Source organism: Cyrtonyx montezumae, unplaced genomic scaffold (genome assembly GCF_038088225.1).
Source record: "Cyrtonyx montezumae isolate F1298 unplaced genomic scaffold, pur_monq_1.0 scaffold_8, whole genome shotgun sequence".
Lineage (NCBI taxonomy): Eukaryota > Metazoa > Chordata > Aves > Galliformes > Odontophoridae > Cyrtonyx > Cyrtonyx montezumae.
This window is the reverse complement of record NW_027072089.1, coordinates 5,186,129-5,330,307: the sequence shown is the minus strand read 5'-3', so window position 1 is coordinate 5,330,307 and position 144,179 is coordinate 5,186,129.

Sequence of the window (144,179 nt, the reverse complement as noted above, 5' to 3'; positions counted from 1 at the left end):
TTCTTTAACTATAGGCATACTTCGATAATTAAAATCTTTTCTTTTTACTGTATCTTAAAACTAGAGCTAAATCACAGAAGCAAGTTTATTTCACTTATTGTGAGGTGTCCATAGTGCAATTCAAAGACAAAAGCCTGGTAATTTGGGCTTCTTTTAACATCAAAGAAGAGATGGAAATATCTGAAGGCCACAGTTCATCTGATTTATTATAGATGCCTACTTCAGCGTGATATTGACTGTATTATTCTGTGTCTGTGCACTAACTGTGTCTATACATTTTAATTAATCATGGAGGAAAGCACACACACTCAAGTCTGATTATATATAACGTTGGTATCCATGGTCAGTTGAAACCCACACTAACCTTCTATGAAATACACAGCAGGAATTTTTTTTTATTCTATTCTTTTGCAATATAAATATAGTTAAAACAGGTAAATTTGTCTTGTTGGTGAATAAGAACCTTCTAAGTAATCTAAATGGTTTAAAATATATCTGCAGTCACCAGCTAGTCAATTAATAGTATAAATGGTTTAATTGATATATGATTTACAGTGTATTCTTTCCCTTCTGACTTCTGCTAGTAAGGAAGATTTTTCTTTTTAAAATTATTAGACACGATAGCAAAGCATTATATTAAGCACAAAACACTTACTGTGACAGGAGAAAACACAGCTCATGTTTCTACCTGCTTTGCTATGTTACTCCTTGAATTTAGATATCTTATTTAATAATGATATCTTCCCCTAGACTTACACAGTTATTGACATAATTAGAGATGAAAATAAATTTTTAGAAGTGATAGGAAGTTATGTGACTTGCCTGCCTCCCCTCATATGCAAGAGTATTAGGCCACACCATCAGAAGCAGTATCCAGTTTTCAGCAGGAAAGGGTTTGATAAACCCTTGAGTTTAGAGATACTGTAGATACCTTCATAGTAAGTGACCCTTTCACAGTAGTTTCAATTTGATCTCTTACATCTGAAATACTGTCAAATGTACCAAGAACTGGGTGAAGGCAAAAGTGCTCCCTCTTATGTCTGTCATCATCCTTCCAGGATTTACAGTCTGTAAAAGCTGGGTACAGGTAAATAAACATTGCAGTATCATAAATAAAAGGGTTTGTTTTCTATAGATGTCATTAATCTATGATACTACTTGAAGAAGAAATTTTTGAATTGTTTTTGAATTATGAAGCTGTTCAGATGTCTTTCAATTGATAAAACCAGTAACATTTAATTTAGCACTTATATTAGAATAATAGAGATGATGAATAGCTATAAGATAAATATTAATCAATAATTCTTATTTTTTTTTCTGAGAAAGGTAATTTATGCATATACACACACATAATATATATGTGGAACAAAACTGAAAGTATGTACCAGGGGAAACAAATTATTACAGGTCAACACTGTTATTTGTATTACGATGACACATAAAGGAAAAACTGATCAGGGCTTAATTTCACTAAGACCATTGTAAAGGACTTGCAGATTAAGTAGGAAAAATGTACTGATAGTGGTAGAGTGTGAACTGAGGACTACAGATTACCAGTGCCAGGAACTAAACTCCTAAATAGGGATTTAGGTATGCTGACTTCTGATTTAAGAGATATTTAATTACTTTCCCTCAGTCAAAAAAAAAAAAAAAAAGAAAAAGAAAAGGTTTATTTAACAGACACGTGTGAGCTCTGAGCACTGAATATAGTTTTCACTCAAATTATTGCTCTATCAGCCATTAATTTCTTAGGTGGCCAATTCCTCAAGGAACAGCGTTAGATGGCATTGAGAATGAAGGGACACAGCAATTATTTCTTTTGTATAGGATTTCTTTGCTGCAACTCAGGCAAACACAACTATCTTCACTTGTGTTTCCTCACTGCTAGCTGACTTTCTGCACTGTGTTAGAGAATTGATCACATTTGTCTAAATGAACTGTTAATTTCTTAAATATATGGCCAGATCTAAGCTACTGTGACACTAAAAAGAAGATCCAAACAACACTGAAATCCACTCTGCAATTAAATTATTTTACATTTAATGCATAGAAGCCACATCCCTACCATCACCCCATACATAAATTTTTTCTATGTGCTTTGTCACTCCCAGATTCAGGGCTGGAGATTGGTCATTCAGAAATGGGAAATGACTTAGGACACACACAGCCAGTGTCAAAGCTCATATCTCTTAGTTACTAGTCAAGTACTTTAATCTTATATCCCACTTACAATGGTGATCCTTCATATTTTTCATGAAAGCCAGGGTGTGTCAATGGTGATAGCAATCCTAAATACTTATTTCAATCAAGTTTAACACTGTCAAAATGTCTATCGACATTTGGGCTATGATACATCTTGTCTTGGGATACATCTAGTTTTTCAGACTTTTCTATGACCAAAACACAAATGTTCTTGCATTCATGCCCATTTTCCTGAATTTGTGGGTGGTCTGGGTTTCATACTACCCTGCTTTGGACATGCCTTGCACCTTCAATCTACTTTTCCTATGCTTAGCAGTTTTGAAGCCTTTTATAGTTTTCTGCTCAGTACTTCTGGGAGGACAGGAATATATTGCTATTTTTGCCTACTTATGGGAAACTGAAGTACAAAAAAAAAGATATCTAAGAATTATTTGTGCTTTTCAGACCCCACTGATTTCAGTGGGTATCTGTGTAGGTGTTATTCTATGCTTCCACTCACCTTTTTGCACCTGACAGGGAATGTGTTTCAACTAACTTTATCCTTCAAAAATCTGTAACTTAGCTTCCCTGGACAGTACCCTTAAGATAATATTTCTTCCCTTTCAAAAACTGCTACGATGAATTATCCAGGGTGTGTTTCTCAATAATTTCTTCTTTCTTTCAATTGACTATACAGTCAATGACTTCATTGACTTAGTGGTTAGGAAATAATACTTCAGACCCAATTTTAAATTTACCCAGGTGGTGCACTGACTTCAGCTATCTAAAATAGTTATCTAATCTAAGCTAATGATCCAGCTGGTACAAAAAAAAAAATACTTCAGAGGCATGAGTTCTTTTGTTTTACATTTAATAAATTGCTTTATAGATGTGCTGCTTTTCTCCTCATTACTGATTATAATGAGATTCTAGAAATACGTATTAGAATATATCTATAGTTCATACACAATAAAAATTAAGGTAAATTAATTGTGTGTTAAATAAAATAAGGCTAAAATATTCTAAGCTATTTGTAGTTCTACAGCTGTGATAGGAAAACCCCATCCTCTTTCCCTTCATTGCAAATGCAATAATTTAATCTCCAGATACCTACCAGTTCATGGCTGAACTGAAAGTACCTTATTGAGAGCCCCTGTGGATTTAAGAGCTGAGTAGTTTCTTGGACACCTTAGAAAATCTTCTAGTGCCTCCAATCCTTTGGGACAACAGAGATGTACTTCTCAGCTGCAGCAGTAATAGAGAGAAGAGGTCATGGTAAAATAATTTTTAGAGAATTGCTTGATGTTCATGGAGCTGAACAGTTTGTGAACCAATATGTGTATATTTTCTTCCTATAGTAATAGCAATAAAATGTACACATTCTGAATCTCTCTAAATGGATAGGAAATATAATGAGCAGTAACTTTTTACTTTCAATGTCTACTTCATGCTAAATGTACTAAAATTGCTGCCGTCATGATTGGCTCTAAAGATATAAGTTCATATGGAAAAAATAAGTTGTTATTTCTATATTTCTCAGTGGTGTTACATGGCATACTAAATGACTATCGCTCTCCATAGGATTTAATTCATAAAAATCAATTTCACTAATAATTATTTCTTAGAATAGCATCAAAAGGCCACTGGAGCTAATGAAAGGATGTTCAGAAATTATGCAAATAGTCATTGCTTTTAACGCACCGCTTCTGTGCTCAAAGAAGTTTTCACTAAAACATATCTTCTCAGAAAATTCTCATAATCTTCTTATGTCTTAATGCTGAGGTCCTAATGCAGTGAAATTCTCAGCAATTTTATATATCCAGAATAAAACAGAATAACCTACCTAAAGAGGTGGTTTACCTGAGCAGTAAGCCTACCTCCTATAGCAAAATGCAGAAGATAGAACTGGGGTAAGATGTTTAACCAGCTGAAGCAGATGTGCTACATATTAACATATAAGTTGCCCACTGCAAATTCATAAGTTCACAAGTTCATAAGTTCATAAATAAAAGCAATTAAGCCTTGCAGTGAAAGATATCAAACACACACGGATACTAGAGCTTTATGAACTTTCCCATGAGCTAGATCTCACTTTTTCATTCTTCATCCAAAGAATTTTTCTCTTTATTTAGGCCTGAATATTCCTCCAGAGTGCCTGATTCCCTCGTTTGGAGCTAAATAAGGATGCAAACCATATCCTAAACTCTTGCTTTTTTACTGTGTTTTCAATGTGCTTATGATCCAAATTCAAATGTGGACGTGCAAAATCAGTAATATTTCAGGACTGATTCTGAGCACCAATTAGTGTAGGTTAGTTAGTGTAAGTACCTAAACAGACATGTGAGATGATTTCAACTACCCACATCTTTTTCCCCTTAATTTTCATTGGCAATTAGATAATCCATTAGCCTCCTGTAAAAACCTGTCAGCAAGTATTTCACCTGATATAGTAGTCATAACACCTAGTACCCATTTCTTTGTATGCTTCTGCTAATTCAAGGAATGACAACGTTTCTCAGCAGGAGGAGAAATTGAGCTCTCCCTGACTGCTTAGAGATCTCCAGAAACTGGAACAGGCATATATTTCCCATTACTTCTGACTTCTTGACACAAGCAGAATGGAATGCTGTGAAGAGTTAACTGGATTCAGTGATTTATTAGAAGTGAGAGTCTTACTGTGAAGTCAGAGAGGTGCTCTTGACATTATGTTTTGTGTAAGACAGCCTAGTTTAAGCTTTGGGATTTGCATTTTTAATGCTTTTAAGTGCAATGTACATTCACATTCATGGTATTTCAGGTTCTTGAAAGCCACTGATGAACTGTAAGGTTTTATTCTTTATTTTTCTGTTTGTAGCAGCAACATTTTACCTTCTTTAAGAAATTTCTCTTAGATCTCAACTCGTTTTTCTAAAACTCTAGAGACGTTCTGCCCCTTGGGTAGGTTGAGGAAAGGTTGGATTGAGGCTTTTTCAGGACAGGGGGTGCATAAATCTGAAAGGAATGGCTTGGAACTGCCTGAGGTACCTGTCAGTGTATTCTTGTGAGGGAGGGTCTAATTACTGATGTCAGTTGGTCTCCAAAATGGTTTGTGTGTTGTCCAAGAAGCAAAGAGGAGGGATCTGAATCTAGACCAAACACAGCAGATGATCGCTTTTATGCTTTCATATGGCAGGGCTTGGCAGTGCTGCTAAAGCAGAGGGACTGTCAGTGGTTCCATTATGGAAACCTATTTGCTTAGGGATTTATCATGTGAAGTCTTTTAATTTGCATCAGACTAGAATCTGGCACTTGGTATCCCCCCCCCCTCTGCTTTTTCCTTCCCCTCCTGAGGTGATTTTTCTCATTTAAATTAAATCTGCTTGACTGCTTCATAGAAGGAGGCTATTATATTAGCATTCTAGCATAGACACGGTGAATATGTGTTACAGAGCATCTCCACTCTCAGGTGCCTGTATTTTCTCAAAAGCACATTTACATGACATGATGAACATGCTTTTGCACAAAAGCATTACTTTTGTTTCTATGAAATACTTTTGTCTCCTCTATATCCTACATTCTTTCTTTGCTCTCACTGAAATAACTGCTCCAGGATCACTTTATACACTGCTTTATCAAACTGATCCCCATCACGGAAAAATATAAACTATTTGAGTAGTGTTTGAATTCAGTGTTGAATAAACTAAGTTTTGGTCTGTCCTCCAAGCATCCCATATTTTGGTGAATTTTAAGTACAGTCCTGCCTGTGTTATTACTATCTGCTTCAGGACATTTATTCTTGTTCTCCAAATATTATGAAATGAGTAAAACATAATTTGAAGACAAATGTTCAAATGTTGAGTTATTAAATGTAGCATCTCAGCCTTATAAATCAATTTTTCTGGGGGAAAGTGCAGGAGGAGGATGTTGCTTCCAATTAAAGATAGGAGATAAAATCTGGATTCCCAATCTGGTAAATTGGATGCAAATTGAAAGGTAGATGATTATAATTAAATTAAAAAACCAAACCAAAACAAAAAAAATAAAACCAAGCAGTCTTCTGCACCAGTGTATTTTTAATTACTTGACTTGACCTTTGTGAAAATATTTCAAACTTCATAACATAGGATTTAAAGGTCTGAGTTAAATCTGCAGGAACCAGAGCAATTCTTTACATGACTAAGAGAACAGCCCAAAGTCACTTACTTCCCTCTGCCAACACTCCAATGGGCATCCTAAACATTCATGCCACTTCACATCAATTCTGACACCACTGCTAGACACCCCAAAGTGAATTAAGGACAAGGTAGTAAGTTTAACTTGAAATTCATTTGCTTTTGTCAGTTTATATCAGATCGTTAATGTCATCTTTGCTGAAATTTCACATTTAATATTAATAATCTCTGTAGTCTCACGTTAATGTATTCAGTGAGCTTCTTTGATAATTTAAGAATATTTCAGATCTAAAAAAAACCCAAGGCATATTTATCAGTGTAAGTATAAGATTTATTGAAGGTATCATTAGAACTTCATATAGGCTCATCATCCATGCATTATTGACATTAACATTTCATTAGGGGAAGGAGATGTAATTTAATAGGAACTGCATTTGGTAAAAAAAATGAGATTATTTGATCTATTTCCTGATGCTCAAGATGATTGGATAAGAAACTGTAATAGTGGGTTACTCTTTCCACTGGCTACAAAACTGACTCACTAGAGTATGAAATTTCTGGCCCATACTGTTAATGCACTTTTTTTGTTTGTTCGTTTGTTTTGAGGAAGATAGAAGGAGCTGTTATTGGATTACTCTAGAATCGTAAAATATCTTAAGCTGGAATAGACCCATAATGATCATCAAGCCCAACGCATAGTTCCACAGAGTACCACTGAAAATTCAAACCATGTGTCTGAGAGCACTGTCCAAATACTTCTAAGCACTTTATGTATGAATAATCTCTGGAAGTATATTCAATAGTATAGACAAAAATATTCCTGTTAGTATGCACATTTATGTCCTCACTCAGTGTGTTTGGGGGTACACATGCAAGTATATATGTATATATACCTATACATGCATGTTTACTTATATATATCCATATATATATATATATGGATATACATGTACATACATACACAGTATATGTAAGTGTAGCTGCCATTTATAAGACCTAAGGTAGGTGTATGCATTCTTTAAAAATGAGAAACTTCTGCACAGTAAATTCTACTATTAGCACCTACTAACAACAAATTTTCAGAAACTATCCAGCCTCACATTAAAGAAATATTTCATTTAAAAGATTGAACTGAAAGTCTTGTTTTGTTTTGTTTCAGTTTGCTTCTTTTCTGTTGTCTCTTGATATCTTGATTCTATTTCCCACTTCAGAAAACCTTGCTCACATGGGGCTTTTCACTTTGCTGAGTTTCATCCAAGTCCCAGAAGTGGCAGAAGTGGTTGATACAAGAGAAACATAGGTTACAAGGAAAACAGGGAAATAAATGAATGACATGAACATAATTTTTCTCAGTTAGGTTTTTCACACCTATTTTAATTTACTCTGTAGTCTAACTAATCAGAGAAATTAAAGAGCACAAACCAATGCACTTGCTTATCTGAAGCTTATCCAATTCCCCAGAATAGAATTTAAACTATTTTTATGGCTGATTTCTGTTGCTGCAATGAAGAATCTTGTCCTTGTGTTTCTTCCAACTGATATTGCACCTAAGGGACTCCAACTTTTCCCATATAACAAAATGTCTTAATCAGATGCATTTTTAATTAAACATGTTCAGTGATAAACTTGGACCAGGAAAGGTCAAGTGCTTCCAACTGGAAGCTCAGACCACAATAGGATCTCCCAGTCCTAATTTTTTTTTTTTATTCTGCTATAAATTTTACTTTGTGTTACTCTCTTGAATGTGTTGAAAATCTGAATATACTTTTGACAGATCTTTGGCTAGTGATGGCAGATTGAGTTCAGGTGTACCTACAAGGTGTATTTACAATATAAAAGGACATGCTGGGATCCGTCTAACAGGCATGTACATACGTAACAATAGCAGTGAGAAGATGGCAGCCTGGATTCTTAAGTGTATACTTTGTCTACGTTGAATACTCTTTTGTTATGTCCAGCTACATTTCTAATCTGTATTGGAAATGTTATTTAATGGGAGTCTGGGTCCTACTGTGAGTTTAAAATGTCAAAGTTTATGTCTGAAAATCAGGTGAATTCCTAAATTACTTTATTTTATAAGGTGATTTTTAGTTTTTAAATTATTTATAATTACCACATCCACAGATTCAACACTGCTTAAGAACTTAGATTTATATATGAAGAGAGTGAATTGGAGGATGTTAGAAAGTATGTTAATGGGAATTTCCACCGTGAGATCAAATCAATATTATCAGGGTCAATACTATTTTAGCAGTATGCGATCCCTCAGTCCATAGGAGTATTTCTATATAATCACTCCATTGCCAGAGTAGCACTTACATGAAAGAAAATGTTCTATCAATATTAATGGAAGCTTTGGAATATTGTATGAAAAATATAACCTAATGGTTAGAGACTTGCAATGTTAACTGTTAGTCTGTATGGTCAAGTCATTTGGCAATTGCAACATTTGTTTCCCTAGTACATCCTAGTTTTCACTTAGGAACTCAAGTGTTACTAGCAAGATGCATCATGCCCCAAACCAACAGTATAACAGAAAAAAATTAATTATTTTAGTGATCCTGAACACTTTTCTCTGCAGAGATGTCCTTCTGGAGCAGGACCATGAGAAGGCCATGAAGATGATCAGAGGCTTGGAGCACCTCCCTTATAAGGATGGGCTGAGAGAGCTGGGGCTTTTCAGCCCAGAAAAGGTTCCTCTGGAACCTTACAGCAGCCTACAGGAAAACTGGGGAGGGACCTTTTACAAGGGCATGTAGTGACAGGATGAGGGGAAATGGTTTTAAACTGGAAGAGTTTCAGCCTATTAGGAAGAAATTCTTTACTGTGAGGGTGGTGAGACATTGGAACAGATTGACCAGAGGTTGTGAATGCTTCCTCCCTTGAAACATTCAAAGCCAGGCTGGATGGGGCTTTGAGAACCTGATCTAGAGGGAGGTATCCCTGCCTATAGCACTGGGTGTAGGAACTAGATGACCTTAAACATCCCTTCCAACCCAAAACATTCTATGATTCTATGTTTCTATCATTCCCACTCTGTTTCAATAAACAGTCACAACTGAATGTTATCAAACTGTTTAATAACATTTTATTTTATTGTGGACACCCAAAGGCTTCCTTTATTAAGATAGTGCTGACAAAAAATATTTAGGTCAAACTCAAGCTTGCTCACTATTTTGAAAAAGTTATCAATAACCAGAGATAGTAATAGTGAAGGTTGGAAGAACTTATTTTACTTCACTTCAGATATTTAAACACAGGTTGAATTTATATTAAACACAAATATGCTCATCTTACATTCCAAAAAGAGGCCATTAAGAAAAGCAGAGAGTAAATTGCCACAGGGAAGGAAAGGATAGAGAGATCAAGCAGAATGTCAAAAATCTACAAAGTGAGATTCTGAGAGGTATATAGGAAAAAAAAAAGAAAAAAGGTATAAGAGAATTCAAATGGGAAGTATTTAAGCATGTATGAAGATTCAGGTTATAAATATTTTAAGTTCAAATGTGATAAAAGAATCCTTTATATGTACATAATTCTAAAACACTTCTGTATATTTATGTAGATGTGTATACATAGAAAATATATATGTATGTATAAGAGTAGTGTCAGTCCTGTTGAGGACAGATGATGACATCCAGAGTTGAAAGGATTTCTTCACATTCAAATGTGACATATAGAAAGACCGACGGATTTTGACAGGATAATTAAAGATACCAATCTCCTCAACTAGCTTTGAGACAAAATACAAATAGAACAAAATGCAGCATCATTTTTATTGTCTTCCACCTTGCTTTGAGATTCCTAAGTACCCAAAAGACAAAAATGTGTTCATTATTGTTGAAAGTAGGCAACCCTATATATTCTTAAAGTTTGACTAAACATATTGTATCATAGGAAATCCTGGGTACATGTAACTGATTCTCCCTACTAACATTTCCAGGAGGATAACCAAAGTAGAAATGAAAACTGCTCTGCAGAATGCTTGGTAAATATCTTATGATAATGACATGCATCAGTGCCGTTGTCCTATTTGCTAACTTAACATTTGGATAGATTAAGAATTTTTTTTTTTTTTTCCTAGCACAGTCAGGTTTGGACGCAGATACAAAAAATTGGTGTGTGAAGAAACAGGTTGATCACCTGATGAAAGAGGAGTAGTAATGGTTCTAAAGCTTAATTCTACCCTGCATTATCTATGCAATTCAGAATGCATGGATAATTTCAATAGGAGAGACCACAGGTTTTGATACATCAGTAAAGGAAACGTACTTCAGAGGAGTCTGAAAAGGAAGAATATATTAGCAGGATGTGTCATTTTTTAAATAATAATCAATTTCTTGCTCTTTTCTCAGCCTTTACACCCTACAACTTGTTTTTGTTGAAAGCTGACAAATGGTTTTATATCTCATTTAGCCCTCGTTAGTGTTATGATAGTAGTGCTTAACAAAGGATAATACAAATGGTGAGATTAGGATCAGATGTTGCAGCTAAGCCTCCTGTTGATACACAATTCAGAATACTGTGATGAATTCTAGTTGACTTTACATAGAAATTAAGGACATAAGAAAGGGGTTTTTGTTTTGTTTTGTTTTGTTTTTCTATACAGGTTATGAGATGCAGACTGATCATATGGAAATAATATTTTTTGTGAAGAAACTGCTGGGGAACAGTGTCAGGCTCCAATATAAAGGAGGGAGACGAGGTTCTTAGATTATGTGTATACCCAGCGTGAGATTAAGAAACAATGGTTCAAATGTTGGTCCGACCAGTTTATTACCACTATAAACCAGGGAGACGGGGAAGGCAGACACTGTTAGGGTGATGGGGAAGGGAAGGCGAGCGATAGGAAAAATAGGAAAGAAGCAAGGGTTTGTACAACACAGGGAAAGTCACCAGCCAGGATCCTAGAGGCGATCCAGTTTACAGCAGCTCCGAAAGACCGAGGCGGAAGAGCAGGGGTGGCAGAAGTGGGGAGAACAGCATCAGTCAGCACCGTAGAAGCAGCGAACAGTGATCAGCTCGTGAGGGTTCGGATGGTAGAACACCTCGAAGGAGCGGCGAGGTCCAGGAGAAAGCAACATGTCCCAGGCAGCAGGCCCAGCAGGGAGTGCAGCAGCAGGGATCAGCTCATGAGGTTTCCGATGGAAGAACACCACCAACAACAACAAAACCACAACAATCTCATGTGGTTGATCCCTCTTTTATCCTCCATTTTTCTTGCCTACAGGACAAATCCCTTGCTAAGATGCCAGGCAAGCATCTCTTGAGATGGCTATCTCCCCACGGAGATGAGTACCACACAAAAGAGTGTTCAGCAGCCATTGAGCTGCAGCTTATCTCTCTTTTGGTTCCCCAGGACATGCCCATCTGCTTGTCCCTTAGACAAAGGATTTCTCAACCCTTTCCCAGGACTAGCTTGGACATGTTTGGATATGTTTATCAGCAAACTTTGAGGCAATGGTATAAAATATTAGTCTCTTACAAACAGAAAAACTAATTTTTTTCTACCATGGCCTTTCCTTCATTTAAACGATGAGAATTTTTCTGGTATCTATTTTATATGAAGATGAAAGAACAACAGCAGACAGATAGAAAATAAATCACATGAAAAAAAAACCAAAACAACTTTAGAAGCAGTGGTAGCTGTAAGCATACTATGTAGACTCTTCTATTAGGACCATCTGAGGTGTGAATTTTTACTGTGATTACTTTTTGAAGTGAACCTTTTCTCAGAGTGATTTATGACAGTAAGAAGAGGCAGATAACTTGGTATCACAGGACAGCCTTCTCCTAAAACACATCTCTCTTTCTCTCTAATACAGAGCAGGATGATATTATGTTTGAAGTTCCTTTGTTAATCAGTATAGGTTAAGTAATATTTTTCCTATGTTATCAGCCCCAAGAAGCACAGACAGAATCCAAAACTGTTGCATTGTGAAGTCAATGCACGTAATAGTTGCTTCAGTTAAATTACAGTCACTCTTACCTTCTGGTTTAATTCACTTGAGTCTATTCAATAGCAAACTTCTAGTGCAATACAATCTTGTAAAACAAAGGCATTGAGAGCTAAATGTCAGACCGCTACTACCACAACTTGCTAACATAATTTGTAAGCTATCACCTACAAACTTGTGGAATTAACTATAATCTGTCTGATGGCAGAATGGAAGGCAGCTTCACAGAATGTTTTTAATAAAGTACTAATAATTCAGAGTAATTTATGAAACGTATGCATTTGTATTTAATTTGCAACAAACACAAGCACAAAGCCCACCGTGCCTTAGTAAAATTAAAAGTACAATCGTGAGATATTGATTCAGACTAATCCCTCATCCATATGCCAATAAATACTCAAACAAAGATGAAATAGAAACCTGTTGAATATAAATTCTTCAGCTGTTACCAGAGGAACCCGGGTTTAGGAGTTATTTTAAGTGTTGAATAGATTCTCGGCCAACAAAAAGATCCACATAATCTATTTGTACTCATAAATTCTTCAGACTCTGCGTAAAAATAATTAGATTCCTTCACTTCTCCTTTATTTCCCATAGAAATGTTGTTCTTACTGTGTTTGAGTTTATCTCTACCTTGATGAAAGAGAGGACTTAAGGAATATGAATGAAAGATCTTTATTTGGGAAGGACAAGTGTTTTCACCTATGAAGGGAAGAAAGTACAGGATCTTTTGGTGCTTGGTTCTTACAAGTTGGCTCTAGGTTATCAGAAGGCAACCCAACAGAAGCATTCTTCCTCTAATATGGGCAGATCAGACTACTATAAATACACAGCAGCATACCAACTGGCACAACAATCCAGGGTTTCTCCAGATCTTGGATTTTACTTGTCTGAAAATGTCTTATCCGTTATACAATGAGTATTCTACATATGAAGAGGGAAAAGTGGAAAGCAGCAAACACACATACAATCTCTCAGCTGGATCTTATACTGCCAGCAATTCAAAGCCAGCACTGAGGGTGAGTGAGCTCAAAGTAAAAATAGTCAGAGAGTTGGGGCATATTTACAGTCTATCTGTTGCATATTGACAATTATTTTGAAACACCTACATAACTAGCTCAAGTGAGAGAGAAATTACTGTTGTTTAGTTCAGCCACTTCTCAGTGACAAACCTAAATAACGACTGACATTAAGTAAGAAAATTAAACAAGGATACTTTTTGTGGTCTTCCTATGTTTATCTGGAGAATAAAATTTTTACAAACCTGAAATGAATGTTAACCCTTGTTATGGGTTTTCTATGGGTTTTGGAGTATCTTCATCTCCTGTAAAGCTGTAGTTTCAAATAAATCTCCAGTATTACAGGTGAAATGTACAGTCCCTCTAGTTTTGCATCTGCCATTGATTCATCACTTGCCCTTATGATTCACTGTCAGTGGGAAACTATGAACAAAACTGTTACTAAGCTCAGGTTTGTTTTCTCAATGGCATGAATTAGCCATATTATCAGATAGATGCCTTAATCCCACTGACTTCAAATTAAGAACATCCATAAAATCATTGTCTGTATGGTGAGCACTGAAGCATGTCCATTGGAACTGGCAGTTAAATCTAGTTGACTTTAGTCAATGAAATGAAAAATAAAAAGACAAAACATATGTGTTTTTTTTTTCCATGAACAGTATGACCTGCTCTGTGGAAATGCTAAAACCAGTAACAAAACGAAGAAAGCAAAACAAAAAGCAGATTTTTATCAACAGATAATATTACAATACCTAGAGAAAGTGAAGTGAAACAAACCCATCTTTCCATATTATAATCATCTGATTGTTTGTGCTCATGTCAAAGGAAATTGAACAACTGCAGTAAATACTCAGAAAAGAAAGTCATCTTATACAAGATTTTTTTAATTAAAAAAAAAAGAGGAGGGGCTGTTTTAAAGCATTCAAACCATAAGTTAATATTTTTGTCTTGCATATTCTTTCATGCTTATAGGCCCACAAATTTCCCTCCCTCCTACTACAAATCATTGAGCTCCTGTTTTTCATATCTAGGTTATGCAGGTCTGTGAGCAGTAATGTGACCCTAAGGACTTTTCCTGTGTTTTCATGCATCATGTTCCTATCTCATGCAGTTTTCAAGTCCAGCAACAAAAACATATTCCAGTTGTTTGTCTCTTCTCAGCAGAAGGCACTGCTGCTGCCAAGAGCTAGTGAAAGCTATTGTAAATGTTTTCTTGGGACCTGAGAATAATTCACTTTGCCTAAAAAGATACAAGCTAATTTTGAAAGAAATCCTCTTGCTGTCATCTGCTATAACACATTCAATTTAGATAAATACTTGAACTGGGATTCTTTATGCATAGTATGTGATGTTAAGCAAATAGAAGCTCAACCATAACTTCAAGAGTGTCCCAATCATTGCCTAGGTTTAGCTCCTTGTCTGTCCAATTTCTTATCAAAACTATTACAAACAAAGGCAGAATTACAAGATTGAAAATTTTCAAGTGACTGCTGAAGTTCAAAGTGTGCTTATATTTTATAACAAGTACTGTACGTGTTCCATGGAAGTATTAGCCAGCTGATCTATATGTTAATTAGACTTCCATTTGAAAAGGAAAGTGATTCAAGTGCTTTCATCTCATTTCCAACACAAGCAACCATGCTGAGTACATTAGGAAGTATCATTCCTGCGTACTATGGAGTCAGATAAGCCACTTATTAGGCAAGAAAGAAAAAAAAAACCTAGCTGACAGTCAATTTTATGGCAGAATGATTTCCAAATAGGAAACAATTGGTTCAGGAAAAAAAAAGTCTCCATAGGGGAAAAGAATATTTAAAAAAAATCCTCCAGATTTTATTTTGGATGTTTGTGATTACATTTTCCTTTTCTATGATCTACCTGGAGAAGAAACAGGGAGGAAATAAAATAAGACTGCCAAGGATCCTTCATGTGAGGAATTAAGGGACTGGCAGTAGGCTGGGTAAAGGTAGGGAGGTTGAGAATTGCAAGACAGAGAAGGCAGGTGACTAGCATCTGGCTCCCTGCCTGAAAGATTCTCATCGGAATCACTTTCTGCCTTCTGGCAGAAAATGAAATTGACAAAAGGTCAGAAGGTGAAATTGACAGGAGTGTTCAGCTGGCAGGAAGTTGACAAGCTACAAAAATAACTCCATAGTTCTTCTCCAAAAAATTTTCCTGAAGCACTTTGATTCTGGGAAAATAAAAATAATAAAGTCTTCTTGCAACAATTTAGTTTCTAATTCCAAAACATTGATAGTTTCTAAGGATAAAAATAATTTTCCTGTTCAGATGTGGACTGAAGTCCTCAGACTTCAGCACTGTTGCAGTGTCAGCCCGGAAAATAATTTTCAGAAGTCGAGGGAAAAGCAGAGACTTAGGAGACAATAATACAGCTAAGAATCATCTCATCCAAATAAAGAAAGAGGTACTAGAAAAATTATGCTCAAAAATGCTCTCAAACTGAGAGTCTTCCACTAAGACTGTGGTATCATTGTGTCCTAATAACTTAGACTACATTTTAAGGGTAAAATATAGCTCCTCATGAATTCTGTTAGAGCTGGAGTAATATACCATACAGCCAGGACTTGAAATCTTTAATCACATATTTGCAACAATTTTTATTCAGAGTTCTGTGCCATAATCCATGATGAAGAGTATTTAATTTTCTCCTGTAATACTGATACATATATATTGCGAGTAAATTGAGTTAACAAAGATTCTGTCTTTTCTTGATTAACAACATACAAGAACACTTTGGAGAATAAACATGACTGCTACGAATTTACCACTCAAAAGGAAACATTTTCAAATTCAAAAATGGGAGATGATACAGCTATCACGTAGCTGTAAAAGAATACCAACAACACTCTATATGGAAGTCATAAAATATACTCCTTTCTAAAGTTGAGAGTTCAGAACAAAGCTGGAAATGAAGCTGTGTACAACTGAATGTTTAAAAATATTAGTTACGGATTGTTATTTTCCTGACAATGTAAAGTTCTGGTTAGGAAAATATTTGACATTATTTCTCATACTCAATTCTGATTTTCTTTGCTAGATGCAGACAACTTCTCAAAACACTTTTCCACTGATAGTTTTAAATGTGTATTACCCAGCGATTTTGTTCAGAAGAGTTATTGTAGGAGTGTGACTGATGACATTATCTATGAAAAAAAAAACACCAGATAACTTTTCTTGTTATAATACATTCATATAATCTCACATAACACAACGAAATTAATCCGCTCTACTCAGCATTGTTCTGAGTAGAGTTTTATATATAGAATATATAAATATATATAAATATACTGATTTCCAGTATATCCAGATCTCTCTTGTACTGGGGGCTGCAGTTCTGGGCCCCCAGTACAAGACAGGTCTGGATATAATGGAAAGAGTCCTTTTTTGTTGTGTGGGTGATGGAGCACTGTCAAGGTTTCTCAGATGAAGTTTGTGAAGATCTTCAAAAGCAGCCTGAATGTAGTCTTGGATGTCCCTGCTTTAGCTGGGATGCCATGGTGGTTTTAATGTCAGATGAAAGGCAGTCCCGGTTTAGGGAGATTAATATAATTTGTTGCCTATTACTAACAAACTAGAGCAGGAAGAACAAAAGCAAACTAGAAACACTACCCCATCCACCCTCCACTACCTCTTCCCTCTGTGGGGTGCAGGGGAATGGGGACTGCATTCAGCCCAGAACACTTTGTCTCTGCCACTCCTTCGTGGTCCCTCTCTGCCCTTGCTCCACCATGGGTCTCTCCTGGGCTGCAGGAAATTTCTGTTCCACTCCTGGAGCACCTCCCGTAATCCCTCACTGTCCTTGATGCCTGCAGGGCTGTTTCTCTCACATTTCTCACTTCTCTCTCCCAGCTGCTGTTGTGAAGCAGTTTCTCCTTTCTTAAATCTGCTCTCCCAGAGCACACCAAGTGTCACTCATGGCTCAGTCCTGGCCAGCAATGGTTCCCTTTTGGAACAGCTGGAACTGGCTCTTATCTGACATTGGGCAATTCTGGGCTCTGCTTAGAGAGCTCACCTGCAGGATCCCACTCCCAAAATCTTGTCACATGATATAGGGATTTGGACCAAATAACCTCCAAAGATGCCTTCTAACCTCAATCATTCTGCAATTCTGTGATCTGTAACGAAGCTGAGATAATTTACATAACATAATGATATTACCTCGGAGATTACATTTACTCATATTGCTTTCATATCTATGTACATGTGTTAAATGAATAAATAAATAAAGATAGCAAGAAAGAGAATGCAAATTTTTAATTTCTTTGTGGGTTATTGGGAGGTATTCCCTCAGTTTGTTCTTTTTTCTGTGGACAAAGTACTCTTTAAGCTCTTTCTCCTCTTTGAGGTCATTGATAGTGAGCTTAATCATTGCCTCCAAATGATCAGTTATAGCAACATTTTATTTTAATCTTAAATATCTGCATCTTTCCCAGTTTGTTTAATCAAACAAGCACACTTCAGACACTGAGAAATGCTGCAACAAATGCTTGAAGCTATCCTTCCACATTCCCTGAGAATATACAGTGATTTTCTACTGTATCAGAGTCAGAATTTAACTTTTCTTTGGACTGACTTTCAAACAGGTCTCTTAGAGTTGTACCAGTATTTTCTTTTTATATCTTTAGATTTGGAGAACAGGAAGAAAGTTCCCTGAAACTTACAGAAAGGGAGATTGTGGATGTGTGGCTGCAATTGTCATCAACTATACTAGGGTACACCATGATACTAGAGAGAGATCTGCCCCATAAGTAGCAATCACACAGCAATAAAACTACTCCCTTCTCTCATCAGTTCATGACTGCACTCTGTTAACAGTACAAGGCTCTGATATGGAAAAAGGGAGAAAGATATCTTTGAATTTTTCCTTTGGTGCTGTGTCAGATCTTTTTTTCCACTTTAGAAACTGTAAGAAATGTGAAGGTATTAACCCAGTGCTTGAGGTGAGACCACAGAGCAGAGGAGACAGCCCCTTCCCTCACCCAGCTGACAGTGCTGGGACTGATGCACCCGCAGGGTATGATTGGCCCTTTTGGCTGCCAGGGCAAAATGCTGATTTGTGGTCATCTTATCATCCACTGCATCAGAATGCACTATCTTCTATTTGATGTCCAACTGTGAAGACAAGATGCAGTACCGCATTTACACTTAAAATAGCAGCTTTTTATAGCACTCATCTGCACAAACGACTGCCTCATCTGTTTCCCTTGTGATACCACTCAAGACATAAAATCTATCACCATTGTGTGCTCCAGTGATGACCTCACCAATGGAAATAGCATGTCAAAAACATTCAATATAAACTTACTACTGGCATACCCCTGAACTTAACCAAATAAAGTGTGAGAAAGAACATTTACGTTCAGAGTCATCACAGTGCCACTGGGAAACAGTTCAACTAAATTTTTCATGTATGTTCTCTCATTCTGAGTACCTTTTGAATCCACCACTTATACTACTACTTATGCTTATACTCCACTTATACTACTTTAAAATCATAAGGCCAGTAGCTGCCTATGTTAGATGCTCCAAGATAACAAATAAGAACTTCTGTTATTTCTTAGGACAATCATATGCCTGATTGTTGAAAAATCTTCGTATCTTTGGATTTTGTCATTTACATTCTGTGCTCCAAGTGTGAAGTTTCAGTCTTTGATCTAAGTTCCCAAATTGCTTACTTTCTGGGTTTAGTGTCAGACAGAAAACTCCTGGGGAACCTGTTAAGGTCTTCTTAAGTTCAGCAATAATCAGTCAGATAAGCAGTAGCTGCAGAATCCCTAAAAGGTCTGCCAGCAGATTTTAGCCCTCCTCTGGGAGGCAATTACTCTGTCATCATTTGAAGACAATGACCTATCTGTTTCTGGCAGGAGTTTCAGTTCCAAGCATGAAGTCTGATTTTGAACTTGTTGCACATCTCCTGTGTGATGGATGCCCTGGTAACCAGTGCTGTAGTGCACTAAGCTATCACATGCCTGCCAAGAGTCAACCTTTAAACGGGAGATCCAGGATGAAAAATGCCTTTGTCTTTTCTAATTTGGATCAACGTTTGCTTTCTTCATCAGAATCTGTTTTGTTTCATTGTTTGGGGTTGACACCAGCAGATTTGCTGAGAAGGTAAACAATTTGTTCAAAGTTTCTCCATTACCTGATGCTTTCCACTTCGTGTCTATCACCTGAGAAAGAAAGCAACAAATAAACTCTCCCATCTTGATCAAGCAAGCTTAATACCTTTCATTTAGAAGTAAGGCTTTCCTTGCCTTCTTATAAAGTTGAGTAGCTTTTGTTATCCTTTTTGCCATCTTGCACTCTTCTCTAATCTCTGCTTCCTGATCAAAGGGGGCATTAATAGGTTCTTAGCAAACTCCTGTATGTTGTTTCTGGATATTTACCAGCAGAGTCTGGCCTTCCAATTGGCTCATTTGGAGAAATGGCCACTCCTGCAAAGTGTTAACAGGTCTGTAACCTGTATTTACTGTAATGTAAAGCAAACTTTTTTTGCCTCCTTAATTTTACCTAATAGTTTACATATTTTTCATGACCTTGTGAGTTTATGCAACATCTGAATTAGAGGGGAGAAAGTGAGGATGAAAGCAGAGAAGACAAACTGCTTTGAATTGAGCTATTTATCTGATAGAATTCACAATGAGCTATTGGGTCACCATTGTATGTCCAGTCCAGATTAGCTATTTGGGAGCAAGTTTTCCCTCTTCTCTAGGCATGACTCTAGTAGCTGAGGGTTCTCAGTCTTTTTTCAGAATATAAAGGACCTATGTCTGGGGAGCTATAACCACACACAGCTGTGTGTCCCTGTGGCCAAGAAGGCCAATGGAATCCTGGGGTGAAAAAAGCATGGTCAACAGATTAAGGGAGATGATCTTCCTCCTCTACTTTGCCCTGCAGAGGCTGTATTTAGTACCATGTCCAGTCCTGGGCTCCCCAGTTCAAAAAAGACAGAGATCTCCAGAGACCTCCTAGAAGCAGTGGGCCACAAAGATGATGTACATTCGTATTTATGTATTTAATTTATTTGTTGCATTTTTTAAATACATTTTTCAATTCTTTGGTGGTTCCAAGCAGTTCTAGCAAGAAGCAAACACAATGATTCTGTATGCTTTGATTCAAGTACTAATTATTCTTTCATGATAAAGAACAAAGATGGATGGAGGGAGGCATTTGTTTCACAAACACAGACAATTCCTTTCTTAAGAATGTAGTTGACAGAAGAGGTATAACATGCTTCTCCATTACAGAAGGATGCTGAAGCATAGAGAGCAATTTACTTCTGTGCAATGACATTCATTATTTTCTTAATGGGCACCTTGTTTTTCCTGATTTCAAAAGTGAGATTACCTCAGTAGCAGAATGGCTGTTTTTCTGGCTTTATGACACAGATCAAATTCTGAGCTTTTCACTTTAGTATACCTAAGATGAAAATATTCATAAAATTTTAATTGTATTTGTATTACAGAGTCAGTATGGGCACACAATCATTTTGCAAAGGCAGACTCCAGCAGACAAACTTTTCTGGCACTAAGCTCCAACATGTTTGATATACATACACTTAAGTCTATCTGTGTATACATCTCTACATATATACACTCAGACATACATGCAGTGTTTGTGGCACTAAGTATCTGTATGCATGCAAATATGCAAAGAGATATGTTGAAAGAGCTTGAAAGAGCTGTGCATTAGTAGACCCTAAAGAGAGTTAAAGAATTGCTTTCCTAGTTATTGTAGGATTAATGAGAGAAAACAAAAGGTCCTCTGTATGTAATTCAAAGATTGACATGGATCCCAAAGGTATAGTTCATGTCACCCACTCATTCAGTTGCCTTCAGTTTATCACTACTGCAGTTTGGTGTCTGCAGGATAACCACACTCTGCCCTTTGATGATTATTTGAAATAATGCTTCTCTTACCTTGGAAGTTTACCTGATTAGGTGGGGAACAGCATGGTACTTAGAGTGGAACTGTGCACCATGTTAATGAGGACATAATGTACGATGGAATTTCATTTTAAAAAAAGAAAAGCAATGCACAACTGGAGTAGAAAAAAGAATCGTCAAAACCCACCATGACACCCCCCACATCTCCCCACTCTTATTAAAATCTGACTAACAAAGTTATTAGTTGTACTCTGCTCTACATAATTTTATTTCAAGATTCAGTTACATTATAATCACTATGAAATACCCAACAATGAATTGCAAAATAGCAACCTTTTCTCTCTAATTTCCTTTCTCTACTTTTTTATGATGGTTGACTGAACCAACAATGCCTGAATTCCTTATTCCACTTCATGAGATTTATTCAATGCATCTTGAGAACAATTGATCAAGAGGAATGTTTTAAAATAATTGATTATGCAAGGATATGGTTCTGCCTGGCCTTTTCAAAATGTGGTAGATTCTAATTGACTGTATAATTGGTAATTGCTGTTTATAGTGATTCTATATAAGAATACATTTGGACTGACAATTAGAAGAAGGAAACATGAAGAAGAAAATTGGAGGTAATTTGTTGAATAAGCCATGGGTGTCTGGCAGAGATTGAAGGTATGTTTACCTCTTTTTTTTTTTACAAAAGGTTGCCCAGCTTCTGTCATTCACAGAATCACAGAATCACAGAGTTGTAAGGATTAGAAGGGACCTGTAGTGATCATCAAGTCCAACTCTTCTGTTAAAGCAGGTTCCCTGCAGCAGGTCACACAGGTAGACACCCATATAGGTCTTGAATATCTCCATATAAAGAGAGTTCACAACCTCCCTAAGCAGTCTGTTTTGGTGTTCTATTATTTGAATAGTGAAGAATTTTTTCCTTGTATTAATATGGAAGTTTCTGTGTTCTAGTTTCTGCCCAGTGCCCCTTTTTCTACTGTTCTAAGACACTGAAAAGAGTCCACCCCTGTCGACTTGACTCCTGTACTTCAAAAGCTTATAGGATCCCTCTCAGCTTTCTTTTCTTCAGACTGAAGAGTCCCAGGTGTCTCAGCTTTTCCTTGTACAGGAGATGCTCCAGCCCTTTATCATCTTTGTGGCACTCTACTGGACTCCTTCTAGGAGATCTCTGTCTTTTTTGAACTAGGTAGTCCAGAACTGGACACACTACTTCAGATGTGGCCTCACCAGGGCATAGTAGAGAGGGAGGATCACCTCCCTCGACCTGCTGGTCACATTTTTTTAACACATCCTGGGATGCAATTGGCCCTTTTGTCCATAAGGGGACACCACTAATTCATGCCCAACCTGTTGTCCTCCAGAACCAGGGCCTTGTCCACAGAGAACATATTCAATCTAATGTTTTCATATTGAATATTGCATATTGTTTAAAGAAAAGGCTAATTTCAGTTTATTTCCCTAATTCCGGATGTTGCGGTAGATTACTATTTTAAAGGCTGCTTTGACTCATTATTTAAGTTATTAAACTAATATGTATTAATCTAATGTCTACAATAAAATAAATAAAAATAAAAAAACACAATAAAAAACCACAAGCCAACAAATCAGGTTTCGGTTAGAAACAGATGAATTTGAGAAACTTTGTGATATAACTTCCAAGACTATTTGATATGATACCCTATTTATCAGGATTAGATTGTTTCAATAAAAGCATTACAATTTCTTCCACCATTTAACGTCAGATGCTGTTTCCCTAGCTTCACAATTATTTATTTATTTATTGTTCTTAAATACTACATATCTGTAAGAGACTATTAATTTATACTATTACCTCGAAGTTTGCTGATAAACATGTCCGAACATGTCCAAGCTAGTCCTGGGCAAGGGTTGAGAAATCCTTTGTCTAAGGGACAAGCAGATGGGCATGTCCTGGGGCAACGAAAGAGAGATAAGCTGCAGCTCAATGGCCACTGAACACTCTTTTGTGTAGTACTCATCTCCATGAGGAGATAGCCATCTCAGGAGATGCTTGCCTGGCATCTTAGCACGGGATTTGTCATGTAGGCAAGAGAAATGGAGGATAAAAGGGATCAACCACATGAGATTGTTGGTATTCTTCCATCGGAAACCTTATGAGCTGATCCCTGCAGCTCCAGGACAGCTGCTTGCTGCTCAGGGCTGCCCGTCGCTGCTGCTGTTCTCCCCGCTTCTGCCACCCCTGCTCTTCTGCCTCGGACCGTCGGAGCCGCTGTAAACTGGACCGCCCCAAGGATCCTGGCTGGTGACTTTCCCTGTGTTGCACAAATCCTTGCTTCTTTCCTATCTTTCCTATCGCTCGCCTTCCCTTCCCCATCACCCTTAACAGTGTCCGCCTTCCCCATCTCCCTGGTCAATATTGGTAATAAACTGGTCGGACCAACATTTGAACCGTTGTTTCTTAATCTCACGCTGGGTATACACATAATCTAAGAACCTCGTCTCCCTCCTTTATATTGGAGCGTGACAATATTCTGAAGTATTAGGTAGCTTTTTTTTTTTTCCTTTTTCTTTCCAATTTATTTGTTCATTTGATAACATTATGTGTATAAAATTTGGACCAATAATCTCTTTCTGTGAGCTCAACTCACATCCTCATAACTGCATGGAATCAGCTCCTCTGCCCTAAGAGTTAGAAGAAAGTTGTTATAATCTTGACCCAATATCACGCACTGTTATAATCTACATTTTGTGTTTTTGAGTTACAGAGTGGACTGGGTATTTGAATAAAACAAAACTAATAGAAGTGCTCTGATAACAAATCAGAGTATTTATTGGGATATCAATTACATGCATGTTTAAATAATTCATAGTCATAATTCCATGCTGAAAGTAAAATACTGTCTCAAAGTTGGGGGAGGATTAGTCCATGTGTGTGATTCATATTTATAACATGAATGTTAAGTATATTGTTTACATATTGCCTACTGCAGCTATGTTATTCCTAGAAGAGAAAATGATTTATCTCTCAGCTCTGCTCTCTTTACTTTCAGTAACGGAGACTCTCCTTGATTCAGTGAGTAGAGCTGATATTATTAAAGCCAGGCTTCAGTTAGTCATTACCTTCTCAATTAGATCAAATGGTCAGAGTAGGCTGATCAAGATTCTGGGGTAATCTGTCAAAAATTAACATTGTGGCAGTGTTTCCAGACAGTTTTTCCTAAATTTTATTAACAAATGGAGTGATGCTTTCTGAAAATAGCTTTGACTGGGGTGTTTAATGAATGTTGACAAGGCTCCTTCTCTCCTGGTTGAGCTGGAATACTGCTTGGCAACTCCAAAGGCATCTTAAAAAAAAATGGTTAACACTTACATAGGAAAGTGACATTTCAAAATATGAAAGAGATGCAGAAAATGCCCACTAGATGTTAGATAAGGAAGAGAAGGCTTCTTGAGTAGACAGGCACCTATTAAAGTCATAATTGCTTCAGTAACAAAAATATAAAGTATCTGGTGGGGCAGTTTACCTTATTTGACCTTTATTTTGAAGAATAAGTTTTCTCCCCTTTGCTGGATTTGGATTTTTGTATTTATTTACTGACCCAGTTATATTGCCCAGCATCTCGAAGGGAAAAAAAAATAAAATCTGTACAATTTTCTAAGAATGAAGAGAATTAAGGAAACAGTAGAAAGAGAAGATAGTAGAAGACGTGGCCAAGTATGCAGGTGAGGTACCATCTGTGTCTTATCAAATTCAATCCCAGCTTCACAAGCAAACAGAACAACAACAAAGCTCTTCCCATCTCTCTCGATCTATAAATCTCATTAGAGATTGATGCTGGCATTGTGTTACATGAACAGTTTTCCTTGTCAAGGCTGCCTCGGGAGCTGGACTCCTACACTAGCTCTGCCAGCCTTATTCTCTGATTCTGTGTCCAGTTGGCAGGCAGTGTCTTCTGCTAATGCTATAAATTATGTCAGTCTCAAAAACCACATGGCTATATGGAAATCGTTTTATGGGAATTACTCCTGGTCTGCCTCTATTCCCAAACCATGCCCACCAGTTCTGGGGGCCTGCTGGTTGGCACAGTTCAAGACTATCACAGGATGTGTTTAATAGTTTAATTGTATGAACAATTATGTTTCCTTATTTAAAACCATTCCTTGGCACTATTTGATACACTAATTTTACTAGCACATATTTTGGTGTCAAGAGCCAGTGTATATAAACACTAGTTTTGTACTGAATTGAGTTACATTGTTACCAGAATCAGCAATCCAACTAGTGGTTTTTTTTTTATCGAGATATTTTGTGTTTCACCTCGGATCTCTTGGATACAAATAGAATGAAATACAGATTTCCTTGTCTTTATGAGCACCTTTTATCCTTTTGAAATATTGCCAAACTCACAGGAAAATCAGAGAATATACTAGAAATGATACTAAGCAGTGTGAGGAAGAGCAGCTGAATCTGCAAGTTGACATGAAATGACACCAGCATTCTTGTACTAGTTCCTTTTATAATCTTAGCATGTGTGAACTCTTCAGAATAAGAATTGCATTTCTCTCCGTCCTGTACTACAGAAAAACGATAACATGATACCATAATATCATCTCAAACAGCATGACAATTACAAGATTAACAACATTCAATTCCTATCATTAACATTTCTAGTATAGCAAGAATGATATAGCTATACCCTATTCAAGTATATCCTAGTTTCTACTGGCTTTGTGTAGTCAATCAAGGTTTATTTAATTTTTAGTGAAATAAAGGAAAGAAGGGTTTTCCAATAAGCTACATTTAATTATTTCATTTATATTTATCTGTCTGTGTGCCTGGGAACTGTTAGGACATGGCCTGAATGAGTGATTGAGCACCTGGAAAAAGATCAGCCCTGGGAGCACAGGTGGAAGCAATTCATCTGTAATGGCAAGAGATAGACTCCTTGGAAAGGAGTGATTCCTTCTTTATTAAAAGATTGTTACTATTAGCTTTCTTGTATTTAAAGCTTCTATATCTGCTGCTGCCTATCCTTACAATGGGTAAAAAACAATAACGTTTCAGGGCACCTTCTTGTATGTGGCAATTAGAATGTCTGATGTACTTTGGCCCATGCCAATTTACATTTTCAGGATAGAGTTTGGGGTAGGGGAGAAGTAGGGGTATGTACTATTCCCCGTAGGCAGCTTGTATATGGGTACTGTGTTTTGAGGGCTAAGAGTTTAACTATATGGATATGGTATTCCATACTGACAGATGTTGCTGCATGATTTTAATGTGTTTATTTTAGTCATACAGATATAGTGCATTCAAATAGCAAAAGTGCAAGTAATATTCCATAAATATTTTATCTAGAAAAACTGATCCATTTTAAACAGGGAATACTTGCTCTTAATTCACAAGGAATAAACATTTTTGCAGTGCTGATTGTTTATCCTGACAACAGATACCTTATCAAACTTCCGTGATTAAGATTTGTATCATTATATAATAGCACACTAGGAAGCAAACCTAGCACTTCTAGTTCCATCAAAGTATTAGTTAGCTAAGCAGAACAGGAGCTCTTTTAGCATGACTTTTAGAATTAAATTTGAACCCATGTGTGTCAAACCATCATTCAACAGCTTTGTCATTGTGCCATTGACAGGCGTAAGGGACATATGTTTCAGATCATGAAAAAAGGGTGCAATTTCTTCTTAGAAATATTTGAAAACTGCAAGAAAAATAACAAAAATAATATATTTGGGAGCAGCCATATTCATAAGTCCAAGAGACAAAATTCTGCACAGTATTAATGGATGTTCAGTATGTGATGGATAGATTACTGCTTAAGATTGTGCTATTATCATGTGCTATGGCAGATGCAAAGTTAGTGACTGAAGAACCCAGATGGAACACAAGGTTTTTTCAGCCAGCCAGTTGGGAGATGGAGGGAATACACAATCACTACAGCTTTTGACTCTACTGGACTTGAGCTGCCCATAAATAAAGTTATCTGAAAAACAAAAGAGCACTTTGATTTCACATTTGCTCTGCTGGACTCTGTATCTTTGTTCTTTGTACACATTTATGCAAACCCATGTATTTCTCAGGAAATCAGCTCATCCCTGTCAAAAGTGTGATTTATATTTCCTTGTTAATACCTTTTCATCTGAACAGATGGAACAAATAGAGTCCCTAAAACAGTGACATGAGGTGGCGTTTCATAAGCGAGGTGTCCACAGAGCTTTGCTGGAGCTATTTAGAAAATGACCCTGAAAGGGGTATTTAGAAAGACATAACAAACCTAAGCACGTTGCAATTGTTAGTATTTATTTTGGCTCTTGAATGCAGCAACTGCTTAGCTGTGAGAAGGGGATGATGGAGAGATTTGCATGGGTAAAACACTGCACAATACAATGAAGATAGGAGATTTACACACTGGAACCCTAGATAAGCTTAAACCACAGAGATTGAATTACTAGTGGCATTTTGCAAGAGACTTACAAAGCTTTAAGCAGGGATATTTTTCCACTTAAATATTACAAAAATAGACATATAAAAATAACTAGGACAGACTGGAATCAAACAGAGGAAAATGGTTTTCAGCTTTACAGAGACTGAAACACACCTCCATAAACTCAGGTACTTATTTGTAGTCCTGTATTAGGAAAACAGATATAAACCCATGACTGAATTTATGCAGAATTAACTGTAAGCAAAATCAGAGGCTATTAAAAGCCAGACTATTTGGGCATTGGTTATATATTTCACTTTTTTTTTTTTATTATTATTTCCAATACAGCAAACTATTCTCATTAATCCATAAGTAGATGCTATGTGGAGTGTGAAAGACATTCACCTTTCATGGAATCACAGATCACAAGCTAAGATTGAAAAGGACCTCTGTTCAAGTGGGGATATCTGGAGCAGGTTGCCCAAGGCCATGTCCAGACATCTTTTGAAGACTCTCAACTTGTCTGAGCAATCTGCATCGGTGTTCCATCACCCACACAGTGCTTCCTGATGCTCAGACAGAACTTTGTGTGCTCCAGTTTGTGCCCCTTACCTCTGTTCTGCTTCTGAGCACCATTCAAAAGAGCCTGGCTCCATCCCCTTTGCATGAATTAGATCCCCCTGAGCCTCCTCTTCTCTAAGTTGAATAGTCCCAGCTCTCTCAATCTCTCCACATAGGAGAGGAGGTCCTTCATCGTCTTGCTAGACTTCAGATGGACTCCAATATGTCCATGTCCCTTTTGTACTGGGGGCCCAGAAGTGGACACAGTACCTCAGTTTGGGCCTCATAAGTACTGAGTTAGAGAGAAAGGGTTATCTCTCTTGACCTATTAGCCATTCTGCCTAATGCAGTCAAGAGTTCTATTAGCCTTCTTAGCAGCAAAGGTATGAGGGTGATTCGTGTTCTGCATGTTGTCTACCAGGAGTATTAAGTTACTCCTTTTGTTATAAACTTGAAGTTTACCTAATATTCAAAATCCCTGTGGTAAATGCGGATTGATTTCCAAATAAGCACTGGTTTTATTTTATTAGAAACTACATGGATCTCAGTTGATTCACAGGATTTAACTCTAAAATCAGGCAACATTTATCTTGTATTGAAAAGATTGTCATACCTAATTTTTACCCATATCCTTGTCTTCAGGCCATGCAAAACTGAAATAGAGAAGCGTACAGAGAGGGCTTTGGTAATCTATATCCTCTAGTGATTATTTTTTTCATAAACCTGAAGCAACGAAAGGTTACAGTCATCACTGGTTGTCTAGGAACTGTCATCTATATTTTGTAAAAGAAAACTTAGACAAAGAGCAATTTCAGTAGTTCACCCAAGACCATCCATCAATATGCTGTTGAATTGAAAATGGAAGTACGTTTTCCAGAACCATTGTTGTGATATGTAGTCCTTTACTTTAAAGAACAAACTACGTAGTTTCTTTTCATCATCAACAAACAAGACAGTGGAGAAGGGCCAAGTAATGATAATAGAGTAGAAGGGAGGTAGCCAATTTCCCTGAAATAGGAAATTGCTATTGGAACAGTTATGGTTTCCTTAGCATGATTATCCTATAACTTGCAGGATGCCTTTTGGAATTTTGGTCATGATCTGGAAAGATTTGCACCAAATGCAGAGGATATTTGGTTGGCATTTCTTATCAGCAGACAAGATTCCATAGTCTTGAATTCATGCTCATTCATTCTATCATTGTACTTGACATTCGTTATATAATGTCACTAATTACTTTGGGCTCTCCCAGTCCATATTTTTCAGAAAGCATGTACAGGTCAAGAATATAGCACTGGAGGTCTCATCAATCTGTTGGGATTGGAATAACTTTTTCCCATGAATCAACTGACTAATTTCATCCTCATCAATAGCTACTAAGAAATATTTGGCGGATTATTTTTTCTTGCTGCAGACTGGAATAAATCATGTAAGTATGTTAGAACATTTAAATACATCCAGCGAGATTATTACATAGAATCTTTTTTCCTCATCAGTTCAAAAGTATGGACTATCTTCTTCTTAGTTATTTTATTAAATAGATCTCAAAGAAATTTATATAACAAATTGCTATCTATTATCCCAAGGACAGAGTGAGGAAAAAATCCGGGTCTTATTAAAAAAAAAATGAGCAAGAATATTTACATTACAACATCTATAGGTCATGCCAGGTTCACTGAAAGCTATTGTCCTAAACATCACAATGCCTCTATTCCTTACAAGGAGACAGGAAATGTCAAAATATTTTTCAGACACTAACACATCATCTTGCGTTCTTCTTAGGAACCTGATCAAAGGCTGTCTGAACTTAACAAAAAACTGCAGATTTCAAAGTTATTTTGATTCATCACCAGTTCTCACTGATACTTTTAAGTTGTACTTTGCATTCTCCTCACTTACAAATTCCTCAGGTTCCAGGACCTACATGAGGGTAGCATGCAGCTTTAGAAAAACACTGCTTGTGCACTTCTCATACGCATCAGGGAAACTGGGGTGTTGTTAGGTGGTGATTAAGGAGAACTTTAACTTATCGCTGAGCATCACAAAAAGTCTTTAATATAGTAAACAAGTTAATAAACATCAAAAGAAAGTGTACATGAAGGAGTAGGGTGTCTGGCTATAACTCACGTGTCTTTCTCATCAACTGATTTTACTGCATGAAATTTTGTGTGAGTTCTTCAATGAGAAAGATGTCTTCACACCCTAGCTCTCCTCTCATTGCATACCACCTAGTCCTGTCTGTCCTCTAGTAAGGAAGGAACTGGTAAATGCACCTGAAAATTACCTACTTATGCATTTAAATCTGATATTTTTAATTCATTGAACAACGACTTCCAGGGAAAATGTACTGTTTCTGCTTCAGAATGCTCAGTATTTAACTACACACGTAGTGCTGAATCTAAATCTGAGTGTTATAATCTGCATCCAAAAATAATTTAGGTATGTGACTGGTTGCATGCAGAACAAAGAGTAGGACATTTGTTCTGGCAATTGAGATGGAAATGGTGATCGTAATATTTGGTACTCACATTTCCTTTTGTTTTTCATATTAGGGCTTGAGATGCTGTTAACTGCAATACATGGACCAAGATTTTATCTACTGATACAAAGATATGGTGTGTAGGCCCTTGCAGCATAATTAAGCTATCTTTCATAGTCTATCACCACCTCAACAATCCTTCCCTAACAATTCTATAAATATACAAATATCATCTTAGATATGGACCACATTTCTTCGGTCAGCTTCACTACATCTAAAATGCAAAACTAAAATGTGAGAAAATGGCTTTGATGCAGCTATAATGCTTCAATTGAAATAAAAGCTAGATGCCAGGGTGCCTGGTAAAGGGTATGGAAGACACTTAAGCTGTATTTATGGAGAAATTCAGGATGAAAATCTAACTTTATCAACACTTTAAGCCATTAAGACCTATAATTAAAAAGAAAAGCTAACAAAAATAGGCTATAATATCTGAAACTTTTCAATCTATCTAAGGAATGAACTTCTGAACTAATTTCCAACTAACAGTTTAGAAAAGAAACAAACAAAAAACCTTATGACATCACTTTCATGGCCAGTAAGTTTGACCATCTGAAAACTAGATAACTAGTCTATGCTAATCTTATGGGTACCTCCAGTCATTTCAATCTCTATTTAAATTGAGTCAGTTAGAAAAACAATATTTTTTTAGAGGGTAATTCAGTCTACTCTCACTTAAGCTATAAGTTTGGAAATGTATATTTAGATAATAGGAGGAGTTTTTTTGAGTTTAAATAACATTATAGCTAATGCTATTAGTGGTAGTGCATGACTTGGATGCACATCTCTCTGAGGATGGGGAATAATCTTAATGAACGAGGAGGTTCTTTTCTGTATTACGATCCATTCTTCCATTGAAGCTGCAGTGTAAGCAAAGTCTCCTCTTTGTTAATCAGAACCAGAAACAACCACAAATATATACTGTACTACTCAGAAGGAAGATCAGTTGTGAATAAAACATATTTATTAGGAATTGACATTTACACAGAGGTAAGCCAGGGCATCTTTGGGATTGTTAGTTGGGATTGATAGCTGATTTCCATCATTAATACTAATTACTTGACTAGCCTTGAAAACCTTATTTATTTAGTTATTTCCTGTAGGATTTTCTTCAGTGTTACTAATTTCCAGAAGCAGCTTTGATTATTTTGTACACTAATCTAGTGATGGGATCAATAGTCTCCCTTGGAGTAAGAAGCAGCTCCTGCTTTCTTTCTATCTTTGTGGAAAACACATATTTTTGAACACTTATACAGGGATTTAAAAACATACAACAAAAAATTTTTGCTAATATCTTTGAAACTCAAGTTCCAAAATCTTTTTCAATGACAGAAACTGCATTAACAAAGGATTATTTCAAGTAGTTCTAAATCTTACTATTGCTTGATTGAGAAGCACAAGTTTAGTAGGCACTGAAATGTCTTTTGTTGCATGTTCCAATTGCTGAAGTAAAGATCACAACTTCTAACATGTAATGCAAGTATAGCAGATGATTCTCACAGGTCTACAGGTGTTTTGTATAGTGCTAAGTCACTCTTGGTTTGAAGGGTTGAAAACCAATTGAATTGTACTGAACAGCTGATCTTTCTGTTGAAGGTTATATTGTCAGACACTGCCAATTAGTCTAACTTCACTGGTATCACTGGGATACACTGGCTGAAGGTCTGGACATGGTAACACCAAGGTTAGCCACTGCCACTCAGTAGTAGTAGTTTATTCTGGATTTAACATTGAGTTCTTTAATTTAAGAACTTGCAAGATGAACAAAAATAGAGTGCACATCTGACGTTCTGATCCACTGAGACAATGAAGACTGACCACTAGGATACATTGGAAGAGGGAGTTATGTCTCAGAAGTGCAGACTGCAGCAAAAAATCAGCAATAAATCTCAGAAGCAAACAGAAATGAACTCATGCCTAAGGCAAAGTTCCAATGTCTTGCCATTCTTTGCCCACAAAAATTACAAAATGTTGTTAATCCAATCTGACCTGAAATACCTACTGGATCAACCTTGAATTTTTAAGCATGTCTAAGAATGTATGACTATAATTGTGTTTACTTACTGCTTTGGGCAATTTGAACTTATATATTGAGATTTGTGCATAGGTGTAGTGAACATATAATTGGGAAACTGAATTTAAACACTTTGATCAACAAAGTTTTGGAGCTTTCAGATGAATTGTATTTATTTTTATCCAGTTTTTATTTACAGGGTTGGACTAAAGCCAAGATCCTGAAAGGCCTTTGAGTATGCTCTACTTACTGATTTCAGAGTGTCTAACTTTCAACTACTCTGACAATAGTATACAAAACTACAGGCTCTGAGAAACATACTAGCTACATTTTTGTGCTTTATGAAATGAACAGTAATTAACTAAGACAATAGCCTTGATGTGCTATCATCTAAGAGTAGAGGTCTGAGTAACACCAAAGCCTAAACAATTCATGTGAAGTTCAATTCATAAATGAGAAGTAGGACATTTAAGTAGGAAGGATGTATTAGTTTAGAGATATTTACCAACAACTGTTAGTAAATTGGCTGAGGAAGACACTTGAGTGATTGAAAGAAAGAAACTGTAGTCTATAATTTATGTTATCAAAAAACCAGACTGCATATACCTCTGCTGAAAGAGAATACTTCCATATACATAAACCAGTGTCTGAGGGTGGGCTCAGTATCAGCTGTATCATCATAATGCAGAACTTTCCAATCTTCTGCAGAAAAAAAGTGAAAGAAAACTTTTTTTTAATTTTTGTTAACACTTGAAGGTCTTAAAGTAATTTTGTCAGCTCTCTAGACAAAGCATAGTCACCATTTTACCAAACTCAAACAAAAAAATAAAACATATATGCAGTAAACCTAAGCTTTATCAATTTGTGTCAAAATAGACCTGTTTATGAATGGATGAACTTCATTTTAACTCCATAGTAGCAGAATAATGAAGAGTGCAAGCCAACTGACACCCAGGGGAGTGTATGTCTGAAAAATACTTTCTAAAGGAGCTGCATGAAGCTAAAGAATGTTGATCAGAAACAATAAATACCAGAAGAACTTATGCAAAGCTTGTTGAGCTGTGAGATTTTTGCTGCCCTACAGAGGCCTGGGTCCTGATGGAACGTGACCCATGAATTTCAAAACGGATTCTGGCATTTTTGAGAGCAAGCATTTGCTCTGAAACAAATACTTCTTGCATATTTAAAGACTTTTCAGTATCTGTAGTCCAATATGACAAGTAAAAAGTGATTATAAAAATAATACTATTAATAATAATAAAAACATCAACTAAGCTATTCAAATTCCATTTTGTAGCTGTATGAAATTCGATATGACATGCTTTTGGCAAGGAGTTATTTATTTTCATAGAGACTCTTGCTGTTATTAAAAATCCTGGTAGGATGACCTGTAAAATCCTGGTAGAATACTTAGATAAAAACAAGATAAGAATCACAGAAAGGTTAAGGAGACTATTTTTCTTGCTTGTCTAATTGTTTCTGCCTACTAATTGCCTTTTATTTCCTGATCTTATTTTCATGTTTTTAGTCCTCTGGCTGCATCAACTCCTATAGCTGTTGGCCTTGCATCTCACCACCTATGCAAAAATTACAATGTGATTATCTGTAACAAATATTTCATCAGTATTTGAAACAGGAGAAATATTTGTTGATTTCATTTTTTTAAAAAATTTATTATTTTGTCACCAAGTACATCAGATCATTTTAGGGTCTTCTTGTAAACAGCTAATTTTATGAATAAGTTTGATTGGAAAAGTGAGGTGTTGGTGATCATGGGTGGCATCAAACTGTGCTGTACTTCTGTGTTCATGGCCCAGCTTCACCTGGGAAGAGCATGGGCATGCGAAAACAATGGCAGTGGAGAAGACTGAGGTACTCAAAAACCACTCTTTAGCCTCAATTTTTAGTAACAGTCACTCTTTTCTGGACTGCCTTAGGAGCAATGCTGCCAGAAGCTTGAGGTCATCATTCTGTTCCCCTCTGTTTGGCCCTGGTGAAACCACAACCGAAAACTATGTCCAGGTCTGGTCTCCCTAGTAGAAAAGAGACCTGGACATACTGGAGAGACTACAATGAATGACAGTCAAGCTGGTGGAAGGACTGGAAATGAGAGTGGTGAGGTGCTGGAACAGGCTGCCTGGAGAGGTTGTGGATGCCCTATAGGTGTTTAAAGCCAGATTGGTTGGGGTCCTGGGCAGCCTGGTCTAGTATTAAATGGGGAGGTTGGTGGCCCTGCCTGTGGCAGGGGGGTTGGAGACTCATGATCCTTGAGGTACCTTCCAACCCAGGACATTTTGTGATTCTGTGATACTGTGATAGCTTATAAATGGATTATCAAATTCAGAAGATGAAAGCGCATGTTAAGTGTCTTATATGGATTGAAGCTAAACTGATCTGTAAATCTATTCTAAAAAATATTCTAATCAGAAAGAAAATTGCAGAAATCAGTAAATGAAAAGAGATTAAAAAAACATTTTCTCTAGTTGAAAGCAAGTGACAGCAATTCTCAAAAACACAGAGTAGGTAACAGTAGGATGAAAAAACCTTATCCAACTATCTAGGTTCCCATTGCTACTGAAGTAGATCTAGCAAGAAAAGTTGAGATTGTTTCCCTTCTCCAGGCTGAAAGAGAAGAAGACTGTCCTAATCATTGTGGTTATTCAAAACTCCCATATAAATTTTGCCCTTCTGGCTTCACAACATTTTTCCACAGTGATCCACCTTTAGGAAAATGATTAAAGAGCATCTTCTTCCTTTACTCTAGAAATGAAAAGGATCTAACTTGATGTTTAATTCACTATCAAGAAAATATGTACGCTGTTAAAGCAGACAGAAAAAGAAACCCCACTTAGGTCTCATACTTTCTCACTGAGTGTTCAATCATGAAGTGTGTCAAACAGCACAAGGAAGTTTCTCTTGGAAAGTGATGTAAAGAAGTTGGAGCCTACTCAAAAGGATTCAACAAGACGTTGCAAAAATGGAACTATCTACTAACTTTGTCTAAGACAAATAAAATAGTTGAGAAATCTAAGCTCAAAGTTCTTAGTAGAGCCTGTTCAGCATGAAGTGTTTTAGCTCAGTCTTTAGAGTCTACGAACCTATGCTGTCAAAATTTAAGCAGAATCTGACTTTTCCATCCTTTGGACATTCTGAACATCTGGCTACAAGAAAGGAGTAAACAGGAACACACGGACATATGAGAAGTATGTCACATTAAATAGAAGATCTTTGATGACATTCCACTCATGCAAAATCTCCATTTAACAAGTTTCATTCACATCACTCAGTTGTGTAGCCCTGAATCTTGGTATTGCTGCTTTGTAGTCTTTTGAAGTTTGTTTACTTAAGACATCTTCTCAGCAAACTAGAAGTGAGATCATTGTCCTTTTTCTGGTTATGATGGTCTTGAGAACAAAGAAAGCCTTTGAACTGCATAGGAAAACTGAGTTGTAAGGACACTTGTAAAATGCTTGATAATATAAAATCTATGTTCCTAGAGCAAGTATTTCAAATACTGTCTCCTGCTGCAAGTAGGAACATAATTTTAGTCTGGAGAACATCTGAGATGGAGATATACAAGCAGTCAATCAAGATCTTGTCTCTATCTTCAGAATGGACATAGTCAGCCCTTTTTCAGCCACTGTCTCCTATTTATACATCAAAATAGGAGGAACTGTAAATGGATAATATTGACAGTACTGAGCTGTGGAAATACAAAAGGCTAAATGGAAAGGGTTCTTTTTTGAAATAAAAATAATATTAACTTTATTTCTAGGAAAAAAATCACCCTTTTGAGGGTTATTTTTTAAGATTTATTGCACTTGGCAGGAGTACATATAATCTTTAACATGTTTATTTTTAGCTAGAAATTAAAAATTGAAAGTGGAAAAAGAGTGGAGAATAAAGGAAAAAAGAATAGCCCCATCTTATTTTTTAACTATTTTGAATAAGTGAAAGATCATTTCTCTAAACTCTGCTCCGTACAAAATTCATTATAAAATGTTGACCTATGGTATTCATTAACCTCTCTCCCAAAGCATTTGCAAGTACTATGTTTGAAAAATAAAATCCATCTGTTGATACTACATGACAATCATAGTTATATGTTACAAATATTTTCCACGGGGAGCATTTTGAGAAAATATGTCTCAGTAGGACTAATTGACAACAGCTAAGTATTAAGAGTTCTTAAATTGAAGATATTACGTACATTTATTCCTCTTGTCATTTTTATCCCTCCTTTAAGACTGGATGTTACGTAGGAAGTAAAACTAATTGAATAGGGGATCAATTTGGTATACACATTCCCCACTCTGATTATTCAGTTAACGCTGTTTTAAAGGCTCTATATGTGTGTGTGATTTAGTGGCTTTTCCTCTGCACTATGCAATATGCTGAGAAGTGGAAACTTGAAGGATCTTTGAAGGACTAATTTAGTCACAAAACTTGTTGGATTTATTTGTGATTGGAAGCTATCATCAGTTTTGCCAGTCAGTATGCCAAGTGTCAGGTATCCTGTGAAGGAAGGAAACAAGATTAATGAAGAAATAATGCATACAATAAAGTCTGTCCATTGAGTTTTCTATAGTGAGAAATAATCTGAGCAAGTATATATATATAATGATTTAATTTGGTTGTTAATTTATGTATTAAATGTTTCAAATAGAAACATATTAATAGAAAAGATCTTTAATATCTGTAATCTCTGAACACTTGCAATACGTGTTCAACCCCCCAAAATACAGGGATCGTCTCCCTAGTCCATTGTATTAGATACTTGGACTTTGACAGGACCTCTTTATTGTTCATGCTAGCCCTCTTTAACTGCTGCCCTGAAGTATTTGAGCCTACCTAGATACATTTTTACTGACTGACACTTCTACTAATAATTGTTTCTGTATGTGAAGATTTTTCACATTCATATTGCTCACCTCAGGGTTCTCAAATCTCAGATGGTTATTTCAATAAAAACAAGCATAAGTGCTCGCCCATTAGGAAGAAGACAATAAAGACAGAAAGTTTACTCATCTGGGCTTAGCAAAGACTTCCCATCTTTTGTACTTCATACATTATTTTAGGGACAGCTCTAGATATTTTTCAGTTACAGATGTGTAGGAAATGTTTTCAAAGTAATGTCTTGAAAGTCCATAAAAAAAAAAAGGTGAGAATAAGTAAAATATAAGCAGATATTTGCAACTGAAAATAGACAGCTCAACTTCCCAAAACAGTTACTGGTCTTAGCTAAGAACATTACAAAGTACACAGAACAATCTATTGAAATGTTCATGACTCAATTTCTTGGCGATCTGCATTATGTCAGCATGTCTTCTTGGACAAATAAAAGCATTCTCATTTTTTCCTGATGCTTTGCTCTTTCACAGTGGTTTTAAACTGAGAGAGTTCTGGTATGCTCAGTAGGCTTCTATTACCTCACTACATCATAGTAAGGAGCAGTAAATGTATATATTTAATTATCTTCTATTTTGCTGGGATGAAATGGACTTCAAAGTAGTAATTCTGCCTGTGTGCTTATTATACCAGATTTCCTTAATTTTCCTAGTAGTGACTCAAGTAAGTTTTTAAGCTTGCCTACACAGAGTTTCAATAACATTAATCTGAATTAAAGATGTTATTTGAAAATGTATTGTTTAAGTATGTGAAATTACTGTTAACCACATTAATGTGTGGTTACTCTGAATGGAATGAAAGCAGATTTAACTGAATTTCTCTCCTTCATTTCCAAAGCAAATGCAAATCAAAACATTTTGATCCTGTGTCATAACTCAGGTGTTCTAATGCACTTAAAATGGATCTTTGTACTTATGTTTAAGTACTTCAAATCCTTTCCTACATTTAGACATTTCCATTTAGCTGTATATAATCTGGTATTGAAAGATAGTAAGTTCTCTACTCCAGTGGTTACAGTTCACTTGATGTATTTTAAAACTCTGCCAGAATGAGGTTAACCCAGTGCTAGAAATATTGGTTTTATTTTGTGCTTTAACACTAGACATGACTCTTTATTTTGACAAATAGGAAATTTTATCTCACAAGTTATAATTAGATGAGTGAATGTTGAACTGCTTATTGTAGTATACATATCTGTTAGGAACTACTGAAAACAAGATATCTTGCTTTGAGCAACTTGAACTAGGGGAAGATATCTCTGAATATGACAGAGGAATTGGAATTAGATGGTTCTTGTACTCAAGGAATTTGTTCGGATGCTTGCAGTGAGAGATAAGGAACATCTGTATACCAGCCTCTCCCCACATTTCCAGGGTCCTTCTTAGGGGTACGTGGTTTTGGTCATGTCCTTCAGGAGATGACAGTGATTCTGTGCTTGTATTTTCTAATACATCATAGGCAATCTGATATGTGTTAGCTAAAGAGAAAAATTAAATAAATAAATAGTAAAATAAAGTGAGAGATGACTTTAATGATTCAAACATTTTCTTCCCAAAAGTCACCTGAGCATCTAGCTTGTCCTGTAGTATTTCAGCATTAAATTATGGTAAGGTTTCTATTTTCTTGACCCAAGATTACAAATGAAGATTAAAATTCACTTTTTCCTATGCAATCATTTTATGTATATGAATTCTGATCTGATACATTTTTCATATTCAGTCACTCCTTTTTATTAGATTCAGGTGAGATTTGTGGTTACCTTTCTTCTTTCTCATCCTCCATCATTCACTTTACATCACTTCTTTTAAACTGAGACAGACCAGGAAAAATATTTGAGAGGGAGGGAAAGAATTGCTATTGACAGGACAGGTAAAGTTGAGTAACAGAAAAAATATATATATTTCATCTTTAAATAACATCCAAAATACTTTTTCTATGAGTTGTTGTAACACCATTTCACTGACTGTCCTGCTACATATTTATCAGGGGTTAGCTTGCTGTCTAATCATAATCTCATGAAGTGGTTTCAGTTGATGTGAGATAAGAATCTTTATCCAGTTCCTTTAGTCTGCATTTATAGTTGGAAGTAGCAGCTGACTCACTGCTAAGGTTAGCAGCATAATGATCAGTGCTAGATGAAATTGAGTCCCACACATCTCTGTTATGAGAAAGTCAGGATGTTCAAAAGAAAACTGAGTTGTACAAGAATCAGGAAGACATGAGCTCATATTAATAGGAAGAACCTTGTTTTCTGCACATGATTATTTTACATGTAAAACTTAGAAACAAAAAAGTTCACATGCAATGGTTATTTATATCTTGTGTCTTACATCACTGCTGGAAGTAGCAAGAGAAAATAAGCTCATAAATAGAGGAAAAGGAACTATCCAAACACTCGATCATCAGATGATTGTGGTAACTTAGCAAGTTGTTTCAGAACCATTAGGATAATCATGGAAATCTGATAAAAATGTCAAAACAGAAGCCCTTAAATGCAGACTCAATCACTGAGGAGCAACCTATGTAATCATTAGAAATGCTCTCTTCTGCAGCATCTCCCTAGTGACATCTGTTTTCAGTTACTGTGGTTTATCTGAAAGTAATGTAAGCAGTTAAACTGTGTGTTCCATGTGATTCTGTGTTTCTGTTACAGCTCTTGTATCCTTGCAACCTATTAAGAAAGCTCGAGAACAGACATAGGACATTTGACAATAAGAAAAACATGTTTTGTAGAATTATTGAATCTTGTGAACCACGTAAACAGGGAAAGGGAAATACTGTCCCAAGGCAGACAAATCAGTGTGACACAATGAATGTAAATGTCAAGTGAATGGGGACAGGCTTTTTTCCATGGCAAACAACAGTAGAACAAAGGGCACTGGGAAGAAACTGGAACACAGGAAGTTCCATACTAACACAAGGAAGAACTTATTTGCTATCAGAGCAATGGAGCACTGGAAAAGGCTGTCCGGAGAGGTTGTGGAGTCTCCTCTGGAGATATTCAAGACTCATCTGGATGCCTACCTGTGCAATCTGCTGAAGGGAACTGCTTTAGCAGAGGAGTGGGACTTGGTGACCTCAAGAGGTCCCTTCCAACCCTCGCAATTCTGTGGTTCACCCTGTGAGTACTGATATTTTTTTATAATCATTGGAATGTGGAGAAAAAAAAAAGAAATAAAACCTTATAAAGGGGAAAAAAGTCCTATAAAAGTCTTTTTTACTGTTTTAATATTCATAAACATATGGAAAAATAAATAAATAAACACCAATCCAATCCAAGGTGAAGAAGATGATAAACTTTTGTGTTAGATCTTTTTCCTTTAAAAGCCCTTTCTTTCTGCTTTTTGTAACCACTGATTGTCCTCTCTTCCAAGCAAAGTTTATGTATACTGATGTCTTGCTACCCACACAAATTAAAGAAATGAAATAAACACTGAACAACAATTTAACTCATGCATAGAGAAAAAAAAAAAACCAACAGTATGAAGAACACAGGCTAATAGCAAGGCTTCCACAGTCATTTTTTTCCACAAATTCTGCTGTACTTCCAATGTTCCTTCTCCTTCATTTCATTGTTTGAAGTACATGAACAGAAGATAGAATCATAGAATGGTTAGGATTCCAACCCCTACTATACACAGGGACACCTCCCACTAGACCAGGTTGCATTCCAGCCTGGCTGTGAATACTTCCAGAGAGGGGGCATTCACAAGATCTCTGGGCATGGCACACCTCTGTCTCAAACTCCTTGATAGGAATGACAGAGGTTTTTCAGCTTTTCCTAAGTTCATCTAGTTGAATATAAGTGAAAGCTTTTACCACAGGCCTCCTCCCATACTTAGCCTCTAATTGTTGATCTTACTAAAAGAACATAATTTTGAATTCAGAGTTCCGTTCATCAATACTTCTGGTTCACATGATAATCTTTGTGAAGCCACTCATGGATTTCTTAATCATGCCCATGCACATATTCTTCTCAAGAAAGCATCTATTTCTTCATTTCTGTTCTCACTGATAGCATTATTTATCTCACAGCACTGTGCACAGCTGTTAGTGCTGCTAAAATTATATGGTCATACAGGCCTGGGAGTGCATGTGAGACTTCTGCTTTGAACATAATTGGAGATGCACAAGGAGCCTTATAGATCTCCTAGAATGGGCCGCTGGCCCACAGACATATTTTAACACGCCCATACCCATCTATCCATTTGATGTTCCATATCCATGTAAATGTCCCCTCAATCTAAACATGTTAGTGCTTGTGTAGCAGCCTTGCAAACTTGAGGAGCCCTGAATCTGCATTTTTTTTTGTTTAGTCACATTCTCTTGACTATTAAACTTTAATTAGCTCTTAGTAAATATTTTATACACTGTTCACATACATTTATACATATGTATATAAAACACCTTTATTTTTTTACATGCTTTCTGTATATATGAAGATAGAAGAAGGGGAAGTTTAGACTGGATATAAGCAAGTTTGTTTATTCGTTTGTTTGTTTGTTTGTTTTGGTGCAGGTGATGAGGCACTGGAACAGATTCCCCAGAGAGATGGTGGATACCCCATCCCTAGGGAAATACAAGGTCAGGATGGACGGGGCTCTGAGCAACCTGATCTAGCTGTAGATCCCTGTTCATTGCAGAGGAGTTGCAATAGATGAGCTTTACAGTTCCCTTTGAACTCAGATGATTCTATGATAAGTACTTACATAAAGTGTATATATATACAAATTGTACACCCTTGCACTGATATGTGTGATTGTACGGTCCTGTCTCTGTATTTTTATATATAAAAAGAGAAGCATAACTAGTGCATATACGTATGCATACCTATATGTTCTTTTTCATTTCCAATTCAACAGAGCTGAGGAGGAGAACAGGAGGGGGGTCTAGGCCCTTGCATCCCCACAGGGCCCACATGCAACAGATCTTCACCTGCAGCCTGGGAAGGGCCCATGCCACAACAGGGAGATATTTCCTGAAAGAGCCCCACAAGAGTAGGGTGTTCCTGAAGGGCTGAGAGTGGCTGGGCAGTAGGGAAAAGGGTGGAAAAAGCTAAAAGTATTTTAGTTCTTGTATTTAGAAATACATTTCATTCCCAAATCTCTTTTTAAAATGCAAAGTTTTCTCCAATTTTTTTTTTCTTCCTGGTAAGTGATTGTATGTTTATTGCAACTCATGATCTTTTTCATCCTGTTTTCTCCATCTGACCTGCTGAGGTTGAGAAGTGAGATCAGCTAGTGAAGGGAAACGACTATTAGCCATGTCAAACTTCACTACTTGGGGTAAGTTACCAGCAGACCTTTCAACTTTCTTACTATATGGAGAGGCTAAAACACAATAATGAAAGCTCCTACCACAGAGGCAGGGGAAGACTGCTTTTTTTAGCCACTTTATCAACACTTCTAGTTAACAGAAGCTTCAAGGGAATCTGTACCCTCAGGCTGATCTGTGACAGAACAGATAACAGATGAAGTGATTTAGTGCTTCCTAGCCAGATGTTCTTTCCCTTTCCCCTCTGTGGCCCAGTGCATCTAATGGTTGTTTCCTTTGTGAAAGCACACATCAATGTGACCCCAAGGGGTATGAAGCCTTTTAGTGACCATACAATAAGTACAGTAGAAAAACTTACAGATTTCCCTGCTTCTACTGGAGGCAAAACAAGCTCCATTGCTGGTGTGAGGAAGAAGATGAAAATGAAATATATTCAGAAGACTGAAAAGACCACCCTGTGGAAGACACAAGTGATGAGATCACTGTGACTGAAACAAAACTACAACGTAGCTATTCATACAGAAAATATCCAACCTGATAAATAAAGCTGGAAAGAATACAATTATATGGAGCAGAATTCATTTACCACAGAAGGGTTCATGTCCACACTATAGATGTCTGATTTTACTTAAAACTCTGAGGCCCTATCCTAAGTACCTAGTTACAATAGTTAATCATATTTACTAACTCACAGCATGTCCTCAGACGTTACCTGATAAAGGGCTAGTTGACCCAAGCCATTAACCTGATCATTTTTAATTTATTAGCATCGACACAGTCATATCTATTAGTTGTAGCAATTAGCCTTCTTCAAATTAGACTCTTTGATTTACAGTCACTAACAGTAGAATTCAGTTCCAGATCAAGATATCATACAAACATAGGCAGTTGCCAAAATAAAGGTTTGTAGAACCATACAAAATGTGGTAGCACATCTCCATGAGAAAGGAAGACATTTGATAGTACCTTTGTACTCCTGCAGTTGTTTCTCGATTGAAGGAAAATATCTCAGAATTTCCAATGACAAGCTTCATATACTTAAGCTGGATTTCAAACTGTACATTCCCATTATAGTTTATGAAGATCAGAGACAAAATTCAGTTTTCTCAACAAAGCACCACCTGAGATGCCCAGAGATGTTGGAAATTGGCAAATACAATGCAGAACACACGTCCTTCTGGAAAGTGGAAGTGACACATATTAATCTAAAGCAGCTCAAATAGCAGTACGTATCTTGGACAATTGTATCAGGTGAATAGTCCCTCAAGGTCTCTTTACAAGTGCCTGTGTCTGTGAAAAACTGAGGCAGCAACCCCCCAGACAATTATTTTGCATAAATGTAACCAGAATTTTCCTCTGCTACTAAACTTTAGTACAGAACAAAACAACACTTGTTAGTCTTATTAAATTCATTGAACCTCAAAATCTGAGCAGACATAACTGCCTAACTGGAAATGGTCCCAAGCTTGTAGTAAGGCCTAAAATGTACAAACTGGCCCAGATTAAAAATAACATGCCAAGGTTCATAACAATTTCACTGAAGACAAAATGAAGCTTCACAACTCATGAATGTTTCTTCAAGCTATTTAATTAACTAGCATAGGTATAGCTGAAGAGTTTTATAATAAAGCCAAGTCAATGGCTTGCTGTACTTGAAAGGGATTGTTTTCTTGAACTCCTAATTTGAGCTATTGGTTGCACAACAAGACTGGAATTTCATAATTACTAAGAAGACAGAAAAGAAAGTGATTTCAGAGAATTTTCCTATGCATTCTCCACACCTTTAAGAACTTCAATAAAATTGTAAATTGAACCAAAGTGCATCCTTGGAGAGTTAGGCTCCCATGTTCTTGAAAAATCTCTCTCAGCTCCTTTCTTCTCATTGACAGTGACATGGGTTATTTCCCACTCAACTGTCATACTAATGAAAGTATTGCAGAAAACGGCTTCTTCTCGATGCTACAAAAAGCTCTTACCCAGACATAAGCCCTGTTTAATCTATGGCCAAAGCAGTAATACAAAGAGTATTTCTCCCCTCAAGCAGAGGTGGCAAATCATTTTGCTTAGTAGATGCCTATCAGAAAAGCCAGCAATTCCTCAAGTGTGAATGGAGCTATTAAACCCCAAACCTCATTACACAAATAATGTCAATTTTGATATTTCAAAGTATTTTTAGCAAGGTGATCACGAGAGTGTTGTAAATGATCCGTAAACAGTGGAACACTATAGGAACAAATTGTAGATAGAGCAATTTATTTTCACAAAAGTTTTCTTTCAAAGGAGAAAGCAATCACCAGGGCTACTTGAGGGCCCAATCTTACAAAAGTGCCTTCTCCTGCATCTTTCCTGTTCAGCATGTGACACTGTAAAAATCAAGATAGTCTGTCCTGTGAGTAAGGTATCCTAAGGTAGGAGGAAATATATACTGTATTTTTGCTATTTAATCACAAAAACAGTAAGCAATAAACAAAAAAGAATCAACTTCATGTGCTTCAGATAATTCCCCCACCTTTCTAAATCATTTTATTTTATTCTTTGTGGTGTATATGTACAGCATAACTGTAATTAAGATATAAAGGAACTAAGCATGAATTTCACATGTTGCTTAAACAGGACTTGTATTTGTAAATGTAAAATATAAAAAAAAAAATAATAATTTATTGAAACAGTGGATGTCTTCAGAATTCCTGATTTCCACAAGTGTAGAAAGGCTGTGGAAAACAACCTGCATTTATTCAACTGTACCATCAGCAATGTTTTCCATTTACTCCAGAACAAAATAAAATAGTCTGAGATTCAGTGGTGGTTGTTATTTTAACTTCTTTCAACATGAGTTAAAATCATATACATAACCATTTGGTTTATTTGAATTATGTAGCTAGTATCTAACAGCTAGAGATGACAGCCTTTAAAACCACACTGCCAGTTGAGATGACAAGACTGGTGACAAAGACTTTAAAGGGACTGTGGTTTCACAGCTGTGGTCTTCTCCATAGGCTGCAAGGAACTTCTGCTCTGTGCCTGGAGCATTTCCTGCCCTCCTTCTGCACTAACCTTGGTGGTTGCGTGATTGTTTCTCTTCACATTTTCTCACTTCTCTCTCCCAGTTGTTGTTTAGCAGGTCTTTTTTCTGTTTCTTACACAGGCACTACCAACATTGCTTATGGCTCAGATCTGGTCAGCTGTGGCTTCCTTTATAGCTGACCAGAGCTGGCTCCTACACAATATACGACAGCTGCTTGGTTAGAGGTCCCTCCTATCTGTTCCATCAGAACCTAAACCTTTTCAAGTAAACCTAATACAAGGTTTGTTGTTTTTCAGGTAAACCTGATACAAGAATATAGAATGGGATGGGATGGGATGGGATGGGATGGGATGGGATGGGATGGGATGGGATGGGATGGGATGGGATGGGATGGGATGGGATGGGATGGGATGGGATGGGATGGGATGGGATGGGATGGTTGGATTGGATCTACAAAGATCTTCCTGACCAGTGCAGAACAAACCAAAAGTTGAAGCATTTTACTGAGGGTTACCCAAAGAGCAGGCATGAAGTATCAGCCACCTCTCTAGGAAGCCTTTTCCAATATCTGATCACCTTAGAGAGTTCAGTGTAGTTCCACTTGTGAAATTCTACATTTACCAGCTGGAGAGAAGGAAGGGAAGTCAGCTGAGTATATATCTTTGCTTCACATAAGTCCTGTATTTAAGTGCTGTTGAAGATAGCCCATTGCTGTGGAAGCCTGTGTGACCAGTCATTTCAGAGTCCTATTTCTGTCTGTGCATCTCTGGAATATGTGCTCTGCTTTGCTACCAGATGGACCTGCCAAAGAGAAAGTGGCAGCCATGTCTGAGTGTCTGGGAAGAAACACTGGGTACTGGGCTGGGTGCCAGCAGCTGAAAAACAAACAGTTCCCTACCAGAAGTAGGTCTTCTCCACAGGAAATATGAAGATCCTCCTCATCATCCTTGATCTTGGAGCCTTTGTTGCTGTTTTTTTCTCACACTTCTCTCTTCTTTCTCACAAGCTGCTGCACAGCACTGTTCTTTCTTTCTATTCCTTTGTCACAGAGGTGCAATCAGCACTGATGATGGGCTCAGATATGGCCAGCAGTAAGTCCACTTTGATACTGCCTGGAGCTGGCAGTATCTGGCACAGTTTTTTCTCTTCACTAAGAATCCACCCCTGCAGCTTTCCACTGCAAAAACCTTGCCGTATTAACCCAGTACACCCTCACATCTCATTACTCTGATGCTGTCAGCTGCAGACTTCTCTAAGACAATCTCACCTACACAACTACCTTGCAATAGGACCTACCTGGGAGGAGATGGCATTCTGGTCTTGTATTATTTCAAAACACAGACAGAGTGACTGCATGCTGCATTTATTGCCACATGCATCTGTGACACAATGTGCATGTCCCCTGGAAACTGCTTTTAAGGATGTCATGTAGTCAGTCTCCCATGATTCTCAGTCTGCCTAGATGTGCATTTCTCATTAGGAATATGAATAAAAGTATTTTGCTCTAAGGAACTTGAGGCAAAATTATTTCATCCTTGACCTTTGCTAAGAATATCAAAGCCAAGTTCAGTAGATAAAGATTTCTCTTAGGACTTCAACCAATATTCTGGATTTCACAGTTACTCACAGTCTAAAGTTTTGGACTGCTGATATAGGACTTTCTTTATGCTGAATACCAATTAGAAATACATTCCAGAAACAAATCTGGAAACTCAAATTCGTTGGAAGGCTGAGCCAGAAGCATATGTTGCTCTAGATTTTGTAGTAGTAGTATTAGTTCTGAGGGCTGCTCTAAATGTAATACCTCCTGTTTTTTTATGTTGGCTCATGAAATTGAAGGTGGATGTTGGTAGTATGGTAGTAGAGGCTGAACTCTCTCTCCAGTTTTCCCCTTACAAATTGTTGCCATGCGACAGATGGCAGCAGAGGGGCAGTCTGACAAAATGGCATCAGACATGAAAGCGCATATGAAGCAATGGTGTAGAACTCAAAATTCCTCCATGCAAAAAGAAAATTGCACCCACTAACATTCATTGATGCTTGTTGAATGTTTATGAAGACCTAAGAGTAGATGTGAGCACAGTGAAGCAGTGGGTGATGTGCTTCATGAGTGGTGACAGCAATGTGAAACACAATCCATGTTTCAGATAGCCATACACAGTTGTCACATCACAAAATGAAGAGAATCATAAGCTGTATGAATCAGCAGATTATGACTAAGAAACTGAGTATAGAGTTGAATGTTGGCTTCAATGCACTGGTATCAGCATTGGAATATCACAAAGTTTGGACCAGGTGGGTCCCACAGATGCTCACATAGGAAAAGGAAGATGATCATGTGCAAGTTCGTCAGGCCCTATTGAACCAATACAGGGTTGAAAGGGACAGTTTCCCAAATCTTTTCATTACTGGCAATGAGATGGGGTGTCACTATTACATGCCAGGATCAAAGTAGCAGTCCATGGAGCAGTAACATGTGATTTTGTCAAAGGAAATATTCAAGATGCAGCCCTCAGCAGGTAAAGTGGTGTGCACTATCTTGTGGGATAGGAAAGGAGAATCCATATTAACCATGATCTTGGAGCACACTCCCAGTCTTGGCTGAACCACTCACTGCATAGTTCAGATTTGGTGCCTTCTGACTTGTGTCTGTTTGGGTTGATGAAAGATGGACTGATTGGACAGCTTTTTCCTAGCAATGATAATCTCACAGCAGTGGTGACTCACACAGTGTGTCACCTCCACTGATGCAGATTTCTACAATCACTCACAAAAGTGCATAGCTAACGGTGATGATAGTATTTTATAGCTGAGAATTGGCTCTATCAAATATTGTTATGTTCTTTGTAAGTGTTGTAGTTTCCAGAGCAATAAATAGGAGACATTACATTCAGAGCAACTGATGCACAAACTGTTCACAGCCTTTGAGAAGTTTGACTGGACACCAAATAAAAAACTATTTTATCCAAACAAGTTTTAAAATTGGAACGTGATCTAATGAAGGTTGCAAGTCTTTGATAGATAATCAGAACCCCTCAGGCTCTGATATCTGGACTGATAAATGTTTATCATGCCTGTGGATCTAACTTTGAAAATGAACTGCCTTTGAGATGCTGGTTGAAGTGAATGATCCCCAGAGATCACTTTAAGTGAAAGTTATTCTGTGTCTCATTGACATTGTGTTCATCTAATCCCTGATAAACTGTTAAAAAATACTTTTTAACTAAAACAATAGCTATGGAAACAAAACGGAGTTATCTGCCAGCAAAGAAGACAGCTAATTCGTTTGTTGCTGAACACTATTTTCAGATGTAATCACAATGTTTCCTGTCTAGAATTATTGGCATGGAGTTCGTAGATGTATCCCCTAAGGGAGAAAAAAAACACTGTAAATAACTTGCCTTAAAAGAAGAGAGCTTATTAGATTTTTACACCAGACAACATGAGCTCTGGTTAAGTGCTGAGCAATATTTATGTCTGTGTACAGACAGGCCTATCTCAGCTGTTTTTTTTTTCCTTCTTTCTTTAGAATTAATTAATATAACAGGGATTGTTATGCAGTTCTTGAGTCTTTCCCGGTTTCAGAATGCAGGCTCTCTAAAGGAAGGTGAACATGGCAGAAGAAAAAATTGTGTCCTCCGATTTCTTTTACTATGTGAAAGAAAGGAAAGGAAGGGAAGGATGGGAAGGAAGGCAGGAAGGCAAGGAGGGAGGGAGGGAGGGAGGGAGGGAGGGAGGGAGGGAGGGAGGGAGGGAGGGAGGGAGGGAGGGAGGGAGGGAGGGAGGGAGGGAGGAAAGGAGTTCATGTATATTTGGTTAGATGTTTTCTGTATCCTATTCAGTGTACAAATCCCAGTCTGGTGAATTGGTCTTCTAAATTTTACTCCCCTTTAGACTAGGTCTGGCTTCCATCTTGGGAAATTTATGCCAAGATTTCAGTAGAGCTTAGCATTTTCCTCTCTTGCTTTGGTCATAGAGAATCACAAAATGGCTTGGGTTGGAAGAAACCTTAACGATCACCCAGTTCAAACCTCCCTGTCACTCATTAGGTCAGGCTGTCTTCTTAGGGCCCCATTCGACCTGGCCTTAAATGCTTTCAGGAATGGAGCAGGCACAACTTGTCTGGGCAGCCTGTGCCACCTCACTACCCCTGAGTAAAGAAGTAGCATCACAAGTTGAATCTAAGTCAGCAGTGTGTTTTGGCAGCCAAAAGAGTCAATTGTACCCTGGGGTCCATCAGGCCCTGCACTGACAGTTGGGCAAAGGAAAGGATTGCCCTGCCCTGTTCTTTGTTGCTCAGCCTCACCTTCACTCCCCCTGTACTGTTGTCACTATATTTATGCCTGGACTGTTCTGCTGGCCCTCCTTTCCTCCCATAACATTCTTTAACCAGCTCGACCCTTGGGTCTGCTTCACACTGGAGGCCAGGAAGTGGTTGTAGCAGCAAAGTTTAGGGAGATGTCATATGAACAGTGTTTAAAAGGTGGCAGGGAGGAAAGAGAACTTCATATGTCTTCTTTGTTGCTGGAAAGACTATGTAAAAAACAAACAAACAAAAAAAACCCTACAGTCCCAGTTACAATTAATTTCTTCTATTCTAATAAAATTATAATACACTTCCAAGGCACCACATCATAGCTAACTTCAAAGACAGTTTAGATGAAAATATGATGTTAATACTCGCTATAAACACAGCTGCTTTCTATTGGGACATTTCTTTGAAGATTAGCATGATTGGTGTTAATAGATTTTGATTTTGTTTAAGCAAGGTGGAAATTAGCACAAAATCTATCAATTTTAAAACCCAATAAAGTAACAAGTCCTATTTGAAATAATCACAGATTCATAGAGAATGAAAGGAGCAGAGAATATGGGACACATGGAAGGAATGAGAATATGAACAGTTTGATCTGGAAAGGAAATTGAGTATATTAGGGTACGAGTTAAAGAAAAACAAAGCAAGAAGAAAGTAAGAACAAAAACAAAAACAAAAAGGAAAAAGAAAAAAAAGCCAATCCACAATAGCAGAAATAAAACTTAGTAGTCACAGATGGAGATAAGACAGTGATGTGTTTGCATAGGACAGACTGCAATAATGTAAGCTGTTAAATTAAAAATTTCAACATGAGAAAACTGTTATGCCAATAATCATTTGATTACTCAGTTAACAGGAAACCCTATAGCACGGTTATTTTTCTTCAAGAGGACTTAAAAATTAGAAGTGCTAAACTTTGATGAAGGAAAAATATAAATGTATTTTTATTCACTGTAATATCTTCTTCTATCTCAAAAGGGTATTTAGATAGTTCTATGCATCATCTTTTTATTTTATACTTAAAGAAATAAATCATTTATTATATATCAAAAGAAAAATAAATAACTCTACCACAATAATGGGAGGAAAAAATTATAACACGAAACAAACATCAATTTTCACGCAAGAAAGATTCTGTTAGAAAATATGCTTTCTCATATATGTTTTTTAATTAATAATTTTCCCTTTCAATATTTTCTGCTGCAGTTTTAATGATGTTTTATAATTAGAGAATTAAATCAGTGATGAAAGCTATATAAAGTGCTCTGTTTCCAAAACTATTGTTAGATTTCTTTGAAAAATGTGGCACTTGAAAATGTCTATATTGCAAAAAAAAAAAAAATCTAGTGAATTGTAAACCTGGATACAGCAGGAAATGTGACAAACTATGGAAAACAGTCCCATTTAAAACTAGGTGAAGCAGAAAGGTTTTCAGAATATTCCCATTATTGGTGGAATTGGTTTCTCATGGCTCAGTCAACTGCAATGATTTGTCTTGTGCTATAAGTATTCATTTGCACTGAATGACATTAGGGAGGAAGCAATAACACACTGCATGCAGGACTGTGTAGTTTCATGTCCCTCACACTATGAATAAGAAGACAGTTAGATAGAGAGTCTGAATGCAGAATGATGTGAAGACAGAATTCAACTTTTGTATATGAAGAAAAAAAATCTTCCAAAAGAAACTTGTCCTGTTGTTTTGCCTGTACTAGTAATATATATGAGGAACTAGACCCAGCTTTTATCTGAGCTATGCTTTCTTAAGTGATGATTGTCACCACCTGTAGTGGTGACACCATGTTTAATTGCCAGTAATGACTGAGTGATACATGTATCTGCTCACTTCCATTCAACTTTTCACCTAACTAAAATTAAAAAATAGGGAGATCAGTTTGAGGAAGTTATGTCTGCAGCTCAGAATTTTGACACATATGTGTGAAAGTCATGATTATGAAGAAGTGCCTTTTTGAATTAATAGTCAAGTTTCTCTCTATAGTCTAGTCTGTATCAGAATAAGGAAGTGGGCTGAGTGAGTTCTTCAGCCACACGATTTTTTTAATTCATTGTTATCAAAATTATTGTCATAAAATTATTTTAAAAGCATGGTCTTACTATATTAGGTGCCATAAAATTCAGTAGAAAAAGGCCGGTCACTTTTGTTTCTCTTCTTTTCCTTTTAGAAATAAAATGAACATATAAATACTCCTTGTTCGCATCTACAGGGAAATGTGTCTTATCCATTAAAAGCCAGCAGCACTGTTGTAAAATCATACACATGTTCAAAACCAAAACTTATTTCTACACATATTCTATCATAATTTAACAGTAAAATTTCTGTCCCTTATTGCTAATAAAAAAATAAAGGAGTCTTCTTTGTCCATCCAGATTACAAACCTTAAAAATAATTATGTACTTAGTATTTTCATGATATTTTTATTATTATCTTATAACACCTTTCTAGGATGATTAAATAGCCTCTCAATTATATCTAGCTATGCCGCAATATGCTGTTAGAACTTATGACCCTGAATGAAATCTAGATTAACAGAAAAGTTTTAAAAAGTACCACTTCTTACCTTATTTCCTGTGTAATAAACCATGCAGTTTGTAAAATGAGCCATAACTTAAGTTGACAGAACTGAGGAAATATTCATTCCTTTTTATTATTTTATTATTTGTGGCTTTTGGATGGCTTCAGGGAACTCTTTACATTCTAATTGTAATTGTTCCATCAACGTGATAGAAAAGAGTAAGCTAGCTGCAGGTCAACGTTCTTGTACTCTTCATTGCCAGAGAACTTAAGTCCTGGGGGTGCAAGAAAGTGATTCATGAGTAGGAAAAAAGAAGACAAGTCGAAAAGCTAAGAAAAATAGAAAAGTAACCATAATGTTAAATGCAAAAGTTAGTTTGATTACGAAATGGATAAATGACACTCAAAAAAAAATATCACCAGGAGGGGAGATTCATGGAGATCAATAGTAAGAATGACACAGTAAGGATTTTGATCAGAAATCAAGAATAAAAATGAAAATTGCTATTATTTTTATATATATTTAGGCATGTTTGTGAACAAGCATTGAAGACCATGGAAGATCATGGCAAGATCCAAGGATATGTTTACATTAATTATATACAAAGCAGAAGCTTATTGCATTTCTTGAACAGCAGAGACCTAGCTGATTAGAGAAAAGAAATTTCAGAATTCCCATACCTTGATGTTTCCATATTAAGGGAATGTGAAACATCTGTTTTGAAGATGATAAGTACAATGTGTTCTATTAACAGATGAGTCATGAGACATATACCAGTCCTGATAACCTGACAACTGCATTTTTAACTGTAGAAGTGCAATTATAAATTGAAATCAACATAAACCATAGGTAAAACAATTCATGAGCAGTACCTTCATCACTATTAGTGGTAAGAATGTGAATGTAAATGTTGGCCAAATGGCAAATCCCTGATAGTAGAGCAGATCAGATCAAGTAGTATATGAAGACATAACATTTATAATTCATTGATTTTATATATGTAAATTTCAGGGATAAAGGTGTATAATTCTTAAATATTATCTTATCACCTTGCTTTAACAACAGAAAAATCATTAGCATTCCAACCTGGAAAGTCAAGAGCCTTTTCAATGTCCTGCATCCAGGTAAAAAGTAGTATCCACGGTTTGCTCTTTCCTATCTCAGACAGAACTACAATGCATTTAAGGAGAAAAGGTTCACATCTTCACTTCTGGAGGAAAAAGTGTATCCAAATAAGAAAATATATGGGAGATGAAAGGGTGTAGGTACCAAATAGGAAAGTAGAGAAAGAGGCGGACACTGGAATACAGATGCAAAAAGGAGGCTGTTGAGTTACGCATCAAATAAGACTGTGCATATGTATTCATGATCTCAGTACTTGAAGATGAATTTGAACAGGATGTTACATACCAAAAAGAGAACTTAGAAGAGCAATTCCTCTGGCTTTACTAAACCTCTAGAAGTGGAAAGTACCTTGTGATAATGAAAACATATTACTGAAATCAATATGAATACAGAAAGTCAGAAAATGATTTTCTGTCACCAGAGAGCCAGCCAGTCTAGGTACACTCATCTCAGAGTCTGTAAAATTCTTCACTGATGATATTCCATAAAGCATAACATAGCGGATTAAAGGAAGAACACTGCAGTGTGGTGCCTCCAGGAAATGACTACTGCTGCTGTTGGTAGATTCAAGAGGGTGAGAAGTAGAAACAGGAATAAAAGCATAAGATCATGCATCTACTATGTCTTGAAGAAATATTTCTGCCAATCTAGAAAAAAGGAAGGACTGTGCTATGTTTTTTGTCTGCAATGGAGACAGAATTCAGGCAACTCAAACATGTAGTATTCTCACTGAATTCAGTTCAAATTCTTGTAATTCAGAAACATTTCAGTTTTGGACTTCAACCTTGTTTATGATTGATGGTTGTTGGGCTGTTTTATTTTGGAGTCCTAGACTCTGTTCCTACTGTTTTAACTACATCATAATTCCATTAACAATAAACGGTGATTAGTTACGCCTAGCAACTCCCCTCAGTGCTATCAAGTGCTGCTATTATTTTACATTTACAACATTGTTCAGGACATCAGAATATAGTGCTTATGCCATAGTGGTGCCCCCCAGGGGTCCATGCAGAGTCCAGTCTTGTTCAAAATCTTCATCAATGACCTTGATGAGGGGATAGTGGCCACCCTCAGCAAGTTTGCTGATGATACGAAGTTGGGAGGATTGGCTGACACACCTGAAGGCTGTGCTGCCATTCAGCAAGACCTGGACAGGCTGGAGAGCTGGGCAGTCAGAAACCGAATGAAATTTAACAAAAGCAAGTATAGAGTCTTGCACCTAGGGAGGAATAAGTGCATGCACCAGTACAGGCTGGGGGATGACCTGCTGGAGGGGAGCTCTGTAAAGAGGGACCTAGGTGTCCTGGTGGACTACAGGTTGACCATGAGCCAGCAGTGTGCTCTCGTGGCCAAGAGAACCAATGGCATTCTGGGATACATTAAAAAGAGCGTGGCCAGCAGGTCAAGGGAGGTGATCCTCCCCTCTACTCTGCCCTGGTGAGGCCTCATCTGAAGTACTGTGACCAGTTCTGGGCTCCCCACTATAAAAAAGACAGAGATCTCTTTCCAAGAGTCCAGCGCAGGGCCACAAAGATGGTGAAGAGCCTGGAGGATCTCTCCTATGAAGAAAGGCTAAGTGAACTGGGTCTCTTTAGCCTTGAGAAAAGAACACTGAGAGGGGACCTGATCCAGGTTTATAAATATCTGAGGTATCGAGGACAAAGTGGCAGGGTCAGACTCTTTTCAGAAGTGTGTGGAGACAAGACAAGGGGAAATGGCCAGAAACTGCAGCACAGGAGGTTCTGCACAAATGTGCAAAAGAACTTCTTTACAGTGAGGGTGACAGAGCACTGGCACAGGCTGCACAGGGTGATTGTGGAATCTCCTCTGGAGATATTCAAGATCCGCCTGGACACCTACCTGTGCAACCTGGTGTAGGGAATCTGCTTTGGCAGGAGGGCTGGACTCGATGATCTCTGTAGTTTCCTTCCAACCCCTACGATTCTGTGATTCTGTGATAGTAGAGGATGTACCACATACAGTCTGAACCCAGCATTAATCATTGGTCTGGAAAATCTCAGCTGCTGTGCTGAATACATTCATAGATCATTGCCCACATATCCAGAACACTTGTAAGACTGTCTGTGGTAAGGTCATGTAACAATCAGATTATGTAACTCAAGTTACAATAAATCTCCTTTTCAATACATATCTGACATCTTTTTGAAACAGGAGAAAATTACTGATGCATTTTCTGCAAGAGAAATAGGAGTCCCTTTCTCATGTTCCTCTTACTTTTTTTTTTTTTTATTATTTTTCCTTCCATCAGTTGAGTTTCTTAATGGTACGAAAATGAGCTAAATATTAGTACATTTACCAAAATATAGTGATTGCAACTAGTAAAGACTTTTATAAGCATTCAGAACCATTTTCTAGCATTCATAACATGCATCTAAGTCTTGTACTGGGCCATCTGCAGGATTTATCTGTTCTCTAAGCCGACAGTATTTAAACAAGCAGAGATCACAACAGGACTTACTCTCGGGATACAGAGTCACCAGATTCTATTAGCTAGGTTAATGCCACACTGAGACAGACACATGCTTTTCAAACCAAACACAACTTTATTGTATCACAGAATCACAGAATTGTAGGAGTTGGAAGGGACCTCTAGAGATCTTCTAGTCCAACCCATAACCAACATCCTGTAATATGCATGGAGTTCACTGATATTCAAATCTAAGCCCTACAAAGTCACACTCTCCTGGTTTTATCAATATTCTATATCATGACATCATGCAGTAGGCTGTTGGGAGCTGGAGCACAGTGTACTCCTTGGGTTCTGTGATTCTAGCAGTCTCAGCTATTCCCACGAGTTCCAGCTGTCCAAGAGGAAGATACACTGAGAAGGGACAGAATACAGTTCACAGGAGTCTCCAGTACTCCCTATCTGATCTCCAGTTCTGGGTGATGGAGGTGAGCTGGCTCTTCCATTTTCTGGTGGCACAGTGAGCACCATGGTCATAATTTCACTCTCTCCTGTTTTTTTTTCTTTCTTATCTGTATCTCTGTATTATATTGCCTTACATCACATTGTCTTACAAGTCTCACATGGGGAGCAGAATAAACACCCCACAATTCATGTGGAAACAATTAGACCTTACCACTCCACCTGGACTGCCACAAGTGCATGGGGCTGGATGGGATCCACCCCACCAGGAGTGCTGAGGAAGCTGGTGGAGGTGACTGCCAAACTGCTTTCCACCATCTATTAGCAGTCTTGGTCAACTGAAGAGGTCTCAGAGGATTGGAGTCTTGCCAATGTGACTCCCATCTACAAGAAGGATTGGTTGCAAGGAGGATCCAGGGAACTTCAGGCTTGTAAGCCTGACCTTGGTGCCAGGAAAGGTTCGCCAGGAGCAGATGGCCTTGAAGGAGATTTCATGACATATGTGGGACAACCAGTGGATCAAATTCAGCTAGCATGGGATCATGAAAGATAGATACTGCTTGACCAAACTGCTCTCAGTCAAACAGTCACATGACCCACCTGGTAGATGAGGCCATTGACATAGTCTACCTAGACTTCAGCAAAGCCTTTGACACTGTCTCCCACAGTATTCTCCTGGAGAAGCTGGCAGCCCATGGCTTGGACAGGTACACTCTTTGCTTGGTAAATAACTGGCTGAAGTGCCGGGCCCAGAGAGTCATAGTAAATGGAATCACATCCAGCTGGTGACCAATCACGAGTAATGTTCCCCAGGGGTCGCTACTGAAGCCTGACCTGCTCAGTATTTTTAATGATGGCCTGGATGAGTGCATTGTGCATACCCTCAGTATGTTTGCATATCGTACCAAGTTGGCAGGAACTTTCACTTAGTTTGCCCAAACTTCAACCTTTATAATTACCTGAGACCTACTTCATCATACTGTACATCATGCTGTTATCCTCATAGCTCTGATTTACCAGAACTTAACTTGTTAATCAACCTTACTCCTGAATTCATTTCATCCAACGTAAACATTTAAAGGAGCTGTCTTGGTCAATTATCTTAGCCCTTGCTTACAGGAAATGTGAAGAGCCACATGCTTTGAAAATAATTTATATCTTAGATCTCTCTGAGCACTGACTTCTTTCTCTGATGATACTTGGGACAACTTGAAACAGACAGACTCATAATTTTAACACTTCAGATAATGTCTAAATATAGAATGAATCTAACTCCTAATTTTCACTTGTTCAGATGTGCAAAGCTGCCAAAGCCTTCACACTACCCCATGACTAATGAAATTCTCAAAATCCTCTTAAGTTAAATCTCTTAAAGATTTTTTGAACTCTTTTCTCAAGGTAGGCAAAGGACTTCTTTCACACTGGTGTGACTTTAACTCTAAAAAGTGTGATTTATCTGCTAACCGTTTGTCATTACTAGCAGAGCACTAGATGGGAAAGTAAATGCAATATTGGTGAAACATTAAGTCTGAAATGTTCTTTTCAGTTACTGATGGGTGATGACATTAGATTAGCAAGCCTAAGTCCCACTAAAATGTCTACAATTATATTTGAACTCTGACAGACACAGTTCCTCTGTGCAACTTCTAAGACTTCTGTCAAACATACTGGAGATGGCATCAGCAAAAGTTATAGGTAAATAACAGCAAAGTGAACAGTGATAAGCATTTTAAAATGTGTCCACACTAGACTTAGGTGGGCATTTCAATGATGGAATCTGTGGTCAAAGACAAAAAAAGGAAAATGAAGAAATACACCCTTATGAATTCCTGCTTTCAGAACTGATACACTGAAAACATTTAAGAAATCAGTGAGAATTACTGAGAATCATAGAATCATAGAATTGCAGAATCATACAATGGCCTGGTTTGAAAAGGACCCCGAAGACCATTTAGTTTCAACCTCCCTGCTGTGGGCAGGGTCACCAACCACCAGACCAGGCTGCCCAGAGCCACATCCAGCCTTGTCTTGATTGCCTCCAGTTATGGAGTATCTACAGCCTCTCTGGGCAACCTGTTTTAGTACAAAAAGAACATGAAATTTACCCAAATCTGAATAAGGCCTGAATGTAATGCCATAATTCTTCTTTAAATATTTTCTTTTCAGTTTTTTTTTTTCTGAAGTTTTCAGATTTCATGTAAGAAAAGAAATCTTGATATTCAACTGAAACTGAAAAATGTAAATATCGAATTAGAAATTATGATCTTTTGAACTCCCAGGCTGTTAATGATGCTATCAAAATGAAGGTATGAATTATTTTTGTTATATCTGCTATCAAGCATTATAAAATCTTATATATGCCTTATACATATGTAAAGCCAAGAAAATGTTCGTGTAACTGAAATCTTCCAAGTCTAGTTATACCAGATCTATTTGTTAGATGAAAAGAAAGAAGAATTATGCAGTTAAAATTTCTAACACATGCTTATTAGCTTCTAACAGTAATTAGTGTTGTGCTTGCGCTCTCATGGCTGCACTAGATGCTAAAGGTCAGTGGTATCATTTATGTAGTGGTGATGAAGATACTATGGATGATCATCAGCATCCAGACTTCTCTGGAGGTAACAGGATATTGCTGGTTTATTTTCACTCTTTTCACTTGGGATCATTTGTATATGTTTTGTGGCACACTTTTATACCTTTGCTCTCTCTCCATTGATCTACAGCTGCATATTACACTTGAATTTATTGTATATGACGTTTTTATCATCTGTTTGACACTATTTCTGTATTCTCTTTGTTATAATTGTATGCATTTTTTTCCAGCTCCATGTCTGTGTTTCTTCAGCTGACCATGAGTGAAATGCTAACAGCTGTGGAGGCACTAGTGCTGAGATCGTGCCCTATTTTTGCTTCTCAATTCCTCTGCTGTTGCACAAGTAATACATTTCTCTGCACTGCATCATTCTACTTAGAACAGTGTGACAATCTGACAGCCCTGAGGCCATGCAAACTCAGTACAAAACTTGCAACTTCTTAATAGCAATGTCAGTAATGCATTATAGGGTTTAAATACAGACAGTTTAAATGCAGCCAATGGATATTCTGCAGGGAAAAATTCATAGGAATACATAAATTGAGCATTTTGTTGAAGCCTGTTATTTCCATAGAGCAATGTGATTCCTTATGTATAGAGCATATATAGAGAGAGACCAAGAAATTTAGTCCTTTAAACCAGGTAATCTTCCCTGAAGATTTAAATGAATTTTAATTTAGATTTTTGGTGGTTGCCAATTTACCTGCAGTGTGGTAAACTTCTTGCATTGGGAATTTCTGTAGCTGGCTTAGTAGAATTTCACTGTACTCTGCTTTTCAGCTGTAGCAAATGCATCATTACTGCTAGTTAGTCACCTTTCTTCTGGCAGGATTCAGTATTATGACAGTACACATCCTGCCACCATCCAGCTCTCCTCGACTTCAGTAATTATCAATAGATCATCCATATGGGATCTGCTTTGGAGCCACTTTATAACCACGGTCACAGGTCATAGCTCAATGATGAACACACTGGAACAGTTTCAGATTTGAGCAAAATTAATTAAGAAGATCATTTCTTTTTGAAAGCTCTTATTCTCGGTGGTGGCAAACTCTCAAAGCTAATTGAAATCATCAAGTATTGAGGCTGAATTATGTAAAGTTGTCATATTCTGCTTTGGAAAGAAAGTGACATTTTCTGAAATGTGAACAATCTGTTTTACTCTGAGCCTAATTTTCACATTTTTTATTTTCAAGTTCACTGTAGGTTCAGAAATTAACAAGCTATTATTTATTATTCACCAATTACTTAATGGCAGCTGAGCCTTGGCAACTCACTAAATAAAAACTCTTGGTTAGAGAAAGATTGAGTTTAACAATGGAAAATAATTATTCTATGCTATATTCCATTCCTTCCCTTGATCTGCTTTGCTTCCTAATACCTATCAAACTAAGAGTTTTCAAAAATCAGCTAATGTGAAATAACTGTGATTAGAAGAGTTCCAGGAACTTCAGGTTTAGGACAGCCTCACTGTCTCCCAGTCCAAGCAACTCCATGCAACTGAAACCTGTGAGAATCTAAGTGAATTTCTGAACTGTGGGAAAGCCCTTAATTCTCCTAGAAGGTATGTGAATGTGAACCACCCTAAATTTTCTCTTGTATGCTCATTCTTGAAAGGCTGAGTAACCTGGGTCTGCTCAGCCTGGGGAAAAGAAGACTGAGAGGGGATCTGTTTAATGTTTATAAATATTTAAAGAAATGTGGGAGACAAATGGATGAGGCCAGGCTCTTCTTGGTGATGCATAGCAATAATACAAGGAGCAATGGCCAAAAACCTGAACATAGGAAGTTCCATACAAACATGCATAAGAACTTCTTTATGATAAAGGTGATGGAGCACTGGAACAGATTGCCCAGAGAGGTTGTGTAGTCCTCTAGAGAGATATTCATGACCCATCTGAATACCAACCTGTGCGATCTGCTGTAGGAAACTTGCTTTAGCAGGGGAGTTGGGCATGATAATGTCTTGAGGTCCCTTCCAACCCCAGAAATTCTGTGATTCAGGTTTTAGTGTATAATCCACTGTACTGTTCTCATGGGGACAAATATTTCATTGAAACTTAGATCAGATTAAATTAAATTAAATTAAATTGTGTATTTATTATATATGTATGTTTCTGATTATATACTGCATACAATGTGTGTTAAAAATCTTTAAGATTATAAAAGTTATAAAAGTATCAATCGAAGTTACTTGGCGTTTGCCAGGGATCTGATTATGCTTCTGATGATAACTACAGCTCATTTGACATGCAGGATGTTTCAGTGTAACATCAAGGCAATTTAATTTGTTTATGTGTAGGTGTTTACATGTGAACTAGGTGTCTAAGTTGCCAGTACAGTGTGATGGCAATCTAGGACTCAGTTATTTAGTATAAAATAGATTACTTATGCAATTTAAAACAATATAGAGCATATAAATCTGTTTGAGGGATATAACATGGCATGTGAAAAACTTCATTCTTCAGGACCTGGAAGTGTAATATCTATCTCTAGCAAAATGATGCAAGACATCTAGGTATAGAGAACAGAAATAGAATGGTCAGTCTAAACCTCACACTAAAGGTCCACTAGCTAGGATTAAAGTTCAATTATTCCTTGGATACTGTTAGCACACATATAAGATGTAAAATCCTAAATATATATGATGTCATCTAAAATTTGAATCTATTCTTACTGCCTTAGGTCTCAGAAATTTGGTTGCAGTAGCTGAAGAATATTTTTCATTTTTTATATTTACATTGAAAGTTAAAATGCCTTCTCTCCCCAACTCTGAAAACTCTATGCAAGCAATTATTAGAACACTTATTGATGAAATACTCTTCATTTCTAAGGCCTGATCTGGAGTATTGCCAGCAGACCTGGGGACCCCAGCACAGTAATTATGCAGAGATGATTATGCATCTTTATTCATAAAGATGATCAGAGAGCTGGAGCATCTCTCCTAGGAAGAAAGGTTGAAGGAACTGAGCTTGTTCAGCTTGGTGAAGAGAAGGGTCTAGGAAGACCTCATTATAGCCTTCCAGTACATGAAGGGAGCATATAAACAGGAGGGAGACCAATTTTTTACACAGTTTGATAGTGATTGGCCAAGGGGGAATGGCTTTAAATTAAAAGAGGGGAATTTTTATTCCAAATATGACTGCAGCCTCCAAACAAATACTAGTCTGACACAAAGCTAGCATCAACACTACTCAATTTACATCGTTCTTTGAATTTAGTATTACAGACCAACTCACAGAAAATCCACTCCATCTGCATTAAGAACACAAAAGCAAATCATGTTCATTTTAGTAAAGAACTCAGAGGAATCACATCAGAAATCAGAAGAAAAACTGCTTTGTGTTTCTCTCTTCAGCTTGCTAGAATATCCACAGAACTCAACTACGTGTGAAAAGAAATACTCTTAACACACTGTTACAGCTTTACTCTATAGCTGACATTTGAAAATCCTTAGTGAGAATGGCACTGAGAGTTTTTTGACTGTTCTATTACAGTAGTCAGACAAAGAGATTTCTGAAGAAATCACAAAAGAAAAGGATGATTACATGGCTTTCAAGGGAGAAGCATTTTACACCTATTTCCTTAGCACTTGAAACATGTTAAGCCATCTTCATAAATCTTTTTCTAGCATGAAACTGGTCAATAAAACTAAATGTGACCTTGTGCAAAATGTGCTATATTTTAATTACAGTGAGGGTATGTGTTAGATTAGGGCTAAATGTATTACACTGTCACCCAATATGCTAAAGCTGGCAAACATAGCAACATTGGGCCTGCAGCTCTTTTTTTGCAATCTGTATCACTGGCTTGGAGCCCAATGCCTGAAGCTTCAACTTCTTTTTTTTTCTTTTTTTGTCTTCTCAGATTTGAATGAGCTGAGCAGTGCAGTATTACATTATCTGTCAGAGTTTGTGTGTGTGTGCATGCACTAAGCCTGATATCTGTTTTTGCCTTGATCTGTATTTTAAGCCCAATATGTATGCACACGTACATAAGTATTGCATGTATCTTGTGCATATACATGTGTAGATGCATGTATCCATACAATGACAATCTAAAAATACTGATATTATTGGTATTGGCACATCTTGCTAGACAGTATTACAGCAAATTGTTTAATATTTTGGTCGTTTGCATATTACTGCCAGAATTTGATTCATGAAATCTTAAATACTTTATAGATTTGATAGTTTTAGAGCTTGTTTTAGGAAGGTCTAGAAATTGTTTTGGTAGATTTTGAAGAAAGGAAAGGAAGGGAATAGACATGGAAAAATTGTTTAGTGAACTATTAGGCAAACTGCCATGGAAGTCTTGAGAGTATTCGTTGTAAATTAAAGCTACATGAAATAAGAATCATTACTCTGAAGCAGAGTGGGTGCTATTCCCTAGAACATGCCAAACATCATTAGATGTTTGAGGTTAGGCAACTTAATCCCATATACTATGTTAGGAACCAGCTTATCATGTAAAATAAAACCCAGTGCATGGTTTAGAAAGCAGCTGGATGCTAAGAGCATTGTACTTCTGCTCATCACTGCTAACTTGTGATATAGCAGCATACAGATTTCTCAATCTTTTTGTTGTTCATGGTACTCATGAACGAAATAGGCCCAACAGCAAATCAGAACATGTTATTAATAATGAAATAAAAGTGCAGAGAGGATGAGCCTGTTGGGGGCTAGTAGAGTGGAGTGGAGGGATGTAGACTTTGACAGGCAGTAAATTGATACATCTTTAATCACCTCTGAATTCTATCTGAACCAAATAAGGCTAATAATAATACAACATTCCCTCTCTGCTTGGATATTGCTCTCCATATAATGCCAAGCAAAAGACCTTAATTTTGGTCTGAAACTCTAACTTTACTAGATTACAAGTAATTTATAGCAGCTCATTCTTATGCCTTCAACCTGTCTTCTTCCCACAGCCAAAAAATAACGAGAAAATAATTAAGCCATCAAAAGCCATGCAGAACTGAATTACAGTAAATTAAGCTACTAGATAACTGGTAAGAGAGTCTCAATCACTGTAGGAGTGAGGAACAGCAGAGGGAAGCAAAAATGATTATTTTGGTAAAGTATCCCTGCTGAATTTCATGTAAAGTAATGGTTTGTCTTCTGTGAAATGTCTATAAAAAGAATTGTAAAACATACCCAGAATAAACAAAGTAAATACCAACCAACTCATCAGTTGGACAGTAATATGAAAGAAAGTTTACCTGAGGGGATCATTTGCCCTTTTATCTTTCCTATCTCTATTTTTCATCTAATTTAAACTGTTGTGAGGTTTTGTTTTGTTTTGCTTTGTGGATTTTTTTTTCTTCTCTAAGCTCTGATAAGCTCCCTGTACCTGATCTCTCCAGAAATATTCCTCCTGGGAGAGGGAGAGGAGAAGGGAGAGAAGGATGGAAGGATGAAGGAAGTTAAAGGGAGAGGTATGGAGAATAAAACCAATCATCTTAATAATATGAGCATGAAAATAGGGAAGAATACATTTTTATTGTGAGAAAGAAGAGTAAATAAATACCTACTTGGATTAGGATAGAGAAAGTCACATCAGAACTTCATGTCATTTTTATCAAAATCCTAGTCTTTGGTTTAATTATTTCCGTTCCCATCTGAGAGTTTCTGCCTCTGTTTCTCCAGGGTTTTGTCTCAACCTTATATAATCATATGATCCCTAACACTCCGGAGAGGCTTTTCTGCTCAGTGTTGGGTTCAGTGGCTGTTTCAGCACAAGCTTTTCATCAATAAAGTGGTGCATATGGCCACATGTGAGACCACATCCCTTTCTCTTCCCGCCACTTGACACTGCTCAGAGACTTAATGAAAGGTTTACAATTCTTTGTGGCATAAGGGACTTCTCAGCTGGTGTAAAGCAGCATGACCAGCTCTCCCCACATCTGCTTTTCTGCGCATTGCTGAGGGAGAAGAGAAGGAAATTAGATGAAGTGGAACATGTGCTCTGTCAATGTACAGAGTCTTGATGGCACCACAGGGTCTGGGAGATGTGTGAATGCAGCTTGTCAAGGTGCAGCAGCAGCACAGAAGGACATTTTCAGCCCAGATTTAGGCTCATTAATGTTGGCATTCTGGTTCTGGCAGTGTGGTGCTCAGATGCTTCCCCAGGGTCCAAGCAAGGCTGTGCAGCATGTGTAAGCTCTGTGCTCTCTGCCCATCACTGCTATTAGTATTTGAACGTGACCAATTTCTTGATCACCTTTCTAATGAGACTTGTTGTTATCTAAGGCGTATACAACTATATCCACCATGGATTTATCAAATTGCTTCCCAAAAAAATAAAAATAGACAAAAAAAAAAAATCCACAGCACCCTGAAAAACAACAAACACCATAATCAAACCAAAACAAACAGGCAGTAAAAAAACTCTCTTGACTAGCAGTGTGATAGTATTAAAATAAAACAGGGTTTTGGAAATATTTCTATGAGAACAAATAAGAACTAAATGAGAACTAAATTAACAGGGTAGAAGATAGTATGCAACAAAATTACAGAAGGGCTGTCTTCTGGAATGTCTTACTTATACAGTCACCAACAAGAAAGATTATCTTACTGCAAACACAGGAAGAAGTCTGGATGGCTATAGTAAACTTTCTAGTTCACACAGAAATATTGGATCAAGAACCTATAAATCAGAATATTTAACAAAAGTATGATGTAATATTGATAAAGCAAACATGCTGAGGTAATGTGTTTGCTACCCAGTGTAGGCTGAGATTCTTTTCCTTTCTCAGTTTTAGGCTAAGCCACTTACTTAAAAACCTTCCAGCAGCCACATAGAGTTACCTCTTGAATGCAATCTATCTAGTTTTAAAATGAGCATCTGATATAAGTAGCTGTAAAAGCTTACAGTGAAGATTCTACCTTCAGTTATTGACTACAGAGAGAACTTTGTCATCCAATTCAGATTAGAAACCAACTTGAAAGAGAGATATAACTGTTTGAGTGTTATCATAGCCGTGGTCGTAAACCAGAGGATATTTAAATACGAAATACAACTATTCATGTAATTAGTACAGACTTACATGTGATTTATATATACACAACAGTGCTAGAAGTCTGAAGCCTGAACTGATTCTGGAATAGTCAATACGATCCTAACCTGTTACAAAAAATTACAGTATAAATAAATGTTATGAATACAGGGGTGGAAATTAAGCAGAGAAGTAGACAAAAAAGTTGATAAAGACCATGTGGTAGTGGAACCATGCACAGAGCTGAGGTCCACAAAATCTGACCTAACTACTCTTCTAATATAAGGACTAAATACAGACTATTAGTCCTTTCTTTCAACATAGGCTCTATGAATTGCAATTCCTGCCTGTCTATCTGATCTCATATCTTGCAATACTGCTGTCTATTTAAATTCATTATTGGGGCTTATTCTCACAGTATTCCCCTTATTTTTTTGCTGCATTCATGCAATACCTTCCTGGGACAGTATTTGGTAATCCTGCCTTGTCTAGAATCCCTCATCTAAAAGGAGAAAATGCTTTGTCAAAATGGTGTGAGAAGGTTAGTTAATGATTTGTTTCAATCCCTTCTTTGTTATTGTTTAGAACATTAATCAAGAAAAGTGACCCAGGTTATTTTCCCTATTTACTGATACCTCTGTGTACAGTTAAGCAATGAATATCTGTCTCTAAAGATAAAAATGTTAAATTTTGTGGTTTCATTTTTGCTGCTGTTTTCTTTTTTTTTTTTTTTTATTTGTTTTGGTTTTGTTGTTTTTTATTTTTCAGTTGAAAAGGACAAAAATGATGGGTGGATTGCAGATCACTGCATCAGGATTTTCTTAGCACTATACAAACCTATGTGCTGCATGCCTTTTCATGAATATAAACCCCCAGATTTTGGAAGACTGTAGAAGGTGGAGGGAGACAGAGTTTACATAGTGTTTGAGATTTTCCATAGAGAGATCTAATTAAAACAGCACTTATACATTTTTAGATTTTTAAGTGATTGCTCACAACAGGAAATTCAGCAAACTGCTTTTAAGCTCTTGACCAAAAAGTCTTACAGCTGTTACAGAAAATAAGTAAAGCAACTGAAAGCAGAAAGTAATGGGACAAAAATGCAGCATTACTGGTATTGATTTCTTAACAGTGAATCTCGTGGGATGTGCAAGGGGTATGTTCCCTCTTCACCTCTTCAAGGCATGTACAATGACAGTATATACAACATCATATGTAACAGCAACAAAATCTTTATTTTAAAAGGTGAAAAGTTTCTGAAGAGAAGTTGAAAGTTTTATTTCTCTCAGGCATTGTAAAGCCAACGTGCTTTCTTTCTTAAGCTCAACAATTTGCTATGAAATACATGGACCTATTATCTGCAAAGCTTTCAGAAGATTATAATTAAAGGTGACAAGCTTGAAAGAGGATTTCATATTTCTTCTATAGCTAATACTGTAAATTGAGGAAGCTACAGCACTTCCTATACAACCAAAGCTGCTCCCAGACACTCTCACATATAATATTCAGTGATTTAAAAGCCCACACCCACACCTTTCCCTTATGCATCATAAATTGATTGACGATGACAAATGAATAAGATTAGCACCTCATGGGGACAACCTTCAGCTTAAATAAATGATAAATTTATTTATCCCCTTTTAGCTCTTTCACCTTCTCCCAGGAGAATACTTGAAATGCCTTGAAATACAGCTCACAGAAATAATAATATATGCTGCAAGTTGGAAGCTGCCAGATCCCAAAAGACAGTTCATTTTGCACTTTGGACCTACTATATTTATTGCCAATGCCAAATAAATATTTTTTACTTGATCTACTCAAATGATTACAAATTTCCTCTCACTCACTCAATTCTGGATCTATGTTTTTCCCTTGTTGGGAAAGGGTGGATTTTTCACCTTTTCTTTAACCACAAAGCCATAATAGAGAAACAAAAACAGAAAATAAAACAAACAAGCAAACAAACATAATTTCTGAATAAGTTTTTGGTGTTTTTTTTTCTTTAATCATTATTTATGATTTTATTTTATCTTATTTTTTAACTTTATCTACCTTACCTGGTAAAAACACAGTATGTCAGAATCTAGGATATCTAGCTATGATCCAAAGATTGCTCACTATAAAAGCTTAATTATTTTTAATCTTCCAAGCCTGACCCCCTCATGATATACAATGTAATGTAAAATCATCATCTATCATGTAATCTTTGTTTAAACTTTTAATAAATTGAAGACACTTAGCCCAAAGACTGGAGAAGTGAAAAATACTCTTTAGTGCTCTCTAGTGTATTTATATGTCTGACATCATATCCCAAATGAATGAAAAGTTTATGAAATGAAACCCCAAAAGACTACATTTCTAATGTTAAAATGGAAAGGGAAAGGAAAGGGAGGATAAGATCTATTACTTGGCCCTTGGACTCACTGGTCTAAGACAGTTGACATCCACTCTGGTTAATAGAACCAGGCAGTCTTTGCAAACAAGCAGATAGGATTCCTGCTGGGAAACTGGGTGAACTGTAAGCATCAAAGTCCCAGATTTAGTGGTAAGGCATACTCACAAAAGTTTCAGACTTAATCACCAGAAAATACATGGGATACAATGACAAAATAAGCAAGCAAACAAACAAAAACAACCCTATATTTTAAATCATAAGTTCAGTCGTGTTCAATCATAAGTAGAGGAAGAGAAAAGAACATTGGATACATGATGGTAACCAAACAGCTATTTTGGAAAAAAAGATTGGGAAAAAAGAAGAGATACTGGGAGAAGCTCCCTATGGTCACCAAATCCTACAAGACAGGGGACTTCAGCTTATTCAAAACAGCAACTATCAATGACCTCATCTTTATAATGCCAATGTGATCCACATTAATTAATTAATTAATCTTCTTTTTTTTTTAAGCTGTCTAGTAGCTAAAGACATTTAGCAATCCGAAGAATGGAATTAAAATAAGCTTAATAAAACTGCTTTGTCCTATGTGTATTAATTCATTCTTACCCTTGTTGACAACCTCCATATTTCAGTCAGTGAGAAGAGCTGAGATGAAATAAGTGCATGAATCAAACAAAAAGGTGAAAAGAATGATAATATAAAACAAAGGAAGCATTATTTGAGGAACAGAAAGGAAAAGTTGGAAAAGTATGGAAAGGATTATGGCAAGGGCATAAAAAGAGGTATGTTATAGAGGAAGAAGACACTATAACTCTTTAAGACCAGGTGACAATTCTTCAGAAAGTCAACACCTGCAGAACTGAGAGACATGTCTCTTTGCTGTCTGAAAAAGATTTCTTATGCCCATCCAAAAATACACAGCTCTATCTCCTTTCTGTAGTAAAATACATGGGCTTTGAGCAACTGTTGTGCTAAGGATGAAATCTGAATTATAACTGCGGTGCTGGGCACAAAAGCTAGCATTAGGTCTGAGCCACTGTACAAGTCCCCAGACCACATAGTAATCTGGGAAGATCACCTTGAGTCATTTACATAGGTGATAACATACTGATGTGGGACAGTAGAGCATTTTGTGAGAAGTTAATGGACTGAACTCTAAGATGACTTAACAGCAAAACATTCTAGTCATTGCTAAAGGAGCTTCCCTGGTGAAATTTTGAAGAATCCTATAGGCAGGTCCTAATTTGAGTGGCACTACTTGTTTACTGCTTTACATTATGGCTGGGCAATCTTGCCATTCAAAAGGACTGACAAAAAGGTTCTGTTGCAGAACTGATTGAACTGGTAACAGAGAAGATGCACGAAAGTAATTAGTAGGATTTCTATTCCTATTCCTAGGTTAGTTATATATATATATATATGTATTAAAATCTAATACTATGCATGATCTGTGTTAATTTGGGGTTCTCGTAATGGATCTTTGGTGGTTGTATCCAGGCAAAAGGTCACATTACATAAGCGAAGCTCCAGAGTCAGAAACTTATTAACAAATAAAATAGCTGTTAATTACGTTTTTATTATTTTATAAGATTTATTTTCAACCCTAACAGGATACAGTTTACCTTCTACTCAAGGCTGGTAGACAATTGAGTCTTGCTCCAGATATCCTTTTCATCTAGGAACAAAAACTTTCCCAAGAAAATGTCAGTTTCATTGAGAAGTTTAAATTACTTGCTGAAAGCCCTGAATTAATTACTGAAGAGCCTGAAATGATCAACAGATATAAAGGAGAGGCCTATAGTGGAGCAGATGATGGATATCCCATCCCTGGAGACATTCAAATTCAGACTGGACCAGTCTCTGAGCAACTTGATCTGCCTGTGGATGTCCCTGATCATTGAAGGGAGTTGGACCAGATGACCTTTAAAGGTCACTTCCACCTCTGAGGATTCCATGATTCTGTTCTATGAAAAAGCACTCAAACAAACAAAACATATTTTTCCCTTAAACTTATCTACAGTCTACTTAGGCATTCTATTTTCTATTTTTATTTTTTGCTAACACAGCAATGCTAAAAAGCTCTATATTTTTTCAAGAATTTGCCCTTACCTGTGGATCATTTTAGTCCACTTAGTTTCTTTTGTTTGTGCTCAAGTCTTAATTAGTGAAATAGTTCCTAGAGGCAATCTAGCATCCCATTTTTTAAAAGTACAATTCTACATTTGAGGAAGTTCTTGATATCTCAAGACTGTGAGAGGGGGGCATTTTTATTACCTTTTTATTTTTTTATTTTTTTTTTCTTTCCAGAGTCTGGATTCACTTTGGTCCCATTGAAACACTACTGGTACTTGCAAATTCAGCTCCTTTAAAAAAGATTCCAGTGACTCTAATGAGATAATAATATCATAATTGCAGTTGATATTAAACCATCATTATTTCCATCTTAGGTTTAATTTGCCTTGGTATCTTAGAGGAAAAACTGTCCTTTCCTCATTTTTGTTTTTGCCCTTGAAATGTGATATCCATGACAGACAGCACTGGAGAAACATTGGCATGCAGTATCTGGTAGTCTTATCCTCCTTTTACATATGCATCTTGTGTATGACTCTACTCCTATCCTTTGAAAGGACTTGTTCTTCTGCAGTGTGGGGAAAGGCACGGTCATCTCATAAAAAAATGTTCTCTGCTCTTTTTGAAGAGCTGACAGTAGTGTATAGTCCTGCACTGATTTGTGTTAGATATATGTAGAAAAATACTTTTTTATACTTTTTGAATAATGGTGTACACAATTACTAAGCTTCTGATTGCTACAACCTTTACAAAAGATTGATTTTTTTCATTCCTGCCGCAGTTGGGTTCAGCCTCAGCCATGATGTAAACAGCCTGTGACCTGACAGAATATTAATCTATTCACCAGACTACTCCCTCAGGCTGAATAACTCCTTTAGTCTTAAGAACAAAACAAGTCTCCCATGTTTTGTTTAGTAAATCACTTAACAGGAGGTCAGAATGAATGTGTGTCCAGGTTAAATGATATTTATTATTAAGTAAGTATAGACAAGCCCTCCTGTACACATGCCAAATTTGAGTGAAGAACACTTGCCATCAGGAGTCAGTGCATGCATAATGGCAATCTTCCACATGAAGAAATTTTCTTTCTTTAAATGCTTGGGTTTGCAAACTGGTGTAGGCTTTTAGGGCATGTTATTTCTAACAGATGGATTTGCATAGCTCTGTGTAAGCTAAGGTCAGACATCCATTTTCAGATAATTCCATAAATAAAGAGCATCATTTTTGTTGATAGAGAAGGTAGCTTGGAATGCTCTTATGCTTATTGAAATTTTATATATATTTATTTTTAAGTGAAATATTTTTCCCTAATATAGTTCGTCTTGATATCAGAGCACTACACATGGAGGCCTAGTTAACAAGTAGGAGCATCTTATTTTCAGCTATTAGGCAACATTACCAGTGGTACTCAAATATTCATCATTTTATCCTGACAGAAAGGGAAACAATGTCTCCCTTTTAAATTAAAGATTCAGGCATGAGACAAACAAATGACTCGTGAAGTAAAGGGTCTGTGGAACCACAAGAATAAGAAATCAGCTTTTCCTACTCCTGATTTAGCATCTTTAATATGTATCACAAATTAACAGCAAAAATCCTCAAAAAAATCTGCCTCCCATGATGCTTCTGCATATAGGATTATTCCATTTCTAGCCTTTTTTTCCTTTCCTCTCCTTTTGTTCTTGTCTGTTTTATTATAAAAACCCTGGAAACTCAGGAAACTCAGATGTATCTTTGTCATTCTATGAATAGAATGAGAATAATGAAATGTCTCATCAGTCAAGGTTTGGAGGGAACATCAATCTAAAAAGCATCAAATTCTCAGCTAAAAGACACAATTTTTCAACGTAGTACCGTTAGCTATGCATTCTCACCAGCGATGAATATTGCATGTCTGCATGCCACACTCGTAACAATCTGCACCATCTGTGCATCGTCATCCTGAATGTGATTTGTCTTTCATGTTGCTGTCTCCACAGCTGAAATGCACCACCCACCAGCTCACTGTGCTAACATCCACTGTTTGGTCTCCATAAACACTCAGCAAGCATCAGTGAAAGTCAATGGATGCCATTTTTTCCACATGGAGAAATTCAGTTCCATGCCTTTGCTTCATAAACATTTCCATGTCAGATGGCTTTTCTTCAGACTATCCCTCTGCTGCCATCTCCCAGACAGCAACAAAATTTAACAGAGTATTTAAGGGAAGGCTCAACCACTAATGCCGTACCACCAATATCCACCTCTGTTGTTGTGGGTCAACGTAATAAAATAGGAGGCATTACTTTCAGAACAGCCCTTTTAGGTACAAACCCATGATTTAATGGTTGAAAACTGTCAGATAATTAAGAAAAAAAAAAAAGAAAAAAGAAAAAAAGGAGACAGTGAGAGAACAGTAACAGTATTTCCTCAGTATTCCCAGGTGTGATTACCTTCTAGTTAATTGTTCTTCATATCCTTTTTGGAGACTAGTAAACTTAAAGACAAATATCTACTATTTTTTTCCTCTTAAATCTGGACTTGGTTAAGACACAATAAAAAAGCTTGTTGCTAAGCATACCATTTTGCCCCCAGTATGATGGATTTTGTTCCATTTCTTGTCAGACAATGAAAAAACCACATGCCCTACTGATCTGCTTCACCAGTGTATCGGAACAATGGAGCAGCCTCTGTCTCTATGTTTTTCCTTCTATTTTATCTCCACTGACACCTTCAGGGCTTCACCTCTGCAGCTGTTAACATAAAGAATTGAGGGCTGACCTAAGAAGCAGTGTAAAGAGAAAGCAGAAACAACGTTAGTGCATTCCCCAGGGTGCTTGGTAGCCAGGCAGCTAGTATGAACCTGCATTCTGCCTATATTTTGTTTTCCACAGAGCTCTGTTTTCATTCATTGATTTTTATTTCCTCTTTTCCGTCACATTCCCCATCTTTATGCTAAGAACTCAATCCACCATTAAACAATTGCTTAAATTTGAAGTACTCCTATTTCCTATAAACTTATGTCAGGAGAATGTTCTTGGGTTCAACTTTGAAATGAAGTATCATCCTCTGTTTCCCTTTGTTTTGTCTTTCTTTCTACACATTTATTTGTTTTTTAACTATTTTATATAATATTTCCTTTCCATTCTTTTTTTTTTTTTCCCATGTATAGGTACTGGTCATACCTTTTTTCACAAATGACCTGCTTTTCCAATACACTATAGAGTCCTGAGATTTTTCCTGGTGTTTCTAATATCACATCCCTTAACCCAGCTTCTCTGGGTGGAAGAAGACTTTCATAGTCTGATTTATGGGTCAGTCTTGAGTCTTCATGAAGGATTACTTTTATCACTCATACTTTCTTGAAATTTTGACAGAAAATTTCATTTTGTGTCAACCAGCCTCTACACTTCAGAGCTTTATGGGGAATAAAATCACATCAAACACATACACAGAAATATTTTTACCAAAATTTTCCTTTTAAAATATGTCCTTCATTTTGAATTTGATGTTTAATATTTTTCATTAACATCTCCATTAGAATCTTAGTGTAGGAATACTAAATAGATTTTTTTTCTTTATATTCAGTTTGTTTGGTTTTAGATTTTCAAATTCAAATCTTTTTTAATGGTAGAAGATAATTTTGTTACGTTGACTTAGCATCAGGGAAAAATAAAGTAATCAAATATATGCTGACTTTGAATCTAAATCTATGCTCTTGTGCAACACTGACTGAATGAATACGGGGCGGTGAAAACTCTAGTCACATTTTCTTTTAATTCTTGCAAATTTAAGTACAGACACAGGCTGGAAATGGGAGCTTATAAACAGAAATCTTTCAGTCCTAGCAGAGTGCATTGATGCAAAGATGTGTCAGCAGGCTATGCAGAAAAAGACAGATGCAGAATTTGTGGAACAATATTTAAACAGATAATTTCTACTTTTGATACGTGCTTCTTTTTGTCAGGATAATGGCTATCAGAGGTACTTGAAAACACCAAATATCAACTGCTCAACTCAGGAAATTAAAATTTCTAGACTCATTCTCACAGACTATGGTATGGGACAGGGGACCTTTGGACCCTTAAGCATTTTCATTTTTCCAGATTTAAAGAATTTCTTGCTAAATACTCATGGAAATCCACTCTGTTACTTCCTTCCAATGGCATCAATCACTATTAAATGCACAAAGCATACTTAAAGGAATGGACCAGATTTGAATGATCAAATAATAGTCTAGATTAATAAGGCAAAGTAAAATCAAACACTAATAATGGTTGTTAATCTTATCATATAATTGTTCATGATGTGTCTTTTAAGATACCATTGCTTGTATCAAAACATGTAAATATTGTCATAAACTATATCGTTTGCTTTTATCAGCTACTTGAAAGTACTTCTTAAAGGCTTCGGGCAACTAGAGAACCTTTCAGTATGATCAAAATACAATTTCTCTCTTTAGAAAATAAAATGTTTTGATTTACACTAGCTGAAAAGGAACATAATGCTAAACAGTACACTGAGCAATAATCCTCTCATCCTGAAGTACCAAATGATCACTTAGCAAAAGCACCTTGAAGGACAAAGAGGTCAGTTTTTCATACTTATGTTTTTCAATCACAAGTTACTTAAGTTACTTATCCATTAATTTTCTTTAAATTAATAGTTGTCTTATTCTTTTTACCTATACCTAACAGAATTAACTTTTACAGAGCTACTCCACATGGAAAAACAAGTTAATTTTCTATTTGTTACCACATCATATTTACATCTTTGTGAAAACGTCAGTTCTACTGAATAATGTTTGTACTTCATTAGTATGGTTACAGTTTCAGTTGGTCATCCAGACAAACAAGGGCTGGGGGCAGTACCACTTCATTAATAAATGAAAATGTGAATGGAACCAAAAACCACACTTTTTTTTAAATTCCGATTTGTAGGCACAAGGATATTTGAACTAATTTTTAGTACTTTATAGAGTTTGCTACATCATTCTCTCTTTTTTTCCATATATTGTGAATTCTTTGACAGATTCTTCTGCCCTCATCTTGGGTTCAGTAATAGACAAGAAACCATTTGCCCTAACATATGTAATCTCTCCATGTATCCTTGTAATCTCCTTCTATCTCCTTTGTATCCTTTTTGTAAATATCAAAACAAGGCAAAACAACATTGACAACAAAAAGCCAAACACACACACAGAGAAATACAAATGAAAAACAAGAAATCAAAGGAAAATTAAATGTTTAAATTAATTAATTATATTAATTAAATGTTTTAATTATTTTTTCTCTATCCCCATGTTCTTGAATATCTTGCCAGCTATTTCATATAGGTACAATTAGACCTTGTGAACATCAAGGGGAATATAGTGAAATATTTCAGGCTAGTTTCCCAGCTATTGCTGACTAGTGAAGTTTAATGGGTCGATCTACACTTGTCCTAAGTTCTGTGAAGAAGTGTGTTTAAATTTTACAATTTTTTTTCTAAAATGTGAAAAGGCGTCTTCCCTAGAAACAAAGTTAAGATATTCCACAGACATCTTAAAGGTAAGGGGCAGAGATGGCTCTGGTGAGGGTGACCAGCAACAGCACAGAAAAAAACAAAAACATCAGAGATATAACACAATTTCAAGAAAAGAGTCCCTGAGAATATCAGAACGACATAGAGATGCTTCTGCGAAGTACCAAAGTACTCTACAGGTCCCTTTGGACACTCCTCCTTAGATGTACTGGCAGACTGCTGAACCTAACAGTAGTACAGAAGAAAAGTAGGGAACTGAAACCCTGGGAGAGAGCATGTGTTTGTGTACACATATGCATCATGTTTATATTTAAAACTCTGTATATAAGGTCCCAGTGAAACAGCTGTTCTTACAGTATATGCAAATCCTTGGACTATTCTCCTATTCTGCCATGGCTCCACTGCTGTTACCCACTTTTGTGAGAGGGAATTAAAAACTGTTACTCAAATTCTGAAGGTGTATTCATAGCTTGCATTCCCACCCTGCAAGAAGTGCCATCTGTTGACAATCTGCCCCATCAACTCCTCCATAATTTTAATCAGAATTCTACCTAAATATCGTTTTTTCTAAAGCCTGTAATTTTTATCTGAGACAAGGGAAAATCCTTATTGGATTGCAAGGCCTTATGTTAAGTTTTCCAATTCCTTTTGCAGACTTTAAGCCAACCAAAAAAATAAATAAAAAGAATTAAAAAAAATCAAGTTACAAGTTACACCTTCAAGGAATAGCACAGAGCAGGTGGCATCTCTGTCCAAAGTGAGATTTTATGAATCACCTTTGCCCACAGAAAAAGAGAATGACTTTGCTCTTTTAAATTAGCACAGCAGATGAAGGTCATCCAGTAATCAGGCTATACTCATCTAAGTCTTACTGTCAATCATCAGTGTCTTTCCTGGAGATCATCCATTATGCACAAATTTAAAGACAAGGGAAAATGCCACCTAATTTCAGAAGCTGGATGGATTTTGTATACACTGCCCACTATAGATCTCTGCTATATCTTGCACAGCAATCTGTCATGCTAAAGCTGTAAGAGGCCTCACGTGGGTGGTGTTATCTCTAGTATGCAGATAGATAATACTAAGCACCTGAAACTGTAGGTATTTTATAAACTGAAGTGAAAAACAAGTGAAACAAACAGCAAAAGATTAAATAAAAACTTCTGTTTTTGTTTTCTTTTTCGTTCAGCTGATGTAGAAGTTAAATGTCCTCAGGTGATATAAATCGATGCAGTCACACAGAATACAATGAAACTGCTTATGCACAACAACTGGCCATAGCAAACGTGTTTCAGTCTCAGAACTGACTTACTCTGTTCAACTTGAACATTCAGCTGCTGTCAAGAGGTATCCCATAGCACCCAAAGCCAGCAGGCAGTACGATACATACAAAAACAAACAAAAAAAGAAAAATTCCTTTTCTACAATATTTCCCAATATGGATAAAAAAAAACTGTCTTGAGGCTGAAACAGAAGTCCATTATAACCGTGCTGCTTATGGCAAAACAATCACTCCCACTGAAAGGGAGAAGCAGACAATACTGGCCTATCACATGTTCAAAACTGGCCAGCAAAAATTTTATGCAGTCACCAGTTGTTTTTTAATGCTTTCAAACGCACTCAAAATAACTAGAGTTATGAAAAAATGTCTCCTCGTGGTTCTGTGAAAGGTGCTAGCTGCCTTAGGTTAAGTAAGTTAAAATCTGGTAAAATGCACATGCACATAAACTATCAGAAAAATGAAAAAAGAAGTTTAAGACCATAGTAAAACTAAACTGTTAATACTAGAAAGAGAAGAAATGAAAATACTATCTCTTTCTCTTCAGTTTGATGGTGCCTGATTTGGTAGCATTGCATTTGGGATCATGGAATTAAATGAATTCTTCAGGCACTGTTAGTCCACCAATACCCGGTTTTGCATAGAAGAGCTGAAAGCACCCAGTGTTAAAGCGCTGATAAAAACCAGATATCTTCAGGAGTGCAGCTGGATGATGCAACTGGTATATGGGATTTTGTAACCTAGATCCTTCTGTGGATCAAGCCTTATAGCTCTTCTGTGTCCATGCAGTTTGTAATTATCTCTTCAAGTCTGATTGCTGCTATTAGCACGTTATTTATGCAGACCATGTAAAAAAACATTTATGGCACTCTTTCTTTTTAAAATCTGAGGTTTACCATCCACGGCTAATTGATTACAGGTGACTATGAAGAGTGGTAATGATTTAGCCAGAGAAGCATAAATAAGCAGTTATGATTTCTGAAACTTCAAACTCAAGGACACAATGTCATGCATGGTCCCAATCACTTTGTGAGGACAGGCACCTGAAAAAACTTATTTCACATAAAACTACTGGTCCACTAGATCTTGATATTCAAAGACTGATTGCTTTGATAGCTGCTATTCAGCCAAGGATGTACGGAGCTCACAACTTTGATTTGCTGTTTCAGTATTTCTGGTCTGACAAGGAAGTTGTATACTGTGTATGGTTCACATGATTCATATCTTTTTTGGTTCTAGTTAGTTGTTTGCTGGCTAGGGGCCTTGGGCTGGCTATCTGATCAGGAAATGAGAACTGTTTTAATAATAGCATTTGTACATAAACAAACTAGACCACGTGGCAAGGTTCTGTGAATACTGTATGATCACAAATCAGAAGCATGAGCTTCAATCACTCATCTATTTTGCTGCCCTAGGTGTTTGTTCTAAACATGATGCTCTGCAGAAGTGATCCTGTCTGAAAGAAGAATCTGGAGAAGAGGAGGCTCAGGGGAGACCTCACTACACTCTACAACTTCACGAAGGGATGTTGTGATGAGGAGGGGTTTGGCCTCTTCTCCGAGGCAGCAAACAGGACCTGAGGAAATGGCCACAAGCTGTTATCAAGGAGGTTTAGATTGGACATAAGGAAAACCTTTTTCTCTCAGAGTGGTCAGGCAGTGGTGGAGTCGCTGTCCCTGGCAATGTTCAAGAGGTGTCTGGATGAGGAGCTACGAGATACGGCTTAGTAGACTGTGGTTAACAATGGTAATAGGTGAACTATTGGACTGTAGGTACTTTCTAATCTTGTGATTCTATGATTCTATGAAACAAAGAGAAACTCTTTCAAAATAATTTTTTTTTTTTTTTTTTTTTTGAGAAAAGTAGAGGAAAATGTATCTTTACCTCTTTATGCCCTCTCCAGAGTGTCAGATGGATTTGGTGTCTCCCAGTTCTCTGTGTACAAAAAATTGTTTGTTCCACTTAAATAAGGGTACTCTTCCACTTCCTAAGTGAACTCTGAATTGGCTAAGCTATTTTTTCTAAGAAGGAAATTTAACCTCCCACCCTTTTTCTTTTCTGTACTGGATTTTGGATTCTATAATTAAAAGAAAAAAATACAAAAAACATCAAAGCCAAGAAAAACAAAAATTCACAATGAACAACAACAAAAACCCCAAAAGCATGCACTAGTGAATAAAGCTAAGAATGTGATTACTTCTGTTTTCTTCTGTGTTTAATTCTCATGCAAATGAAGAGACTTAAGTTTCAGTAGTTACTAGAATACTGCTGTTTAATCACCAGTTTTATTTACTGACAATGACAACAGTTTGTGTGAATGATGCAGCAGAAGAAAGTATTGAGAAGAAATGGGAAAATCAGAGTTTCCAACTCACAAGCTACCATTCAGAATATCAGCAATCTAAAGCCTAGACTAGGACTCATCCTCAATATCCTCTTATTTCTCTTTATTTTATCTGTAGCTTCAGAATTATATCAGGTAATCAGGTCACTCTGCTTAAATAAGAAACCACAGACATACTTTAAACAGCATATATTTTCTGACCAACTAGATATTTATGCATTTCATAACCATCTATTAAAGGAAGACAGTTTTCATTAAATAAGATGCAGTTCTATCTACCTATGGTATATGGGATTCATTTATCAATCAGCATCTTGATTGATAAATCTTATCATGTTATTGATAAATGCATTTATACTCCTGAAACACAGAGAAATGAAGATTTACTCATATTTCTACTGTATTAGCTTTTTGTATCTTGTTTTCCTTTTGCAGTTGTCTCAGAGATTTTTCTTAAAATTATAGATGACCTTTAGCATTGGTATTACTGATATTTCTACTCTAATTTATATAATGTTCAACAAGAATGGGGAAATCAGAATGTGATTTGTTCATTTCTTACCTCCAGAAAAGTTCATATTCTGAGATGCACAGTAGTTGGAATGACATTTTATTCGAACAGTTGTTGAGCCCTGAGGAGCCTGACAGTAGTAAGGAAGTGAATAAAGAGGTCATGAATTTTTCGTAGAGATGAAATCAACCTGTAGTGTTCATGAATAATTCACTGAATTTTGAAAGGCAAACCTGGGGAAACGTCTCATCAAAGCACTCTTAAGATGAACTGTCATGAACACTTACTGACTGGCCTTGAAAAACTATCATGATCTTGTTTCAAACACATGTATGGGATCCTTCATACAATAGTGCCTGTGTATTGGGTAGTTAGATGCCTCTCACCTTCCAGTTTCACCTTAAAAATCACTTTTGCTATGAATGCTACCAAATACTCAATATTGGCAAGACAGTTGAAGGGCTGTAGGATTTTTATGATATTTGAGGTTAATTCAGTGCTGTTTTGCATGGCTTACATTTTATTTCTTAAGCTACCCATATACTCAAGCAGCAGAAAGGAAGAATCTAAGACATACAGTTGACGGGCACGTGAGAAAGCAGGTCATGCAGAATATTCTAGGTTATCCAAAAGACATTAAAAAATATATTTATTCAACAGAGAGAGATCTAATCTATATAGTCAATGACAATGATAATTTAGTTCATTGAAGAGTAGAAAGCTGCATCTGGTGATCAGTGTAGCTTTCCAGCTATGTACACCAGTAAGTGTTGCTACACTTTTCTGCTACCTCTAAATGCAGTTACATGTTACACTGCCTAATATATGAATGAATTTATCTAAACCTAGTCTACTAAACTGAGGTTTTGGGATGCCAAATGAGATACATTTTATCTGAAGACATTTCAGGAAAAGAAAAAAATTAAGAACTGCACCTCCACAAGCTGAAAGATCATATTCAAATTCTGCATCACTCCCTGCATGTATTTCTTGCTCTCTCTCTAATGGCTGCTGAAAAAGCCAGAATTGCTGCATGAATGCAAGTAAGGAGAATACACTCAGGCCTCTGAGTGCATTCAGTCACAGAAACAGGTTCCCCAGGGCAGAGGGAATGGCACCAAGTTGCCAGAGTTCTAGATGTATTTGGACAGTGCTCTCAGAAATATGGTTGTCCCATGTTGGAATTATGATTCTTCCAAGTCACAGTATTCTGTGACTCTAAGCTTCAAATCTTTTCTGCAAATTCTTTATTTTGCATCTATAAATCTTTTCACATAGTGGCGTTTTGATTCATGACTGAGTTGTTTTCATCCTGTGTCATTAACCAGACCAATTATAATTATGATTCTAATTATCTAAGCTGAGCTTGCTCTCGGGGACAGTGATATCTCTCCTCTTTAGAGGCTTGCTAAAGCGTTTCCCGTTTGCAGCAAGTTTCCATAGCTATATTTTCATTCACTGAAGTTTTAATATATTGCTGAGTTCTCAAGTATTGTGTGCCATATCCAGATGATGCTCATGTTGGACTGTGGAAAGGATATCCGAGATCCATCCCAAATAACTGCTTGTTATTCAGTTGCTTTTGCAGCAGCCTGGGCACTGTAAAATAAAATGATGAAGAATTTGCAAACCCAAGGATCCATCAATCGCTGTGGTCCTGCCCAATCCAGCTCTCTACCTACTGTAGAGGGAGATAAGGTCCCTGTAGTACATGTGAAGAACATGTTGGGAAAAGCGGTTTGGGTCCTTCCAGCTTCTGGAAAGGGCAAACCTCTCTGTGGAACTGTCTTTGCTCAGGGACCTGGGTCTACTTGGTGGGTGATGCAGAAGAATGGGGATGTTCAATGTGTACCACAGGGGAATTTGATGTTGGGGCCTGCAGTCAGTAATTCCATGTATATACATGTATATATGTTGTGTGTGTGTGTATTTAATGCATTTAATCATTGTTCTTCTATATATATATCAAGCATGATGTAGTGATGTGGAATAAGGGGTGGAATGTCAAGGTTTTATGATTTTTGTTACTGGCATTCCACATCATAACATCATGTAGTGCATTTAAAGTTAAAGAGTTAATGTTCAGCTCCATGGATCATCAACAGTTCCAGGTATACCTGTCTCAGAAGAGAAGAACTACATTTCCCAGAGGACTTTGTGATGCTTTGCATTTTTAGGTGTTTATACACAGAGGGAAAGACAAAAGCTGTCTGTGGTCACGGGACACTCTCTTTCCTTTGGGATCGACTCAGAGCAGTGGGGGCTCGCTGCCATCTGCCTTCAGCGTTAGCGTAAGGCCTTCGGTTTATCGGACACTCTCTTGCTCATTTTATTTGATTTATTAGATTTAATTCCAATTATATTGTATTATAATGTGTTAGTTTGCTTTCCGATATCTTATTTAGTAAATTAGCTTTCCTCCTCAGATCGTTGCCGCTGTTTTGTTTCTAGTCCCATCTCCCTTTTCCCTTTTCCCTTTCCCACTTCCCCTTTCCTGAGGCGTGGGGTGGTGGGTCCCCCACACCAATCGTCACGGAACCGGGCCGAACCTGCCCGTAAACCGTTGACAACCAGTCATGATATTCCTGCTTATTCCTAAATTAATCTGTGTCATATAGGTTCTGCCACTCTGACATTCCTAGGATTTTGCTCAGGAAGCAGTATTTGCTATAATACGCTGTGCTTCAGTGGGAGTTCTGATGTTATATTTTTTATAAAATCTCTTTTGCACGATGTTGCTCCCTTAAACTCTAGTATATTTTACAGGCGCATGCATTCAAAATTTCCTTTACAGTTCCCTACCAGCAAAAAAAAAACCAAACATTAGAGCTGTTGTGGGTCTAGGCCATTGCACATGATTCATGTTTAAAAGTATTTAGATCTACAATATCTCGTATTATCCCCCCTTCAGTGCCCTGGTTATTTACCATATATATTGACATACAGTAAAACGATAATAATGCCATCAAAGAAATAACAGTTCTGTCAGTCTGGATGTTCAGTAATAGGAGGAAAAAAGGAGAATAAAAGAGTAAAAGAGAAAAAAGTGGGGAAATGGGAAGGGAAGGGAAGGGAAGGGAAGGGAAGGGAAGGGAAGGGAAGGGAAGGGAAGGGAAGGGAAGGGAAGGGAAGGGAAGGGAAGGGAAGGGAAGGGAAGGGAAGGGAAGGGAAGGGAAGGGAAGGGAAGGGAAGGGAAGGGAAGGGAAGGGAAGGGAAGGGAAGGGAAGGGAAGGGAAGGGAAGGGAAGGGAAGGGAAGGGAAGGGAAGGGAAGGGAAGGGAAGGGAAGGGAAGGGAAGGGAAGGAGGAAGAAGTTGTTCATTGCAATAAAAGAAACTAAGAAAAACTGTCTCTTTCTTCAGCCAACATATAAATCTAAGTTTCCTAACTGACTACTCTCAGGCTTTCCAGAATTCCACCAGCTACTTATTTTCTTTGTTGAGGTGAAAGGCAGGAGGGTTTAATGAAAGAAAAGTAGCAGAAATTTCCATATAGCAGACAGCCTGGAAGTGCTTAGAACACACAAATCCCCCCATTTTGTTGGAATAACACAGTGAAATGTGTGATGCTAATGTTGTCATCCTTGTGACAGCATGCCTACCCTAGCTCCATTGCAAAATGGAGGTGAGGGTGGGGATCATTGCCTTTCACTCATCTCAGCTTACTGAGATAGACACATTGCAGATTGCAGACCAGACAATTTTAAAATGTGGCTGCAGTTTATTCCCATCTTGTTGTGTTCTTATTATGCTAAGGAGGTTCTATGGCACTCAAGGGTTCTTTAATAATCATTAAATGAAAACACAGCAAATTAAAAAGGATTGTAAATCTGAACATTTAAAAAATGACTTTTTCTCTAAATACTACATTTTCTTGTTGCTATGCTGATGCATAAAAAAACAAGTGTTAAGACTGAGACTTGGAGTTTGATTGTTAAATCCACGCAGGAAAACAAGATTGCTTTTGAGCCTTTAAAGGGCCATCCTGCAGCTGTCCATTAAAAATAAAATGAAGTAGGAAACCTGCCTTTCATTTAGATATGTATATGACCTGGATTTCACTGCAATTTCACCAGTGTCAGTCAGATGATTCAGAATAGGGATAAAAATAAAATTATAAACTTAAATTTATTTCTACTGTCAAACACTAAAGAGCAATGTGTTTCCTGTTTAGCTGCAGCATGACATAAGAAGACTACTAAAGTATATTTTTTTCCTATGTTCTACATTTTTGCAATATTTCTAGGCAGTTGGAAAGGATGATCAAATAGAATAAAGGAGGATATTAGCAAGAGATTCCTGATGAAACATAATTGTCATTTTTTTTTCAATAAATCCCACAGTGTATCTATGAATAGCTGCAAAAGTTTAAGAATATATTTCTATATAGCTGATCAAAACTGAAAATTATATTGACATGTTATAACAAGACTGCATTAACTTTATTTCTTTTTTCTTATTTTCACAAGCAAAAAATAAGTGACTTGCTGCTCTTCATTATTTTTCAGTGTTTGCTAATCAGAGCTCATTCATTTTCTTGCCTTGTGTGTTTCTTCAGATCTCCGAACCACTAATTCTACTGGTCTTGTTGCGTGATAGAATGTCCTGATATAACTTGTTTTATTTTTCTTATACCCACTTCCAATAAACTCTTAAATGCTTAAACCAGTCAGAGGGACTCTGTCAAATTTGGACAGCAAATAAGCATACATGAGCAACTTTACAGCGCAAGGAGCAGATGGTGGTATCCTCTCCCAGAAACCAAGACTGAGATAAAAGCTGAAAAGATGTACTGATGGTATGTTTCCTTGAGGAATATCCATTACCCCAGTATTTCGTCCAACTTTCTAGAAGGTTAGCTGTCACAGAAAACAATTGGTAAGCTACAGGATCAACCATACTATGTGAAAATTGAGTCCTCCTCTCCATTGAGAATGTCTCATCTTATGTGTACCTGCATTTTGACATTCTACTTTCATTATCAATCAAGTTACTTTACTGCCTTCAGCAGCAAAGAGCCCTCTACCTGGATAAAGTGTAAATACATGAAAATATTACTATTACTTATTGCTACTTACACTATTACCATTAATATTACTTATTGCTGGCTAGGTTCTCATTTTTCCATTTTTAGCCAAGAAGCAGTATATCAACGTAGAATAATCAAGTCTGTGAGCCTTTCAGCATTCCTAGTGGGGCATAGACAGTGTGGACTTTTAAAACTACTGTCTGTTAGTATTGAGGTGCTGCAAAGATGGTCCACTACAAACCGCAATGCAGATAACAGTTTCTTGTCGGTGTGGATGCTCTTATCAGAGTTAGCTAAAGCCAAGGGGCTAAAATTGATAAGTTGAGGTAGAGCTGGTGAGCCTGGGGGAAAGCTTTGTCTGGAGTTCTAGTTGCAGTTTAGGGCCTTCTAACCTCTCTGTCCAGGGTTATGAACTATATTTTGGCCAGAGAATTGAGTTTTGCAGTGAATGTGATTGTTTTTTGTGGAGACTATGTGGAAAGAAGCTTGAGAAGAGAGGGTCCAGAGGAAGGCTACAAAAATGATCAGAGACCTGGAGCACCTGTCCTATGAGGAAAGATTGAGCTTGTTTATCTTGGAGAAGATAAGGTTCTGTGGAGATCTCATTGTTGCCTTCCAATGCTTGAAGGGAACTTATAAACAAGATGGTGAATGACTGTTTGCATGGATAGGACAAGGGGAATGGATTTAAACTAAGACAAGGGAGATATAGGTTAGATATTAGGAGGAAGCTTTGCACTCAGAGAGTAGTGCCACACTGGAACAGGTTGCCTAGAGAGGTTGTGGATGCTCCATCCCTGGAGGCATTCAAGGCAAGGCTGGATGTGGCTCTGGCAGCCTGGTCTGGTGGTTGGTGACCCTGCCCATGGCAGCGGGATTGAAACTAGATGATCTCTGAGGTCCTTTTCAACCCAGGCAATTCTATGATTCTATGAAGGAGAACTCTGGAGGAGACCCAGAGGGAGTCTTGTTGTTGTGTATAGATGCCCAAATAAAAAAAGGTTTAAACCACATATTTGCTTTCTCCCCTGTATTCTAGAGGATTTTGCATACTCATTAACATCTTTGCTCTTCAGTTGATGTTCTGCCCAATTTGGTTTTGCAGCCAGCCATCCTTATTTGGCTAAGATAGCAGAACAATTCATTGCCAGCTTCCTTGGCTCATGCATTTTATTGATTGGCATACAACATAAAAACCATGGTCAGTCAATGCCAGATAGATTTCATATTGTGTTTTCCTCTCAATTTTGAGAAATAAAGTCTTTGTAGATGTTTAGTAATAGAGAACAACATAACAAGAATGAGATACCCAGTTAGTTCTTTTATTTAAAAATGTAAATATGCCCAACACCTCTAACTAGATTAAAGGGAAACAAAAAAATTAAAAATAAAAATAAATAAAAATGAAAAACGGAGAAATCTTTGTAGAAGATATTCAGCTGGAAAGAAGCAGGCAAAATATAAGTAAGAACAGTAACAGAACTGTGATTTTTTATTTCCAAGATATTCAAAGACCTCCCTTCAGTTGTAGTAAAATAATGATTTGGAGCTGTATACTTCAAAATAGCATTATGTGTTTTAGAAATGACCTAATTCAAAAGAAAAAAAGGTTAAATAGCCTCAACCTGACAGGAGATAATGTGATTGTAGCAAAGTTGATACCAAAAAATGATAACAATTTTACTTATGTTTTGCCCTCAAAACAGTAGCTATTTCACTTTGGGTCTGATAGAAAATTTTTTTTCCAAATACATTTTCATTTTTACCCAAACTTAAAAATATTTAAAGGGTTACAAACTGTAAAAGAATCCTACGTGCACCACCTATGGATTTACAATCAGTGATCTACATTTTTTCATCTGCAACTTGACTCTAATGTATGCTACCTTTGTACCTTCTCTTCCCACAAGATTCCACCTAGTACTGTTTCTGTCACCAAAAATTACTATGCCATAAAAACTATAAGCACTTATATTATCTTTACAGGTGCTCAGTTTTACACAGAGGTGACCAGAGGTGCAATGATAGATAATATTTCCAGACACAGGTCAAGGAGAATACAGTGTTATACCTGTTACTGATATCATAAGAAATTTGGCTTAATTGTGAAAGTTCCGCAGTTGTTATACTGAATGTTTCCATGAAGTGAGATATTTTCTTGCATATTTTTCTGCAAAGTATGTTTGATGCAGAAGTTGGATATTTTGCTGGAGGCTGTCCCATTGTTTATCATACAGTCCATGTCTTTTACTCTGGTATCAGCAAATCATGGTACAAAGCTGTCACTAAAGTAGCTCCTGCAAGGGAGTTTAAAGTTAACAAATTAAGAAATAAGGAAACATGAGGTGACACAAGCTTCTTTCTGTAGAGTTCCACTATATTTATTTTTGAGTGGGGTAAGGATACAGCTCTTAAGTCTATCTAGGCAGGGACAGAGAGTGAGTAAAACTTGACTCCCTTTTCTAATACACAGAGCAGCTCAAAACATCCAGAAATAGTGGAGAACAAGATAGTCCTCAACCTATTTCTAGTCCAAAAGAAACAGCAAGGTTCTCTCTCTTACTCAGATTCCCTGGTTTTGAAGCACAGCTCATACTCATCATTTGCACAAGGCTTTGAATAATAATGTAAAACAGCAAGTTCAATAATTTTATTAGATTTAATCTGCAAATTTACATGGTGAGGGATTCATTTGTAAGCTACTTTCTGAGATATTGCTTTTATCCTTCGTTATGTATTCTGTTAATGACAGAATCCTTGTTAGAGAGGGCCAAGGTCAGGTATGCTAGTTCTTCATTACAAATGAGACTCAGTAGTGATTTTTGTTCTGCTATTGATTTAGCTTGTTGAGGTATGACCTGTCCCATTAAAATATTGTTAATAATTCCATGCATCTCCAAGCACTGACAGTAGCAGCAGTTCATCTAGTATTTGTTTGCACAATAGGTGTTTGTTCATTTGTTTGATCATTCTCTGTTCACTTCATCAGATTATGCACTTGATAACTGAACCTCCAAGCCAATACAATAGCAAATATCTTTTTTTTTTTCATTTTGTACAAATTAAATGCTGATAAAAAGGACCTTGTGAAAACAGTATTTGAGGCTGGCATTAAACTGTCTCTTTTTTCTTTAAAGCTTATTTGTAAAGTATATTATGTCAGCAATCACTTTCACGTGAATGTGCTAAAGTGGGCACAGAATTATTTTTCACCCACAGCTGGTGATTAATTTTCATAAGGAAAAAACTGGGCTGGAAACATTGTTTATTTGCAAATCACACAACAAACAGTAAAGTTTCCATCTAACATATAAAGGTAGGCATAAGAATAAAGAGCCATGAAGGAGTTGATGTTGGGGGGTACCTTGTCAGATAGCCAGGTCCAATCATCCTACTCAAGCACATTCAGGACTAGACCAGGACTAAGTCCAACCATGTTTTTAATGAGAGACTATTCAAACTATCTGGGCAATCTATAGGGTATCCTTAAAGTAACAAGAGATTTTCATACATTTAAGTGGTGTTCCCTGTTTCAACCTGTGTTTCTGAGAACAGAAGGCCATGCAAACACTTCAACAATCAATACTTACATCACATTTGAATGTTCTGGGAATGCTCTCATATGTTTTAATGCAAGTGTAACCATGGGAGGAGGCTGAGCTTAAAACCATTCAGGTACATCTTTTCCCATTTCTTCAAATGCAGAGAACTTCCTGCTACGGTCTTCTAACACTTTTAATTACTCATATACATGGATTTAGAAAATATCAACAGGAGAGGCAGAACAAGCTGGCAGCATGGTGTGTTATCATTGCTTAGTGAAGGCAAAATGAAGTGGGTGAAATTTTCTCAGGTATTTCTCCTACTTGCAATGTGAGTGCTATGCCTAAGGCAGCAGACAGAAATGTGAGATTCCTTTTTCTCCCATTAGTGTATCAAAATATACATACTATTTCCTTTCTCCTAAATCCCCAGTAGAGCACTGCAATAGCTGAATTTTACTTTGTGTTGAATATACTATTTACCTCAAGGGTTTTATTGTTGTTTTTATTGTTGTTTGGTTAGGTTTTCTTTTTCGGGTTTGCTATCACATAGATAGAATGGTATGCCTTCTTTTCCACTTGCTTTTCTTTTATTGAACTGTAATTGCCTTTTAGACACACAGAGCAACACTTCCTATTAGGGATTTACTTTAATCAAATGTTTTTTTACCAATTTTTTCTAGATTTGGAATGGAAACACTTTAGACTCCTTTTTTACTTCCATCTATTTGTGTTTGGGCAGCTTTTAGGAATCTATGAGTTAATCTTTGTGAGGACAGAATGAAGTAATCGGGATATTCTGCTCTTCTTTTTCCCCTTTTTCTTCAGATGGAATATTTCAGACACTCACACTGACCACAACTGAATAATTCAATTAATATCAGTAATGAGCTAATTAGTAAAGAAACTCATTTAAAAATGCAGCATCACCTTCTTCATTATGTTTTCTTCCTTCTCCCTCTTCTGCACTTGGCAAAAGGATTCAGATCCATCTCTCAATAAGAAATTGAAGCAATTTTTATTCTTGTGCACGAGTTTGCTCCTGTGGCTTAACCAGTAACAGCTGATAACTCTGGACCGCTACATGTAGACTTTTTGTTTCAGAATGCCTGCAAGTGGACTTCAGTTCTGCTTTGCAATAGCTCATCACTGAGCCCTTGAAGATTTGAGTGTATAAGGAAGAAACTCAAGGCACCTTAAAATGCACTGTTTTTTTCAGTAATTCCCTGGATTACTCTCCTTCAAAGAAATTCTTTATGTAGCCAAAAGGAGTTACTTTTTTCTGAATGTACCATGTAATAGTGAAGAAGTTCTGAGAGTCTAAATAATTATAAATTGATCTCCCAGTCATATTTAGAATTACATTTGATCAAAATATGACTACGTTGGAATTTTGTGCTTCCTTCTAAGGGGAATAAACTTTTCAAAAGAGTTCACAGAACAGCCTTTTCTGCCTTTCTACATTCATCTATTCTCTCACTGAAGATGTTTTTTCTGTTTAAAACTTGTTCCTTTGGACAAGACGTATATTTCTTTTGGAGTCAATAGAACTCCAGCTGTTCTGCTCTCACAGTGGTGGTTAGTAGGACAATCTATTAAGGTTTCTTCCCTGTGCAGTGGCATTCCACTGGAATATTTGTTAAATGTTCAGAGGTTTGCTTTTTTAATGCAGTCAGCTAATGTAAGGAAAAATTCATTTTTAGATTATTAAATTTTGAGAATATAAATTACATTTTTGTCATCAGTTTTAACTAGAGATGTGTCTTTTTTTTTTTTTTTTTGGATGAAATGTTTTCTTACAAAATAAGAATTTGGTGTTAAAGGAACACCTTGCAATTATGTGGAGCATATAAAACTTCTAAGTTTATGGAAAATATGAGGAAATTACGGAAGATTCTTTATTTTCATAACATAAAGCTTGATCTTTGGGTTTTAAATGATAATTTAACTTCTTTATTAACAAAGAAGATACAGGTGCAAAGCTATTGTAGCTCTGAGCGATCAAGTTATTTACAAGTCAAGTGGGCACACAATACTGACTGTAGTCACCACCGTTTGGTATAAAGAACAAATGTTTGCCAGCTGCAAACAGCATTTTAGCAAGAAATCTTGGCAAGTGAATATCTAGTTTTTGTTATATTTATTCTAGGGAAAAAAGATAAAGTGCCTCTCATCATATATAAGATGGCTCATAAATATTTTATTTAAAGTGGGATTTAAAGTGGACTGCATTTGTTTTCAAAAGATGAGAGAAATACTGTAAGCAGTTAAAAAACACAAAGGTATTTCATTTTAATTTCCTGAGACTACTTTGCTCTGAAATATTTAAGAAACGTAAGCTGATCTGCATTAAGTAGCTTTGTAATCGACATGGTTTAATTTTAAGCAGCTTGTTAATAAAGGTGTTTACTATAAGTACATGGGAAACAGTAATAAAATCTGAACTCAGTTGAACTCGGTGAAGTGGTTTACATTTTATCATTAGAGATCTACTTTGGAGCATTTGTATTCCACACAAGATTTCAACGTGGAGCTGCAGCTCCAAAAAGTCAATGCAAATGCAAACTATTTTAAAATCTTAGTATTACTTTAGGATCAGTAAACTTAAGATGACCATATTATGACTAACTTAGGAAGGATTCTGCAAACAGAATTTGAATCCTTCTGACTCAAATTTACACATGTGCTACCTGAACTAGAAACATCAGCCCTGTCTTGATCTCACAACTCTTGAATCTGTGCTGCAACAGTGAGATGTCACTATGTTGGGCACTTTCTTCTGAAGATCTCAGAGTTCACAAGGTTTTGGGACACTTCTCTGAGATATCCTCAACTTCCAAGCTTTCAAAATAATTTGATTTAGCTTTGTGTGTTGAAACTTGCTTTCTTGTAAATCTGTATCAGTGGATTCATGAGGTAGACAAAATCTGAGCAAAAAAAGAAGAGAATTAACAGATGCAACAACTTGCCACGACATGAGGAATGATGGAAGGAAGGGATGCCATTCAGAAGGACCTCAACAGACTTGAAAGGTGGACCTAGGTGATTCTAATGAGGTACAACACGGCAAAGTGCAAGGTTTTGCACTTGGACTGGAGGAATCCCAGGCATCTATACAGACTGGAAGGAGCAGTCCTTGAGAGCAACCCTGCAGAGAAGGACCTGGGGGTCCTGATGGATGAAAAACTTAACATGAGCCATCAGTGTGCTCTTGCAACTCGAAAAGCAAATGGTATCCTGGGCTCCATCAGGAGAAGGGTGGCCAGCAGGACAGGGAGGTGATTGTCCCTCTCTACTCTGCTCTTCTGAGACCCCATCTGGAATACTGTGTCCAGGTCTGGAGCATTCAGTACAAGAAAGACAGAGAGCTGTTGGAGAGGCTCCAGAGGAGAGCCACAAAGATGATCAGGGGGATGGAGCACCTCCCCTTTGAAGACAGGCTGAGGGAGCTGGGCTTGTTCAGCCTGGAGAAAAGAAGGCTGCTGGATGACCTAATTGCAGCCATTCAGTACCTAGAGGGAGCCTATAAACAGGAGGGTAGTAAACTCTTTGAAAGGGTAGATAACAGTAGGACAAGGGGAAATGGTTTTAAATTGAGGGAGGCAAGATTTAGGTTGGATGTCAGGGGGAAGTTCTTTACGATGAATGTGATGAGGTGCTGGAATGGGCTGCCCAGAGAGGTTGTGGATGCCCCATCACTAGAAGTGTTCAAGGCCAGATTGGATGGGGCCCTGGACAGCCTGGTATAGTATTAAATGGGGAGGCTGGTGGCCCTGCCTGTGGCAGGGGTGTTGGAAACCCATGATCCTTGAGATCCCTTCCAACCCAGGCCATTCTGTGATCCTGTGATTCTGAGGAAATGTATAGACCAAAGATTATGTAATCTCCTGCATTATTGCTCCTCTGTGAAATCAGCAGTGAACCCCAATAGGCATTATACAGTTTAATGTTTCATTTGTGTTTATTACATAGGAAAATGACAGAAACAGGAACTGTTTCTGTCATATTCATGCACCACTGGATAGGTCCATTATTTTAAAGTATAGTGTGCCATAATCTTAAGAAAGACCAATATTTTCAGGAAAATAAGAATAAAAATTAAATATCCATTCAAATATTACTGATATTTCCTTTAAAATATTAACCAATATAATCAATATTAGATCTTTCTTTTAAGGCTTATACTAACTGCATTCAGGCCAGCAGTATGAAATCATCAAAATCTGTTCTCTGTCACTGTAAGTGCATAATTTCCTCCTCTTTTAATTTCACATTGTAAGTTAATTTAGTGTTAAGAATATTAGATTTAGCTCTAGGGTACTGAACAGTGGATCATGAGCTAAGCCAGATAAATGGGCAGTTTACTGCAGTTAAGGATCTGTGAGCAATTGCTTTGTAGATGGCATTAAAAGAGGACAATCTTTCCCTACTTTTTTCTTGTTATTATATTTCACGTAAGTAAAATAAAAATTAGCTAACCTTTAAATATTACCAGCTGCAAGAATGACTGTACTGGTGCCGTGGACCTGGAAGATATGCTTATTCTTCCAGACAATTTGTTCTCCAGTTCTCATCCTTCAAATTGCATGTGCTGAGTGTTTTCTCAGACTATACTTTGAAGCGAATCATCGAGTTCAGTCTAAAACTTCAGTCCTGCAAATAATTTGCTTTGGGATCCTGTCTCAATTGGCATTGGATGACATGTGGTTTTGTTTCCCCTTGTCATCAGCAATCTTCCACTTTACTTTTAGTTTTTAAATCTGCAAGCATTTTCTCACACTTTTATCCTGTACTCCTACTAGACAATTTGCATTGTCAAGTTTGTTGCATGAAAGAACATTGAATCCCAAGGCTGCCAGCAGCCCTCCCATTATCTTTGTAAAAGAGCAATGTAAAATTTCACACACACACACACACACACTTATGCAACATAAGCATGTGTTAGAATTTCTGTGGCACTGCATGCAGCACAGAGAAGACCCAAGGCTAGGTGCAACATGGTGTAAGTGTGGCAAGTAATCTCTGGAGAGGTCTAGCATCAGGAAAGGAGGTTGTAGAAAGGTGGGAGTGAGCCTCCTCTCCCAGGTAACCAGTGATAGGACAAGAGATGGTGGCCATAAGCAGCACCAGGGGAAGTTCAAAATGGATATTAGGCAAGATTTTTTCTCAGAAAGAGAAACGAGACATTGTAACAGGCTGCCCTGATAAGTGGTGGAGTCACCACCATGGAGGTGTACAAGAAAAAGGTAGTAGATGTGCCGCTGAGGGACATGGTAAGTGGGCATGATGGCGATGGGTTGACTGTCCGACTAATTGTTCTTAGAGGGCTTTTCCAACCATAATGATTATATCATTCCATTCAATGAAATGTGAACACTACTGTGTGAAGGACAGAAACTGTTTTTACTTTTGTTGTCTCAAAGTTTGCTTCACGAAGACTATCTGGTTATAAGACTCTAATTGACAACTGCAAATCATCTAGATGGCTGTTGCGGCGCCTCAATGTCTCTGTTTGTGGTTGTAAAGATAAGCAGAAATAGGGACAAGTAGTCTTTTTCGGGGTATGGCTTGGAGAAGCTGATCACTGCAAAGGACGATTATACTTGTGCGTGGCACCGAAGGTGCTACTCCCTGTTGATTTATCTGTTGGGCCAGATGTGTTACACAGAGAACAAAACTCATATAATCAAACTAATGCCAGAATGTGGAGGCAGCTAAAATTGTCGATAAGAAAGCAGGACAGAAATCCTATTGCCCAAACAAGATAACCAAACATATGTCTCTCTTAAACAAAACACTCACAGGAATGGCGAGGAACTCTCCCCCTTCAAGGTTTGAAAATTTACAGCAATATTGACCCTCAGGTTTAATCCCCTTGATAACCAGGGTTTGGAATGTGATGAATATGCATGTGTTATACCTTTAAAGTATGTATTCATTTCTCTCTTTGGTGTGTGTGTTTGGTGGAGCAATCCCCCATGTACCCAGCTCTTTAATGGGGGGAATAGATGCTTGACACAACTCATTGGTGTGTCAAGTTTCTTGGTCGGTTTTCTCAGCACCACTAAACCAAAGACTTTGAAGAAGAGATTTCCCTGAGGGAAAAACCTCTTTGGAAGAACCCCCCAGCACGGTGCCTGCTTGCTGTGAAACTTCACGGCTTTCTCCCATCCCCCGCAGTGACCAGACGAGTTCCTGAGATCAATGGACTACCGACCTCACTGGATCCATGGTGGTGATGCTCTCTCTCTCTCTCGCTCTCTTGCTTTCTGCCAAGTCTCCTTGCTTTTCATCTCTTTTCTATCACCCACCTTCCCTTCCCCGTATCCCTAAGCAACTAGTATTTGTAATAAACTGGTTGGGCTAACATTTGATCCGTTGTGTCTTAATCTCGCCATTGGGTATACATATACATATAAAGAACCTTGTCTCGCTCCTTTATATTGGAGCATGACATACTGCTATGCAGTTCTTCGTTCTGAAATCAGGGTTTAAAGTTTACAAGCAACACAATTAGAAATACAGAAGCCCTATTAAATATATGTATATAGATATAATGTATATCTATACACTTCCAGTAAGCCAAAATAAGCATCCTATAACATGAATGTGCTGGCAAACTGTCACATCACAGCACTTCTAAGCTGTTTCAGATCACTGATCTCACCCCTGAAGTTAAAAACTTCAGTAAAAGTGTGTCAGCAGCAACAAAACCAATCCACTTCTGTGTCTTACTTTGCATGAAGCTTGAAGATTTGAGAGAACACCTGACTCGAGAGCAGCAGAGTACTAGAAGAGGACTGAGCTGCTCCTTCTCAAAGGGAGCTGGCTGAGAGCTGCTGCAGCTCTTACGAAGTTAGGTGTGTAACAGCACCGATAATTCTCCCCACATTTCGTGATATGACACTTCTCATTTTCGTTCCATTTTATCTAGGCTCCAGTTATTCATGTGCTATAAGCATTTTCAGATGTTCAGATAATGGAGAAATAAAGCAAAACATAGAAGTCAGCATAATCTCAAACCTGATAAACAAGGCAACCCAAATGGCATTGCTAGAAAAAACAGCCAGACTCCCATCATTGAAACTGGCCTCAGAGTTTTGCTCTGACATCTGATTTTCAAAAACATGAACGAGCTCTCTTGAAACCCCTGGATGTCATCATGGAAGTCACAGATGATGCTCTTGCTTCCAGGTTACTTTTCATGTTTTAAATTGTGTTTTAGGAAGAATGGATCAATTGTGCTTCTCAGTCAGTATTAGACACATCTCTTTTCAGGATAAGGCTTTTTCTATCTAGTATTTATGATTGCGTTGCTAAAGACTGAATCAGTGCTTTCTTTCTCTCCTAGTCCTATATTGTTTTTTCTTCCACTGTTTTTAATGTATGATCAATTTTCTCAGCTGGAGATATCCAGCTTATTAGAAATCCAGCACACTAAATCTGGTGCTGATAATGCAGTATTGTTAACTTTTTCCAGTTCACTGAAAGGCTGCAAGAATATAAAAAGATAACCATCAAGGGAAATTTGGTCACCAGCCACTCATTTCTGTTTCCTCTGTAGACATAGGAAATAAATAATTTATACAAGCAGGTCTTTTTCAACTCTTTCAGTCTCTAAGAAATTAGGTCAATATGTTTTCATTTACTCTGAATTTGCTGCATTTATTTATTTATTTGCTTCTGTGTGCTATGAACATCTTTCTTTAAGCATTTCTTGGCAGTTACATTAACATTCTGATACAGCTAATGGAAGAACAATTATTTTCTTGAAATCCAAATTAAAAGGTTAACCTTAGCATTTATTATAAAATATATTTGTTTTCAGCTACAGGAGTATTTATGATACCATAGCAGTTCAGAGCAGAAGATAAGTTAATAAATGAATTAAAATTTCCTCGGCTCTATAGGCAAAGTGAAAATTTAACAAACTTAAATAATGAGGAAATTAATGTACAATATTACAGTTCATTTGTTTGTGACTCAGTAAACCTCAGACTTTGTTTAGACTACACAAATGTATTGATTTTTAAATAGCAAGAACAAGTAGGCTCTATCAAATATTCTGAATGAATTTTCTTGAAGTTGATTTTAATATGTTACACCACTGAATGAATAGGTATCCAATAAAATAGGAATAGGACCAAGACTTTTATATGTTAGGACATTAATTTTTGAAAGAATTAATCTGTTTACTAGGAAAAGACTCAAAGAATCAAAGAACATGTATAAATATTTAAAAGACTGTAAATACAGGATTAGGTAAGAGAACTATTAAAAAAAAAAAAGATTATTTGGCTGATATTTGAAATCATCAAAAAATTGATACAACTAATTAAAACTAGCTCCTGAGACATTCTCCTACTGAAAAGCTAAGGTAAGGAGAAAAAATATATTCAAAACTTAAATTTTAAGAAAAAAATGTCTAAAATTAATTATAAAAGAGTTTTTATAATTCTTATGATTCTAAAATCTCTGTATTGTTCAAGAACAAATGGAATTTTCATTTTCTCAAATCAAGTACAAATAAACTTTATTATTAGACACAACAATGTAGACTTTTAATCTCTCTGGTAACCATTTACAGGACAATACTGACATTTATATATGGAATTGCAGAATACTACCTACCAAAAAAATGCTCTCAAAGTGCTTATTTTTAGTAATACATTTATTATATCATTTGACTAAATCTTTTTCAGCATTCTGAAGAGTAAAAATAAATAATGAGTTAGCAATGAATGAAGAAAAATCCGTATACATTTTACCAGATGATAATTCATTAAAATATTCCTTTTTCAAGTAATCAATTAAAGTTAGTCTTTTTACTTGTGTAAATAAATCATAAGATTCCAATTATAACCATTGAAGAACAATGCTATAATCAAGTCAATTATTCTACTCATATATTCTAGACATCGTATATTCTGTTTCATAAACTAATTCACACTTTTTTATTATTAACAATGTGGGATTACTTCTCACATATAAGAATTGAACTAAATGCTTCTAAAAATACAGGAAACAGAAGTGTTCAGTTCTATAAAAATTCAATAGAATTTAGACTCATTGATTAACAGAGAGTAAGGGTACAACTTTGTATGATGGATCATCTGCTCTAATGGCTTACTCTCACTTACAGAAGAATTTCTCCTCCTGGTCCTACGTTCTACCATCTTCTTCATGCCAGCTCTGACTGTTAACTGACAGTAAAACAAACTGGTTTGCTAATACTGCATTTATTTAAGCAGAAGTGAACTTTTCTGTTGTTAGAATCTCTCTGCTCCAAGAAACAAGGTGAAACAAAAAAATTTGGGAGCTCAGGTAAGAAAAAGAGAAAAGGCAAACTAGATGGGAAGGAGTGAGACTACTTCCTGGGAAACAAAACAGTCTATAATGTAGGCTCTGATTAATGATTTATATGTATAGTGTGTAACTCCAACTCAGCTGCTTATTAATACAAACTCAAGCATTGATTTTAGTAGGATAGCAAAGAATTCCAGAAATGTATAAAATCATGTGGCCTAAAAATATTAAGAAGGAGATAATACATTACTTCCATTAGCACTGTAGAAAACTACTAGTTTGAGTTTGTTCAGCTTAAGTGTCCAGAAATTAATTCTCATTAAGCCTTACTGGTTCTCTAAAATAAAAAAAGCAAGCCAAATGCTGTATGAATTGTAATTACTCTAAATATTGTCCAAATCATCTTTCAGTGTTAAGTTTTCTCTCATTGCCAAAATACGTTGTTTCACCTTCTCCAGTTTTTAAAGAATTATCATTAATTTTTAAAGGAATAATTACACACTTTCTTCAAACTTAGCCACGTTTTGTTGAAGAATTCAATTATACATTTTATTCCTTAATGAGGTCTCTGCAGCCAGGATTACACTAGCAGTTAGTAATTTCACTCCTGGAGAGTTCATAGAACCACAGAATCATCGAATATTCTGAGTGGGAAGTGGCCCACAAGGATCACTGAGTCCAGATCCCAGTTCCACACAGGACCACCCAAAATTCAAACCCTATATCTGAGAGTGTTGTCCCAACATTCCTTGGACTCCAGCAGCTCAGGACTGTGCCCACTGTCCTGGTCAGCCTGTCCAATGTCCACTGCCCTCTGGTGCAGACCCCTTCCCTAACCTCCAACTGCCCCTCCCCTGACACAGATGATCTTAAAGGTCCTTTCCAACCCAAACAATTCTATGATTCTATGTCCAGGTCATTTATAAAAACACAAGCCTAAAATGGAGCCCTGAGGAACTGCACTCACTAGTGACTGACCTACTTTGAACCTGACCCATCAACCATCTCCTATCTTATTGTGTACTTGTCCAGCTGTATGCCAGACATTTTTTCCAAAAGGATACTGTAAGAAATAGTATTTAAAGCTTCACTGAAATCCAAAAAAGACTTCATCAGCTGGCTTCCTTCGTTCAAGTAGATGGGTAACCTTGTCATAAAAAGAAATTAGGTTTGTTAAACAGAACTTGTCCCTTGTGAACCTGTGTTGGCTTTAAGCATTTACCACATTGTCTTTGAAGTGTTTTTCAATAACTCCCAGAATGATTTCCATAATTTTACTAGGCACCAAAGTGAGATTGACAGGCTTATAATTACCAAGGTCTTTTTCCTTGCTGTTCTAGATAATTGGGACAACCAATTCCAGTCAACAGGGACCTCTGCAGATTCCCAAGACCATTTAAAAATAATTGAGAGAGATCTTGTGAAGACATCAGCCAGCTCTTTTAGTATATGAGGATTAATCCCATCAGGCCGCTTAGATTTATGCGCTTCAAGCTGTAATTGCAAATCCTATGCAAGTTTGATCCTCAAAGGCTGGGAGTTTATCTTTCCTGTCATCATATTAGTGTGGCTCCAGGGGTCTGAGTACCTATCATCAGTGTTCTAGAGTGATTAGGAACTGGAATGGGCTGCCTAGAGAGGTTATTTAGTCGCCATCCATGGAGGTGATCAAGAAATGTTGAGATGCTGTACTGAGGGACTTGGTTTAGAGGGAAATATTGGTGACGTTTGAACAGTTGGACTGAGTGTCCTTGGAGGCCTTTTCCAACATTGGTGATTCTATGATTCTATGAAGATGGAGTTGAAGAAGGAATTAAATTTCTTGGCTTTGTCTTTATTGTTCATATGCACTGTGGTGCTTGTCCATTTTTCAGAGAAAATACCTTCCATTTGGCATTCATGATCTGCATTCCCCTTTTAAGTGGAACTTTGCATTAGATTAAAATATATGTTTTCACATGCACAGATAACAAGGCAGTACAAAATGTTTATGTGACAGACATGTTCATCTCATCTCCTTACCTTCCTCTATTTCAACTGTAAAAAAACACTAAGTCAAGATCATATACCCCCTTATGTATCAGGCTATTAATTGGCCCAAATCTAATTTGAAGTACTAGAAATTACTGATTTTCAAATAATGTAGTAGTGATTAATGTCATCATGGGACAGGTGAGTTGTAACATAACAAAATAAAAATGTCTCTTTTCTCCTGGGCAATACAAAATGTAATTACTGAGGAAAACCTACCTATAAAATTACATGAAAATCATTTGTTGCAGAGATGCTGAGATCTACTGGCACCATGGGACACTGGATTAACCAGAAAAACTATATTTCTTTCCTTAGTCCTGTTTTACTACAGAACAAAGCACATACCCTAAGTCTGTGAAAAGCATCCATAAACTCCCATAAAAAGCAATTGATTATCCTTGTCTTGTTATCTGTTCCAAAAGGCAGTGAAGATCTTCTGTTACAAATGCTATAACCTTGGGCAAATCAGTCAGAAAGTAAGGTCCCAATTCTTCAAAGCATTTAATGTTATTTTTACTCATCTGTCTTCAGAAACTATGTGACTTTAACTGGATATTTGAGTTGCAGTATACAAAACAAGACTTAAACATCATACATGCACACTCTCTCAACAGCTTGATGCCTTGCATACTTAAAGGAATGAAGAGTTTTGAATACTTAAAGGAATGAAGAGTTCGCAAGAGATTTGTGTCATATGGATTTAGACATTTGCCCAGTGCACACATAAATTCTTCAGGTTGCTTACAGCTATGAAGGAGATTAAGCAAATTACAGAGTATTGCATGTTTCAGACAGCCTGAAATACCTGTGCTCAACATTGATTATATTAATAGTGATAGAGAAATTAGATCCAAAATTAAGTACTGTAATGAAGGTTATAAGGTTGGGTAGAATTGAAAGATCCTTTCTATAGAATGCAGAAAACCCTCTGACTTCCCTAGGAATAAAGATAGCTTGTTTGAAGCTATGAAATCTAGCTCTGAAAGCTGCTGAATATCTGGAAATTGACTTGACATCACAGTGTGACTTATATTTTCTCAGTATCAGGCATTTATTCTACTCACATGTGGTTTCCTCAAATACCAAGTGATTTTAAGAATTCTTGTTATGTCTGATTATGAAAATCAGGAATATTTATTTGAGTAGGATTCTATCCTCAGCATTCAAACAGGTTTAAATAATGCAAGATATTTTATATTTGAATTGTTCTCATAGGACTGCTGGAATGTATTGCAAGGCAGAGGGAACTCAGGAAGACAGGAATTTGTAAGAAAGAGAAACTATGTTACAGGAAGAAATAACAGGTAAGAGTGAGTTTAATATGGTCACTGAGATGGGCAAAACAAGAACATGACCAAGAGGGGCCTCCTAGGGTAGATTTACTGAAATTACTTTGCCTTGAAAATCCATTAAATTTTATAGTTGTATAAAAGACATTGGACCATTTTTAGACATTAATGAATTGTATTCACGGTAGTTTAATGAATCAGATGTGAATTTTACTCTAGAATTCCCCAAGGCCTTTGAGAGCTTAATGGTATTCTGTGTTTATTGACACGTAAGTCTTAAAGTATGAGGCTACGCCTTCATTCATTTGGACAATACACTGGTAAAAAGAAAATGTGGAGAATTAAGTCTAATATTTAAGTCTAATTATGTTCAACCATCCATTGCAGGTTTTATCTTCCAGTATGGATTACATTTCTTTTAACTATCCTCCGCTGTTCTTGAAAGATGAATGCTGAGTTTCAGACTCAGCTTGGAAAAGTCTGTGTTTGTCACTGAGGCTTTGAAATGAAAGCTTTTATATTTGAAGCCATGATATCTTGAACTTATTTTTAATCTCAGTTATGTCAGTAAAATCCAATGAAATCAGTCCTATTCTGCTACTATATATAACTCTGCTCTGTGATACAGCTAAGTGGGAGTTCCAAACATGTAGAGCAAGTATCACAGCAAGTTTGCAGATGACACACAGCACACTGGAGGGAAGGGATGCCATGAAGAGCCTGAGCCAGCTCTCCTAGTTCTGTTCCCTTTCAATTCCTTGTGCATCCCCAGCTCCTTGTATACTGGGTACCACAGGAAACTGAAAAGTCCTTGACCTAGTGTAAGCACTGCTCATCAGTAGTTAGAACATTGGTGAGTTAGAAACATTATTTTTAACTTAAATCAGTACCATACTAGCTACCAAGAAGCTACCAAGAAGAAAATAATCCCAATCCTAGTCAAAACAAGGACTATTACTTAGTTCTGGAAGCCCCTGCATAAGAAAAACGTGGACCTGTTGAGGCAGTCCAGGCAAGGACCAGAAAGATGATTAGGGACTAGAGAACCTCTCTTAAGAAGAAAAACTGAGGAAAATGGGGTTGTTCAGTCTGGAGAGAAGAAACAGACTTTTATAGCAGCTTTGCAGTACCCAAAGGGAACATGTAAGGAAGCTGGGAAGGGGCTCTTTGTCAGGGACCTAAAGTGATAGAACAAAAGATAGTAATTTCAAACTCAAAGAGAGGAAATTTAGGCAGGATATTAGGATGACATTTTTTACTCCAAGGGTGGGACAGGTTGCCCAAAAAAGCTCTGGATGCCTCATCCCTGGAGGCATTCCAAACCAAGCTGGATGGGGCCCTGGGAAGCCTGATCTGGTATATGGCAGCCCTGACCATGGCAGGAGATTGGAAATGGAGGGACTTTGAGGTCCCTTCCAACCCAAAATTCACTATAATTCTGTAGTTTTTTGTTTCAGATATTTTATATATTTCTTTCTCCCAAAGCCTTCTTTTTGTTTGGGAAAAGTCTTATTTAGAGCTTAAGAAAAATTTTTGACAGTTCATTTCTTCAGGAGCTGAAGCAGGTGGTAAATTAATAGCTTAGGTGGGGGCTGCCATGAAGCATGAAAAGTTATGACTGGTGTCAGTACAAATTACTTTCTTTAACTGCAAATAAAGCAGTGGAGAAACATTAGCTATGCAACAAACATGAGGTTAGTCAACAAAGAGAGATTTTACAAGGTTTCCTCAAGCAATCACCAAAAGGTCATTCCACGCATCTGCTGCAGTCGTTGGTAGCATTTTACAGTCATTTGTTGTTGTTCTAAATCTGTGGCTGTAACAGTGATCTCATTAGTAAAATCAATGGATGAGGAACATACAGCAATAATTTTTTTTCAGTGGAACAGATATTGCAGATGCGAGCTAAAATGAGAATGTAAATAATACATATAAGAAAACTAACATTTTTCTATTACAAGATTTCTGGAAAGCAAGTATATTCCATTTCTAAACTTACTGAAGCTCACATAATATATACTTTTGAGATCATTTTCTAGTACTGTGTACTACTACTGATGCCAGCTGTTATGGAGCTGCCCACACATATACTAATAATTTCACTTAGCTGCTGAAACAGGGTGGTATGCAAACTGTCTCATAGAAGTTATCCTGGGGCCTGTATTAGGTTCTGAACTCCACATTTTGTCATCAAAATTTCAGTGGAACTTTAGAGACAGTGGTGTTTCAGTGCTTGGAATAATTTCTTAAAATTATAAGTACAAATAAAATCATGGAGCACAGGCACACAACTGTAAACAAGTTTCCAGCTAGTGAAGGACTTCTTCGTGCTACTGTATTGCTAGTGATGAAGCAGTTGCTTCCACCCTGTGCTCATTGTGCCTCACTTGGCCTTTTCCTCTATTCCAATATACTTGTGATCTCCAAGACCCTTCCTGCATCCTACCATGAGCATTTAGTGTGCTCATGATTCTTGGGATCATAGAATCATAGAATCATGGAATGGTCTGGGTTGAGAGGACCTCAAAGATCATGGGGTTTCAACCCCCCTTGCTGTGGAGGGTTCTTGTATGCATTTACTTTGTAAACAGTGTTTATCACCTGAATCCCCACAAAGCAAGTCTGCTTGTTCCCAGAGCTTTCCCATTGGCTTCCATAGAGTGGTTGTTGGTATTACTAAGGGTTAACAGTAAGGTTAGAAATACTGAATAGAAAATCAGTGTCCAGCTAGATCATAGTTTTCTGTCTGCAGAAGTGGCACCCTCAGAAGGTGTCATTTGTGTGCATAATAATCTTTTTATCTAGGCAGCTTCGAATAAATCCATCTGTATATACCTTCCAGTATTCAAAGATGTAACTCTCTTAATGGATGTCTGTGAGGACAGCAGCACAGTTTTACAAACAGGTCTGGGTGTGATTAGCCGATATTAACATCACAAAGGAAACAAAAGGGCACATCTGTGTGTGATTTTTGGTTGAAATGGAGCAAACATTAGACTTGCTGTGCATATGCCTTGGCTCCATGGGAGTTCTTGAAGCTTACAGGAGTGGGACATAAAAGATCAACAAGCTTTTAAAGGAAAGGAACAAAGAGCTGTAAGGCTTTTAAATAGGCTGTAGGTATAAAATCAGCATGTTTTAAAGTGAATATATGTGTCTGACTGGACCTCCAACACCTAGTGTATTTTACAAATCTATGATGTCTATCTTAGTACTGGAGAAATGTAACATAATATGAAAGTTAGATGATTAACATGATCTTTCATAAAAATATCAGGCTAGTATCTTGAGTAATGTACTGAAAAATATTTTGTATTTTGACTTCAGAGAATATTTTTCCTGACACAAAACCTAGTAACCTACTAACCTACAAACACTGATTCCCATATATGTGTGCAGAACAGAGGCAGCCTGGGCTCAGACAGGAATCTGTTAAAGCTAAGGGCAGGATGAATGAGATGAGAATTAAGATTTGGTGACCAGAAATTCTGGGTTCTACTGCAAAGTCTTCAAATCAGTCAACCCTTCCATTTGTAAAACGGGGTTAAAAGAGTGATTGTGATTGATTATGTTCTGTGGCCACTAAAGAAAGGGCTTATATACTTAAGCACATATAGGACTTTGTGGATTAGAGTTCACAAGGCAGATTTTATTGAAGAAAACATCTCACATCAGTGATAAATCACTTAAGATTACCGATACATGACAAATTAGGAAAGTAATCTCATCATCATAAGCAGGATCCAACAATGTAATACACATGACAAGAGTTCATTATCCCTCTTGTCTCTTAGATAACAGTACATCACACAGAAATTATTGGTAAATAAATAAAAGTATCATACTACATAAACTTACAGGCTTTTACAAATGGCAAATACAAAAACAAAATATGATACAAAATAAATAAATATAATAAGGTGACATAAAATAAAATAGTGTTTGTTTAATGGTGTAAGTGGCTGGAATTACTTCTGGCTCAAAGTTTTGTTCAGTAGCAGCCATCCGAGACCCAATCTGCTCAACAAGCTTCTGAAGCTAATTGTTAGCTACCATGAACACAGTGGTAAAGGGCAGATGTGCTGTTCCTATTCACACAGAAAATGAGTGCACCCCAACATCTGCTGTCATCGTGTTGAATGGGACATGATGCCCCTGATAACTGGGGTAGGCAGGAGTGCCCCTAGCAACCAGCTGCTGTTGGAGAGGATAAAAACAAAGAATTCTGAAGAAGAACGGGTACCTCCCTTGCCAAACTGCAGCCATGCAGGTCAAGGAGACGTCACTGACTGACCTGCTGCCACCTTATGGACCAACCAGACATCGCTGGATCCCCGGTGGTGACTATCCCTGCCTTGAAATTGTTTTCTAGGATTTCTCTCTTTACTATCCCTAACTTCCCCATCTTCCCCAACTTCCTTAGTAGCTTAGAATTTGTAATAAATCATTGTACAGCATTTGGTCTTGTTTGCTGCCTTAATCTTCCCTGGTTATATGTATGTCAAACTATCACCTCTAATAATTGGATCACAACAAATGGTTTATTTGTTTCTCAAGTACATACCACAAATATGGCTGTTCTTACCACTGTTGACTGCTACGGAACCAAAGATTCCTTGCACATCTACCTTTGTCATATTTCAGCAACTTAAGATGGTAAATCAGTAAGACTTTGTTGTTAGGTTTTATTATCTCTTAAGGTACTGTTATACCATATTGTTTTCTTCCCAGTTTGTCACTTAGGAATTTTGCCTCATCATCTATGCTAATTTTGTTTCTGTCCTCTTTTTTCTTGCTTTAAAAGATGAAAGATTTCATTTTTTATGGCTGTTCTTCCTTTTTCTCTGAAAGCTGCTACGATTGGAGATCTCAAGAGATATTTCAGGGTATGAGCAGCCCACACGGAGTTACTGTGAAATCTTAATCTTTGTTCTTTTTCATAGGAGCTAAGAGGAAGAAATGCCTGTCAAAATTGTAGACATTTTTGTGAAGCAATGGACTGAATGTAAACAGATAATCTCTTAATATTCCTTCCAGATCTACTTGTCCTGATGTACGAATTTGGGCTAGTAAAGCAATTGTCAGGTATTATCCAAATTATACTTGTTTAACCATAACTTCATTGTTATTTGAAGAAAAAAAAATACAGGATTTCAAAAGGTTTACATTGCAGGGAGAGAACACAATGAATTTAAATGTAAGCCAGTGAAAAAGGGTTGTCACATCAAATAAATATAGAGAGCTGGCAGACATCTAAGCAGTGCTACTGACATCTAAGCAGTGCTGCTGATGGATTCAACATTGGTACCATCCTGCTGTGGGATGGAGTCCATGCTTACCTACCAATATATGTGGCTACATGCCAACAAATAACATCTCTCCTTGTGGAGAGAAAATCTTCATAGTTAATGTAGCTTAGGATGCAATTCATCTTGTCCTAATGCAGATGTCAAATGAATCACAGATCAAATTCTGTTAACTAGCTTGGTTAAATCTTCTGTTCATACAGTGAGTACACAAGCAACTACATAAAACATAAATAGCTGTATGACTGATATATCAACTTAATGAAAAAAATTTACCCTGGAAGGTGGAGGAAGAGGTGATTCTTAATGATTTGTGTAGTGTAAGCATTTTATATAAAGCCAGCAGATCAAAGTCCCAGCAATGATGTATGATATTACTTCATCTGATTTTGGTGACCTGTAGCTGTCTTAGGGTAGAATGGAAAAGGTATGTATAGACGTACAAACTCAGATGTCAAGGTGAATTGCAGAAAGAGGATGAGAGATCTAGCAGGCATTACTGAAAGAATATAATCCCTGCTTTGTCATAATACTTTCTTCACAACAAAATTTCTTTCTTCCATCAGTGGCAGTCTGGTTCCCACTCATTCTGTTGTACTTGAGTTATTCTTGTGTCCTCTTTATCTTCTCTAGACTTTTGCATTTTTTATCTGTTACATGATTAGAATAGAGCAGCAGATCAGCCCTGACTTGCTTCTTGTTCTTTCCCAAGTTCAGGCATTTGGCACAGTTGTGCCTGTTGTCCTACTTCTCATAAAGCCATCAGAAGACTCTATTTTAATGGGAAAGAAAAAAAAGGAAATTGTATGTTACATTGTGTGGTCATCATAGCATCTTCTAGCTCTTTGCTTCACCTTTAATCTAAATTTCTTTTTAGGTTTAAAGGAACAGCCTCTGAAGTTGCTATCAACCAAAATGACTTTACCCTTTATAAAAATATATATTGAACAGGCTTCATCAGAAGTCCTGCCAGGAGTGATGAAGAGAAGAGTGTTGATTTCTTAGTTATGTTTCATATAGTGTCCTGAAATCAATTACATCTTCCAGAATGCACAAGTGGATGCACATGCTAAGCAATGGAATATAACACTTGCAGAGTTTCTCCCTACTTCACCATGGCAGAACAAGGTGAAAATGGAGCAGATTTCAAAAAAGAAGGGAATTTGCTTGTGCAATCAGTTCAAGTTTAGTTTGTGCTTTGGACTTATGCTGACTGGAGATAGGTTAAAACTAGATTTTCCTTGAAACTATTTATCATTCAGGCCTTATGGCAATCCCCACAGCGTTTTCACTAGCAGAAAGCTATGCATTGATATATATATATATTTTCTACACATAGTCATAGCATGTTGATTACTGAAGTTCACTCTTACAGAAAACACTGTCTAACACATAATCAAATAAGTTAGAAGCCATGGGGACTAAAGTTCTGATGATATTACCAGCATCACTACAGAAATTAAACAATACTGTGGAATGTTAAATGCATCTGTTAGCAGTAATAGGGAGAAAATAAGGAAGTTAAATAAATAGTGATATTTCCTATATTCTCTTCAAGTTTCTGATTTCAGAATAGATATATGGTTTATGTATAAATAAGAAGCTTCCTCAGTCCTTCTGATCTTTGTAAAATGCCTAACCTATAATCCCACAGGCTGTCAGTAACTCTCTTAGTCAAAATATTATCGAAGTATTTCACATCACCATTAGTTATTTTAGATTCATCATTAAAATAAAAGTGCAACTTACTTATCATGTAAAAATAGAATGTAAAATGAGTCAAAAAATGAGTACAATTTATAGAGCATTCACTACTGACATAATGATGAGGTTCAAGTGATACAACAGATAAGCAAACTTCAAATTTTATTCAGAATTATATCATGGCTGTTTTCATGACCAAAAATGAGAAGAATATTTCGTCTCTGGCTGTAGAAAAGTGTTAATGCTATGAAAGGATGTAATGTAGATTTAGGAACAATCATAGCTGGATTTGAAGACTGAAAATACAAATGATAATCAAACTTGATCCACATTAGGTACTGAGTCTAAGCTGCTTACCTATCTAGAAAATCTAGAGACCAGGACCTACAGAGACAGTCTGTGATAATGGTATGATTCTAAATAATAGTCCAGACAGCTAACTTCAGTCAGCTAATGTTAGGTAAGATTAATCTCTCACTTTATGCCTAAGGAAAATAGTTTTATATAACAAATGTTATACCTAGTGTCATTAAATCCAATTAATTATATTTAATTTAGCCTTTTTGTATCCACATTGATTCATCCCTATTTATCATGTTAATATCTAATTTCATATTTATTTAGAAAGACACTGATGAAAAAATAGCTGCAACACAGCACATAGGTTCACAAAACCAACAGTATTTATCTTCATATGCGAAATGTTCTGAACTTCATTTATGAACACCAAGAAAATATTTGTATATCTGCAGTATAATACACATTCATACTCATTAAGCAAAGATTCCTGTTTCTGAAAGTGTTCAAGGCCAGGTTGGATGGTCCCTCAGCATCATGATCTGGTGAGTGGCAACCCTGCACATGGCAGGGGATTTGAAGCTTTATGGTCCCTTCTAACACACACCATTCATTGTGTCTAATTCTATGAAAGCTCCTGCCACTTAGAAAATTCCTGTTTTCACTTCTTTAGCATTTCCAAAAGTCAAACAGGATGATTTTTCGTTGTAAGGATATACTAGAAAATAAACTTGAAAGTTCTTTTTCACATATCAGATATTTGTAGAATATTAGGTCTACTTAACCAGGTTGAGCAGAAATTCACCTGAGCATTAGGCTGGCTGTAGTTTGTCCACCTCAAGCGCTATCGAAAAATCTTTGTGGCATTCAGTACAGAATGACCGTGCCTTCAATGTCATCCACATATTTTCATAATAATAACATTCAGGAAGCATAACAAGAGGGTAATCAAACATCTATTCAGTACTAGAATCTTTTTATAATGGAAAAAAAGCTTTGTTACCTGACACAGTAGAGGTTGATGGAAATCGGATCCAACAATCAATAGTATCAAAAAAGGAGTTTAGGCTGGTCATTATAGACCTCATACAAGATCCTGAAGATCTCATTACCAAAATATTTATTTTCAAACGGAAATAAGACATTTTGCTAAGTTAACAATGACCCTTGCTTTCCGAATCCAAATATGGAATAAATTCTTATTATCTTATCTAAATTGGCAAGATGTCTTGGGAGAATCCGTTTTGGTCATTATATCTCTGACTTTGCCTGGGAGTATTTTACCCCCACTTGGAATTTATTTCCTTTTTTTTCTTTTTTTTTTCTCTTTGCATTTAGGCTTTAAAATCATTGACTTCTCTCATTAGGAGAGAGACAGGAGAATACACAGCAAGTGTAATAGAAATATGTTGTATATGATAAGATAACCTGCCAAATACTTCAGTCCCTTGTCCTCTAGTCATTGTGTCTGCTGCAAGCCATGTGTATATGTTTTTTTTACTTTAAATACAGTGAGTTTGTTATGACTGGAACCTGCCATCAGTAATTAGGGCTGGAGTCAAGACGTTATATCACACCTCATCTTGGGGCCATCTGGTATTCCCGAATATGGGTATAATATGTCTGCAACACTGTCCTTAATCTCAGCCTACTTCAGCCTGTCTGAGATCAGAGCAATTATTGTAGATCAGTTACTTTACAAGAAATTCACTATGAGAAATGTAACATAAATAATCAAAAAGTTGTGTGTGAGTTTGTATTCTCCTTCACTTATCCACTCGACTGTTTAAAGGTTGTGTTGGTAAATCATAAATCTGCTGACCATCTCTTACTTTCCTCCATTTCCTCACTCCTATAAAGGTACACTGAACATGAAAACTTTCTTCTTGCTTGGTAAGAAACTAAGATCTGGCGAAAATTTCCGTGTTTAAATGAGAATGAGTACATTCCTTGCTTCTGCTTGGTACCACAAAGGTTAAAGGTACAAACAAGTCAAAATATTCTTAAAATAGTTGCATTAGTAAAAAATTAAAATAATAACAATAAAATTTAAATTTGTGCACAATATTAAAACCAATGCCAGACTGCTTCCTGAAAATAAATCATTCAGACAGCTTTCCCATGATGGATTATCATTCTTCATAACACTCACAGTGGAGATATCATCAGAAGTGAGGTATATTTCTTGATGGAGGATGATGCCATATGGCTAGTAAGTGCAGAGCTGGCAGTGCTTACAGCAGCACATAGCCACTGATCCACTCATCTGTTTGACTATCCTATACTATATGTTAGGAATCTTGGGGCTGTGCCAAACTACCTAGCAATAATTGTAGCAGTCATCTGTGAATAGTGTTATCTGGCAGCATATTTGTCGTTCATTTAACTTACTGCCTTCCCACCTTATTAGCAGTACATCACAGGGCTGGCAAACTTTTTAAGCTCATATTTCAAAAGCAAAACTCTTAGAGCTATACCTTAGAAGTAGAAATGTAGTTTATGTAATTTTCTCCACACATGTCAATATAAATGCCAGCCATTACAGCGTGCAGAGCTCTCATTCATGCAATGACAGCTCTATCTCCTCAGTGGCTAAGGCAGATGTTTGAGTGATTCACTGCAACCACCCTTAAGTTTAGATCACAACAGACCCTCCAGGTAACTTATAAAGTCATAGAAAAGTTTGACGAGCAGTTTTCCTTTCTCTTATTAGGAAATCTTATCAGGCATCTCAGTAAGCACTGATGGCATGGAAAGAAATTCAACCTTTATTCTGGACAGGTTTTGTGTACATAACCACAAGGCATCAACTACCAGGGACATCAGATATACACAAAAGCTCACGTGAATACACATATATACAAAGGAGGAGAGAGAAAAAATATAGTCCATGTAACCAGCAGTGTATTATTTTCATTGTTCTTCAAGGATCTGAAGTGTTAAAATTGTAAAGCTAATGCCCTCAGCTCAGTTCTTTCAGTGCTTTGTCTGTATCTCATGTACTTACGTACGTATCACTGAAATGGTAAAACTAAGATTCCTGTAGTACTGAGACATTTTCTTTCTGAGTGCTGTGTTCAGAGATTTAGTTCAATCACAAATAGATTCATCTTGTAAATTACATTATAAATATTGAGTGAGCTCATTGATTATATTTTATATGTGGCATGGCTCTCTGCCAAGATAAAAGTTGGAGGTACTTCAGGGAAGAGCACACATTGTTCTCTACTAGGCATAAATATTACCAGCTGCTGTTCTTTTAATGATGCAGTCTTCCATCTCGAGTTCAGACTGAAAACATTTTGCTACATCTTGCAAAGCAGATAATAAAGAGAATAGCTTATGTTCTTTCAGCCTGAAGTATAAGAGCAGTAGCCCTATTGTGCTAACATTTGCAAAGCAATGGGTCAGATTAGTTGCAACCAGAGACACAGAAGGAATAGATAATTTTGAATATATCATATTTCTTAAACTGAGAAGAAAAAAAGAAAAAAAGAAAAACCTTGTCTGGAATAGGAAAGTGCTTTCGGGATGTTTTATTTTCTGTGATGTTTATTGGGTTAAGCCTTAAAATTTACAGATACATAAGCAGTAATGCTGGCCACATACTTTTCACTGTGGGTAAGAATTAAGTTGCTAGCTAGAGTTTGCTGAATAAATCCTTTAGAGGCTTATTTTTTTCATACTATGGAAACAGATTTTCCTTGCATTTGTGGGGTTTATTTTTGTCTTAGAATGTTTATGCTAAAATTTTAAATTTATGCTAAAGTTCCCAATCTTAAAAGACCTGATTCTTAAAGGATCTGTCAGATGAATAAATAGCAAGCAGAATAAAGGAAGTCAAAAGGCTGTTTATGTAGTGTCACGCTCCAATATAAAGGAGTGAGACGAAGGTTCTTAGATTATGTGTATACCCGGGCTGAGATTAAGAAGCAACGGTTCAAATGTTGGTCCGACCAGTTTATTACCAATATTGACCAGGGAGATGGGGAAAGCGGACACTGTTAAGGGTGATGGGGAAGGGAAGGCAAGCAATAGGAAAGATAGGAAAGAAGCAAGGGTTTGTACAACGCAGGGAAAGTCACCAGCCAGGATCCTAGGGGCGGTTCGGTTGCAAACGTCTCCGACGGTCCGAGGCAGAAGAGCAGGGGCGGCAGAAGCAGTGAGAACAGCAGCAGTGATGGGCAGCCATGAGCAGCAAGCAGTTGTACTGGAGAAGCAGCACCGGGTCAGCACAAGAGAAGCAGCATGGGAAAAGTCCAGGAACAGCATCAGTCAGCACCGGAGAAGCAGCGAACAGTGATCAGCTCGTGAGGGTTCAGATGGTAGAACACCTCGAAGAAGAAGCGAGGTCCAGGAGAAAGCAGCATGTCTCAGGCAGCAGGCCCAGGAGGGAGTTCAGCAGCAGGGATCAGCTCATGAGGTTTCCGATGGAAGAACACCAACAGCCTCATGGTGGTCGATCCCTCTTTTATCCTCCATTTCTCTTGTCTACATGACAAATCCCATGCTAGCATACCAGGCAAGCATCTCCTGAGATGGCTATCTCCTCATGGAGATGAGTACCACACAAAAGAGTGTTCAGTGGCCATTGAGCTGCAGCTTATCTCTCTTTCGTTGCCCCAGGACATGCCCATCTGCTTGTCCCTTAGACAAAGGATTTCGCAGCTAGCCCAGGACTAACTTTAGCCCAGGACTAGCTTGGACATGTTCGGACATGTTCATCAGCAAACTTTGAGGCAATGGTATAAAATACTAGTCTCTTACATGTAGCCACAAGATTGTGGCGACATAAGAGGCTTGTGATAGAGATTAATAGTCTCTCCATTTTTGCCATCTCCTCTCCTTACTTCCCAATAAAAAAAATAAATAAATAATTACAGAAGCAAAACTGGAAAAAAAAAATCTATAATAAAAGCAAGAAAACAAAGCTCTTACAGATCACATAGAATAACATAGCCACAAAAGTCAACATTTTCAACTTCCGGACATATTCAAAATCATTTAATGTCACCTGACAGAGTGAAAATTGAACCAACATTCCTTAAAGATGCAAACTGAGTGGCTGCTCTTTGGTATATCTTGATCAATTAATTCACAAAAAAATGAATGGAAAGACCAAAGGTTGCTTCTAAGACTGAATCCAAAGAGGTGTAAAAATATTGCAAAGGCAAAATATAGTATTGTCAGGAGTGAATGTATCATTAACTTGAGACAGAACTATGAAATTTAAGCATTAGGAATTAAAACAAAACTCACATTAATGTTTCTATTAGAATTTGAGCATAGCTGTGCACTATGGCTATACCCATGTTCAAATCTAATGCATTTCAATTATTAATTATCAGACTGGTCTGGAAATTCCTCACCTACTAACCTGCACAAGTGACAGACTGGATCTATGTGGTCCAATGATTTCCCAGACCATCCACTTTGTGCTTCGGTGTGTTAATTAACATTCAGGGTGAACAAACTTGCTATCTCAGAGATTCTGCTGGGAGGTTTCTGCTGCAGAATTCACTAGTATGAACACAGATGTTTGTGAATGGTCAACAAGAGTTGTTCTAGCAATGGCAGAGATAGTCAAGGACAGAGTTTTGTAAATAACTCAAGATGCTGAACTACATTTAGTACATTTTTAAACTATTTTTAACTAGCAGTCTGTAATGATGGTTCCACATGTGTACTGGATTGGTCATATTGGATCACATCAGCTAAAACAAAGGGATGGAATAAAAATTATACTAAATAATAATATTAAAATAATAATAAATAAATTATTTTCCCTATATTTTATTGTAGCTTCTTAAACATTCAAATGAGTAAGAAGAGAAAAGTGAATTCTTCATACAAAATAATGTTTATCCATGCTAATGATTACTCTGAATATCTAAACCATAAACACGTCTCATGAGCAAGGGAGCAGATAAATTAGTTTCATGCTACTAATCACATCCAGCACAAACCTTCTAGCTTTCACCTAGTCCCATCTAATGAAATGATGTCTCCCTCTCATGTGGATTTATTTGTATATTGTTAGATCCTACACTAATCCAGCATGGAATGAAAATATATAGCTTTTATTAGCAGTTACGTTTGGAAGGAAATTTGCAGCTGAAGAAATAAAGATAATTCTTACCATAGAATCACACAATGGTTGAGGTTGAAAGGGATTCCCACAGCAGAGCGTTCAGGCAAATTCTGAGGATCTCCAGGGAGCAGACTACACAAACTCTTTGAGCAATCTGTGTCACTGCTCTGGCACTAGCACAGTAAAGTGTTTCTTGATGTCAATAGTACTTTTCATCTACCAACCTTTCCTGTCTTATTTACTGGGAACAGTAGCCAACTCCTTTTTCAGGAGGAAATAAAGCTTTTCTTAGTCCAGAATATTTAGGAAATTACTACTACTACTACTACTACTACTACTACTACTAATAATAATAATAATAATAATGTGATTCTCAGGATCACAACTTGGGAAAAATGTCATCATGTACCTTGAGGTTTCTTATGACAAGTTATGCACTGTTGTAATACATAAATGTATATTGCCACATATCTGTTTGCATACATCATCAGTTCCTTAAGTTTGTTTCCACTTGTCAAAAGAGAAAGAGATTACTGATTTCACAGTTCCATAAGTAATGTAGAATATTAGAGATGCTCTATCTCTGGAGGCATTCAGGCCAGGTTGCATGACGTCCTGAGCAGCCAAATCTAGTGGCTGGCAACCCTGCCTGTGGCAGAGGGTTGGAACCAGGTGATCTTTTAGGGCAAGAAGGAAGATCCAGGTAATTATAGGCCAGTCAGCCTCACCTCTGTCCCTGGAAAGGTGATGGAACAGCCTGTGCTGGATGCCATCTCCAGACAATTGGAAGAAAAGGAGGTTATCAGGAGTAGCCAGCATGGGTTCACCAAGGGGAGGTCATGCTCGACCAACCTGGTGGCCTTCTATGATGTTGTCACTGGCTGGGTGGATTGGGGGAGGGCAGTGGATGTAGTCTACCTTGATTTCAGCAAGGTATTTGACACTGTCTCCCATGACATCCTTATAACAAAGCTAAGGAAGTGTGGGGTAGATGAGTGGACAGTGAAGTGGGTTGAGAACTGGTTGATTGGCAGAGTGTAGAGAGTTGTCATTGGTGGTGTAGAGTCTGGTTGGAGGCCTGTAACCAGTGGTGTCCCCCAGGGGTCCATGCTAGGTCCAGTCTTGTTCAACATCTACATCAATGACCTTGATGAGGCGATAGTGGCCAGCCTCATCAAGTTTGCTGATGATATGAAGTTGGGAGGATTGGCTGACACGCCTGAAGGCTGTGCTGCCATTCAGCGAGACCTGGACAGGCTGGAGAGCTGGGCAGTCAGAAACCGGATGAAATCTAACAAAAGTAAGTATAGAGTCTTGCACCTAGGGAGAAATAATTGCATGCACCAGTACAGGCTTGGGGATGACCTGCTGGAGAGGAGCTCTGTAGAGAGGGACCTGGGTGTCCTGGTGGATGACAGGTTGACCATGAGCCAACAGTGTGCTCTCGTGGCCAAGAGGGTCAATGGCATTCTGGGATGCATTAATAAAAGCGTGGCCAGCAGGTCAAGGGAGGTGATCCTCCCCCTCTACTCTGCACTGGTGAGGCCTCATCTGGAGTACTGTGTCCAGTTCTGTGCTCTCCAGTATAAAAAAGACAGGGAACTCTTTCCAAGAGTCCAGCGGAGGGCCACAAAGATGGTGAAGGGCCTGGAGGATCTCCCCTATGAAGAAAGGCTAAGTGAACTGGGTCTCTTTAGCCTTGCGAAAAGAAGACTGAGAGGGGACCTGATCTAGGTTTATAAATATCTGAGGTGTGGGGGACAAAGTGGTGAGACCAGACTCTTTTCAGCAGTGTGTGGAGACAGGACAAGGGGAAATGGCCAGAAACTGCAGCACAGGAGGTTCTGTACAAATGTGTGCAAAAACTCCCTTACGGTGAGGGTGACAGAGCACTGGCACAGGCTGCCCAGGGTGGTTGTGGAATCTCCTTCTCTGGAGATATTCAAGACCCTCCTGGACACCTACCTGTGCAACCTCGTGTAGGGAACATGCTTTGGCAGGAGGGTTGGACTCAATGATCTCTTGAAGTCCCTTTCCAACCCCTATGATTCTATGATTCTATGATCTTCTCCAACCTAAGCCATTCTATGATTCTCTGATATTAAATTTTGCATACGGATATTGTCTCAGAGAGAGCATCATAAGTGACAGCTTCCTTCTGATAAGAATGTTAGATATCCTTTATGTTGTTTGTACATGTCTCTGTGTGTGTGCTTAAAAGATTATTATAACGACAACAAAGTCAGGAGAAAGCCCACCTGTATTCTGTTTTCCCAGTGGGAACTGCACACAGCAATCAGCACACAAACAAAACTCTTGACAGAGAAACAACACTTGTGAGCTAATGAGCAGCACAGAGATGGGTCGGGAATGAAAATGTGTGCTGCAGCCTAAAAACAGGTACATGAAAACAGGAGTGAAGTAGGGGGAAGAACTTGCCCTCCACCTTATCACAAGTACTATGGATTTCTGATCATACCCCTTCACACCTCTTTGGTCAACTCCTAGCCTGCTGTCACCTGAGATTTGCTCTGTGGGTAGACCCAGTCTGTGTGCAACTGCAGTTTGAATGGCCATGCAATCTCCCTACCATGAAGATACCTGATACATGATATCCCTTCCTGTCAGTCAAGGATTGGTTTTGTTTCCAAAAAGGCATCTTTCTACTGACTTCTGTTGGCTCAGCTTCAGTAGTAAGACTGGAAGTAGGGCTGTTACCTGAGAGAAGCTAGATGACACTGGGCTGGCAGATGTTCCTTTGGTAAGGACAGGCCAAATCCTTACGGCACAGGTTTATGTAGTCAGTGCTGTTTGCCTTTATCCGTATCAAGTATACTTCACCAATGTAATGTGTGAGCAATCTGATCTCAGAAACTGTAGACAAGGTCTCATAAATTGACCTACAAAATTGTCCTATTTAGTTCTAACTTAAGTAGGTGTCATTTTCTAGTATGGAGGAAAAAAGAAAAGAAAGAGGTCTTGCTTGATCCTTCTCACTGTGGTGCACGTGGAAATGAAGTCTCCTCTGAGCAAAATCTTGAGGAGACTGGGGAAGGAGCACTATTGTTATTGCCCTAGTATGAGTCCAAGCAGCTGCCAAATTTTATACTGATGTGCATGAAATAGGGTAACTGGGCTTGAAGGTCCTTAATAACTGAGCAATTCCAGAGACAATGTAAATACAATGGACAAATAAGCACCTATGCAATCTGTTTAAAAGAAAAAAGACAATTATCTGTACTGCAAAGCATGTGTTTTAATGTATTGTAACTAACCTTTATATTTCCTTCGTATTGTTTTCCACTTCTCTTTATAGAAAAATCCTTCTAAACAACCTCTACAAAGCCAGGATGCCATGGTGAAGAGGTGGCCTTCCCCTGCTTGTGAAGGACAGTTACAAGTTCACAATCCAACTATACTAATGTGCCATGGGTATCTCATAAGTCTCTGGGAGACTGCTGGGTCTTTCCATGTCCCCTGCTCTTTCAGACACATGGGAAGAACACATGAGAAGGTGCTAGGCATGACTCAGCTGTGGCCCTTGTCAAGGGATGCTCAGAGGGGTGGGAGTGTCTGCAATCAAAATCCAAATGCGCAGCATCAGGTTTCAGTGTGACACAGAGAAAGACAGAAAAGGATTAAAAGAGGCAGAGAAAGTATTATCTTACTTATTATTTATTTATACATAATTTCTTCCTAACAGTGGGGCTTGAGGAAGAAATAATGAAACCTGCTTTCTTAGTCTACTTGTAGTCAGTAGAAAACAGAAGTGTTTACCTTCCACTGATATCTCCCTATGTCAAACCTCCTGGAATTTCAGGTCATGAAGGACTGACAAGTTACCTGGTGATACCATCTCTAAAGCATTGTACAGGTGGAAGAACAGACAAAGGATATCTCAATTTTCACAGCAGAAGGACTTTGAACAGGAGGGTCTCCTTCTGAGAACATACAGATCTTACATAGGTAGATTTAGCAGATAATAACATATGCCTGTAATAAAACTAGGCAGTTTCTTTCATTTTACTTTTATATGCATCATTATGAAGGACTGTAACTAACCAAGGAGAAAGATATCTTCACAGTCTTATTTTCTTATGTGAAACACAACATCATAACACCTTATTGATCTGGGACTATTACTAGTACAGAGGAACTATTTTAAAAATGAAGTATGTTCTCTGTCTATGTGTATGTAAACATGTATAATTGTACTTGTGATAGTACGAAGATCAGGTGTTATAGTTGACAGAGTCATAGAATCATTTGAGTTAGAAGGGACCTTTAAAAGCCATCTAGTCCAACTCTCCTGCAATGAATAGGGAACACTTAAAGTTAGATTGAGTTGTTTGGAGCCCTGGTCCAGCCTGACCTTCAATGTCTCTAAGGATGGGGCATGCACACATCACTGGGCAACCTGTAATCCTCTTATCATAAAAATAATGGCTACAAACCATATATTAGACACAGTATTGAAACTGAACAAACCAGACATTACTAGAATTATGTGCTTCATACAAGAAACCCCAAATTTCTCAATTGTAAGGTGGAATACACGGTCTGTTTGTTTTAAAAAAAGGGAAGCTAGGATGGATTGCCAGGAGCAAACAGTCCAGTTTGTAGTGAGTCAAAGGGATGAAGTAAACCCTGAAACTGCCCTTACTCTTTATAGCTTGCATGTTAGATTGACTTTTTAACACCTGTAGGTAATAACTGGCCTGAGAACACATCACACTTTTCAAAGCTGGCTTCTCCAGCTGAGACATACAATCTACATCGAAGATGTGTAAATACCTTTGGGAACATTTCCAGGCACTGAGCACTGCTGGAATGTAAAAGCCCACATCTGTGCAGCTGGACTTTCTCAGCTTCCAAGATACCATTCTCATACTACTGGGAATGGTTCCTGACCATGGCTAACATCGGAACAGTTGATCAGAGGGGAAATGTCCACAAACTGAAGCATAGGAAGTTCCCTACAAATATTTGAAAGAACTTCTTCATGGTGAGGGTGACAGAGCACTGGCACAGGCTGCCCAGGGAGGTGGTGGAGTCTCCTTCTTTGGATACATTCAAATCCCGCCTGGACGTCTACCTGTGCAACCTGGGCTAGGGAGCTGCTTTGGCAGAGGGGTTGGACTAGATGATCTCTAGAGGTCCCTCCCAACACCTATAATTCTCTGATTCTGCAATTAATGTTAAGACATATTCTTAGCCAATGTTTAATATATTAGTTTAACCATAATCAGAGAGCGTATAGACTACATAATGTATACACTATATACATTGATATTAACAGATAAGGGCAGTTTCAGTTACTTCAGTATAACATTAATATTCTCTCTCTGTTGTCACAGATATTCTCAAGAGGAGTGAGACATGGCAGCAGTTTATCAAGTTGGTGAGAAACTATCTTCATAATCATAATCATCTCTACAGAGAATTTCCTGACCAGAAGAAACTGCAGTGTGGTCATCTTCTAAGTTATATTCTTTATCCATGTAATTGTTTTTATTTGGCTAAAAATAGATATATGCTATACACATTTTATTATATCAAATAACAGGTTCTCTGATGAGTAGGATAATATCTCTAATTTCCCATTGTTACATGTACTGTTGAGCAGATATGCTGCAGTGCATTGCTATTATTGAATTTCAAACATGGCCTAACTTTTGTTTTTATATTAACATTTGCATTAATTTTATTGCACTGATAAAAGTATGTAGGATGTACCATCTCCAAAGAATTAAAAGTATATGCTGATTAAAAGGGGCTGAGTATGAAATTCCAAGTACATTGATATTTCAGGGAGACAGTACAGCAAACTGATAACAAAAAGTACCAGTTCTGAATAATGAAAATAAAGTACAAGAGCTGCTCAGCAGGACGTCTAAAAGATTTAAGTAAGAACGTAGGTGTCAAAAAGTCTTAAGTAGTAGGTAGGGTCAGTCCTGAAACATATCAAGTGTAGGGCAACAAAACTGTTGAAGGTTCTGGAGCACAAGTCTAATGAGGAGCAGCTAATGGAACTGTATTTGCTTTGTCTGGAGGAGTCTCAGGTGAGACCTTTTTACTCTCTACAGCTACCTGAAAGGAGGTTGTGGCGAGTTGGGATTGGCTTCTTCTCCCAGGTAACAGCCATAGTAGAAGAGGGAATGGCCCCACATTGCACCGAGAGGTTCATATTTAATATTAAGAAAAATTTCTTATCAGGAAGAGGTTAGGCATGCCCAGGGTGCCCACAGAGGTGGTAGAGTCACCTCCATTGTAGATGTTTAAGAAAAGAGTAGATGTAGTTAATAGGAACATAGTTTGGTGGTCAATATTGTAGATAGGTGGAGAGTTGGACTACGTGATCTTAGCGGTCTTATCCAACTTCAGTGATTCTATGTGTCTGTGATTAATGTTATGTGTGGTTTCTCCTATAAGACTGCAGATCACATGCATCTCACCAAACAATGGAAGGCAGAACAAAAACATAAGAAATGTGATTAAACATTTCACTTGCTTATTAATAGTTTTGCATAAAAATGGTCTATAACATCTCTCGGAAGCAGTGGGAAAGTGAATGCTGTCATCTGGTTCTGTTTGAGACAGGTTTGGTCTGAGGTTGAATGCTGTTGCTGTGGTCTGTTAGAGGTTTTCTTCTGATTTAAGTATATATTGTGCCCACATCCCTCAAACACCTGACTGGAATCTGTAAGCTATGAGTATAGTCAATATAGGATTAGGCCTCTGTATTCTGCAGAACTAGAATTTGAAGCTACATGCTTGAATTCTGAATGACCTTTGTAAAGTCCTATATTTCTCATTGATTTCCTATCTCTCTCCATTCATTTTAATGAGTGCATTACAGTTATATTGCTAAATTAGGTAGTTCATTTATGTGTCAAAAGTTTATACGGACGTTGTGCTGAATCTTGCTTGAACTAACACACTTACACCTGAAGACTTTTTTGAGAATCAAGATCTTGTTCTCTATTGAGAAAACACTCAAAGCCACTGATTTGGTAGATACAGAATGTAACAATTCAAAGTTGTTTTGGTATAAAGGCATTCGTATTTGCACTTAAAAATGTCCTGAATATTCTAGAGGTACTGTGCTGATTAAGTAAGTATCCTTTCAACAGTTCTCAAGAAGCACTGCAGTCTGAATCAATACTATAAATGGAGCATTAAAATGGTAAGACATTGGGTTTACATAAAATTCGTTTGAAAAAAAAATTACTATTTGTATGGAGTATATTGGCACATTGTTACACTGAGGCAACTATTGTAATGAAGAAATGCGGATCAGTGTATGCTAAAACTGTTTTTCTTTCTCTCTCAGTTACTTCATTTTCACACATTGTCTTTCCCAGCCACATTAAAATGACTTTAATGGCTTGGATGAATGACACAGGGAATCAGCAGAGCTCACGAAGACTCCAATGAGTTTGTTGCACTGCATTGTAGTTCTGTTAACAAAATGAGATATGAGTTGCCTGCATGTTCTCAAAAGGGTTGTTTGTTGTACACAGGGCTTCCCACAGAATATAAAAGCAAGATAATGCTGTTCAGGATTTGTTTTATAAGTGATAAATTACGCAAATATCTTTAGACTATGAATCACTGAATAATTTACCAGAGGATAATGATGTATGCCTCAATAAAAATGTTTGGTATAATTACAAATTTATTCAGAAACCACTTAACTCATGTTCACTGAAGATATTTTGATATGCTGCATTTTTTTTCTTTTTTTTCCCCGGATACTTTAATTTTTCTTACTTTATCATATCTGAACTTTGCTTTGTAGAATAACAATAATTACAATCCTTTCTCAAATCCTGATTTATTATTCTTTCTTAGACAGGCAGAACCCAGTGTCCTCAACAGGATTCCAATTTCAGCGAATCCACATCATCACACTGTAATATACACAAAGATCTTCTAAGTTTTTACTCATGGGATAGAAACTGTGTTTTTGTGATGGTGCTGAAAACCATGCTGGAGCTGGATGTAATTGGAAAAAATCTTGCCTGTGCAGTTATCAGTCAACAGTTAGAGCACGTCCTACCTCCAACAGTGAACTTGGTTAAAAGAAGATATAATCAAAAATTCGATATAAGGAGAACATTGATGTAGCACCATCAAGAAAATAAGCAGCTTTGGAAAATAGTAGTAGTGGCAGTCTGACATGCCTGTATTTCCTTGTGTAAGGTTAACAGGTTTTAACTGTGGGGCAGTCACAGTGACTCTATTTTTCACAAATGAGGAGAATCGAGGATGTTTTTGTTATACTCACGCTACAACTACAGTAAAACTTGAGAATAAAGTTCCAAATGGTCATCCAGCCTTCCTGTTCTTCAGCACTAAGCAGATGTCTAAAATTCAATGGTTGTATTTATATTATTAAATCATATAGTGCTGGAGGACAGACTTGGCATGACTACTAATGTTAGTGAACTATTTGCCTGGCTTCTGGCTCCCTATTATTGTGGTATGGTTCATCCAGAAGTTAGAAGAGAGTTAATTTTCAAAAAACAGATCAGATTCTACCTCCTTCTTTTGCAGGTTGATTTTAGCTTGAGTAATACAAGATAAGCTTAGGTACCTCAGATCTTAGCCACGTGTTAGATCTACTGTTGATTGAGGCACTGAGTTTTATATGAGTTACAGTAACTAACTATTGAAAACCTGTATCTGAAAAAAATTCAAAACATTGAGCATCTGCTATCCAGAGAACAGTCTTACTTTGTGTGGGTGCTTTTAATTTCCTGTTTGAGGGCAGATATTTAAGTTAGTGAGCTGACTCCACGATGATCTCCTTTGGCCATTTTCTAAGCATAGACAAAAGGAAAGAAAAAGAACTTGATTGTAATCCTGAACTAGTGGTGATGCCTTCCTGACACTGAGATTGCTGTTTTGTGTATTGTGTCCATTTATATTTTAAAGTTTGGGATGCCTACAGACACAGGCCTATATTATTAAAAACAAATGCTAGTACAATAAAAAACAAATAATAGCTTACACCATGAGTAATGAGTTGATTTCATCTGTATCTTTTACCATTGTGGTTTATTTCAATTAATCTTGGCAATGTCTTTCCAAAAATCCCCATGTGAATAAAAGATAGGGGGAAGTAAACATTACAAAACGTGACCAAGATGGATTTTAAAAGAAAGAAGTATGTAGAGAGAGCTATAGAGGGAAATAAAGACATTAAGAATTGGAGAAAGAAATCTGTTTCCAAGAGGCAAGTGTGTCTTCAGTGGGAAGATCTTCATGTTCAATAGTTAACATATTGTAAAATAACATTATTTATATAAAGTTTATCGGACATTTCATCCTTCAAATTTTATTTCAAGAATACTATCAAAATATCCCTAAGGCATTGTCTTACTTGTACAATGTTATTTCAATTAGTTGAGTATCATTCTTTACAGGATTCAGGTCAAACGAGGGGCAAAACTAAATCCAAACCAAACAATATGTGTCTGCAATAAATTTCTGTTCCTGAATTATTCATACATAATGGCATAGGTGACTCCTCAAGCATTCTGAATTAACTAGAATTGATTTCTCACTTTTTTATGCCTAGTTGTACAAGCCTTTTTGTACTTTTACCTCTCCTTAACAAATAAAGTATTGATTCAACTACACTGAACATGTTTTATTTAAACTTTGCCCTTTGTCAGCAACTTAGTTCTTTACCCAGAATTCTCCTCTATGACTTTGTATTGTCTCTTGATGTGGAAGGTGAAACACACTGGATAGGCTCCTTGGTATGATATAACTTATGAACTACATTTTCCAAATTTTCTGGGAACAGTGACAACACAAACTATGCACTGTGTGCTTTAAATCCTGTGCAAGGGAACTGTGTTTCTTTCCTTGACTAGAATCATAGATTATTCCCTGGGAAATTAAAAATTTCAAAGTAAAAAAAATACACAAGATTCAACAATTACCGATAAATATTTCTTTCTTTCTTTCTTTCTTTCTTTCTTTCTTTCTTTCTTTCTTTCTTTCTTTCTTTCTTTCTTTCTTTCTTTCTTTCTTTCTTTCTTTCTTTCTTTCTTTCTTTTCTTTCTTTCTTTCTTTCTTTCTTTCTTTCTTTCTTTCTTTCTTTCTTTCTTTCTTTCTTTCTTTCTTCTTTCTTTCTTTCTTTCTTTCTTTCTTTCTTTCTTTCTTTCTTTCTTTCTTTCTTTCTTTCTTTCTTTCTTTCTTTCTTTCTTTCTTTCTTTCTTTCTTTCTTTCTTTCTTTCTTTCTTTCTTTTTCTTCTTTTTCATTCTTTCTTTTTGTTGTCTTTCATTCTTTACATTTCAATCTAAAAACATTACACTCTGAAAAAATGTAAAGAAGAGACTACAAAAATTTAAATTCTGATTATGTTAAAAATCCACAGCGATAGAAAAGAAAAGAAAAGAAAAGAAAAGAAAAGAAAAGAAAAGAAAAGAAAAGAAAAGAAAAGAAAAGAAAAGAAAAGAAAAGAAAAGAAAAGAAAAGAAAAGAAAAGAAAAGAAAAGAAAAGAAAAGAAAAGAAAAGAAAAGAAAAGAAAAGAAAAGAAAAGAAAAGAAAAGAAAAGAAACAAATTAGAGGAAATTATTTTTCATTCTCTGAAATGACAGTTTAGATTCAGGACTGGCTGTTTTTGTGCTATCTCTATTCTTCTCATTTTCCCTCTTTTTGCATGTTTGCATTTGTGTATGTGGTGGGGTTCTGTTTGTTAACACAAAACTCACCTCATCTGCTAATTCCATATCCTCAGCAGGATAGGGAAACAAAATATCTCATGGTTTGAAAAGCTTGTGGGTCAAAATAAAGACAGAGATCACTTATCTAATATAATTACAGGAAAAACAGAGTGACTTAGGAATAAAATTAATTTGATTTATTGCCAGTTTTAAAATGGTGGGGCTGATGGAGTAGCTGGAAATGGCTGTGTTCTGCACTGTGACCACAGAGGCCTTGCAGACCTGACTCAGCACCTGGGCATGCACACACCAATGGAGTAAGTGATGGATGTATAGGAGGTTACCTATAAAATCTATTTTACCTCCACCACAGAACATTCCTTACAAATACTCTCTGATCCCATGCACTGATGTCTACACTCTGTGGTTGTCAACATAGTGCATCTGTCTGCATGGTGCCTGATGGCACAGCATTCTCATGTCTCTTTTTCCATGTTCTCTTTTCCACAAAGAAAAACCCACAAGTCCTCATTAGCCACATATATCATGCTTGATCTTCCAATTTTATTTATGCAGATCAATTTAATTGTTCTATGTATCTTCAGTATTACAGAAAATTAAGCATTTTAAAAGTAGTTTGGTTTCAGTGACAACTATAACACTTTGAGTCCAATGTATTGAAGAGAGCTTTGGCCACAATGTTATGGGGCTTAGTAGTAGTGCATAGGACTCCATCCTAACATCTATTAAAATTAATAGAAAGTCAAGATAAACTACTTTTTGAACAAACATTTTTTTGGTTAAATTTTTGTATGTTTGTTTTCTTTACCTGAAACTTTTACACCAGCAAGAAATTTCAGTGAACAAACTGACTACTTTAACAGAGATTATTGATTAAGAGAAGTAAATTGGTAGTTTGATAAAATTAAAAATCACTATATTCCAAGTAGTAAAACCTAATAACATGGGTTGGTATTTCACAATAATGTTAAAATCCATTAGAAGTGTCTAATCTACACTGCTGTGTAATTTGTTCTGCGTATTAAAGTTGCTTTTATATTTATGGTGTATGTGAAATCAGGTCCTTTTCCCAGTTGTGTTTTTTACTAATGCTATAGAGTACAACATTTAATAAACTACAGATGAAGATTAGAATATCAGTGTTGAACATGGCCAACAACATTAAGATGGTAGTTAGCCATTCAGAATGGTTTAAAATAAAGATTTTTATCATTATTGCAAAACAATATGAAATAATTTGGATTCCATTTACTCAGATAAAAATATTTCTTTATGCAATTTGCAAAAAAAAAAAAATGTTTTTACTCCATACATAATCTTTATAGTGTTCGCCTCATGAGACATGGCCATAATAATAATTTGACAGTAGCACAAATTTCTGTTCTTCACATGCAAACTCTTGCTCATACCAATTGCAGCTGTGGAGCATTATCTCTCATAACTCTCAGTAATAACTTGGTGATGTACTGTATTTGTACATCCCTTAGTGACTGTCAAAAAAGAGTCAGTCTTTACTCAGTGACGGCAGATAGATTCTCCAGTCATCTACAACAGAATCAACTTGAAGAGTTAACCTTGTCGGACTCACAAGATCCTCCTTATATTTAATAAATTCATATAGCAAGGTATGATAAGTATGACATAAGAGTTTATTTTAATGGGAAGATACTATGTAGATCTATATATAACTGTAATGTACAGGAAATCTAGGAAAGTCGTTGAGGTAGCTATTATTCACTGTTATAAACAGATGAGATACTCATTTTATCATTCCTTTTAGAAAAACAGAGAAGATCTGAGCAGAATTCAGTAGGTCTCATATTGGATTTAGTGGATTATGAGTGTGATTCAGAATAACTGCTTTCATTCTGACAGTACCAGAGTTATGAATTGTCTGAAAATACAAATTATGAAAGCATGGAACTCAGGAATTCTTCTGTAGTCATCCTAAATAAATGTGCAGTGCATATGAACCTTTACTACTTTAAACATAAATGCTGCAAGTGTGCATAATTATTTCCACTATTATTGTTTTAACAAAGCTCTACGATGTCCTGAAACTCTTCAAACTGCCTCATTCACACAAATCTCTCTTTGTTAAATCCTGGGTGCATTCTTACAGAAGTTCTGCTGAAATATAGCACTTGCAAAATTTTCAGCATGGAGAGATCATGAGTGATATGAATTTGTTACCTTACACAGGTTTCTTATTTGACTAGAACAAAGTTACTGAAAACAGGATTTTAAAAAGTGTTCACATGCCAAAAGTCTTCCAGAATTTATTTTTCAGTTACAAATGTAGTGGACATAATGACATTTTCCCATGTCATCATGAGGTCTTGTAGATCACTGAACTAAAATAAGGAAGCATCTAAACAAAAAACAAAACAAAACAAACAAACAAACAAAAAATTCCAAAGAAATGTATGTTAAAAATGTCTAGACACTATAAAAACAGAGAAGACAGAATCATTTACTCCATAATTTCAATCCATTTGGACCATTAGAATATATAGTTCCTGCATTCGTACGTTTCTATGATACAACAGACAAATACACCTGCGTTAAAATTCACGTAAGGCATTAAGTTTTATTTCCCCTAAAGAAAAAGCTGCAACAGACAAGTTTTTTTTCACTTAGAAGGCAGACATTTTTGACCTCTGTAGTCATCACATCTGGCAGCTTCCTGAGGTATGAAGCCATCTCACAAAGTTTCTTTCATAATTTCATCAAATACCATTTTGAAACTAGATTGGTTTGTGTTCCCTGTACACCTTCTAGAAAACTATTTAAGATATAAGATATCATTTAGATTGCTAGAATCCTTCTTCTATTTTCTAGCTTAAATGCACACCATTTCTTCTCATGTCAGTGTTGACAGCTAACTTAAGTAGTTCTTCTTCCTCCTTAATACATAACTCTCATGAGTATGATCCAATAGCCACCTAACATTCATTTTGATAGCTAAAAGACACACTTATCTAAAACTCAATTTCTAAAAGCTTTTTGCATTCCCTGGGTCTCCCTAGTAGTATTTCTTTGATCTTGTTCCTGTCTAACTATATCACTCTTGAATGCAGCTGACCAGAACAGCATAGAAACATTCCTCCAGGTTCTTCCTGTTGCTTTTTACAATCCTCTTCATAATCTGAACCTGGAATACTTCACCCAGCTTAATCAAATTTTCCATTTACTTATTTTTCTTGACCAGTAGCATCAGTGTCCCAGGGATGCTCTACAGTTTACTGATAAGGGAAATATGAAAGGGCTGCCCATTCAGTAGCAGCCTACATCTGTGCATGTTTTACCTTGGGGAGTAAGGCTTGTCCTGAAAGCTCTCTGCATTCTGCCTTTCCTGCAAGGTGGACCATGGATTTCCACATCAGATGTTGAGCCTGAATCACCTCAGTGAAGACTAAGTCTTCACTGCTAAACCTGAGGGCAAGTGTGAGACCTGAAGATGCACGTTGCTACCACAGAGTGGGCCAGTGCAACTGTCCTCTAAGCTATTACAGAATTGGTCTTCCTCTTGCAAGGTTAACTCCTGGCATAGCAATCATACTCACTCTCTCTCATAAAGGCAAAAAGGGAATTTGTTTTATTTCAGTTTGCTTGTTTATCAAATCACTTTGTGATTTTCAAGATGAAAATCATAGTGGAGCAGCAAATCTTATGTTCCCTATTTTTTTGACAGATGTTACTGAGAATGATCAACTGAAGAGTTATTTGTATCAGGACAATAGTAGTGATACTCATATTCTGTTTCTCAGCTGCTCAATAGAGTGGTTTTTTTTCCCCTTTTCTTTGTGTATTTCAACAGATAAAAAGGAGAAAGGGACAAAAATTTTGTAGGCAATAAAAATATCCAGTGCAGAGAGAGATGAGTTTGGTAAGTAAGAAAATGCAATGAAAGGAAAAAGGATTCAACACTTATCCCTTTAACCTTCCCACTTCATTCTCTGACATTTCTATATTATAAAAGATACAAAGGGGGTTTAGTTAAATTATTAGCCATGTACTAGGAAAATACAATAGAAAACAAAAAATTATGTTCAATCACACAAAGTTGCTAATTAAGTTCAGTCAGTTTAAAATAAACTATATACAGGGAAATGGCACTAATTCCAGCAGTGAAATTAGTTTCCCTATAAATGCATTTTCTTGCTCACAGTAGTAAGAGATTCCCATATCTATATGATGACAGTTCTCTTCTTCTCTACTGCAACTATCTTAATGAATATATTTGAAACCACAAGGTCCTGGATTAAAGGCTTAATTTCATGGACAGAAAAGAAAAACAGATTTTTCACTTCTGTCTTCATTTGTTCTAAAATCAGAGCACTCCTTTCTAAGTCAAGATTTAGTTTTGTTAATCAGAATTTGCAGTTATTTCTTGTTTTGTGCTTCAGCTCTCAGGCTGTACAATCAAAGAGTGATTCCACAGTTGGCTTGTAATTTATTTTTACCATACTTTTTTTCCTCCAAAACTGATTTATCAGAACCCAAACTTCTGAAGGCAAAGAACATATTTTGACTGATTTCTTCTTCTCGGAATTTTGAAAAATGAAGTTTCAGTTAATGCAATATGTTTCTAGGGACTTACTTTCTTTAAGAAAAATAAAGAAAAAAAAACACCTTTTTGAATTTCTGATTAATTTAAGTCATCGTGCATACAAGATTGATTGCATATCCTAAAAAAATTTCAAGCTGAAATGTTTTGACTGACCCATCCATATTTCCTTCTTTCCAGGGTTTTCAATTTTTTAACATTTTGTGCATACATTCAGTATGTGACTCCTGTCACACTGAGATGCAAAGATTGATGTGCTTTTTATTTCCATGAGTTTTGGTATTTGAAGACTATTTGGTTTTAAAAATCCAACTCCGGCAGTTTTCTTCTCTTTGGAGTTGCTTTGAGAACCACAAATGAAGAAGTCTGAGTAAAAGCTATATTTTTAACTGCACACCATGAAGGAAGTGTTTAACACCAACAACCTCTATCACTTCAATTGTGTACTGTTGGGAATGAATGGTTTGTCCGTCTTACATGCTTGAACAGCAGATCTGAAATTAAAGCATTCTTTGGTATGATCCCTGGCTTGGATACTGGTTGCAATGCCAAATAACAACATTCTGGAATTGTTGGATGGCATCTCCTGGGAAACAGTGCTTAAGGATGTAGGAGCAGAACAAAGATGGCAGCTCTTTAAGGACACTCTTCTGGGAGCACAAGAGCTCTCCATCCCTCAGCAGAAGAAATCAAGCTCTACAAGTGGGTGACCAGCAATGACTGAGCAAGGACCTGCAGCTTAAACTGAAGTAAAAGAGAAATATGTACAGAAAGTGGAAGCAGGGTCATGTAGCCTGAAAGGAGTACAGGGATGCTGTCCACATGTGCAGAGATAAGATCAGGAAAGACAAGGCACAGATGGAGCTGAACTTGGCAAGGGATGTGAAAAATAACAAGAAGGGCTTCTACAGATACATAGGCAGGAGAGACAGACCAAGGAGAGTGTTCCCCCTCTGATTAATGAGGATGGAGAACTGGCTTCCTCAGACATGGAAAAAGATGAAATGCTCAATAAGTCCTTTGCCTCAATCTTCATTGGTGACCAGGCTCCCCGTGTCTGCCAGCACCCTGATCCTCCAGGTGTGGGTGAGAGGAGCTGATTCTGTCCCATTGTAACAGTGGAACAAGTTCAAGACCTCCTTATGAAACTAAATGTAAGAGCATGAGGACAGACGATATGCATCCCATGCTCCTGAGAGAGATAGCTGAGGTGGTTGCTGAGCCACTCTCCATCATATTTGAAAAATCATGGCTGTTGGGTGAAATCCCCAGAGACTGGAAAAAGGGAAATATTACTCCCATTTTTAAGAAAGGGATGAAGGATGACTGAGGGAACTACAAGCCGGTGAGCCTCACCTCAGTGCCTGGGAAGATTATGGAGCAGATCCTTCTGGTTACCATGTTAAGGCACGTAGGAGACAAACAGGTGATCTGAGTCAGCCAGCATGGCTTCACCAAGGGCAGATGTTACCTGACCAATCTGGTGGTCTTCTATGATGGAGTGATGGCACTTGTGGAGAGGAAAAGGGTGATGGATGTCATCTACCTTCTTCAAGGCCTTTGACATTGTCCCTCACCACATCCTGCTGCACTTTGGCTGAGACAATATCAGGTATTTATACAGACTGAGGGAAGAACCCCTGGAAAGCATCCCTGTGGAAAAGGACTTGGGGGTCCTGGTGGACAAGAACCTGGACATGGGTCAGCAGTGTGCGCTTGCAGCCTGAATGCCCAACTATATCCTGGGATGCACTAAAAAAGAAGTGACCATCAGGGAGAGGGAGGTGATTGTCTCCCTCTACTCTTCTTAGCTCTTGTTAGGCCCCATCCAGAGTACTGTGTCCAGGCCTGGGGCCCCTAGCACAGGAAAGTTGTAGAACTCTTGGAATGGGTACCGAGAAAGGCCATAATGATATTGGAGAGTTGGAGCACTTCTCCTATGATGAAAGGTTGAGGGAACTGGGCTTGTTTAGCTTGAAGAAGAGAAGGCTCCGGGGAGACCTCACTGTGGCCTTCCAATACTTGAAGGGAGTGTATAAACAGGAAGGGAACTTGAGGATCTTTAAGGCCCTTCCAACCCAAGCCATTCTATGCTTCCAAGTTGTCTGATAGAAAAAGTGATCCCTGAACTGTTCTGGGCTCCCCAGTATAAAAAAGACAGGGATCTCTTGGAAAGAGTCCAGTCACAAATATGGTGAAGAGCCTGGAGGATCTCCCCTATGAAGAAAGGCTAAGGCTAAGTGAACTGGGTCTCTTTAACCTTAAGAAGACTGAGAGGGGCCTGATCCAGGTTTATAAATATCTGAGGTGTGGGGGACAAAGTGGTGAGGCCAGACTCTTTTCAGCAGTGTGTAGAGACAGGACAAGGGGAAATGGCCAGAAACTGCAGCACAGGAGGTTATGCACAAATGTGTGCAAGAACTTCCTTACGGTGAGGGTGACTGAGCACTGGCACAGGCTGCCCAGGGGGGTTGTGGACTCTCCTTCTCTGGAGACATTCAAGACCCGCCTGGATGCCTACCTGTGCGACCTGGTGTAGGGAATCTGCTTTGGCAGGGGGGTTGGACTCAATGATCTCTAGAGGTCCCTTCCTACCCCTATGATTCTATGTTTCTATGAACTGTCTATAACTTAAAAGAGCTTTAGGAAGATGCGGTTAACTAGACAGGTTGGGCCACTACCATCACCAGCTACTGGTGCCAAAAATGTGCAGCTCTCCCATGCCTTTTGCCCCAAGTCATAGTCCTGTTGCTGCTCTTGAATGAAACTCATGCTTCCCAGGTTAGTTCCCAAGTCTGATAGTTTGATCATTCTGTGGTTTGTTTTAAATCATTAAACAGCCACTAAAATAACCCACCAAATCCACAGGGATTGTTTCCTGTTAACTTTTGTGTCAGTTCACCAGGACTTCAAATGGACACTAGAATCAATTTGAAGTGTAAGAATCTATAATCTGTTGTTTTAATAAACCACAGTATTCACTTTTCTGGCCATGAGAGTTCTTAATGGCTTTGCCAAATTGCTTAAAAGTGGTTGAGAGAGTCCATTTGAGTGTGGCAAGATGAATTGTGCAGTGTGCTATTTGTGTATCCATAATTGTGATAATTGAACATGACAAGACTTACAGTAGTGAATTGGACATCACTAAGAATCCTTGGTATCTGAGGGTAGCTGGAATCCAAGGATGTTAATTTTCTGACAAACTTCTCTGTCTTTTCCATGTGACAATTGCTACTGTAATTACCATGAAAAAAGCTGTTAAAATAGGATTGCTTTCCAAGCTTTTCCTATCAATTTTGCTGAGCTTTAAAATGATTTTAGCAGTTACAACCTTTTTCTGTACCAGTTTCCCATTCCCTATATTATTTTCATTTTGTTTCATTTCTTTATAGTGGCAATTAAATCATGCTGAATTATTCCACTGTGTCATTTTCCTCAGACTGGTAAAAAAAACCAACACGTCACTAATGAAGTGGGAGACTTACCAGTGGGGTACTTCTGCTGATAGGCAAAGAGGGAGCAAATATATATATATATATTTATAAATTTATACATATACATATATTTTCCCAATGAAATTAAAAATAACATACATACAAATTTTCTAACTCACAAAGCCTTCTAAAGAATGTCAATTCATGATTAATATGGCGATTTGATTCGAGCTTCCTGTGAAGCCCTGGTTTTGCCCCATATTCGCAAAGGATTTAGATGTCACCACACTGAGCATTTCAATGCTGAACAATTATGTGCTTTTCTCCAGCAGCTAAATACACAGTCCTGAGTTGCCCAGTTTCACTGTGTTGGAAACTAACGTGAGTGTTTCACACAAAAGTGGCAAGAGGCAGAATGCTGAGTCAGGCTGTGTCTTCAGAACGGGTGTATTTGAATTTGTGACTCTCAAAAGCAACTTAAGATGAAAATTGAAGTTCAAATGTCAGTACTTTTGCAAAATATCCTTTTATTCCACTGTCTGTGAGCACATAGTAGTGCACTCACCAAGACAGTAATATTGTTGGCTAAATTCTGTCTTGGGCTGACAAAGGCTCAAACCCACAACTTAAAAAAGTGCTTCAAATTGCCACCTGTAACTCAAGCTTCCTAAATCAATCTGTATATTTACTGGGAGCCAGCCCTACATTTATTTATTTTATCAAGTAGTTGGTGATGGTATTCTGGTAGAAAAGGGAGAGCACAATCAAATGTCTCAAAGATGATGCTGAAAGTATATTGCTTAGAAATGCAATTTCCTTTTAACAATTCTCATATTTGTAGAGGAAAAAAGTCACATATATAATCTTGGAGTACATCTACTATCAGTTCATATTTTCCAAGCAATTCTGTATGCCTTTCCAATAAATAAGCCTCTTTTATCCTATTTTATTTAAAATTTTACATTTATTTATTTAAATGTTTATTTAAGACTATTATACTTTAAAATATATTTTGAAATACTGTTGCATGAAAATAATATTTATCAGTCTTTTTAATGTGTTTTCAATAAATTACCTTGATTCAACACAAAATAAAACATATCATAAACTTATTTACCATTACATATTATCTTGAATGTTTTAAGTACAGAAAAGACTAGAAACTGGGGGAAAATTACCTGTGTTATTCAAGTCTGCTAATAAACTGCATCCATAGTAGAAAATTAAGAAAGGCCATGGTATCAACTCAAATAGTATTACTTGATCATAAACACCTTTTCATACTCAGAATTTATTTGGCATGGTTTTGGCCCATGGCAGCAGAGATCACAGTTTTTGTCAGACAGATAGGTGTATGGTCATACTCCATATCATCCCAATTGCCATTAAAATCCAATATATAAAGTCCTTTAATTGTTTATTAATAGAGACATAAATGGTGAAAATTTTAGCCTGTCTCAACTCCATTTGCTCTGTGTCTCAACTCCATTGTTTAGCAATCAAGCTTAAAAATATTTCTGCAAACACATGGTACAGGTGAAATTTCTGGGATCAACAGCACACGACAATCAGTTTGTCAGTATTTACTGAGTGAGGCAAGGATCTCCTGTGCTTCCAAGTGGCCAAACGTGACTTGTGCAATGTCTAATGAGATAACATTAGAAATTACAGGATGTCACAGATAACAAAGAGTAGTAATGATTATGCAGATGGTCCATCCTGACCTGCACTATTACTGAGCAAACAGCAAAACAAGAAGCTACAGGACACTGTAGTTTAGCAGAAAAATCCACTAACATTTGTGTACTGATGGCCAAGAAGGACAAAAACCAACAAAGTCAACCGACAAATATGTGGACTGCTTATGGACTGTTAGGAGATGGATATGATAAAGGGGGAAGAGTTCTGCATGGGAAAAGGGGAGAAATGAAAAAAGAAAAATTTTAATAAAAATAAAAATCAGTTCTATCTGTCAAGCAAGGATCAAAACAGCTCAGAGCAAGGCAATAACCCTGTCACTGATCCAATCACACCTGAATTTGAATTAATCCTAGTGTCAGGGAAAGCTGAGTACTTTATCTCAGAAGGAAACACTTGCATAGTATGTACTTTCTTTTACCACTACAAGATTCTTTTATTTTACTGATGCATATTTTTTATGTGACTTCCATAAGCCAATACAGTCCTTTCCTCTCAGAATCATAGAATCATTAAGTTTGTAAAGGACCGTTAAGATCATATAATACAACCATCAATCCATCGCTACCATGCCCCTAAACCATATCCCTCAGTACTGCATCCACCCTTTTCTTGAATACCTCCAGGGCCTGTGACTCCACCCCCAACCTGGGCAGCCTGTTCCATATCTCATCACTCTTTCTGAGAATAAATTTTTCCTAATATCAAATATGAACCTTCTGTCACACAACTTAAGCCCATTACATTTTGTTTTTTCACTAGTCAACTTGGAAATAAGGCCAACCCTCACCTCACCTCACTACAACCTCTTTTCAAGGAGCTGTAGAGAGTTTTAAGCTTTTCCTTGAACCTTTTTTTTCTCTAGACTGAAAAATCTCAGTTTCCTCAGTCACTCTCTGTAAGATTTGTGCTCCAGAACCTTCACAGCTTCATTGCCCTTCACTGGACACACTCCTGTTCCTTGATGTATTTCTTATAGAGAGAGGCCCAAAAAAATAAATGAAGAATTTCACTGAAAGACAAAGTAATTGCACTAGAGTTCCTCACATACCATGTAAAAGACAAAAATCATCAGATTCAAAGAGTTCTTCGGAGTCCTGAACACACTTGATGTTGAAGATAGCCTAGGAAAGCTTTTTAAGCCTTTGTGTCCAGGGACAGATGCAATAAATTAAGGACGCTTGTCTCCATAGCTATAGTGTTTTTCCACATGAAAGTTAAAAAAAAAAAAAAAAGGTTCATTAAAGATTGCATGATGTTTGGAAATTTCTTTGAGGAAAAACAAAAGAAGATTTCTCTTCCCTCTCAATTCATTATATCTTTCAGGAAGAGGAGGAAGAAAGAGAGGAAGAACTAGAGGAAGAAAGAGAGGAAGAAAGAGAGGAAGAAAGGAAGGAAAGGAAGGAAGGAAGGAAAGGAAGGAAGGAAAGGAAGGAAGGAAAGGAAGGAAGGAAAGGAAGGAAGGAAAGGAAGGAAGGAAAGGAAGGAAGGAAAGCAAGGAAGGAAAGGAAGGAAGGAAAGGAAGGAAAGGAAGGAAGGAAAGGAAGGAAGGAAGGAAGGAATCGGAAGGAAGGAAGGAAGGAAGGAAGGAAGGAAGGAAGGAAGGAAGGAGGGAAGGAAGGAAGGAAGGAAGGAAGGAAGGAAGGAAGGAAGGAAGGAAGGAAGGAAGGAAGGAAGGAAGGAAGGAAGGAAGGAAGGGAAAAAGCTAATCGTTTTTAGCTTCAAGACAACTTAGAAAGTTTATTTTAATTAGAGACAGAAAAGAAAATGTTGCAGAGAGTTAATTAAACACATGTCGAACATCCTCTAGTGCTTCTACTTCAAGGCTCTTCTCCCTGAGTGCTGAGTTGGCCTTGTTCTCAGAATTTTATGAGATCTGATAGGATCACAGCCCTGGGTGGAGACCACACCATGCTGTCTGCTTTGCTATTTCTCAGCTTATCAACATGGAAACCTTTCCTCTAATTGAGTGTGTGCCACTTGCCCTTCAATTCAGGAGTGGGTAAGCAATTTATTTCAGAGTGTAACACATGCTCAAGGTCTCAGTTTTTAGCTTGCCAGAGTGCAACCCTCTCACAGTTCCACTTAGTCTCAGAGCATACTGCAAGTGTTCTCTAACACAGTGATTTATAAAGGCATAGCCTTTCCACAGAAGTACTTATACCTTTATATTGACAGAATTAGATCATCTAAAGCTAGGCCCTCCCACAGGGATGGGTTGCAGTAGAAGGCAAATTATTCATGTAGAAGGTGATGAATGATGCTTTTTCTAAATATAGACTCAGAGTTCTGTAATGTAACTGGAATAACTAAGTTGCTTCTAATGAACATTGAGATTCTGAATGATTTCAGGCTGTTAGTATGTTCCCCCCTTCCAAAGCCTCCTTCAGGAGAGCTTCTGTTTTTGTATTCCTCTTTATAGTAAACACAAACCTTACAGACTGAAACAAAGACTAAATTATCTTACCAATGCTATAAGGCAAAAAATAGCCAACCTTAAAGTATTTATTTTTATCTTTCTGATTTCTTCACCCTGTCCAACACAAACAGATTGCTATTAACAGTAAAAGATATGTAGTAATTGTAAACTGACTACTTTTTGATGTTGTGATAGAGAATACGCTGCCTAAAAACAAGTTTTCCCTAAGGACATATGTATTTTGTTAAACCTGGAAAATGCTCTGTTGTAAGCATTAGGGGTTATAAGTGCATTTTCTACACCCCATACTAAAATGTTAATCTAGTGAAGGTTAGATTTCCTAAAGGACATCTCAGAAAGAGAAATCTCTTACAAGGAATTTTTCTGTAGAATCACAGAATATCCTAAGTTGAAAGGGACCCATAAGGCTCATCTATTCCAAATTTTGGCTCCACACACGACTACCCAAAAATCATACCATAAAAATACCAGATCATGCATACTGGAATTAAAAAAACATAGATATATTCCAATGTCTTCTCGTTGTAGAGTGAAATATAAGACTTGTTCCATAATCTTGTGGGTCAGTCAGAAAACTGAAGAACACATAATATCTCATTGATGCAATTCTGTATCATAGGTGAAAGAATTTCCTTCTACCACCAGTTCCCCTTGAGTCTTACTTCACTAAGAATATAATTCAGTGGTCAAGATTGGGACATCAGTTCTTTGGTAGTGCTGAATGCACAAATACAAGGCATTTGTAATGTGTCTGTTGCTTTTTTTTTTTTTTTTTAATATCAAACTATACAGTAGTTTATTAGGACAATCCTGGATGAAATCCATTAGCCCACAGTCAAAACAATCACAGCTAGTGTCAAGTTATTCTGATACTGGAATTCTGTGTGAAGGAATATTCATGGTATATTATTAGTTTGGAAAAATTAATCACTCTGTTATGAAGGAGTACATCAGACCTTCCACCCTACAGACAACTGTGTATGTCTTATTTTCTATGATTAACTGAACTGAAAAAATATTTATAGTGTTGGAAACCTTTTGTCTGTATTTCAGGAGATAAGAGGGAAGATTAATTGTACCAATTTTTCTCAATCTGCCATACAGAGCTCTCTTGACCAACTTGAGAGATATACATTACAGAGATCTAAATTAGACAAGACAAATTCTACCTTTGATGTGTTGTTTTCATGTCTGCCAAATAAGAATAACTTTTTCCTGACTGATACTGACAGGAGAAATGTAATCAGATTTTTTCATAACATTTGGATATTACTAACAGTAATATTGTAATGCCTTCCATTTACATGAAAAAAGAGAGAAAAAAATGAAATGGGCCATCTGATGATTAGATAATGACACAAATTCAAGGTAAGGATTGTTATAAATGTGGATTTCTACTGTGGATTTCTACTGGGCTAACTGAGGTCAGAATGCAGACAATTGATTTCTCATCAAGTCTGAGTTTTTAAGTAATTAAATCCAGTTGATGAAGGTGGCAGCACAGATTTGATCACTACACAGCACAGTGGGGATTCAATCCTGAGGGAGGGCCTTGTTACTCATTTTCATAACTATACATTAAGTCTTCTATTTATAACATCTGATAATTTTGACTTTGATTTTAAATTAAAATATGTCTTTGTCAGTTTTCCTTATTAAAATAGAAGTAGAAAAAATAATTCCTACTAGAGTTTAAGTAAAAGTTCAACATTTAGAAAGCTGAATTTCCCCTAAAGATCGGAGAAATAATGAAATAGAATACTTTGGAGAGCTTAGAAGTTTTCTTTCAATGCATGGTTTTAGCAGTGCTACACATGATATTCTAGGATGTCAACCAAGTGTAAATAGGAAAGCTACAAGCTCAGTCAGAGAGCTGTAACAGACTGTGAACTACCAGTCTTTCACATGATCACAAGATAAAAAACAATGATAAAACCTCAACTACAACAAAGAGTGCCTACCTGGAGTTGAAATCCTTACTTAGATCTAATCTTCACTTTCTTCTACATAAGTAAAACACATTGCCCTTGCATCTCATGCGTAGGAGTTCACCATGCAAAGCCAGGTCTCCCACTTCTTTAAGTGAATGCAGAGTAGGGGGCTGAAAAAAGAGCAAAGCTGTTTGTCTAACAGCAACGTTTGAGAAAAGACTTTTTGTGGTACATCTTGAGCTCTGAACTCATTAGCATGATCCTTGGTAAACTTTTTTTTGACCTGTTTGTCACTTGGCAGAGGACAGACAGAACTGAATCTCTCATTATATCATAAAATGAGGCCCACTGACATGAACTAGATGGCAGCTTGTTAAGGAAAAGACAATAAAGGCAAAATTCTCCCAGAAGATCTGCATGGCAGAACTTTATTACTGATACCCTGTTCTCTTAAAATGCATAGTCTTGTCTTTGACATGCAGTTGGAGGCACATAATATCAGAGAGAACGTTTCAGATTGGCAAATTTCATAAACAAATGTAAGTCGACTTTCTTTTTAGAGAATTTATTTTATAACAGAGGTAATCACTGTTTAATTATAAGAAGCAACAAATCACATATTTATTTCCCTCCACTGATTGTATAGCAGATTGAGATCAATATTTGGATAAATATGTGCAAATTCAGCTGGGTGCTCGGAGAACAAGAAGAATGCTAAAGATTTTGTGGACTGGATTAAGCCTGATCTCTCCAAAAAGCAGCACACAAGCTTGGAAAGATGTGACTGTAGCAGCAGACTGGTGATCATTGTAGTGCTCTAAGAAACGCCCAGTCAAAGGACAAAAATCTTCAGCCTATTCCTATGCTAGACTTCTGGACGTTTCTACAGCCAAGAAAGTCTCCCCCAAATGGCTTTAAAATACAACATTTTTTTCTTCATCAAAATTCTCTGTGTCACTGGAAACTTTAAAAGACATCTTTAACCATACTATTATTTATTAATGATTTCTATGTTGATTTTTAACTAGAGTTACTAATAATGTACTCTAAGTTCATCTATAATTAATATTCCTTATTAAGGGGCACTGTAAAGTACAGCTTTTCCCATCTTTTTGAAATAAGTCAATCATCTAAAACTTTTAGAAGTACACAAGTTTTTATAATAAAATTTTTATTGAATTAAAATATCTTCTGAAATCTGAAGAATTCCTTAGTTTTTAAACCCTAATTTTGGCTAATATAAGCTAAAAACTGTAGTGTCTGAAAGCAAGACCAAGTAGAAAACAATGAAAGGAATGAAAAGGAAACCTTGAGCTTGAATATCAAATCTTCTTTTTTTTTTTTTTTTACATGTACTTTATATTGGAAACCACAATCCACAAAAGACAATTGCATTCCCTTGGTTCCTTCTCCCAGACTTCAACTCAACAAATGAAGCAAACATTCCAGCGTATTGTTCCCACATGTATTTTATTTCAAGACTGTATTGTCGATAAGAAAAAAAACTCACATTTTTTTTCCTAGGGAAGATGCAGTTTTATACATTAAGATTTGATATATATCAACTATAATAATTTCTTGGATCTAAGAGGATGTGAAAAAGATAGTTTTATCTAGATAATGCTTCCTTGTAATTTAAATAAATCCTTAATTATAACTAGTGGCCATTCTCAGCATGTTGTTTTGTCTACTACCTCCCATGTCCAATATTTTAATCTCTTATGTGGAATGGCAATAGGAAGAAATGCCTAAAAACTGGAGGAACTAAATACTAATCCCTTCTTCAAGAAGAGTAGGAAGGAGGACCCAGGGAACTATGGGTTGCTCAGACTCACGTAATTCCCTGGGAAAATGGTGGAACATCTAACCCTCGAATCTATTTCCAGACATATGAAGGAGAAATATGTAATCAAGAGTAGTCTACATGGACTCACCAAGGGGCAGTCATGCCTGATGAAACTAATAATGGAATCACCAGATCGATCATTGTAGGATGAGCAGTATTATAGCCCTCCTGAACTTCAGTGAGGCTTTTGTCACTGTCCCACATAAGATCCTGATAGAGAAACTGTGGAAGTGTCAAATGAATGAACAAAGAGTGAGGTTAATTGAAAACTGCAGGCTGAGAGAGGTGATCCTTTCTCTCTATACCACATCTGAAGTGCTGTGTAAATTTCTGGATCCCAGCACAAGAGACATACTAGAGAAAGTCCAGTGCAGGGCCAAAAAGATGATAATGTCCTATGACAAAAGGCTTATTGAAGATAAGGTTCCTGCTCCTCTACTCTGCTCTGGTGATGCTTCACTTGGAGTAATGAATCCAGATGTGGAGTCTACAGTATGAGAGAGACATAGATCTCTTGAAGCTCGTGCAGAGCAGGGCCTCAAAAATGATCCAAGGGGTCATGACCTCTCCTACTAGGACAGGCTGAGTGAGCTGGGGCTCTTCAGCCAAGGAAGAGAAGGCTGTGAGGTGACCTGATAGCAGCCTTTCTGTATTTAAAAGGGAGCTACAGGAAAGAGGAGGGCAGACACTACAGCAGGGTCTGTGGTGATAGAACAAGGGGAAATGGTTTTAAGCTTAAAAAGGATAGATTTAGGTTAGATATAAGGAAAAAATATTTTACAGTAAAGGTGGTGAGACACTGGAACAGGTTGCCTGGTGATGTGGCTGATGCCATGTCCCTGAAGCATTTCAAGGTGAGGCTGGATAAGACCCTGGTCAACCTCATCTAGCTGTGGTTATCTCTGTTCATTGCAGGGGAATTGGACAGGATGACTTTTAAAGGCCGCTTCCAACTCTGAGGATTCTATTCTATTATTTGTAATCGGTTTCCTGTGGAGTTCAGGTAAAATAGAAAGAAAATAAACATTGTGGAGTTAAGAGATCACAGGAAAGAGGCTGGCAGACTGGTTAATGGCAAAGTTTAAGCTTCATTAGCCACCTCAAGTATTATGTCAATAAATCTCTGCTTGATAACCTTTCTTATTCACTTATTTTTGCACGTAAACTCTCATGTGCACAACTTATTTTAGCGAAAAGTGAGCAATAACATAGATTCACATCACCAACTCTGAAGATGTAAAGAGTATGAATTAGGTTTATTTCATCCACTTTCTCTTTTTCTTTCAGCCCCAGAAGGCAGATTTTATACTTTATTGCTGCAAGACACCTGAATTAGTGCGAGCTGCTGAAGTAACATAGGCATGGGGAGGCTGGAAGTGGAGAAAGGCATTGCAGCAGGCTAGAAAAGCCAAAGGTGTGTGTTTATTATTATAAGCACTGTCTCTGTAGCATTTTCACTTCAGATCACTGACAGTTAAAACTCATGCAAAGCAGCGTGTGACAAATTGATTTTCTTTGCTACTTTCAGCTGACCTTTGAATACATTATAAGCCAAGGCCACAATAAAAGGTCCATTTCCTACTTTAGTTCTCCTTTTTTTCCTAATAAGCTACCTCTGAAAGGTCTGCTCAGCATTGTCTCATTTTAGTTTGAGTGATTCTTTAAGAAAAAGAAAAAAAAATCTATAATGAATAACTTCAAGTCTGATTTCTTGATGTGAACCCTGATTTCTACAAGCATCTTATTTCACTATGTGGATCTCCCTTGTCATAAGTCACCGAAGAACATGTTTTGTGAAGATCAAATCAAGGCCATCCACATTTCCCTAGTCATAAGAATTATTACTGAGTCCATTCGATCAATTTTTTTTGTAAGAGAAATGCAGTTTTGCACTATATTTCACTAGTCACTATAACTAGTCACGTAGCTCGAAAAGAAGATTCTTTAGTTAGATAAGCTATCATTTTGATTGTTGTTATAATCCATTGTCCTTCTGAGCCTATAAAATGTATTTGGTGTTTAACTTTCTATAATTATGTTTTCTTCTATTTTAGCAAGAATATTGTCTTGAAATCTCTAGTCGATATTTCAAATGACTAGTGTCATTTTCCTGAGATAAGATGATTTTTGAAATCATTGTTTGCCACTCTAGAAGGCATATCCCTCCACAAGAGGGTTAGTTGCTAAGACTGACAGTCCAATGCAGAAGTTTTAGATGCCCTTAGCACTTCTAAAATAGAAGCAGACATTTATATATTTGCAGTAACCTTCACTTATATTTTTGTCTTCCAGAATACATGGACAGGCATTTAAGAAACATACAGACATTTCTATAGAGATATACTTCACAGACAAAACTTGAAGATTTTTTTTCTTTAGAAGTTTCTGATTTTATTTCATTTAGCATGTGTTAATAAATTCTAAAAAATTTGATA